This window comes from Pseudophryne corroboree, chromosome 2 (assembly GCF_028390025.1).
Source record: "Pseudophryne corroboree isolate aPseCor3 chromosome 2, aPseCor3.hap2, whole genome shotgun sequence".
NCBI classification, from domain to species: Eukaryota; Metazoa; Chordata; class Amphibia; order Anura; family Myobatrachidae; genus Pseudophryne; species Pseudophryne corroboree.
In genome coordinates, this window is record NC_086445.1 from 674,250,683 (window position 1) to 674,394,861 (window position 144,179).

Genomic DNA, 144,179 nt, shown 5'->3' on the forward strand with positions numbered 1-144,179 from the left:
ACATACTGTAAACATTTGTGTAATTGTAAAGGATAATGGGTCTGTTCATAAAGCAGTGAAAAATGTGGAGACGTGAGCCAGTGGAGAAGTGGCCCGTGGCAACCAAACAGCTGCTAAGTATAATTTATAGAGTGCTATTTATAAATGTTACTTCAACACTGGTTGCCATGGGCAACTTTCTCCACTGGCTCACTTATCCACTATTTTCACTGATTCGTGAATAAACCCCTAAGTTCTATAAAGAAGGAATGGCTTATTCCCTTATTTTGAGATTTACAGCAAAAATTGTTTATAACAGTATATTTTCAATAAATTTTCTACAGTTACCTCTCAAAACATTTGACTGGATGCTTGAATCTTCTTCATTACAGAACCCATAAACCATATTACTAGTTCAACAATATTGCAATAAACAGGCACAGGCACATCTGCATCTGCGCTGCCAGTGATCCTGAAAACCTTCCCTGTTTTTAGGTCCTGAGGAAAGAGATACCTATTAAAGAGTTAACTAGAAATAAGTAACTACTGTATTAAACTGTGTTCCCATGTGTGAGAGAAAGAGTAACTGGTTACAGTAAGTGTATGATCTAATTATTATATAGATTGATGAATATATTAGCAAGGTGCGAATCTCCTTCACATACAAAGTGTGAGAATCACTCTTCTCTCCCACATCCTGAGTGCTCATCTCACTTCCTGAGAGCAGTGTAATAAAAAGAGGATTAGCATCAATATATGTGAGGAGACGCAAGAAGACTGTTATTAGGGTGGGGGGAGGCTGTGCTGTGGCTGCTGGTGGATAAACACTCATTGCATAATGTACAGAGTGTGACAGCTGGAACATAGATAGAGACCCCAATCAATGGAGCATCAAAGCACAAGACACACAACACATGGGGAAAAAAGCTTTTTAGAGTTGTACACATTTTGTATATATAGACCATAACAACCAAAGAAACGGAACTGAGTTGTGAATGGGTGCTTTCACATAGGCATGGTTCAATGCAGGGAACAGAGACTGCAAACAGGGCTGTAATTAGGGGTGTGCGAGCTGTCTGAGAGTGGTGGGCTGTAGGGGTGGCAGCTTTGGTGTCCCACGGCTTTTTTTTCTGGCTAGCAGTTTGACTGGGATAGCACCATGCAGCCAGTATCACTACTGCAGTGCCACCCAGAACATCCTTTGGATGCTCCAGGAATACACCCTACAGTCTGTACTGCCCCTACAGGCAGTGCTGGTGGCCTTGCCCCCTCGGTGGTCGACACATGCTCAGTCGGTACAGGGAACACTGCCGCCCTATTATGCAGCTGACTGCAAATATATTGTACACCATGCGCATGATATTGGGTGTAGCTCCGCCACTGATGGCTGAAGATGTGGAATTCAGAAGCAGTGGGGAAGCCGAAGGGAAGTCAAGCCCAAGTTGCAGCACTGCATAGTTCAGGTGCTGCACATGTTCAGCATGAAGAACACATAGGAAACAAGGTAAAAACACTTCGCTGCAGAGGGGAAAAATATAACTTTTTTTTGTTATATAAATATTATTCTGCTTATTAAAGAGAATGATAAAAACAAAGGCCCTCATTCCGAGTCGTTCGCTCGGTATATTTCATCGCATCGCAGTGAAATTCCGCTTAGTACGCATGCGCAATATTCGCACTGCGACTGCGCCAAGTAATTTAACAATGAAGATAGTATTTTTACTCACGGCTTTTTCTTCGCTCCGGCGATCGTAATGTGATTGACAGGAAATGGGTGTTACTGGGCGGAAACACGGCGTTTCAGGGGCGTGTGGTTAAAAACGCTACCGTTTCCGGAAAAAACGCAGGAGTGGCCGGAGAAACGGAGGAGTGTCTGGGCGAACGCTGGGTGTGTTTATGACGTCAAACCAGGAACGACAAGCACTGAACTGATCGCAGATGCCGAGTAAGTCTGAAGCTACTCTGAAACTGCTAAGTAGTTTGTAATCGCAATATTGCGAATACATCGGTCGCAATTTTAAGAAGCTAAGATTCACTCCCAGTAGGCGGCGGCTTAGCGTGTGTAACTCTGCTAAAATCGCCTTGCGAGCGATCAACTCGGAATGAGGGCCAAAGTGCATCACTATGGCAGCGTAAAGATCCAAATGTACGTACCGACATTACAATGAGAAACTGCATATCAGTCATAACTTGACAGAAACTTGACAGCAGTAGTGAATACCAGCATATGATACCAGCAGCAGAGATGTGCGGTGAGCTAAAAGGCTAAGGAGGCACTAGCTAGCACCAGAGGCAGATTTACACATAAAATATGAGCCAAAGGGTACATCTGGGCATTATACATAGGTGCAGCAGTATAAACTCCTGGAAATTTGGTGATTTTTGATCAGAGATGTGCGGAATAGATAGGCAGGGGGGGCACTGCCTCACCGTGCCATAGACTTTTTACTCCAGAGTTTTGGCTCTAAAAATGATTAGAATAATGCAAAGAAGATATTTCAAACATAATCTTTGTATTTTTCATATAATTTATACAGTCAAATCTCTGGCGCAAACGTTAGTATGACAGGAAAGGCTCTGCCTCACCCCACCGCACGTCACTGACCAGCAGTATCTGCCTATGCTAGTCACACTCCTATGTATTCTGTCACATGGGACTTCCTCATAGGACTGACCTTGCAATCCACACAGCACAGCTATAAAGAACTAGTGACCAGTAACAAGAGTAAATGGTTATTAGTCCTTTATAACAGTGCTGTGCTGAATGCCAGGCAAGCCCTCTGACAAAGTACCATGTGACAAAACGAATAGGAGCATGGCCTAATACAAACAGATGTTCCATGACAAGCTGCTGGTATTGTATACTTCTGATGGCACATTGCATGTACTGTAATTGCACCAGCCCCAGAATGTTTTACTGTTGTATTTATTTGCACTTACACATAACTAATGGGAGGCACTTGATATGCCGGCTGTCGGGATCCCGGCGCTCAGCATACTGGCGCAGGAATCCCGACAGCCGGCATACCGACAACTATTTTCCCTCTTGGGGTGTCCACGACACCACTGGAGGGAGAATAAATAGCGTGGCGTGCAAAGCGCGCTACCTTGCCCCGCTGCCAGTATACCGGCGGTTGGGATCCCGGCGCCGGTATGCTGGGTGCTGGGATCCTGAGCGCCGGCATACCGTAGAAGACCCTAACTAATGACTACCATATGGGGCACTCAGAAGGGATTTAAGAGAGTAGAGGGCCCGTGTGCAGAGTCTACTGTGCATCGGCATGCAGTGGCGGAACTAGCATGGGCCCAGCTACATCATTTGCAGCAAGGTTCACTGCTGTTACATTTAGGGGCCCATGTGTGCGCCTCCACCTACTAGAATATATTCTGACCCCTGTCACCCACTAACCTATTTCACACACCCTCACTCACCAATTCTCTCACTAAGCCTTAACAGAGGCTCCTCCATAACACTGGCTGGTAACTGTCACATACACAAAAAGGGAGGAATGTACCAATGGACATCGCTGCCCAGCCACAACGATGCTAATCGCATATGTACTTACGTATGCGGTTAGCATTGCGGAGGACAACTCTTCTGATAAGAACTGTCCTCTGCGATCCCCAGTGGCTGCCTGACTTCCGGGATTCGGCCCCAGGAGTCAGTCTGCACAGGTTGACGGTGGCTGGCGCGAGGCATGCTGGGAGGCATCCGATCGGATCCCTCACACAGCACTGCGGAGAGAAACCCATAGGCTTCTATGAGGTATTGCCAGCAAAAGCTGTCGAACCATGCCACGGCGCTAACCTGCCGGCCAGGGGTTACTACATTAGGAAAATGCGGTAAACGGAAGTTTACCACATTTTCCGTTTAGTACATCCCGCCCAAAGACAGCTGTGACTGCGCATTGAACCCCACATGCAAGAGACAGGATAGAATAGGAAGGGATGGGAGGCACACAGGTGAGGACAGGAGGAACACAGGGAGATTGGAGGCACACGGGTGAGAACAGGAGGAACACAGGGAGATGGGAGGCACACAGGTAAGGACAGGAGGAACACGGGATGGGAGGCACACAGGTGAGGAAGAACACGGGTGGATGGGAGGCACATGGATGAGAACAGGAGGAACACGGGGCTGATGGGAGGCACACGCGGATACAGAGGAAGACAGGAGGAACACTGGGTGAAAAACATGGGTAGACGGATGGCAGACAGGGGGAGTCGGGAGGACTACAGGAGGAATAATAGACGGAAACAATAGGAACATATGGGAATAACAGACTGACACAAGAGGAACATAGGGGAATAACAGACTGACACAAGAGGAACATAGGGAATAACAGACTGACACAAGAGGAACATAGGGAATAACAGACTGACACAAGAGGAACATAGGGGAATAACAGACTGACACAAGAGGAACATAGGGGAATAACAGACTGACACAAGAGGAACATAGGGGAATAACAGACTGACACAAGAGGAACATAGGGTAATAACAGACTGACACAAGAGGAACATAGGGGAATAACAGACTGACACAAGAGGAACATAGGGGAATAACAGACTGACACAAGAGGAACATAGGGGAATAACAGACTGACACAAGAGGAACATAGGGGAATAACAGACTGACACAAGAGGAACATAGGGGAATAACAGACTGACACAAGAGGAACATAGGGAATAACAGACTGACACAAGAGGAACATAGGGGAATAACAGACTGACACAAGAGGAACATAGGGTAATAACAGACTGACACAAGAGGAACATAGGGGAATAACAGACTGACACAAGAGGAACATAGGGGAATAACAGACGGAAACAAGAGGAACATAGGGGAATAACAGACTGACACAAGAGGAACATAGGGGAATAACAGACTGACACAAGAGGAACATAGGGAATAACAGACTGACACAAGAGGAACATAGGGACATGGAAAAAGTTCGACATGAGTTTTTCACATTTTTAAAAACGTTTTCATACTTTACGATCCACGTTGACTACAATTGGAAACGGTAACCTGTGCTGAGCGCAGCAGTAGCGAGCGAGGCACCTTGCCCGAAGCATGGCGAGCAGGTCTCAGTGAGGAGGAGCCAGAGGTGGGGAGCGGCGGGGAGGAGAGGGTCACCCTTCCCCTTTCTTGCTGAAAAACTTTGTCCTTCCCTGGGCCGCGGCCAGTCGGCATAATTGAATGAGTCAGATTGACTCATTCATTGTACTGGTAATGCTGACTACTTAGGGTCCCTTAATTGCGGCGAGTCTCGGTGCTATGCATCGCTAGTCGTTCTGCTACTGTGCGCACGTCTCCAGGAACATGGCTACCATCTTATTTCCTGGGGACTTCTCTATTGCACATGTGCAAATCACTGGGAAAATGGCGGCTGCCAGGTTGGCCAGTACCCTTCACTGCTTTGATCCTTTGACATCTTATAACTTTCAACTTATTAGGGCTGCAGAAAAAAAAGGGGTAAATAAATGCGCTTCCAAGATATAATGCAGCCAATAAATCAATAGGAACCTTCACTGACAATTCCACAAGCAATAAACTAAAAGGAATTTTGTCAAATCGGCGTCCCGGACGGCGATTGTGGGCGGAAAAAACGCCACATTTGGATATCGTTTTCTAATTATGTTTCAGTATAAATATCTGTATGTTTCCCATTCACCACTATGCTCCTGACGAAGGACCGCAGCTGTCCGAAACGCGTTGAGCAGTTGGTGATTTGGGACTGAGGGTGATCTGACCTGGGACGTTAAAGCTGCCCTTTGCACTTCTATGGTATCCGGAACCTCCAGTGCAGCCTTGAGACCATCTTGGGAGGGTAACTCTGACTACCAGTAACGACAGCACCCCATCTTTCCACTTGCAGTGGCTATATGCTTGTTTTATTTGTATAAATTGTGAGTTTCTTGTGTAAAATAAATCATTTGTCCCCTTCAAAGTGGATCTGCACCATGATCTTTTTTCTTTGTTTGAGATAAGGAAACTGATTCACAGAACCAAAGGGCATCTGAATTACGGGACTTTTGGAACACAGAAACCTCTTCATTAGGACTATATCCTATTAAGCCTATCAGGATACTTTTCATGTAAGATTTATTTGATATTTTGCGCCGATTTGACAAAATTCCTTTTAACTTATTAGGGCTATTTTGTCCTTTAGAATGTTCAACACTGTGGTGAAGCACTGTGAAGACATAAAAAAATATTTGTACTAACGTAAATGTTATATTATATGAGGTAGAACATAAACATGTGTCTAAGCCAAAGAAGACACCAAGCAGGCTGTACACTTATGAAATGAAAGACGTGGGTCTGTATCAAACAAGTACTTCTTGTTCTGGCCTGCATTATAATAATGTACACTAGAGGATACTAGAGATGTGCACCGGAAATTTTTCGGGTTTTGTGTTTTGGTTTTGGGTTCGGTTCCGCGGCCGTGTTTTGGGTTCGAACGCGTTTTGGCAAAACCTCACCGAATTTTTTTTGTCGGATTCGGGTGTGTTTTGGATTCGGGTGTTTTTTTCAAAAAACCCTAAAAAACAGCTTAAATCATAGAATTTGGGGGTCATTTTGATCCCAAAGTATTATTAACCCCAATAACCATAATTTCCACTCATTTTCAGTCTATTCTGAACACCTCACACCTCACAATATTATTTTTAGTCCTACAATTTGCACCGAGGTCGCTGGATAACAAAGCTCAGCGACCCAAGTGGCCGACACAAACACCTGGCCCATCTAGGAGTGGCACTGCAGTGTCACGCAGGATGGCCCTTCCAAAAAACACTCCCCAAACAGCACATGACGCAAAGAAAAAAAGAGGCGCAATGAGGTAGCTGTGTGACTAAGCTCAGCGACCCAAGTGGCCGACACAAACACCTGGCCCATCTAGGAGTGGCACTGCAGTGTCAGGCAGGATGGCCCTTCCAAAAAACACTCCCCAAACAGCACATGACGCAAAGAAAAAAAGAGGCGCAATGAGGTAGCTGTGTGACTAAGCTCAGCGACCCAAGTGGCCGACACAAACACCTGGCCCATCTAGGAGTGGCACTGCAGTGTCACGCAGGATGGCCCTTCCAAAAAACACTCCCCAAACAGCACATGACGCAAAGAAAAAAAGAGGCGCAATGAGGCAGCTGTGTGACTAATATAAGCGACCCAAGTGGCCGACACAAAGACCTGGCCCATCTAGGAGTGGCACTGCAGTGTCACGCAGGATGGCCCTTCAAAAAAATACTCCCCAAACAGCACATGACGCAAAGAAAAATGAAAGAAAAAAGAGGTGCAAGATGGAATTGTCCTTGGGCCCTCCCACCCACCCTTATGTTGTATAAACAGGACATGCACACTTTAACCAACCCATCATTTCAGTGACAGGGTCTGCCACACGACTGTGACTGAAATGACGGGTTGGTTTGGACCCCCACCAAAAAAGAAGCAATTAATCTCTCCTTGCACAAACTGGCTCTACAGAGGCAAGATGTCCACCTCATCATCATCCTCCGATTCATCACCGTGTACATCCCCCTCCTCACAGATTATCAATTCGTCCCCACTGGAATCCACCATCACAGCTCCCTGTGTACTTTGTGGAGGCAATTGCTGCTGGTGAATGTCTCCATGGAGGAATTGATTATAATTCATTTTAATGAACATCATCTTCTCCACATTTTCTGGAAGTAACCTCGTACGCCGATTGCTGACAAGGTGAGCGGCGGCACTAAACACTCTTTCGGAGTACACACTTGTGGGAGGGCAACTTAGGTAGAATAAAGCCAGTTTGTGCAAGGGCCTCCAAATTGCCTCTTTTTCCTGCCAGTATACGTACGGACTGTCTGACGTGCCTACTTGGATGCGGTCACTCATATAATCCTCCACCATTCTTTCAATGGTGAGAGAATCATATGCAGTGACAGTAGACGACATGTCCGTAATCGTTGTCAGGTCCTTCAGTCCGGACCAGATGTCAGCATCAGCAGTCGCTCCAGACTGCCCTGCATCACCGCCAGCGGGTGGGCTCGGAATTCTGAGCCTTTTCCTTGCACCCCCAGTTGTGGGAGAATGTGAAGGAGGAGATGTTGACAGGTCGCGTTCCGCTTGACTTGACAATTTTCTCACCAGCAGTTCTTTGAACCCCTGCAGACTTGTGTCTGCCGGAAAGAGAGATCCAAGGTAGGTTTTAAATCTAGGATCGAGCACGGTGGCCAAAATGTAGTGCTCTGATTTCAGCAGATTGACCACCCGTGAATCCTTGTTAAGCGAATTAAGGGCTCCATCCACAAGTCCCACATGCCTAGCGGAATCGCTCAGTGTTAGCTCCTCCTTCAATGTCTCCAGCTTCTTCTGCAAAAGCCTGATGAGGGGAATGAGCTGACTCAGGCTGGCAGTGTCTGAACTGACTTCACGTGTGGCAAGTTCAAAAGGTTGCAGAACCTTGCACAACGTTGAAATCATTCTCCACTGCGCTTGAGACAGGTGCATTCCACCTCCTATATCGTGGTCAGTTGTATAGGCTTGAATGGCCTTTTGCTGCTCCTCCAACCTCTGAAGCATATAGAGGGTTGAATTCCACCTCGTTACCACTTCTTGCTTCAGATGATGGCAGGGCAGGTTCAGGCGTTTTTGGTGTTGCTCCAGTCTTCTGTACGTGGTGCCTGTACGCCGAAAGTGTCCCGCAATTCTTCTGGCCACCGACAGCATCTCTTGCACGCCCCTCTCGTTTTTTAAATAATTCTGCACCACCAAATTCAAGGTATGTGCAAAACATGGGACGTGCTGGAATTTGCCCATATTTAATGCACACACAATATTGCTGGCGTTGTCCGATGCCACAAATCCACAGGAGAGTCCAATTGGGGTAAGCCATTCTGCGATGATCTTCCTCAGTTGCCGTAAGAGGTTTTCAGCTGTGTGCGTATTCTGGAAAGCGGTGATACAAAGCGTAGCCTGCCTAGGAAAGAGTTGGCGTTTGCGAGATGCTGCTACTGGTGCCGCCGCTGCTGTTCTTGCGGCAGGAGTCAATACATCTACCCAGTGGGCTGTCACAGTCATATAGTCCTGAGTCTGCCCTGCTCCACTTGTCCACATGTCCGTGGTTAAGTGGACATTGGGTACAACTGCATTTTTTAGGACACTGGTGAGTCTTTTTCTGAGGTCTGTGTACATTTTCGGTATCGCCTGCCTAGAGAAATGGAACCTAGATGGTATTTGGTACCGGGGACACAGTACCTCAATCAAGTCTATAGTTGGCTCTGCAGTAATGATGGATACCGGAACCACGTTTCTCACCGCCCAGGATGCCAAGGCCTCAGTTATCCGCTTTGCAGCAGGATGACTGCTGTGATATTTCATCTTCCTCGCAAAGGACTGTTGGACAGTCAATTGCTTGGTGGAAGTAGTAAAAGTCGTCTTACGACTTCCCCTCTGGGATGACCATCGACTCCCAGCAGCAACAACAGCAGCGCCAGCAGCAGTAGGCGTTACACGCAAGGATGCATCGGAGGAATCCCAGGCAGGAGAGGACTCGTCAGAATTGCCAGTGACATGGCCTGCAGGACTATTGGCATTCCTGGGGAAGGAGGAAATTGACACTGAGGGAGTTGGTGGGGTGGTTTGCGTGAGCTTGGTTACAAGAGGAAGGGATTTACTGGTCAGTGGACTGCTTCCGCTGTCGCCCAAAGTTTTTGAACTTGTCACTGACTTATGATGAATGCGCTGCAGGTGACGTATAAGGGAGGATGTTCCGAGGTGGTTAACGTCCTTACCCCTACTTATTACAGCTTGACAAAGGCAACACACGGCTTGACAAATGTTGTCCGCATTTCTGTTGAAATACTTCCACACCGAAGAGCTGATTTTTTTGGTATTTTCACCAGGCATGTCAATGGCCATATTCCTCCCACGGACAACAGGTGTCTCCCCGGGTGCCTGACTTAAACAAACCACCTCACCATCAGAATCCTCCTGGTCAATTTCCTCCCCAGCGCCAGCAACACCCATATCCTCCTCATCCTGGTGTACATCAACACTGACATCTTCAATCTGACTATCAGGAACTGGACTGCGGGTGCTCCTTCCAGCACTTGCAGGGGGCGTGCAAATGGTGGAAGGCGCATGCTCTTCACGTCCAGTGTTGGGAAGATCAGGCATCGCAACCGACACAATTGGACTCTCCTTGTGGATTTGTGATTTCGAAGAACGCACAGTTCTTTGCTGTGCTTTTGCCAGCTTAAGTCTTTTCATTTTTCTAGCGAGAGGCTGAGTGCTTCCATCCTCATGTGAAGCTGAACCACTAGCCATGAACATAGGCCAGGGCCTCAGCCGTTCCTTGCCACTCCGTGTGGTAAATGGCATATTGGCAAGTTTACGCTTCTCCTCCGACGATTTTATTTTAGATTTTTGAGTCCTTTTTTTACTGATATTTGGTGTTTTGGATTTTACATGCTCTGTACTATGACATTGGGCTTCGGCCTTGGCAGACGACGTTGATGGCATTTCATCGTCTCGGCCATGACTAGTGGCAGCAGCTTCAGCACGAGGTGGAAGTCGATCTTGATCTTTCCCTATTTTTGGAACCTCAACATTTTTGTTCTCCATATTTTAATAGGCACAACTAAAAGCCACCTCAGGTAAACAATGGAGATGGATGGATACTAGTATACTTATGGATGACGAGTGACTGCCGACACAGAGGTAGCTACAGCCGTGGACTACCGTACTGCGTCTGCTAGTATAGACTGGATGATAATGATATAAAAAATATATATATATCACTACTGCAGGACAGGTATATATTATATAATGACGGACCTGCTGGACACTGTCAGCAGACTCCTAAACTACTAGTATGAAGAAGATAGAAGAAAAAAAAAACACCACAGGTAGGTATACAATTATGGACGAGCGACTGCCGACACAGAGGTAGCTACAGCCGTGGACTACCGTACTGCGTCTGCTAGTATAGACTGGATGATGATATAAAAAATATATATATATCACTACTACAGGACAGGTATATATTATATAATGACGGACCTGCTGGACACTGTCAGCAGACTCCTAAACTACTAGTATGAAGAAGATAGAAAAAAAAACCCACCACAGGTAGGTATACAATTATTGACGAGCACTGCCGACACAGAGGTAGCTACAGCCGTGGACTACCGTACTGCGTCTGCTAGTATAGACTGGATGATAATGATATAAAAAATATATATATATATCACTACTGCAGGACAGGTATATATTATATAATGACGGACCTGCTGGACACTGTCAGCAGACTTCTAAACTACTAGTATGAAGAAGATAGAAAAAAAAAACCACCACAGGTAGGTATACAATTATGGACGAGCACTGCCGACACAGAGGTAGCTACAGCCGAGGACTACCGTACTGCGTCTGCTAGTATAGACTGGATGATAATGATATAAAAAATATATATATATCACTACTGCAGGTATATATTATAATATAATGAATGACGGACCTGCTGGACACTGTCTGTCAGCAGAATGCGTTTATAGAATAAAAAAAAAAACACCACACGAGTGTTTAACTTTTTCAGGCAGACAATATACTGGTGGTCACTGGTCAGTCACACTGGCAGCAAAAGTGTGCACTGTTATGTACTCCTGCTATAACTGCTCCCCAGTCTCCCCCACAATTAAGCTGTGTGAGCAGTGAGCACTCAGCACAGTCAGATATACATAGATGATATTATCATGCAGCACACTGAGGCTGAGCACAGATATGGTATGTGACTGTGTATTGTTTTTTTTCAGACAGAGAACGGATTTTAAATAATAAATCCAACTGGTGGTCACTAGTATAACTATCAGCAAAACTCTGCACTCTCTGAGTACTCCAGTCCTAATGCTCCCCAAAATTACTAAAATTAAATTACTAGTAAATCAAGTGTCTCACTCTCTATCTTAATGGAGAGGACGCCAGCCACGTCCTCTCCCTATCAATCTCAATGCACGTGTGAAAATGGCGGCGGCGCGCGGCTCCTTATATAGAATCCGAGTCTCGCGATAGAATACGAGCCTCGCGAGAATCCGACAGCGGGATGATGACGTTCGGGCGCGCTCGGGTTAACCGAGCAAGGCGGGAAGATCCGAGTCTGCCTCGGACCCGTGTAAAAAGGCTGAAGTTCGGGGGGGTTCGGATTCCGAGGAACCGAACCCGCTCATCTCTAGAGGATACTACAGACAAGCTCACGTGGCTCTTTTAAATATACTTCAAAGTTAACACATTTAACACCTGAACAATGGGGACAGGAAATTAATGATTCCATGCCTAATCATCCATATCCTCTGTTCTCAATACACATTAGTTGTAGATGTGTTACTGGTCAGGAAAGGCCATGAAACTGATTGTTTGCAATGCACTTTATTTTTTACTTTTATTTACAAATAAACGCAAATGAAACTATTCATCAATAGAGGTAGTTTATGTTATTATTCAGTACACAAGAAATAAAAACATTTTCTATTTGTTTGCTGAAGGCCCATACACACTTGACGATGCACACATCGTTAACGACCGTCGTTAACGACTTCCCTTGAACTTCCCTTGAACAGCTGAGCAAACCACATGAGCATACACACTACCAACGACCAAAGACGAAAGATGAAAGACCAAAGACGAAAGATGAAAGACCAAAGACGAAAGATGAAAGACCAAAGACGAAAGACCATAGACCATTCATCGTTAAAGCATCCAAGCTGAACAGTTTATTAAAATAATGAGCTGGTGAACAGTGGCTTGGTCGTTGGTCGTTGGTCTTTCACACCATACACATTCAACGTCGTCTCTGGTCGGTAACGACCATAATGGAAATTGAGCATACATGCTCCACAGATGAACGATGGACGTTAACGTCCCGCGGGGCCGTGCATCGTTGGTCGTTGGATGCATACACACTTGACGATATAATGAACGACGTCGTTCATGAGGGCTGAAATGAACGACATCGTTCATTTTATCGTCAAGTGTGTATGGGCCTTAAAAGTATTTAATTGAAACAGTGGGATAAACAAAGTGCTTAGTTCTGTATACACACACCATGACCTATGTATATTAGGAACAATATATTAATGTAACAGGTTTCCTGTTCTGCTCTTTATTACAATGGAGTTTGCAGTACTTATACCTGTTTTTTTTTGGACTACATCAAACAAAAGGAAAATAATAGGATTTAAGTACCTACCGGTAAATCCTTTTCTCCTAGTCCGTAGAGGATGCTGGGGACTCCAAAAGGACCATGGGGTATAGACGGGATCCGCAGGAGCTTGGGCACACTGAAAAGACTTTGACTGGGTGTGAACTGGCTCCTCCCTCTATGCCCCTCCTCCAGACCTCAGTTATAGGAACTGTGCCCAGGAGAGACGGACATTTCGAGGAAAGGATTTTTGTTTAAACTAAGGCGAGAAACAACCAGCCCACACCACAAACATATCGTACAACCGGAGTATCAGGAAACCAGATAACAGTATGAATTAACAACAGCAACAAGCTGAATATAACTAATACACAACCCGCATGTAAAAAAAATTAACCAGTAATAATACACTGCAAGTAACAGTCCGCACTGGGAAGGGCGCTCAGCATCCTCTACGGACTAGGAGAAAAGGATTCACCGGTAGGTACTAAAATCCTATTTTCTCTTACGTCCTAGAGGATGCTGGGGACTCCAAAAGGACCATGGGGTCTATACCAAAGCTCCAGAACGGGCGGGAGAGTGCGGACGACTCTGCAGCACCGATTGAGCAAACATGAGATCCTCCTCAGCCAGGGTATCAAACTTGTAAAACTTAGCAAAGGTGTTTGAACCCGACCACGTAGCTGCCCGGCAAATCTGAAGTGCCGAGACCCCTCGGGTAGCCGCCCAAGACGAGACCACTTTTCTGGTAGAATGGGCCTTTACTGATTTCGGCAACGGTAGCCCCACCGAAGAATGAGCTTGCTGAATCGTACTACAAATCCAGCGTGCAATAGTTTGCTTAGAAGCAGGATTCCCAATCTTATTGGAAGCATACAGGACAAACAAGGCCTTTGTTTTCCTAGTAAAAGCCGTTCTGGCGATGTAAATTTTCAAAGCTCTTACAACATCAAAAGACCTTGGAACTGCCACAGCATTCCGTAGCCACAGGCACCACAATAGGTTGGTTAATGTGAAACGAAGAAACCACCTTCGGCAGAAAATGTTGACGAGTCCTCAATTCTGCCCTATCCGAATGGAAGATCAAATATGGACTCTTGTGAGATAAGGCCGCCAACTCTGACACTCGCCTGGCAGACGCCAGAGCCAAAAGCATGACCACTTTCCAAGTGAGAAACTTTAACTCCACCTTACGTAAAGGTTCAAACTAGTGAGACATAAGAAGCTGCAACACCACTTCAAGATCCCACGGCGCCACAGGCGGCACAAACGGAGGATGGATATGCAGCACTCCCTTCACAAAAGTCTGAACCTCTGGAAGGACTGCCAATTCCTTTTGAAAGAAAATAGATAAAGCCGAAATCTGCACTTTGATGGAACCCAATTTCAGGCCTGCATCGACGCCTGCCTGCAAAAAATGGAGAAACCGACTCAAGTGAAATTCCTCCGCAGGAGCAGTTTTGGTTTCACACCACGAAACATATTTTCTCCAAATACAGTGATAATGTTTCGCCATAACCTCCTTCCTGGCCTTAAGGAGAGTGGGGATGACCTCCCCAGGAATACCTTTTCGAGCTAAGATCTGGCGCTCAACTTCCATGCCGTCAAACGCAGCCGCGGTAAGTCTGGAAACACGCATGGCCCCTGCAGTAACAGGTCCTCTCTTAGAGGAAGCGGCCACGGATCTTCCACCAATAATTCCTGAAGATCCGGATACCAGGCCCTGCGTGGCCAATCTGGACCTACGAGAATAGCCCGAACCTTTGCTCGTCGTATAATTCCCAGCACCTTTGGAATGAGAGGAAGTGGAGGGAACACATATACCGACTGAAACACTCACGGAGTCACCAGGGCGTCCACTGCACTGGCTTGAGGGTCACTTGACCGAACAATACCTCGGAAGCTTCTTGTTGAGGCGAGACGCCATCATGTCTATCAGAGGAATTCCCAACGCTTCGTTACTTCTGCAAATACCTCTTGGTGAAGAGCCCACCGGATGGAGATCGTGTCTGCTGAGGAAGTCTGCTTCCCAGTTGTCCACTCCCGGGAGGAAAACTGCTGACAGAACGCTCACGTGCTGTTCCGCCCAGCGAAGGATTCTTGTGGCCTCCACCATAGCCGCCCTGCTTCTTGTTCCGCCTTGACGGTTTACATGTGCCACCGCTGTTATGTTGTCCGACTGGATCAGGACAGGTCGACCCTGAAGAAGGCTCTTTGCTTGGAGCAGGCCGTTGTAAATGGCTCTTAACTCGAGGACATTTATGTGGAGACTCCTGGTCTGACCATTTCCCCTGGAAATTTCTTCCTTGGGTGACTGCGCCCCAGCCTCAGAGACTTGCATCTGTTGTCAGTAGGACCCAGTCCTGGATTCCGCCACCACAGGAGAGAAATCCTGGCCCTGGAAGATAGGCTTATTTTCCGGTGCATGTGCAGGTGAGACCCGGACCATTTTCTCAGCAGATCCCACTGAAACACCCGGGCATGAAACCTGCCAAACGGAATGGCTTCGTACGCCGCAACCATTTCCCCCAGAACTCGAGTACACTGATGAATCGACACACTTGTCGGTCTCAGAAGCTCCCTGACCATTGTCTGTAGTTCCAGAGCCTTGTCTTCTGGAAGAAACACTCTCTGTAACTCCGTATCCAGAATCATGCCCAGAAAGGGCAGCCGAGTGGTCGGAATCAACTGAGACTTTGGTAAATTTAGAACCCAACCGGGTTGTCGCAGAACCGACAGAGACAATTCCACATTTCTTAACAATTTTTCCTTGGACCTCGCCTTTATCAGGAGATCGTCCAAGTAAGGGATAATTGTAACCCCTTGTTTGCGAAGGAGAACCATCATTTCCGCCATGACTTTGGTGAAAATCCTCGGGGCTGTGGAAAGCCCAAACGGCAACGTCTGAAATTGGTAATGACAATCCTGTATCGCAAACCTGAGGAAAGCTTGATGCGGAGGATAAATCGGGACGTGTAAGTAGGCATCCTTTATATCTACTGACGCCATAAAATCCCCCCCTTCTAGGCTGGAAATCACAGCCCGAAGAGATTCCATCTTGAACTTGAAAACTTTCAAGTAAGGATTGAGGGATTTTAGGTTCAGAATAGGTCTGACCGAACCGTCCGGCTTCGGAACAACAAAGAGGCTCGAGTAGAACCCCTACCCCCGTTGGGACGGGGGAATGGGAACAATGACCCTCTGTTGACAGGACTTTTGTATTGCTGCCTTCACGACCGCCCTGTCCGGAAGGGACATTGGCAAGGCCGAAATGAAAAAGCGGCGAGGGGGCATCTCCTGAAACTCCAGCCTGTATCCTTGAGACACTATTTCTAGAACCTAAGGATCCAGGCCTGATTGAACCCAGACCTGACTGAAGAGCTGCAGACGGCCCCCCACCGGTCCGGACTCCCCCAGGGGAGCCCCAGCGTCATGCGGTGGACTTGGTAGAGGCGGGGGAGGACTTTTGGTCCTGTGCGCCTGATATTGCAGGCGACTTTCTTCCCCGTCCTCTACCCTTTGAAGCGAGGAAGGACGAGCCTTTACCCCGCTTGTATTTATTTGGACGAAAGGACTGCATTTGTTGATGGGGTGCCTTTTTCTGCTGTGTAGGAACATAAGGAAGAAAAGATGACTTACGCGCAGTCGTGGTAGACACCAGGTCAGCCAAGCCATCACCAAACAAGACACTACCTTTGAAAGGGAGAGCTTCCATAGCTTTCTTGGAGTCGGCATCAGCATTCCGTTGATGGATCCACAGCGCCCTCCTGGCCGAGATCGCCATGGCATAGGCTCTTGATCCCAAGAGACCAACATCCCTCGCCGCATCCTTCAGGTAATCCGCAGCGTCCTTGATATAACCAAGAGTCAAAAGAACATTATCTTTATCAAGGGTATCCATATCAGAAGCTAAATTCTCAGCCCATTTAGCAATAGCACTACTCACCCATACCGATGCCACAGCAGGTCTGAGCAATGCACCCGTATTAGCGAAAATGGCCTTCAGAGACGTCTCCGGCTTGCGATCCGCCAGATCCTTGAGAGCTGCCGTGTCAGGAGACGGAAGCGCCACCTTCTTAGACAACCGGGAAAGACCCTTGTCGACATTCGGAGACGACTCCCATTTGTCCCTTTCATCAGAGGGGAAAGGATACGCCATGAAAATTCTTTTGGGAATCTGCCACCTCTTGTCCGGCAACTCCCAAGCCTTTTCACAAAGAGTATTCATTTCATAAGAGGGGGGAGACTTCACCTCAGGTTTTTTCCCTTTAAATAAACAAATCCTTGTTTCCTGCACCGCAGGTTCCTCAGAGATACATAAAACATCTTTAATAGCCACAATCATGTACTGAATACTCTTAATTAGCCTAGGGTGTAAGGTAGCCTCAGTGAAGTCGACATCGGAATCAGAATCCGTGTCGGTATCCGTATCTACCATCTGGGTAAACGAACGCTTTTGCGACCCTGACGGGGCCTGCACCTGAGACAAAGCATTCTCCATGGATTTTCTCCACACTTGTGTCTGAGATTCCGATTTATCCAATCTCTTAGACAATGAGGCCACATTTGTATTCAGTGCACTTAACATCGTAAGGAAATCAGGTGTCGGCTGTGCCGATAGACCCATCTCCAGACCCGTATCTGCGCCCGCAGCCACCTCCTCCGGGGGAGTAACACTCAGCTTCAGACATGCCGACACGGAGTACCGACACACCAACACACACACACTGTCTTAGCTAGGGGACAGACCCACAAGGAAGCCCGGATAGAGAAAACAGAGGGAGTATGCCAGCTCACACCCCAGCGCCCATATATCCCACCAAACGATATATGTTGAAAAGCGCTGCTGTTAAATACATGTACATGCACCAAATATCTGTGCCCCCCCCCCGATATGCTCCCCTTTACTTGAACGGAGCTTGGAGGTCCCGGGCCAGCGTCTCATGCAGCGGCTGTGGATGAGAGAAAATGGCGCTAGTGAGCTGTGCGGCTAAGCCCCGCCCCATCCCGGTGCACTTCAGAAAATGCCTTCTGTCAGCCCTCAAAAGACCCAGTAACATGCTGCCCAGGGCGCTCCACCCCATCAAGCATATATAGTTCCATAAATTTGAGAAATCCACGATAAGATAAAAAATGTCTTGATAAAGGTCCAAACATAGACCGAAACGCGTCGACAGGAGGAGTGTGGACAGCCAATTTTTCCACCTTTACCTTTTATGGACTCTGTATTAGGTACAAATTTTGTTTTTAATTTTTTTTATATATTTTTTATTCAGAAGAATCTGACCCCTTTTGGGCTTTTATATATATATACTTTGTTGGTCTTTTTGAACATTGTCATTTGGCCCACTTTCATGTGGAGAGTGGTGTGGAATAAAGTACAAGTATTTTTTATCTTATCGTGGATTTCTCAAATTTATGGAACTATATATGCTTGATGGGAGGTTATCCAGAGGAGCTCTATGACAGAGGATAAAAAGAAAGCTTGATGCGCATGGCTAGAACCAGCTAGATTGTGAGTGGGGTACGCTTATTGGAATTCCTCTTCTTTCACTATATACAAAGAAACTGCTATGTGCACATTATTTCACCTACCTTGTGTAAGTGGGGTACGTCCATTCTAATCTAATCCTAGTTTATACACTGGATTTATTTTTTAAAGCCATATACCACATATATATTAAAAGGGTACGCTCCCATATTGTGGGATATATTATATATAAACACACCTTTTTAAGGGATCAAAACCCTCCCACGATATACTCCTTTGAAACATGTGGAGAGAGGTTTTCATATTTATATATTAAATCGTTTTTTTGCACTTATTCACTAGTCCAGTCTACACATTGGTTTTTTATATATTTTTTTCACATATCTGGTTCTGAATTCTTGGGGGAGACCAAGAGGAAAATTCAAGCCACCTTCACCAGGAAAACCAAGGGAAAAAGAAACCTTGATGCACATGTGATTACTTTTAACCCTGTAAGTAGGGTACGCATTTGGATATAATATTGAAGATAAAGATACCTTTATGAGCTTTCTCCACTCTACAAATTTAGTGAGTGGGGTACGCCAATCTAAACACAGTACAATTGGGGGTCTGGTGGTGGCAAAAAGATACCTTTATACATATAGTTTCACGTTGAATTGTGTGAGTCGGGGTACGCCCATATCACGTTTTATCTATTCATCTGAAAGACATTGTATGGTGTTTTAAAGAAAGAGACTTTCTTGAGAAATTGAGACGGTTCTACACATATATTTATATTATTTTTATTTTTTTGCATATGATTCATATCACTGGGATATAACACTGGATGAACATTGAAAGAAGAAAAGGAATCACCTGGAGATCCATTCAGAGGGATGTATTGTGTAAAGTCTAATATATATGTACATGTAAAGTGCTAAATATCATAATATAGCGCCAAGAGCCATATCCTTTCCACCCTTTTGTCTATATCGTTTATTTGTTGAAAGTGTGGTGACTCCTTCAGGAAGGAACGTAGTTCAGGGCAGCTTAAAGGCGCCATTTGATAGGAGCCCCCCTCCTTTTCTTTTTTCTGCCATCTGATGTCTTCGGATCTTCACATACTCACCCGGCTTCTTTCTTCTGGCTTCTGTGAGGGGGGTGATGGCACGGCTTCGGGAAGAAGCAGCTAGGCGCACCAAGTGATCGAACCCTCTGGAGCTAATGGTGTCCAGTAGCCTAAGAAGCAGAGCCCTTAACTAAGTAGAAGTAGGTCTGCTTCTCTTCCCTCAGTCCCACGATGCAGGGAGCCTGTAGCCAGCAGGTCTCCCTGAAAATAAAAAACCTAACAAAAGTCTTTTCTAGAGAAACTCAGTAGAGCTTCTCTAGTGTGTGTCCAGTCACTCCTGGGCTCAAAGTCTAACTGAGGTCTGGAGGAGGGGCATAGAGGGAGGAGCCAGTTCACACCCAGTCAAAGTCTTTTCAGTGTGCCCAAGCTCCTGCGGATCCTGTCTATACCCCATGATCCTTTTGGAGTCCCCAGCATCCTCTAGGACGTAAGAGAAATATATGTGATAAAGAAATGAAATTATGTGATAAAGAAATGAAATAAAATATATACAGTACAGTATATATATTTCTTTCCCTATTGTTGGGGTAGAATTTCACACAGACAGAGGTATTCACCTCTGGATACTGCCAATTATTCTCATTGTCATCATTATGATACATCTATAGATTTGTTATCTAGCAATTGCACATTTATTAAAGGAGTGACTTCCTTTTAATTGTAAATGATGTAAGCTTGAATCTACCTGGTGATTTATCGGTCTGATACACCTTGAACTAGCCTGGTGAAACATTGGTGTGATACATCTCTTTGGTACACTACAATTGTTCCTAATCTGTACCACTACAGAGATTAATCGCTGATGAAGAATCTTGAGGAGATGAAGGGCCTAATTCAGACCTGATCGCTAGCAGCGATTATTGCTGTCCTGCGATCAGGCAGTCGCCGCCTACAGGGGGAGTGTATAGGAGCTGTGCATGTGTATGAACACATGTGTAGCAGAGCTGCATAAACTGTTTTTGTGCAGCCTCTGCTCAGTCCAGGACTACTCAGCCGCTGCGATCGCTTCAGCCTGTCCGGGACCGGATTTGATGTAAGACACCCTCCCTGAAAACACTTGGACACGCCTGCATTTTTCCAGACACTCCCTGAAAACGGTCAGTTGCCACCCACGAACGCCCTCTTCCTGTCAATCTGCTTGCAACGCCCGTGCAATTGCTTTTTTTGCACCATCCCGTTGCTATGCACCGATGCCTGGTGCAGTCGTCCGACGCACCTACGCATTGCGGTGCATGCACATGCGCAGTTCAGACCTGATCGCAGGCTGTGAGAAAATGCAGCCTTGCGATCAGGTCTGAATTACCCCCGAATTGCGTAGGAGAAAGAAAACTGTGAGATACACTTCCAGGACTCACAATCGAAAAATTCTACCCCAACAACGGGGAAAGAAATTCCGACCTTAGAAATGGCAACCTTGCAGCTGTTTGTCAAAAAAGGTTATTGTATATATTATGCTCTAGTATTGTGTGGGAATTCTAGGCATGTTTCAGATGTTATTTTCAGACACTTTGGGATCTAAAGGGGATCTAAATTTCTTAGGGAATTCTTCGCTCTGATTAACTCTAAAGCTAGGTACACACTATACAATTATTGGGCAGATTTGGCAATAACCTGTGTGTTTATCAGGAATGTGTGGGGTGTGTGTGTGTGTGTGTGTGTGTGTGTGTGTGTGTGTGTGTGTGTGTGTGTGTGTGTGTGTGTGTGTGCATGTGTGTGTGTGTATATATATATATATATTTTTTTTTTAATTCTTAAGCCTCACTTGTAAACACATGATCGGATGGGCATCCAGTGCAGTACGCAAAGTCAGGTCAAGCAGGAAGGATGCCCGCGATGTGCTATACTCTGCTTACTGCAGCTAGACAGTATGCCAGGGAGAAGAGCAACACCGAGGAGTAAAATAATGTATTTTTAAGCCTATTTCATAAATAGGCCTCATATCTTTTTATTACTATTGTCATTGATTTTGTAAAGCGCTAAAGTCCCATGTAGTGCTAGATGGGGGAAACTAAACATACTGTACATATAACAAGAGGGTGCAACATAGATATAATAAATGAAGATGTGAAAACAAAGGGTGGGGCTCTTCTCGTGACAGAGCTTACAATCTTTTCTGTTTACATTTTTGTTTATGACAAACAGATAATAATACCTGCATAAGTATTTCTCCTTGTTTAGCGTGTGGTAGCAGCACCTTTAGCTGCAATTATAGCTATAAGACTATGGGGAAGATTCAGTTAGCTGCTGTATTTACTGTACAGATAAAGCTCTGGGTTTAAGGGCCAGAGCTATTCAATTACAAGGCAACTTCCCTGCACAGTAAACCTGCAGCTACCTACCAAGCATTAACTCATGGATTATGCGTAAGTGCCAAGAATCTATGGGTTACCCTGTGTTTAAGCCCCTGAAGCTGCAAGGAAAAATCTGCAATAAGTGCTTTCTCTGGGGTTTCACATGTGGGGCAGCGACACACAATTGAATAGCTCAGGGAAGATCTATCTAAACCCCGTGGCTAACTGAATCTTCCCCTGTATGTCTGCAGTGAAAGTTAACACAGTCCAGCAGTGTATGTGCAAATGCGTGATCTGAGTTTACAAATGCGCATAGAATGGTCCAGAGGAGGAGAAGGGATGCAAACACATTCTGGAGCTTCTTCCCAGGGGCATAGGAAGCCTTTCCGGGAGCCAGCAATGGCCAGCCAGCATAGCCTAATAATTGAGAGGCCGTGCACTCCACAGGGGGTGGGGGGGGGGGGGCACCAGATTCTTACCTTGCTAGTAGGAAGTGGGTCCCTCCACCTGGCCGCAACCATCTTCCCATTGCTATTTAGCAAGATGGAGCATGTGCACTAGAGAGCAAAGACTATGGCACAGTGTCTTTGCTTTCAATGTGTGTGCGCCATCTTTCTGAAGATTTAACCGGGAAGATGGCGCCAGCTTTAAGCATAGGTATACTCAGGAGGGGGGAGAGGAAACATTTTGTTTTCAGAGGTCGAAAAATGTCAGGCAGCCTCATCGGGCCACTAATGATGAATGGACCTGCTGTTAACATTAATGAATTATTGCTGTATTCATTGTCCAGCTGGACTACAAATCTTCTCCCAAGTATAAGTCCCCTTTGCAGACTGCATTATTTTTTTCCAAGACCTCTCTATCCATTGCACCATCCATTTTGCCCTCTATGTAAGTTTTCCAGACCCTTAAGCAATGAACATTCTTAATGGCATTATTCAGATGCCAACAGCCTTAGTGGTAAGCATATTGCTCTTGGTGTGAAAAGGATCCGGCTTGTGCCAAACACAGCAGCTAGCATTGGGGCATGGTGTCAGCAGACCATAGAACAACCGTGACATGATATTTCGCTCTGTAGCATGCTTTTCCAAACTCTAGGCAGGATTACACATGCATCTGGTTTTCTGTTTCTGTCCGCAAAGAAGGTGCAGAAGCAGCCTTATTATTAGGGATATTGGATATTGTTATCCTACCTCTGCTGTGGAAGACTGCATTGTTTACCAGCGTTGCTATAGGCTCCTGCGCTTATTGCAAGGATCCTCAGCTTTAGAGGATAGCCTATATTCTCTTGATTTGTTTATGATGGAATGACAGCGCTCCATAGAGGATTTTACAGAATTCAATCCAAGCTGCTAACTGCATTTTTCTGCCCATTACAGTAGGCTGATTCTGTTCACGTCTCCATAAGTGAGCAGAATCAGCCTCTGGGGGAGATGTATCAAGCTTTGGAGAGAGATGAAGTGGAGAAGTTGCCCATAGCACCCAATCACCTTTTAACTGTCATTTGACTGTGCTAGATAAATGACAGAATCTGATTGGTTGCTCTGGGCAATTCCTCCGCTTTCTCTATCTCCAAGGTATGATACATCTCCTTCTATGTCAGTTAAGGCTCTGGCATCTACATAACTGAATCTGCCCCTAAATGTCTTTTACTATAATCTTAACCCTAGGTGTTTTCTTTTTTTTTAACATTCTTCAAGATGAAACCCTTTAGAAGTGAGGGTAACTTTGGCTAGCTTTGTTGCCCCACAGCGCTGGTGCCATGGGTATAATTACATCCAGAAGTGCGAACGAAAGAATCGCATAACGGCGGCAAAATATTTTCAAGCAGTTTCTGAGTAGCTGCAGACCTACTCCTACCTTGCGATCACTTCAGACTATTTACAGTAGTTCCTGTTTTGATGTCACAAACACGCCCTGCGTTCGGCCAGCCACTCCCCCGTTCCCTCAGGCACGCCTGCGTTTGTACCTGACACGCCTGAGAGATGCAGGAAGGGAGATGGTGTGGCTGAGAGAAAAAAATTGCAGATGACGGTGTGACTGAGAGACGCAGGGGCGAAGATGATGGTGTGGGTGAGAGGCGCAGGGAGTAGAAGGTGACACAGGTGGCGTGAGTCTGGTTGAACCTCTGTTGTATGATGATGACTTTGGTTATATTCCTATACAAACAGGCATATTCCAGACCATGTGATTTCCTAAATGAATAGTAAATACCAACTGAAGACACTGTCTGGCAAAGAAGGATACATTTATTCAGAGGTTGTGAGAAGGAATGTTCTCAGAGTGACGAAAACTGGATGGTGTGTCAATCTAAGTGGAGCCAATATAGTTAATTCTATGGAAAAATCACATCTTCACAGTAAATAAGATGTTAACAGGATTTTGTTACCTTTGTATAATAAACATAGGAATTATTGTATATTATCATTTAGTTAATGGGGCCTCTTTTAATGTCTGTAAAGCTGGGTACACAACTATAGATATATCTGCAGAACAACTGATCTGCAGATATATCTGTAGACGGATCAGGCAGTGCGTTCTGCATATACACTACCCGATCCGTTGTGACTGATGTCATAACTGGGCAGGTATTTACATGTGCCCGCCAGTTGTGCTGTCAGTTATTGCCGGCTTGTGCAGCGAGTGTACGGGCGGTCGCCTGAGCACCCGTACACAGCATGATGCACCAATATATCTGTAGATATACTGATCATCGGCTGTGCTCCAGGGCTGACGCAACATGTTTGTGAACGATGTCATTCACAGACATATCGCTTATACACACTGGCCGATGGACCCGCAATATATTGGCTGTTCAATTGAACGGCCGATATATCAGCTAGAGTGTACCCAGCATTGGAGAATGAGGGGACAGTGGAAAAGTATATAAACAGGTATATTATATACAGTATACATCCTGAGGCTATAACACTGAACATAGTAACCAGTTATTAATTTTCCGGTTAATCTGAGCCACACTAAGGGGGACATTTACTAAGAAGTGATAAGAGCGGAGAAGTGAGCCAGTGGAGAAGTTGCCCCATCTCCCAATCAGCAGCTCTGTATAATTTTATAGTATGCAAATTATAGATGTTATTTCAGTGCTGATTGATTGCCATGGGCACTTTTCCACTGGCTCACTTCTCCGCTCTTATCACTGCTTAGTAAATGTCCGCCTTAGTTAGCAAGCTCCTGTTTTTCAAAATTTAAAAATTGTGTCGTTTTTTGTTGCAGTATTTAAAGTAGCGATATTATTAAAGGCAAACAAGGAGTGTGATATGCAGGCCCGCCATCAAGGAGGGACGGTGGTACTCCAGGCCCAGGCTGAGATGGGGCCCGGGTGCTTGTAGTCAGGTTCAGGGACGTATGTCAGCTGCCTGCCTATGCATCGGCAGGCAGCCATGGAGGGAGAGGCAGAGCTGCGGTCCGTGGCCATATTCTCAATACAGAGCCGGCCGTGAACCAATCGGAGCTCATGGACCGGCAGCCAATCAGGAGCTGCCATTCGGCAGCTCTTGATTCGCTGCCGGTCCGTGAGCTCCGATTGGCTCATGTTCGGCTCTGTATTAAGAATATGGCCACGGGTCACGGCTCTGCTTCTGTCCCTCCGTGGTTGCCCTTCAGATGCGCTCTGTCCCTCCGTGGCTGCCTGCCCCCTGATCCTGACTACAACCATCCGGGCCCACTCAAAAGGTAAAGTTGGGGAATGCAGGGAAGGGGTGGTGATGGTGGTGGGGAACGGACAGGTGTGTGGTAGGTGTGGGGTGGGGGGGCCCTGTCTTGTGAGTGTCAGTCCCGGGCCCCATAATTTCTGATGGCAGCCCTGGTGGTATGTTTCCCCGGCAACCAGCATACCGGCGCCGGGATCCAACCGCCTGGATGCCGGCAGCAGGGTGAGCGCAAGAGAGCCCCTTGCAGACTCGCTGCACTCGCCATGCTGCAGGCACGGTGGCTCCTCCCTCCAGGGGTGTCGTGGACACCCCAAGGGGGAGAATACTTGTCGGTATACTGGCGGTTGGGATTCTGGCATCGGTATGGTGAGCGACGGGATCCAGACAGACGGTATATCAAGTGCCACCCAAAACCAAGCATGTTGCTTTAATTCCTGCAACAAAAATTGCAGAAAATCTGTGATTTGTCATTTAATAAACCCCACTGTGTGTCATTCGATGATTTGTCTTAAACAAGCAATCACTTCAGATCACTGCAAATCATTTAACACCTGCTTAAGTGATCTTTATATATGTGTGATAATACTCTAGAAGTAGGGAATATCAGGGATGACTTTATACCAAGTGTCACAATTTTATATTTCCATTATTTTAAATACATTGGCTTATATACCTAAATTAATGTTCTCTCTGCAATGTACCTACAGTATACTGTGCAAAAGGCTTCCCGTTTAGAATTAGTGCTTGGACACCACTTAACATCCCCAAAATGATGCAATAATCTTCCTTAACTTTCCTATTGAAATGATCACTACAGATGCTCTTCTAGTTCTGCTTTCAATAATACCATCTCTTATGTGTGTATGTACACAACATCATGATGCTCTTTGCACACCATCAAGAGAAGATGCATGGTTTGTTATTATTATGAACACACCCTGCTCTGTACATTCTTGATGTCCTCAGTATAAACACACTTTCTTGCATACAGTACCTACTACATACATGTAAACAGCTCAGTCAAGTCTCTACTAAGCTCAACATATCTACTGTGGAACTGGGACCCTGGTTTACTCCTCCTATGGCATACAGCCTGTTCTTCAGTACAATGCTGGCACAAGCACATCGTGGAGTGGGCATCGGACTCAGGCTTTCCCACCTGTTCTTCAGGGGATGGAAGATCTCTGCTGTTTCCAAAACTGATGGTTGGTTTCCTGGATGGATAAGACAAATGTAAATGATTTGGAGAGAGGAGATTCAAGAGTATGAAAATTACTGTTCCTGCCTAACTTTGAAATATGAATGCACCAAATTTTCTCTTACGTATTAGAGGATACTGGGGTCCATTTAGTACCATGGGGTATAGACGGGTCCACTAAGAGCCATGGGCACTTTAAGAATTTGATAGTGTGGGCTGGCTCCTCCCTCTATGCCCCCCCCTACCAGACTCAGTTTAGAAAATGTGCCAGGAGGAGCCGGTCACGCTGAAGGAAGCTCCTGAAGAGTTTTCTGCATTTATTTTCTATGTTTGTTATTTTCAGGCAGGGCTGGTTGGCACCATCGTACCTGCTTGATGGGACTATGGGGGGGAAGGGGGAACGGCCCAACCCCTTGAAGGGTTAATGGTCCCGTTCCCCGCTGATAGGACACTGAGCTCCTGAGGGAACTATTCACAAGCCCCACCACTGCGAGCGTACATTCTCGCAGCACGCCGCCACCCCTAACAGAGCGAGAAGAATGAAGAGTGGTGAGTACTGAGCCAGCATCAGCGGCGCCGGCCATTATGGCGGCACGAGGGTATGGAGATGCACAGCTTCTAAACGGGGCGGAATGAGTCTCCAGACAAGATACACAACTGCGTCTCAGTACACTGTACACAGTACCCAAACTGGCAAACACAGCCTTAAAATGGTTCTGCTCCATTTTAAGCACAAAAATTACCTCAGCCAGTATAAAAAAAAGCGGGAAGAACGCTCGCCATTGAAGGGACGGGGCTTCACTATGAGAGGATCCAGCAGCTCACCAGCGCCATTTTCCCTCTGCAGTGGACACAGATGCTGACTGACAGGGATGTGCAGCTCCTCCGGTGTGACTCCAAAATACCTCAGCGGTACCAGGGGGTCATAGCAGGGGGGGAGCGACTATTAGTGTACTAAGTCCCCTATCAGGGTACTAAGTCTGCGACCTGGCTAAGCTTGGCATTTGCGGTAAGGGCTGGCTCCAAACAACTCTGTGTCTCCCTGAAGGGCTCTTTGTGGGTTACTTGTGCGTAACCTTTTCCTGTGTGTGTGTGTGTGTGTGTGTGTGTGTGTGTGTGTGTGTGTGTGTGTGTGTGTGCTGTCACATTTACATTATGTCAGGCAAAGAGTGTGTTTCTTGTACAGCAGAGTGTTCCTCTTCACCAGGGGGCTCACTACTGGCTACTCAGGGTTCACAGAATAGCGGGGCTGAACCGGAGTGGGTTAATTCTCTTAAAGGAATGATCTCCACTCTTTATACAAAATTGTCCCGCAATGAGAAAGAGACGCAATACTTAAAACAGACTGTGGATGAGTTTATGAGTCCCCAAAACAGCGTCTCAATCCCCTCCCATTTGTCCGCAAAAGCGATCTCTGGCCTATATCCTGCAGTCTGACTCTGGCGCCGACAAGTCATACATGGAGGAGGGTGAGGTGGATTTGGAGGGGGGGGGGGGATGCGGCTGTGTCACAGGAAATAGAGGCTCTTATAGAAGCTATCAGAGATGTTCTGCATATTCCTGATAAGGTGTCAGGAGTGTGAGGAATCTTATTTTAATGTAAAAAAGAAGTCCTCAGTCACTTTTCCTGTGTTAAAGGAATTGAATAACCATGGGTTTATCCTAATAAGAAATTTCAGATCCCTAACAGGTTGCTCTCATCTTTTCCTCTGGAGGATAGGAAAAAATGGGAAAATCCACCGATAGTAGACGCATCAGTCTCTAGGCTGTCACGAAAAATTGTATTGCCTGATGCAACCTCCCTGAAAGACACAGCTGATCGTAAATTTGAGACTACACTTAAATCATTGTACACAGCTGCTGGGGTGGCCCAAAGACCCACTATTGTATGTGCGTGGATTACAAGAGCCATGGCAAAATGGTCAAGTAACCTAATTGAGGGGTTAGATTCCTTGTCTAGGGGGGATGTTGTTTTACTCCTGCAGCATATACAGGACTTTGCGTAATTTATGGTGGAAACCATAAGAGAAATAGGCTTGCTTAATGCATGCACCACCGCTATGGCAGTGTCGGCACGCAGGGGCTTGTGGCTATGCCAGTGGACTGCTGACGCGGACTCCAGGAAAGGCGTGGAAGGCCTACCACTCACAGGAGAGGCCTTATTTGGAGATGAACTAGACAAATGGATATCCACAGCTACTGTGGGTAAGTCTACGTATCTTTCTTCTGCAGCCCCCCCAACCAAGAAGACTTATTCAGCTTCTAAATTGCAGTCCTTTCGGACGGCCAAGTTCAAGGGCAAATCCAGAGGTGCTTCTACGTCCTCCAGCGGCGCAAGAGGTAAACCACGCAAACCAGCAACTGCCAGTGCTCAGGAACAGAGATCAGGCTCTGCTTCCTCAAAGCCTCAGTATGACGGTGGACCGCAATACCTGGAAGGCTGTCAGGTGGGAGCCCGACTACAATTCTTCAGTCACATCTGGTCCAGTTCGTGCCAGGATCCCTGGGTCGTAGATCTTATTTCCGAGTTCCAAAAGCTCCCACCTCACAGATTCTTCAAATCGGGATTACTAGTTTCACAAGAGGCAAGTATAACTTTACAGCATGCCATCCAAAAGGTGATACAGACTCAAGTCATTGTTCCAGTTCCACCTCATCTGCAAAACAAGGGGTATTATTCCAACTTGTTTGTAGTACCGAAACCGGACGGTTCGGTAAGACCAATTTTGAACCTCAAGTCGTTGAACCCGTACTTACGAGTGTTCAAATTCAAGATGGAGTCTCTGAGCGCGGTGATCTCGGGTCTAGGGGAATTCCTAGTGTCTCTGGATATCAAGGATGTGTACCTTCACATTCTGATCTGGCCGCCTCATCAGGCTTATCTACGGTTTGCACTGCAGGACTGTCACTACCAGTTCCAGGCCCTGCCATTTGGTCTTTCCACGGCACAAGGGTGTTCACCAAGGTGATGGCAGAGATGATGTTTCTACTCCGCAAACAGGGAGTGAATATAATTCCGTACCTGGATGATCTCCTGATAAAAGCACCGTCCAGAGAAAGGTTGCTGGACAGCATTGGTCTCTCAACCAGACTCCTCCAGGATCAGAGATTCAGAACTGCATTCTGTTAACCACAGATGCAAGCTTCAGGGGTTGGGGAGCAGTCACTCAGGGGGTGCAGTTTCAAGGAAGATCTTCAAGTCAGGAAGTCATCCTTCCAATCAACATTCTGGAACTCAGGGCCATATACAACGCCCTTCTGCATGCCTCACATCTTCTTCAAGATCGGGCCATTCAGGTCCAGTCGGACAATGTGACGGCAGTAACGTACATAAACCGACAGGGTGGAACAAAAAGCAGAGCAGCAATGTCAGAGGTGTCAAGAATTCTCCTCTGGGCAGAAAGAAATGCTGTGGCGTTGTCAGCGGTCTTCATTCCGGGAGTAGACAACTGGGAAGCAGACATCCTCAGCAGAAACGACCTGCACCCGGGGGAGGGGGGCCTTCAGCCGGAAGTGTTCAGGTGCTTGACATGTCGATGGGGATATCCACAGATCGACATGATGGCCTCTCGTCTCAAGAAGAAGCTCAAGCGGTATTGTTCCAGGTCGAGAGACCTACAGGCAGTGGCGGTAGATGCTCTGATGACTCCATGGGTCTATCAGCTGGTGTACGTGTTTCCTCCACTTCCTCTGATCCCAAGAATTCTTACGCGAATAAAAAGGGAAAACGTTCAAGCAATACTCATTGCTCTGGACTGGCCAAAAAGGGCCTTGTACGCGGACCTTCTGGAGATGCTCCTCGAATATCCGTGGCCTCTACCTCTTCGCCAGGATCTTCTGCAATAGGGGCCCATTTGTCTGCCAGGACTTACCGCGGCTACATTTGACGGCATGGAAGTTGAACAGCTGATTCTAGCCAGGAGAGGGATCCCTAACAAGGTTATCCTGACTATGATCCAAGCCAGGAAGGGGGTAACGTCTGAGCATTACCATCTTATTTGGAAGAAATACGTCTCTTGGTGTGAAAGCAGAAATTATTCTGCGGTGGAATTTCATCTGGGACGTTTCCTGCTTTTTCTGCAATCAGGTGTGGATGTGGGCCTGCATCTGGGCTCTATAAAAGTCCAGATTTTGGCCTTGTCCATTTTCTTTCAGAAACAATTGGCTACTCTCTCGGAGGTCCAGACGTTCTTGAAAGGTGTTCTGCATATCCAACCTTCCTTTGTGCACCCCACGGCACCTTGGGATCTCAATTTGGTGCTGCAATTCCTCCAATCGGACTGGTTTGAACCATTACAGGAGGTGGATGACCGTCACACTGTTGGCCTTGGCTTCAGCAAGACGTGTGTCGGAGCTGGCGGCTTTGTCTCACAAAAGTCCTTATTTAATTTTTCATGAGGACAGAGCTGAACTCAGAACTCGTCAGCAATTTTTTCCTAAAGTGGTGTCTGCGTTTCACATCAACCAACCTATTGTGGTTCCGTTTGTCACTGACACCTCTGGTACTTCAAAGTCTTTGGCTGTTGTGAGGGCTTTGAAGGTGTATGTCAAGCGAACAGCTCGTCACAGATAATCGGACTCGCTGTTTGTTCCTTATGATCCTATTAAAATTGGGTGTCCTGCGTCAAAGCAGTCCATTGCACGCTGGATCAGGCTTACTATCCAGCATGCTTATTCCACGACAGGTTTGCCATGTCCAATATCTGTACAGGCCCACTCTACTAGGTCGGTGGGTTCTTCCTGGGCGGCTGCCCAGGGTGTCTCGGCTTTACAGCTCTGCTAAGCAGCTACTTGGTCAGGTTCGAACACGCTTGCTAAGTTCTACAAGTTCGATACTTTGGCCTCTGAGGACCTTCAGTTTGTGTAATTGAGTTCTGCAGGAACCTCAGCACTCTCCCACCCGGTTTGGGAGCTTTGGTACATCCCCATGGTACTAAATGGACCGCAGTATCCTCTAGGACGTAAGAGAAAATAAGAATTTACTTACCGATAATTCTATTTCTCATAGTCCGTAGTGGATGCTGGGGACTCCGTCAGGACCATGGGGAATAGCGGCTCCGCAGGAGACAGGGCACAAAAAGTAAGCTTTTAGGATCACATGGTGTGTACTGGCTCCTCCCCCTATGACCCTCCTCCAAGCCTCAGTTAGGTACTGTGCCCGGACGAGCGTACACAATAAGGAAGGATCTTGAATCCCGGGTAAGACTCATACCAGCCACACCAATCACACCGTACAACTTGTGATTTGAACCCAGTTAACAGTATGATAACAACGAAGAAGCCTCTGAAAAGATGGCTCACAACAATAATAACCCGATTTTTGTAACAATAACTATGTACAAGTATTGCAGACAATCCGCACTTGGGATGGGCGCCCAGCATCCACTACGGACTATGAGAAATAGAATTATCGGTAAGTAACTCCAGGTCCTCCTTAGCCAGAGTATCAAATTTGTAAAATTTTACAAACGTGTTCTCCCCTGACCACGTAGCTGCTCGGCAAAGTTGTAATGCCGAGACCCCTCGGGCAGCCGCCCAAGATGAGCCCACCTTCCTTGTGGAGTGGGCATTTACAGATTTAGGCTGTGGCAGGCCTGCCACAGAATGTGCAAGTTGGATTGTGCTACAGATCCAACGAGCAATCGTCTGCTTACACGCAGGAGCACCCATCTTGTTGGGTGCATACAGGATAAACAGCGAGTCAGATTTTCTGACTCCAGCCGTCCTTGAAATATATATTTTCAATGCTCTGACAACGTCCAGCAACTTGGAGTCCTCCAAGTCGCTAGTAGCCGCAGGCACCACAATAGGCTGGTTCAAGTGAAAAGCCGAAACCACCTTAGGCAGAAACTGAGGACGCGTCCGCAGTTCTGCCCTGTCCGAATGGAAAATCAGATATGGGCTTTTGTACGATAAAGCCGCCAACTCTGATACTCTCCTGGCTGAAGCCAGGGCCAGTAGCATGGTTACTTTCCATGTAAGATACTTCAAATCTACCGATTTGAGCGGCTCAAACCAATGGGATTTGAGAAAATCCAAAACTACGTTGAGATCCCACGGTGCCACTGGAGGCACAATCGGGGGCTGTATATGTAGTACACCTTTGACAAAGGTTTGTACTTCAGGCACTGAAGCCAATTCTTTCTGGAAGAAAATCGATAAGGCCGAAATTTGAACCTTAATAGACCCCAATTTGAGGCCCATAGACAATCCTGCCTGCAGGAAATGTAGGAATCGACCCAATTGAAATTCCTCCGTTGGGGCCTTCTTGGCCTCACACCACGCAACATATTTTCTCCAAATGCGGTGATAATGTTGTGCGGTCACTTCCTTCCTGGCTTTAATCAAGGTAGGAATAACTTCCTCTGGAATGCCCTTTTCTTTTAGAATCCGGCGTTCAACCGCCATGCCGTTAAACGCAGTCGCGGTAAGTCTTGGAACATACAAGGTCCCTGCTGAAGCAGATCCCTTCTTAACGGTAGAGGCCACGGCTCTTCCGTGAGCATCTCTTGAAGTTCCGGGTACCAAGTCCTTCTCGGCCAATCCGGAGCAACGAGTATTGTTCTTACTCCCCGTAGCCGTATAATTCTCAGTACCTTTGGTATGAGAGGCAGAGGAGGAAACACATACACGGACTGGTACACCCACGGTGTTACCAGAGCGTCCACAGCTATTGCCTGAGGGTCTCTTGACCTGGCGCAATATCTGTCCAGTTTCTTGTTGAGGCGGGACGCCATCATGTCCACCTTTGGTTTTTCCCAACGGTTCACAATCATGTGGAAGACTTCTGGATGAAGTCCCCACTCTCCCGGGTGGAGGTCGTGTCTGCTGAGGAAGTCTGCTTCCCAGTTGTCCACTCCCGGAATGAACACTGCTGACAGTGCTATGACATGATTTTCCGCCCAGCGAAGAATCCTTGCAGCTTCTGTCATTGCTCTTCTGCTTCTCGTGCCGCCCTGTCTGTTTACGTGGGCGACTGCCGCGATGTTGTCCGACTGGATCAACACCGGCTGACCCTGAAGCAGCGGTTTTGCCAGGCTTAGAGCATTGTAAATCGCTCTTAGTTTCAGTATATTTATGTGAAGAGACGTCTCCAGGTTTGACCACACGCCCTGGAAGTTTCTTCCCTGTGTGACTGCTCCCCAGCCTCGTAGGCTGGCATCCGTAGTCACCAGGACCCAGTCCTGTATGCCGAATCTGCGGCCCTCTAACAGATGGGCACTCTGCAACCACCACAGAAGAGACACCCTTGTTCTTGGTGACAGTGTTATCCGCTGATGCATGTGCAGATGCGATCCGGACCATTTGTCCAGCAGATCCCACTGAAATATTCGTGCGTGGAATCTGCCGAATGGAATTGCTTCGTAAGAAGCCACCATCTTTCCCAGGACTCTTGTGCATTGATGTACTGACACATTTCCTGGTTTTAGGAGGTTCCTGACAAGTTCGGATAACTCCCTTGCTTTCTCCTCCGGGAGAAACACCTTTTTCTGAACAGTGTCCAGAATCATTCCCAGGAACAGCTGACGTGTCGTCGGGTCAATTGAGATTTTGGAAGATTCAGAATCCACCCGTGTTGTTGAAGCACTACTTGGGTTAGTGCTACTCCGACTTCCAGCTGTTCTCTGGACCTTGCCCTTATCAGGAGATCGTCCAAGTAAGGGATAATTAATACGCCTTTTCTTCGTAGAAGAACCATCATTTCGGCCATTACCTTGGTAAAGACCCGAGGTGCCGTGGACAAACCAAACGGCAGCGTTTGAAACTGATAATGACAGTTTTGTATCACGAACCTGAGATACCCTTGGTGTGAAGGGTAAATTGGGACATGCAGATAAGCATCTTTTATGTCCAGGGACACCATGAAGTCCCCTTCTTCCAGATTCGCTATCACTGCTCTGAGTGACTCCATCTTGAACTTGAATTTCTGTATGTACAGGTTCAAGGATTTCAGATTTAGAATAGGTCTTACCGAACCGTCCGGCTTCGGTACCACAAATAGTGTGGAATAATACCCCTTTCCCTGTTGTAGGAGGGGTACCTTGACTATCACCTGCTGAGAATACAGCTTGTGAATGGCTTCCAATACCGTCGCCCTTTCTGAGGGAGACGTTGGTAAAGCAGACTTTAGGAACCGGCGAGGGGGAGAGTTTTCGAATTCCAACTTGTAACCCTGAGATACTACCTGCAGGATCCAAGGGTCCACCTGTGAGCGCGCCCACTGTGTGCTGAAAATCTTTAGTCGACCCCCCACCGCCCCTGAGTCCGCTTGCACAGCCCCAGCGTTATGCTGAGGGCTTTGTAGAAGCCGGGGAGGGCTTCTGTTCGTGGGAAGTAGTTGCTTGCTGCACCCTCTTACCCCTTCCTTTGCCTCTGGGCAAATATGACTGTCCTTTTGCCCGCTTGTTCTTATAGGAACGAAAGGACTGCGGCTGAAAAGACGGTGTCTTTTTCTGTTGGGAGGTGACCTGAGGTAAAAAAGTGGATTTTCCGGCTGTTGCCGTGGCCACCAGATCCGATAGACCGACCCCAAATAATTCCTCTCCTTTATACGGCAATACTTCCATATGCCGTTTGGAAACCGCATCACCTGACCACTGTCGCGTCCATAAACTTCTTCTGGCAGATATGGACATCGCACTTACTCTCGATGCCAGAGTGCAAATATCCCTCTGAGCATCTCGCATATAAAGAAAAGCATCCTTTAATTGCTCTATAGTCAATAAAATACTGTCCCTATCCAGGGTATCAATATTTTCAGTCAGGGAATCCGACCACACCACCCCAGCACTGCACATCCAGGCTGAGGCTATTGCTGGTCGCAGTATAACACCAGTATGTGTGTATATACTCTTCAGGGTAGTTTCCAGCCTCCTATCAGCTGGATCCTTGAGGGCGGCCGTATCAGGAGACGGTAACGCCACTTGTTTTGATAAGCGTGTGAGCGCCTTATCCACCCTAGGGGGTGTTTCCCAGCGCGCCCTAACCTCTGGTGGGAAAGGGTATAATGCCAATAACTTCTTTGAAATTAGCAGTTTTCCTTCGGGGTTAACCCACGCTTCATCACACACGTCATTCAGTTCCTCTGATTCTGGAAAAGCTACAGGTAGTTTTTTCACACCCCACATAATACCCCCCTTTGAGGTACCTGCAGTATCAGAGATATGCAAAGCCTCCTTCATTGCCGTGATCATATAACGTGTGGCCCTATTGGAAAATACGTTTCTTTCTTCACCGTCGACACTAGATTCATCTGTGTCGGTACCTGTGTCGACTGACTGAGGTAAGGGACGTTTTACAGCCCCTGACGGTGCCTGAGACGCCTGGACAGGTACTAACTGGTTTTCCGGCCGTCTCATGTCGTCAACTGACTTTTGCAGCGTGCTAACATTATCACGTAATTCCATAATTAAAGCCATCCATTCCGGTGTCGACTCCCTAGGGGGTGACATCACCATTACCGGCAATTGCTCCGCCTCCACACCAACATCGTCCTCATACATGTCGACACACACGTACCGACACACAGGGAATGCTCTTATCGAAGACAGGACCCCACTAGCCCTTTGGGGAGACAGAGGGAGAGTTTGCCAGCACACACCAAAGCGCTATAAAAATGTATATAAACAACCCTAAAAGGTGCTGTTTCTGTTATATGCGCTTAATATATAAAAATATCGCCAAAATATGCCCCCCTTCTCTGTTTACCCTGTTTCTGTAGTGCAGTGCAGGGGAGAGTTCTGGGAGCCTTCCTCACAGCGGAGCTGAGCAGGAAAATGGCGCTGTGTGCTGAGGAGAATAGGCCCCGCCCCCTAAAACGGCGGGCTCTTCTCCCGGAGTTTGCGATATATGGCAGGGGTTAAATACATCCATATAGCCTCAAGGGCTATATGTGATGTATTTTAGCCATAGAAAAAGGTATTATACATTGCTGCCCAGGGCGCCCCCCCCCAGCGCCCTGCACCCTCAGTGACCGCTGGTGTGAAGTGTGCCGACAACAATGGCGCACAGCTGCAGTGCTGTGCGCTACCTTATGAAGACTGAAAGTCTTCTGCCGCCTGTTTCCGGACCTCTGGACCTCTTCAACTTCGGCATCTGCAAGGGGGGTCGGTGGCACGGCTCCGGGACCGGACTCCATGGCTGGGCCTGTGTTCGATCCCTCTGGAGCTAATGGTGTCCAGTAGCCTAAGAAGCAAATCCATCCTGCACGCAGGTGAGTTCACTTCTCTCCCCTAAGTCCCTCGTAGCAGTGAGCCTGTTGCCAGCAGGACTCACTGAAAATAAGAAACCTAAAAAACTTTTTCTAAGCAGCTCTTTATGAGAGCCACCTAGATTGCACCCTGCTCGGACGGGCACAAAAACCTAACTGAGGCTTGGAGGAGGGTCATAGGGGGAGGAGCCAGTACACACCATGTGATCCTAAAAGCTTACTTTTTGTGCCCTGTCTCCTGTGGAGCCGCTATTCCCCATGGTCCTGACGGAGTCCCCAGCATCCACTAGGACGTTAGAGAAAATAGGATTTTAATTACCTACCGGTAAATCCTTTTCTCGTCGTCCGTAGTGGATACTGGGCGCCCGCCCAGTGCTTCGTTCTTCCTGCACTGTTACTTGGTTAAGTAATGTTGGTTCAGCCGTTGCTGTTCCTGTTTCAAGTTTGGTTAGCTTGGCTTTCCTCTTGTTGTGTGTGCTGTTTCGGAATCTCACCACTATCCTTATCTATCCTTCTCTCAAAGTATGTCCGTCTCCTTGGGCACAGTTTCCTAGACTGAGTCTGGTAGGAGGGGCATAGAGGCAGGAGCTAGCCCACACTATCAATACCCCCATGGTACTAAATGGACCCCAGTAACCTCTACGGACTACGAGAAAAAGTTTTACCGGCAGGTAATTAAAATCCTATTTTAGTGCACATGGAACACTTAGCAACACCATGGGGTATATTCAATAAGAGTCGGGTCCATTCCGACATGCAGTTGTCGGAATGGACCCGACAATCACTATTCAAAAGAGCGGCCAAATCCAACAGTCGGATTTGGCCGCTTCCGTTGTCATGACCTGCTGCTGCTGCTGTCAGCAGCGGGGGAAGCTGTCAGCGGCGCCTGGGGGAGGGAGCTGTCTGCGGCGCCGGGAGGAAGTGATGATAGCGGCGCCGGGAGGAGGTGATGACAGCGGCGCCGGGAGGAGGTGATGTCTGCGGCACCGGGGGGAGGGGGGGGGAGCAGTAGAGGAGACGGAGCGGACGGGGGAGGAGACGGGGGGAGCAGCGGCTGCAGCAGTGTAATAACGAGGCTCACGGCAGCATCCACCCGGCTCCAGCAAGCGATACCTCGCTTGCCGGAGCCGGGTGGACGCTGCCCCTGGGTTCCTGCTCTCCTCGCTGCTCCGCCATCTCCTGCTCTCAGCTCACTCATCTTAATCCGACTTTTTTAAAAGTCAGATTGAGATTGTCGGCAACGTTGCTAAAACCTGTCAGGTTTGGCCCCGCTTCCGACAATGCATGCTAATGGGCGGCAGAAGCTGCCGATCAACGTGCATTCCGACAAGTCGGGTTTCCCGACTTTTCGGAATAAATGGGGCCATAATGAATAGGTTGGAACCCTTTCCAACCTAAAACTGTCAGAAGGTGCCGTCTTTCCAACAAGACGGCAGCTTCCGACAGTTATTGAATATACCCCCATGTGTCCCATGTGTTGTTGTTGTTTTTTTAAGTCAAAATATGTGTCTTTATGTGTCAGAAGTGCAATGCACAGGCAGGGCTGTCTTAACAGCATTGTAGGCCCTGGGCAAAGCACCCACCCATTCACGAGAACTGATTAAAATAAAAATCATAAAATGTCCTGCACCATCTCTCCACATGCTTCCATACAGTGAATGGCTGTCAGCACCCTGATTTGTGGATAGCGCCAGGCAGGGGCGTCATTAGGGTCAGTAACACCTGGTGCACTAAAAAGGCCCCTCACATGCAGCTTTTCATGTGAAAAGGGGGTATTGCCTTGCGGTCCCATTTTCATGGCTCTGGGAGTGTGGCATTTTGGTGTCACCCGGGTGCAGCCCACACACCCCTAGTGATGCCACTGGCTACAGACATCCACCAATCAGCATGCTGGCAGTCATTGTGTCTGGCTGCAGACTTGGAGGCAGGTAGAGAATGATGACTATGTGACTGCCACCTGTCCCTACTGGAAGGCCCCTAGAATTGTGGGCCCTGGGCAGCTGCTCAGTGTGACTATACATGAAGATGGCCCTGTGCATTGCTACACTGACTACTGGAATTGCCATTTTATGTACATCTGTGCAGAAGCAGTGCTGTGGTGTTCAGCGCCCTCCTACATGATATGTCTCTCACTGAACAGACAGAATGGACTTCAGGCTACCCTCTGCTGTAAAACTTAGGTTCACCCCCTTTCACCTGGCTTGGTATATGCTTTCCCCTGGGATAAAAAAAAAATGAAATCCTGGGGATAGTTTAAATCACATGACATAAGGATAGGGAGACTAAATATTTTTGTCTTTGTAATATATTTTTTCTTTTTATAATACTTACTATATGCTAATCACTATTCATTGATTCCCATATGTCAACTATGCAGGAAAAGGGGTTTGGTATGGAAGGTAGATAGCAACTAGGTCGATAGTGTCTAGGTCGACCACTATTGGTCGACAGTAACTAGGTTGACAGATTCTTTAGGTCGACAGGTCAAAAGGTTGACATGGGTTTTTTATGGGGTTTTTGTGTCGTTTTCCTCATAGAGTGACCGGGAGCCCCAATAAGTGCACCGTGTCCCCTCGCATGGCTCGCGAGCTTCGGGCAAGGTTACCGTTCCCAATTGCAGTCCACGTGGATCGTTAAGTATGAAAAAGTTCAAAAAAGGGAAAAAAATTGTGAAAAACTCATGTCGACCTTTTGACCTAGAACATGTCGACCTAGAGACCCTGTCGACCTAGTTACTGTCAACCAATAGTGGTCGACCTAGATAGTGTCAACCTAGTTACTGTCGACCAAGAGACCGGATCACCAGGAAAAGAGTGCAAAATGACAATATTTAAAATCATGATTATGGGAAAAATAATTTTTATATTGTATATGCAAATTATTTTGTCTATAATCCTTTAAGATTGTAAATAATGTAATGTTGCACACTCTGTATGGTTGACATACAAGATTCAATGAATGGTGATGATCATATAGTATGTATTATAAATGAAAATAATAAATATAAAAAAATATATAGTCTCCCTAATCCTAAGTGTATACGATAAAGTGACATATAAGAAGGCTAAGGTTCACTAAGGACTTAGTGGTTGAGAGGAGGCTGGTGGCCATTGAGCAAAGTTCAGGGGGAAGACCCAGGGGGACAATGAATGACAACAGTGGATAGGCAGAGCCTCTCCAGCCTGACTGACTCCTGCATTGTGACATCCCTACTGTGTGCAACTAAATCGCTAATCTGGGAAAGAAAGGCAAAAGACAGAGTTCTGATATAAACGATAGCTCTGTGTCTTGCTCCACGTTTCGTTATACTTAATCTGCAACTTTATACCAATTCCTGCCTGATACAATTACTAATCTAGTGAGCCTGCAACAATAAGTGACTTTTTGTGTGGATATGACACAAATAAAAAGAGAAACTCAGGAAACACTACAAATTGGCATCTTCATTATGCCAAGCGTCTCGCACCATATGGTGGAAAATGCTATGTAAATGAAGACACATCTGTAATCATCCTCGCATTGCTCTGCATAGAATGAGTGGAAGTAAATCAGCTTCCTGTCAGAATCTCATTGTTTTTATTTAATTAGAATGTTGTATTCATCAGCTTTTATTAATCTCTAGCACATCATGTTCACATCACTGTAACATGTATGCAGACATCCTACATTCTTTGTGACATGCCTATCCTCCAGGCATATTTGGTTTACTTTTGTTATGTAATATTAGACGTATTGAAAATGTATGTTGCAACAATGAAAATGAGCGTGGGATTTATATATATATATTTTTTTATAATAAATCATTTAAATTCTTCATGGGAAATAACCATTGTGTAATAAAGAAGGCTGAACAAATCTTTTGCCCTTACCAAGACCTCCAGCTACGACAACCCTCCCGTTTATTGCACCTGCAACAAAATCAGCTCTTCTTTTCTTTAGAAAACAGGAATGGTCTGTCTTCGACCAGCTTCCTGAGAAGAAGAGAGATGAGATCAGAGTTATTCCTCCCACTGCTATTTAGATGGACTGAATCACACAGTACTTTGTATATACATTTATTCTAGAATGCCAAAAATGTTAACATGATGGATTCAGAATTAAGTGATGCATACCCTCCAACTGTACCTTTTTAATAGGTACAGTACCTTTTTTTCATGGTCTGTACCGATTTTTGCCTCTCCAAACTTCCATTGAAAGTATAGGAAAAGGGGCGTGGCCACGCCCCCTTTACACGCGGCCACGCCCCTTTTTCGGATTTGTACCGATTTTTCTGTGTAAAATGTTGGAGGGTATGGTGATGTAATGTATACCAGTCATTAAATGCTAGCTAAAGTAATTCAAGAAGAAAACTGCACATTTTATGTCATGGGTTACACTGTACAGCAAGGCACAATTAAACCATGTTAATCTAATAAGTAATAATACATAATATAATAATTACAAGTTGCAAACATAATAAAAGAATTAAAAAGAATGCATTACCTGCTAAATTAGAAGAGCACAATATTTGTTTAATTAATTAATTAATTCATTCATACATTCATTCATTTATTAAGCTTTTGGGGCAGATCCAATTAGCGGTTGGTTGGTTGGTTGGTTGGTTGGTTGGTTGGTTGGTTGGTGAGATGTTACAACACCACCGGAGATTCTTTCCAAGTAAGATCATCCGCATGTGCACATGCCATCCCCTACGCTTTTTGACATTAAGACTTTATCAGAGGGCTTGTCTAACATACTGTGTCTTACATGTAAATAGGGCTTGCTAGCCAACTGGTGCAATCTGATCGTCTCATACTGTCACAATCCTGACTGTAGGTTTCATATTTGGTGACTTACCCCTGCCATCTGTCCCGGATCCTGTGTCTTTTTACTCACTGAGTTAAACAGCTTGTCAGCACTATGAGTTTTCCTGAGTTCTCTGCCTGAAAGGTAATAGTTAATTAGCTCCACCTGTGGTGATCTCCTGTGTGAGGCTGAATTCAGTAATATGAAGTTCAGGCTTCAGTGTTCTCTCGGCCTGCTAGGCCTCATTCTACATCACAGCCTAGTCTGGAGTAGTCACATGACAGTGACTGTTCACCTGATCCAGAGTTGTCCAATCCTCTGCCAGCCTGAGACTCTCTGCATCACCTAATCCTGCTCACCAATCACCAAGAACCAGGAAGTATAAGTTTGGAGGCTGAGTTAGAAACTGGGCCAGTTCCTTGTGTCACACTCACAGCTATGTGTGAGTCTTCAAGCTGAGCTCCCTAAAGGTAACCTTTATACTCTAGTTCCTGTGAAAACTCTGTTCCTTGTTACCCTGTTTGGTTTACTTTTGTGTTGCCACTGATGATCACTATTTCCACAAGTCTCAAAGTAAAGGCACAGCTGTAGTGGTTTATCTTAAAGGCACAGTACTGTATTCCATAGTCTCCATTGAAAACCACAGCTGCCGTGTTTCAGTTTTACTGCTGTTGTAGTTGTGATCTCCAGAGCTCCCGTATCCCTGTGGCTTCCGTGCCTCCAAGAACCTCTGTGCCTCAGCACCTCTGTGCCTCAGCACCTCCGTGCCTCAGCACTTCTGTGCCTCCAAGAACCTCCGTGCCTCAGCACCTCCGTGCCTCAGCACCTCCGTGCCTCAGCACCTCCGTGCCTCAGCACCTCGTGCCTCCAGCATCTGTGTCTCGGATCCTCGTGCCTCCGGTGCCTCCGTGCCTCAGCACCTCGTGCCTCCAGCATCTCCGTGCTTCCAGCATCTCCGTGTCTCGGATCCTCGTGCCTCCGTGCCTCAGCATCTCCGTGCCTCAGCAACTCCGTGGTTCCAGCATCTCCGTGTCTCAGCACCTCGTACCTCCGTGCCTCAGCGCCTCCGTGCTTCCAGCACCTCGTGCCTCAGCACCCCCGTGCCTCAGCACCTCGTGCCTCCAGCATCTCCGTGCTTCAGCATCTCCGTGCTTCCGGCACCCCAGTGCCTCTACGCACCCCAGTGCCTCTACGCACCCCAGTGCCTCTACGCACCCCAGTGTCTCTACGCACCCCAGTGTCTCTACGCACCCCAGTGTCTCCAAGCACTTCCGTGCCTCCTAGCACTTCCGTGCCTCCTAGCACCTCAGTGTCTCCAAGCATCCAGTGCACTTTAGCGCAGTTGTACCTGGTATTCTTCACTGATTCATCAGCGCCTTTCCAGTTCTGTCTTTCAGGAGACCTTCAGCGTTCACACGTGCCCCCTGTCTGCTGACCTAATCCTGCATTAGTGAGAACCTAGATTCGGCCATCTCTGCTGCGGTTCCTCTTCCCAGTCACCGGAAGAAGCCCCGAGTCCACAACACTCCCAAACCAGGTCAGTGGTAGTATTCACATAATTCTCCAGTTGCCCGCACAGACTTCACTAACACCGGGTTCACAAAACCTCAGTCATGACACATACACACCGCTGAAACGCTGATGTCTGCTACAAAGCAATTTATTCACAGTTCTTATACTTGAAATATTTTTGTTTTATTCAAAAGGACATAGAAATCATAAAATGAAATTAGCTGAATAGCGCTTTAGATGGTATTGTTTAATATATTGATACATAAAGACCTTCATTATTTTCCCATGAATGAGTTATATGCGGCATGTTGTTACAATACAGATGTAGCCTCGCTCATTGTGGTTACATCTAAGCCTTAAACGCACAGCAAGAGCAATGAATGGAGTGGCTGAATACGCAGCTTGGCATGGCTAGGCATGGGCGTGACTAGGTACACCAAGAGTGCCCAGGCACCGCAGATGTAGCCATGAAGAGCGTGGCTACATCTGTATACTTAATTTAATAGCATTTCTATTTCCAACATATAAACCATTTCAGGTTGATCCCAATTTATAGTAGACCGCAGCAGCTACACAATCATCAACTCCATTGAATACACAAAGGAAACCAACGTTTATCTAGAAAGAACATTTAATTAAAACGTATAGATAACCGTAAAAACATGTAATATCTTCCATGGTTTTGTTTATATAGCTCCAGTCATTCTAAACAAACATTTCAGAACCCATATAATGTCATCTGACTGAATCAGAGCCTGATTGATATGGCTAATAATGTATTTGTCGCAAATGTAAAATCCATATGTACGGTACTGCTAACCACTTGTGGCACCTTATAAATAACATTTCTCACGTAGTTGTGAAAAATTAATTTTTCAAAATGAATTTATACAGTGTGTTGTAAATCTTACTAATGCCAGCCCTGATATCTTCAACATGAAATGTACATAAGATGTTCTTGGGGGGGGTGGTCTTCAGGTTGCCGGCGGCCGGCCTTCCGGCGACCACCATACCGGCGCCGGAATCCCGACCGCCGGCATACCTACATCTTTTCTCCCTCTTGGGGGTCCACAACTGCAAGGGGCTCATGTGTGCTCGCCCAGCTGTCGGTATGCCGGCGGTCAGGATTCCGGCGCCGGTATGCTGGTCGCCGGGACCCCGATCGCCGGCAAACCATACTACACCCTCTTGGGGCTACATATTATTAACCCATGCTTACACTAATTACAAACACCAATACTAAAAAAATGCAACTGACAAAATGCACATTACACAGGAACAGATCACAGAATTAATGAACTTGTAAAACCACTAACCCAGCTGTCCAAATTCCAGCCCGCCCTCAGATACAGCAATCTAAACAGCTGGGTCATGACGGTTGTGCACTTCAGTCACTAAGGATAAATACACAATTTCATGGTCACCACAAAGGAAATCAGTACGAGGTCCTTCTGTTCCCAGCACAAATATTAATATTTCACACTTAGTTACACATAGGTATGTAACATTGGGCCTCATAGGCTTGTCTTCTTCAAAAGAGAAACATGAAGAATATGCTAGATTAAATATATTTTAATCCTAAAAATGTTTCCAAGATTTTTGCTTACAGAAAAAGAATGTTACAAACATGGACAGATTATATTGCAACATTGTCAATGATAATAGCAAATGGGAAAAAACCTAAAACAATACAGAGTTCCCCAACTTACATGATGTTAAAGACCCTGCCATGAAAGGAGTCAATTCAGAACATTAAATACATAATAAGTCTCCAGACTCTGCTTAAGGTAATGCACACTTGGAGCTGGCTGTAGCTCACCCTTATCTTCTAAAAGCTTCTAAGGCCCCCACCTTTCTGTTTTATCTTTCTTGTTGCTAGAAATTATTGAAATCAGTCAGTAACTATTTTTCAGTAGTGGGGTGGGGTGGGGCAGTCCATACGGACACTTTCTTTACAGTCTCTCATAACCTTGCATGAGATTTATTTCTTGGACTGGCCAGGATTAAGAATATAGTTTAAACACACAGGCCCTCATTCCAAGTTGATCGCTCGCTAGCTACTTTTAGCAACTGTGCAAACACATAGTCGCCGCCCACCGGGGAGTGTATTTTTGCATTGCAGGAGTGCGAACGCCTGTGCAGCAGAGCGGCAGCAAACACATTTTGTGCAGAACAAGACCCGCCCTGTAGTTACTTATTCTGTGCGATGATTGCTGCGACGAAGGTCCCGGTATTGACGTCAGATACCCACCCACCAAATGCCCGGCTACGCCTGCGTTTTTCCAAACACTCCCAGAAAATGGTCAGATGACACCCAGAAACTCCCACTTCCTGTCAATCTCCTTGCGTCCGCCAGTGCGACTGGAAGCTCTTTGTACTTGTATGACATTCCTGCGCATTGCGGTGCATATGCATGCGCAGATTAGCCCTGTTCTGCCATAATCGCTGCGCTGTGAAAATCCGTAGCGAGTGATCAACTCGGAATGACCCCCACAATTCTTTATGATAAGTACGAGATTGTTATCTCACTCCTTTCACTTAAAAAAGCCCATAACTGTTCTGCTTCCAGGCCTGTAGAGGTCACATGCAGGACACAGCATTTCAGCCATTTTGTTACCCAAAATTAAGTCATACCTACATTAGGTCCATAGAATACAATTGTTTTATGCATACACTTACATGCAATTATAATTTCTGGTGATTAGTTCAGAATTTAACCGCTAAACCAGAGCTATTGGAACATTAAAGGGGGTTATTTTGAGTCCCTTGTTTAGACCAAAGGGGTGTAGGGTATATAAAGTAGTGATGAGCGAGGTTCGGTTTTACTCGGTTTTACTCGGTTTTACTCGGTTCTCAAAACGGCATCTTATTGGCTATCCAAAACACGTGACATCCGTGAGCCAATAAGATGCTGTTTTGAGAACCGAGTAAAACCGAGTAAAACCGAGTAAAACCGAACCCGCTCATCACTAATAAAGTGATTATGATTATCCACTAAGTCTCTCTTTTATAAAGTAGGTTTATGCTATCATCACTGCTTTTACCCGGTTGATGTTTTCTAAACCTATAAATTTAATGGACTGAGAGTCACTAATATGACATTGTTTAAAGAGTTCAGGGGACATGGTGGTTCTCTACATCATTCTTTATATTTCTTATATGTTCTAGCACCCTTATTTTCGAAGCTCTCTCAGTGATGGGAGAAAAGAGAGAAGGGTAAGTATCATGTATCGGGAGAGGGCGGGGTCAATAGGGGGCAAAGAGAGAGGGGGCAGGGACAGAAGGAACTACTGAGTGTCCTGGTCTCTTAGTAGTATAAATTATATACTAGTATATACACTCACACATATACTGTACACACACACACACACACACACACACACACACACACATATACATATATATATATATATATATATATAATGTTATACCAGCGGTAGGGATCCCGTCTGTCATGATCCCGACAGCGGGATCCTGGCCACCAGTATACCGGTAGCGGGGCAAGCACTAGAATGCCCCTTGCGGGCTTGCTGCACTCGCCACACAGCGGGCATAGTGGCTTGCTGCGCTCGCCACAGGTTATATTCTTCCTCCATGGTTGTCGTAATCTAAAATGTATTTTCCTTTGGAACAGTGTTGAACAAATCCATATAAATTACACCTCTGTCACACCTGAGAACAAACAAGAACAGAGTTTTGCAATTATTTACAGGTCTAGACAAGAAGACACTAGTTAACCCCCCCCCCCACACACACACACACACACACACACACACACACACACACACACACACACACACACACACACACACACACACAAATAAAGTGAGTCATTGCCCCTCTATCTGACCTTGTAACACTATATTATGTTCTATATTAGTTTTGTAGGTATTTTGAAGAATGCAGTCTAGAATACAAGTACAATAACTTATAGATAAACGTGTTGAGCATGTGAGTCACTTACACTGGTAGACCGAGAGAAACTCCCTAAACCCCAGGAAATCATTTTACTCACAACACTATTTATAAGGGAGTGGTCATCCTTCACTTTGACAGAGGAACTCAATACAACACCACATGAAAAGGTAGCGCAAAGGCAAAATAATCTTTTATACAGAATACAGATATAAAATAAAGCAAATATCTACTTGGCTTGCTCTTATAGATTCTCCCAAATTTTATTCTGAATTCACCTATGACATACAGGCCTGAATTTAAACCCCTGACCCTTTTCTTTACCAGCTTCCTTCAGGGGCAAATGCAGGTTTTTTGAGAAATTAATATTTTAGATTAATTTGTTTACAAACGAGGGCTTGGAATCATCATACTTCCTTCTTGCTACAGGCGGTAAAATCTATAGATGTGGCTGGCAGGATATGGATGATTTTCATTTTGTGTGGTCATATCCATAAAACATTATCTCCACTCACAATCACACTTGCCTTCTTTTAAAAACTAGTTTCAGGGAGATTGTCGTGGGTCGACTCCTTTAAATTCCTAGGGTCAAAAATATCCTGTGACCTTAAATGGGGACCAAACATAGGCGCCAATGTCAGGAAGGCACAGCAGCGAATGTTCTTTCTAAGGCAACTCAAGAAATTCAATATCCCACAGAATCTACTGCATATCTTCTACACAGCCATTGTGGAGTCTGTCCTATGTTCATCGATAACAGTCTGGTATGGAGCTGCCAAAGAGTGGAAAGACGAAGGCTACAGGGGGTGGTGAGGACAGCAGAAAAGATTGTCGAGACCGATCTCCCCACTGTTCAAGACCTATACCTGTCCAGAGTCAAGCAAGAAGAGTGCAGGGAAAACTCTGGCAGATAAGCAACACCCCGGCCACGACCTGTTTGAAATGCTCCCATCAGGCAGGTGTAACAGGTCCATTCCCGCCAGGACGACTAGAACCACTAAAAGCTTCTTCCCACTAACTGTCCATCTACTAAACCATAGGTTCTCAAACTCGGTCCTCAGGACCCCACACGGTGCATGTTTTGCAGGTCTCCACACAGAATCACAAGTTAAATAATTAGCTCCACCTGTGGACCTTTTACAACGTGTCAGTGAGTAATGAATACACCTGTGCACCTGCTGGGTTACCGGCAAAACATGCACTGTGTGGGGTCCTGAGGACCGAGTTTGAGAACCTGTGTACTAAACGATGTCTATATGTCTGGTGCTACGTACTGAGATGCAATTCTACACAGCATTCATTCCCATAGTTAAGCATGTTATTATGTATGTTTGTATACATGTATGTTATGTATCACATTTGTATCTCCCCTTCTGTTGTTTTTTGGTGATGCATTGTACCGCAAACAATTCCTAGTATACGCGAGTATACCTGGCCAATAAAGCTGATTCTGATTCTGATTGCAGTCTGCAGCAGAATGGGACGTGTTGTTGAGGGAGCATGTAATTCTCCACCCAAAGGGCGTGTCTAGCTCCACATATAGGTGTATTAAAGCTTAAATGACTGTTGCTAAATATTTCTGTATAACATCAGTAACAATATATTTTGGGAAATTTTACTATCATTGGTACTAACATTGCTGCCCGCAGACTAGATTTCTTAATAGTATTTATTTGCAGTGATATTTCTAGTATTCTCATTCAGCACAATATACTGTACAGTACATGATAAATGTGATGTCTATGCAAAAATTTGCAAATGCCATTTGACCTTTGTGTGAATTCTTACTTTAATGATCATCTCTTGGAAAAAAAATAATTTTAAATGTTTTTTGTATTGTCCTTTTTGTATGCTTAACTGAAGATTACTGTTAAAAAATTCCAAGTTCACACACACTAGTAGCAACCGCAGATACTGAGATAAGAATACAGATCACAGGGGTCAGGCAAGGTGTATTTTCTACTGTCAGGGGAACCACAAGGTTTTGCTGAGAGCAGGGCCGGCCAATAACAAAAGTTATGCAGCCATGTACGGTGTCAAGTTCCAAGGGCGCCTTCTCCCGACGCCACTGCGCAGAGTGAGACTTCACTGACTTGTCAGTCTCACATACGGCTTCTGCTTCCCACCAGCATAGCTGACTGATCCCCTTGTCTGTAACACGCTGCTCCCGGTGTCTCCGTCACCTCTGATCTGCTTCCCCCAGCAGCTCCCGCCTCTCTCTAGGCCGAAGCAATCCATTGCTGGTTGGCGTGTGCATGTCAGCAGTGCACGCACTCTCTCTCTTTTGTCCTCACCTCTCTCTCTCTCTCTCTCTCTCTCTCTTGTCTTAAACTCTCTCATCCTCACCTCTCTCTCTTGTCCTCACCACTCTCTCTCTCTCTCTCTCTCTCTCTCTCTTCTGTCCTCACCTCTCTAGCTCTCATCCTCACCTCTCACTTGTCCTCACCTCTCTTTCTCTCTTTAGTCTTCACCTCTCTCTCTCATCTCTCTCTCTCTCTTGTCGTCACTTACCTCTCTCATCCTCACCTCTCTCTTTTATCCTCATCTCTCTTGTGCTCACCTTTCTCTCTCTCTTTAGTCCTCACCTCTCTCTCATTCTTTAGTTCTCACCTCTCTCTCTCATCCTCACCTCTTTGTTTCTCTCTCTCTTGTCCTCACCTCTCTCTCTCGTCATCAACAACTCTATCTTTCTTGCTGTATTTTGTCCTCATCTCTCTCTTTCTCTCTCTTTTATCCTCACCTCTCTTTCATTTGTCCTTACCTCTCTCTCTTGTCTTCACCTCTCTCTTGCTCTCTTGTCCTCACCTCTTTCTCATCCTCACCCCCCTTTTCTCTCTTTTGTCCTCCCCACTTTCTCTTTTTATCTTGTCCTCAACTCTGTCTCTCTTTCTACTGTCCCCACCTCTCTGTTTTTTGTCCTCACCTCTCTCTCATCCTCACCTCACAGCTACTTACATAGTGGCTTTACTGTGGTGTAACATGTATAAGGGTCTCTACCATGGCATAATGTGTATAAGTGGCTCTACTGGATAAGCGTCTCTACTGTGGCATAATGTGTATAAGGGGCTCTACTGTGGCGTAATGTGTATAAGGGGCTCTACTGTGGCGTAACGTGTATACGGGGCTCCACTGTGGAGTAATGTGCATAAGGGGCTCTATTATTGTGTAACATGTATAAGGATATCTACTGTGGCATAACATGTATAATCGGCTCTACTGTAGTGTAACGTGTATAAGCAGCTCTACTGTGGCATAACGTTTATAAGTGGCTGTACTGTGTGGGATAATGTGTATAAGGGGCATTACTGTTTTATGTAACGTGTATAAGGGGTACTAATGTGTGGTGTAATGCGACTAATGGACACTACTTTGTGGTATAATTGTTATGCACACCAGTGCCAGCAGGAATGTACTGGTGTCTGAACGGTGAGGGATGCAAAACAAATGAACTCACAGACAGACTGGGGAATATGACATTACATACACAGAAGGTGATAGGGTAACAAAATAAACACAAAGTGAACAGAGAAGCCCAAAGGCTAAGAAACCGGGTGTCTCCCTAGTATTAGGAATGCTCAGATGGAAAGAAGCGAGATGTAGTGATTTAATACATAGAGAACCCGAAATGCTGTTGCTAAGGGCAACAGCAAAACCCTAAAGGGTTACCAACGGGTGTGGCAGTAAACTCCTTGGTCAGAGATGGAATAATAGACACAAGGAGAGTCTCCACAATCCTAGTCCTCACTTGCAGTGCACTGGTTCAGCTTACTGCCACTAAACTGACACCTGAACACCTTGCACAGTGAGAAAGGATTTTGGCAGGCAAGTCTGAGAATACAGCCGCAAACTTGCTAGGTTCACAAAGTAGCAAAAGAACCCCAGCAGGTTAAACGACTGACTCCAGTCTTACTGCTAGGTCTGCATTGGCAGAGTGTAATACAAAATCCCAAGGCCTATTTGCAGTAAGCAACAAACAAATACAAAGTTTACACAGTACTAGCTAGCTTTCAGGAACTGACTAACCAACAAAGATTCAGCAGCATCTGCCTAACCTGAGAAGAGGGTTTATATAGCAGGTGCTGTCCACGCCCCACTCAGACCTCACAGACTGTGAGCACAAAAACCAGCACCGGATCCCCTGCCGTGCACAGAGTCTGTAACCATTGCACAGCAAAAGACCCGAACCGGAGTATCAGCTACGCTCAGGTTACTCCGCTAGCACTTGTCTCCCGGTTGCCATGACGACGTGGCAGCACAGAGCAGGAGACCCTAACAGTACCCCCCCCTCTGACGAGGGGTCAAAGAACCCCTACCACCGGGTTTATCGGGGAACTGTGAGAAGAAAGAGCGTAACAGTCTGGGGGCATGAAGATCACAACTGCGCACCCACGACCGCTCCTCCGGGCCATACCCCTTCCAGTGCACCAAAAATGACAGCCGACCCCGAACCATCTTGGAGTCAAGAATCCTTTCAACAACAAACTCCCTCTGGCCACGTATCAGAAGAGGGGAAGGTCTTCCACTGGAAGAAGGATTACTAATCGCCCGTTTTAAAAGGGAACAATGAAATGTTTTATTGATACCCAAAGAACGGGGTAGATCTAACTGAAATGCCACCGGATTGATAACCCTAGTGATCTTATAAGGACCGATGAACCGGGGGCCTAACTTATGAGATGGCTGTCTCAACTTCAAATTCTTGGTAGACAACCAGACGAAGTCTCCTAATTTGAAGCTGCAGGGTCTTTTCCGCTTATCAAAAACCCTTTTGGTCACTAATGACACAGACACAAGGGCTTTCTTCACTTTCCTCCAAATACCTCTAAGGACCGAAACCACAGAGGAACCACCAGGCGTGGAGTCCAGGGGGTCAAAAGAATTGGCCTTAGGATGATGCCCATACACACAAAGGAAGGGAGAGATCCCTGTAGCAGAGTGAGCCACGTTGTTATAGGCAAACTCCGCCATGGACAGATGAGCCACCCAGTCAGTCTGACACTTGGAGACATAACACCTGAGTAACTGCTCCAAGGACTGGTTCACCCTTTCAGTCTGCCCATTAGACTGCGGATGGTAGCCTGACGACAAGCTGACAGAAATCTGGAGATCGGAACAAAATGCCCTCCAGAATTTGGCCACAAACTGGGATCCGCGGTCAGAGACCACATCAAGTGGCAACCCGTGGAGGCGCACAACATGCAGCATAAATAATTCAGACAGGCGTCTGGCCGATGGCAGCCCAACCAATGAAACGAAGTGTGCCATCTTCGAAAACCTGTCAACGACAACCCAGATGGCTGTCATCCCCGAGAATTTGGGCAAATCCACCACAAAATCCATTGAAATGTGGGTCCATGGCTTAAATGGAATAGAGAGTGGATGTAATGGGCCAACAGGTACCCCTCTAGGAGTCTTATTTCGGGCACAGATGTCACATGCCCGAACCCACTGATCCACATCCCTAGCCACCGGGGGCCACCACACCGCCCTAGATAGCAACTCCCGAGTTCTGGCAATACCCGGGTGACCTGCGGACTTCTTGGCATGGAATTCCAGGAACACTCGCTGTCTTAACCTAAGAGGCACAAACAAAAGACCTACCGGAAGGTCTGGAGGAGCCTGCTCCTGTGCTCTAAGGACTAATGACAAGAGGTCCTGGGTAATGCCCACTTTAATACATGATGGGGACACAATGGGCAATGGCTCCTCGGTGGTCTCCTGGATTGGAGCAAAACTCTGCGAGAGCGCATCAGCCTTGATGTTTTTTGACCCAGGGCAATATGTTATCAAAAAATTAAAGCGAGCAAAAAACAAAGCCCATCGTGCCTGCCTGGCATTGAGGCGCTTCGCTGACTCTAAATATGCCAAATTCTTATGGTCGGTGAGAATTGAGACCAAAAACTTAGCCCCCTCAAGCCAGTGTCTCCACTCCTCGAGTGCATCCTTAATAGCCAACAATTCCCGGTTACCCACGTCATAATTCATCTCGGCAGGCGAAAATTTACGGGAAAAGTAAGCACAGGGATGAAGGCGATTATCAGACACCCCCATCTGAGAGAGCACTGCCCCAATACCCATCTCAGAGGCATCCACCTCCACCACAAAAGGACGCTCTGGATCTGGGTGTCGCAGCACCTTGGCCGAGACAAATGCCCTTTTGAGACGGGCAAAAGACGCTTTGGGCTCACAAGACCAGTGAGCAACATCCGCCCCTTTCTTAGTGAGTGCCACCAAGGGCGCCACTATAGACGAAAATCCAGCGATAAATCGTCTATAGAAATTCGCAAAGCCCAGAAAACGCTGAAGCGCCTTCAAACTAGTGGGCTGCACCCAATCCAGGACTGCCTGTACCTTGAAACCCTCCATTTGGAAACCTTCTGGGGAGATAATATATCCTAGAAATGTGATTTGCTGAACTTCAAATTCGCACTTCTCCAGCTTCGCCCCAAGCCGGTGGTCTCTGAGTTTCTGGAGGACTAAGCGTACATGCTTCCGATGTTCCTCCAGGGAATGGGAGAAGATTAGGATGTCATCTAAGTATACAACTAAGAATCTATCCAAATATTCCCTGAGCACATCGTTCATGAAGTCCTGGAAGACTGCCGGGGCATTACAGAGCCCAAAAGGCATCACCAAATATTCATAATGCCATGAGTGGGTATTAAAGGCAGCCTTCCATTCATCCCCCTCTCTTATTCAGATTAGATTGTACGCACCGCGTAGGTCAATCTTAGAAAAAATGGTGGCAGTACGAAGCTGGTCAAACAAGACCGAAATGAGAGGCAGTGGGTATGAGTTTTTAATCGTGGTACGGTTCAATTCCCTGAAGTCGATGCAGGGTCGCAACGAACCGTCCTTTTTACCCACGAAGAAGAACCCCGACCCAACTGGAGACTGTGAAGGTCTGATAAATCCCTTAGCCAAGTTCTCCTGAATGTACTCTGCCATAGCCTGAGTCTCAGGACGTGACAGGGAGTACAACCTGCTCTTGGGAAGCTTAGCATTCGGCAACAAATCAATGGCACAGTCATAGGGGCGATGGGGAGGTAGTACCTCTGCAACTCTTTTGGAGAACACGTCCGCAAAATCTGCATAACATCCTGGCAATCCTGGCAAACTTAGCTGCGAAAGCATGACTGGAAGGCTCAAGCAACTCCTGAAACAATCAGTACCCCAACTAAGAATCTCCCCAGAGACCCAGTCAAATTGAGGATTGTGGGCCCTTAACCAGGGTAACCCCAACACCAATGGGGCAAAAGTACAGACAGTCACATAAAAGGACAATTTTTCAGAGTGTGTGGCTCCAATAAACAAAGAAATCTGGCTAGTGCAAGAGGTAATTTTACCCAGGGATAATGGTTCCCCGTTTAACCCACAAATCTCAATTTCCGATGCCAAGGGTACTAAGGGAACAGAGTGTCTCAGGGCGAATTGGCGGTCCATAAAAACCCCGTCGGCCCCACTGTCCACAAAGGCCTCAGTCTTGACAGTTTGACCGAGGATCTTCAAGGTCACCGGAATGATAAAAGTCTTCTTGGGAAATTCCGACTTCTGACCTGACAGGATATTTCCCATCACCCTCAGGCCCTGAAGTTTTCCGGCTTTTCTGGGCATGATACTACCACATGACCTTTATTCCCACAGTACAAACATAACCCCTGCTGTCTTCTCACGCGAGGAGAGGCGGGTAGCCCCAATCTGCATAGGCTCCTCGGAAAATTCCTCAGAGTCTGAGGTTCCCTTGGGAAAGAAGGAAACCTCGGTCTCCCTTTCAAGCCTGCGCTCTCTCAGCCATCTATCCACCCGATTGGATAACTGCATGAGCTGATCCAAGCTATCAGGCAAGGGATATTGTACCAGTTGGTCTTTTAACTGGTTAGAAAGACCTCTTCGGTACTGGTGTCTCAGGGCTGGGTCATTCCACTGGGTATCATGGGCCAACCTCCGAAACTCCGTACAATAAACCTCAACTGGCCTTCGCCCTTGCTTAAGGATCGAAATCTGAGCCTCGGCTGAGGCCGTCTTGTCAGGGTCATCATACAACATGCCCAGTGCCGTAAAAAAAGCATCAACACTTTTAAGCAATGGACAGTCAGGCTGCAACCCATATGCCCAGACCTGTGGGTCTCCTTGTAGCAAGGAAATCACTATGCCCACCCGCTGAATCTCTGACCCAGAAGACTGAGGCCTAAGCTGGAAATATAGCTTGCAGCTCTCCTTGAAACAAAAGAACTGCGAGCGATCTCACGAAAAACGATCCGGGAGATTCACTTTCGGCTCCTTAACCCCTGAAGGTACTGCTGCTGCGGGAGCTCCGCCAGCGGCCTGCGAGGTGTGCATTTTAATGGACAAATCATTAAATTGTCGTGTCAGGACCTGCACCTGATCGACCACCTGTTGCAAAGTATTTTGAGGGGTATGCTCCATATTCCTACAAAATTTCAACAGGAGTATTAGGCTGCTGAATATGTTATGTACACCAGTGCCAGCAGGAATGTACTGGTGTCTGAACGGTGAGGGATGCAAAACAAATGAACTCACAGACAGACTGGGGAATATGACATTACATACACAGAAGGTGATAGGGTAACAAAATAAACACAAAGTGAACAGAGAAGCCCAAAGGCTAAGAAACCGGGTGTCTCCCTAGTATTAGGAATGCTCAGATGGAAAGAAGCGAGATGTAGTGATTTAATACGTAGAGAACCCGAAAGGCTGTTGCTAAGGGCAACAGCAAAACCCTAAAGGGTTACCAACGGGTGTGGCAGTAAACTCCTTGGTCAGAGATGGAATAATAGAAACAATGAGAGTCTCCACAATCCTAGTCCTCACTTGCAGTGCACTGGTTCAGCTTACTGCCACTAAACTGACACCTGAACACCTTGCACAGTGAGAAAGGATTTTGGCAGGCAAGTCTGAGAATACAGCCACAAACTTGCTAGGTTCACAGAGTAGCAAAAGAACCCCAGCAGGTTAAACGACTGACTCCAGTCTTACTGCTAGGTCTGGATTGGCAGAGTGTAATACCAAATCCCAAGGCCTATTTGCAGTAAGCAACAAACAAATACAAAGTTTACACAGTACTAGCTAGCTTTCAGGAACTGACTAACCAACAAAGATTCAGCAGCATCTGCCTAACCTGAGAAGAGGGTTTATATAGCAGGTGCTGTCCACGCCCCACTCAGACCTCACAGACTGTGAGCACAAAAACAAGCACCGGATCCCCTGCCGTGCACAGAGTCTGTAACCATTGCACAGCAAAAGACCCGAACCGGAGTATCGGCTACGCTCAGGTTACTCCGCTAGCACTTGTCTCCCGGTTGCCATGACGACGTGGCAGCACAGAGCAGGAGACCCTAACAATAATATGAATTTGTACTATTCTGTGGTCATGCCCCTAGATTTTCGGCGTGCAGGTTTTTTCATGTGTATTTTGTGTTTTAATATGTTCTGGTGGGGAGGTTCTGAGTGTGTGCGTTTTTTTTCATGTGAATCATATGTGTGTACTCTCGATATTTCACACACCGAGTAAATGACAGTTAAGTAAATATATGATGGTTTATTCCACCAATGGTCACCAAAATCTATATCCGCTTACCCCCAAAAATTAGGCATGGACCGGCCCTGACTGAAAGTCGGACAGCAGAGACGGATGAGCCTACCAAAATCATACTAGTGACTGAGCAAATCACTGTCTTTGCCCAGAAATTCCTTGGTGTTACCATTGGTGTTACCCTGGCTGCAGTGAAGAATCCAAAGAATCGGGAAATTTTCTAATGCAGGGCAGCTGGGGACAAGAGATTCAAATGGGACTCTCTCGCAGGGGACGGGAGGGTAGGCAACTATGCTGAGGATAAAGGGTGGTGTTCTAGTTCCCATAGTCACATGGTTTAAGCTGTCTGCTATAGGTTTAGCACCCATCTGGGATTCTTCAGGATAGTCCGGAAATCACAAGATTTGTCCAGATTGTAGAAGGTTATCATCCCAGACGGTGATGTTCGGAAATCACAGCCCCGCTGTAGCCCCTCCTCCATCTGCCAAATTTACTATCTCCTTCCATGTCACTGCTTACCTTTGCCAGCCCTACTGCCCTTCTCTGCATGCCCCACTACCCGACAATGGCCCCCTCCTACCGCCCCGCTGTCCACCTCTGCCTGCCTGCCTCACTGCGATCTCATGTAACCCACCATAAGTGCGCATACTTGAATTGACCCCTTAGAGTGGTAAGAAAATGGCCTGTAATCTAGCAAATAAATTGTTCAGAACCCTATTGTGGTTTGGACAGACCCCTAACTATGCCTTCTGCATTGGCATCTGAAAATAAAAAGGTGGTTACCCTGGTCAGCCGCTTGAATTGGCCATTGTGAGGAACTTTATTTTTATGGCCAAATACTTTTGTATTTTAAAAATACAATCAAAACACATGCCCAGTTTATTGACCAAGTATCTAAATAAGGTGACTGAGGATAAATATATTGGAGATCTAATAGGTGATACCATACTTTGATCAAAAATGATGTGAGAAATGCTAAAGCAATATGTTATGCAGTGACTTTTGAAGGGGAGTAAATGGATGCAATAAAGTAAAATTCTGAAAGAGAAGTAGATGGAGGTTAGTGGGTAATAGAATTTAAAATGCTTATAATTAGAGATGAGCGGGTTCGGTTCCTCGGGATCCGAACCGCCCCGAACTTCACCCATTTTACACGGTTCCGAGGCAGCCTCGGATCTTCCCGCCTTGCTCGGTTAACCAGAATGCGCCCGAACGTCATCATCCCGCTGTCGGATTCTCGCGAGATTCGTATTCTATATAAGGAGCCGCGCGTTGCCGTCATTTTTACTCGTGCTTTGGAGATTGAACGGAGTACGTGGCAGCGTTCTCTCCCTGAAAAGCTCCGTAATCTGTGCTCAGTGTGCTGAAAATATCTGTGCTCAGTGTGCTGCAAATAATCTGTGCTCAGTGAGCTGAAAATATCTACGTTCTCTGCCTGAAAACACTCCATATCTGTGTTCAGTGTGCTGCATTGTGGGGACTGGGGACCACCAGTATATAATATTTACTTTTCTATAGCTTCTATACTGCTTGTCAGGACACACATGTGTCACAGTTACACCGCTCTGTACTACTACTGATATACAGTAATATATATATACTTTTCTATAGCTTCTATACTGCTTGTCAGGACACATGTGTGACAGTTACACAGCTCTGTACTGATATACAGTAATATTACATATACTTTTCTATAGCTTCTATACTGCTTGTCAGGACACACATGGGTCACAGTTACACCGCTCTGTACTGATATACAGTAATATTATAAATACTTTTCTATAGCTTCTATACTGCTTGTCAGGACACGTGTCACAGTTACACAGCTCTGTACTGATATACAGTAATATTATATATACTTTTCTATAGCTTCTATACTGCTTGTCAGGACACACATGTGTAACAGTTACACCGCTCTGTACTACTACTGATATACAGTAATATTATATATACTTTTCTATAGCTTCTATACTGCTTGTCAGGACACACATGTGTAACAGTTACACCGCTCTGTACTACTACTGATATACAGTAATATTATATATACTTTTCTATAGCTTCTATACTGCTTGTCAGGACACACATGTGTCAGTTACACCGCTCTGTACTACTACTGATATACAGTAATATATATACTTTTCTATAGCTTCTATACTGCTTGTCAGGACAACTGGGTCACAGTTACACCGCTCTGTACTGATATACAGTAATATTATATATACTTTTCTATAGCTTCTATACTGCTTGTCAGGACACACATGTGTCACAGTTACACCGCTCTGTACTACTACTGATATACAGTAATATTATATATACTTTTCTATAGCTTCTATACTGTTTGTCAGGACACACATGTGTCAGTTACACCGCTCTGTACTGATATACAGTAATATATATACTTTTCTATAGCTTCTATACTGCTTGTCAGGACACACATGTCACAGTTACACCGCTCTGTACTACTACTGATATACAGTAATATATATATTTTTCTATAGCTTCTATACTGCTTGTCAGTACAACTGGGTCACAGTTACACCGCTCTGTACTGATATACAGTAATATTATATATACTTTTCTATAGCTTCTATACTGCTTGTCAAGACACATGGGTCACAGTTACACTGCTCTGTACTGATATACAGTAATATTATATATACTTTTCTATAGCTTCTATACTGCTTGTCAAGACACATGGGTCACAGTTACACTGCTCTGTACTGATATACAGTAATATTATATATGCTTTTCTATAGCTTCTATACTGCTTGTCAGGACACACATGGGTCACAGTTACACTGCTCTGTACTGATATACAGTAATTTTATAAATACTTTTCTATAGCTTCTATACTGCTTGTCAGGACACACATGGGTCACAGTTACACCGCTCTGTCTGTACTGATATATACAATAATATATAAACTTTTCTATAGCTTCTAGTATTACAGTGCAGCATTTTGGTGACTAACAGTATATAGTTGTACAGTAGGCCATTGCTATATCTTGCAGCTCTGTGTCACTGCAAGTATCCATCCATTCCATTTTCTTCCAGTGATTTGGACCAATAATACCATTGATTAGAACGAATAATTCCAGTGATTTTGTCATTTTCTTCTAGTGATTTGGACCAATAATACCATTGATTAGAACGAATAATTCCAACGATTTTGTCATTTTCTTCCAGTGATTTGGACCAATAATACCATTGATTAGAACGAATAATTCCAGTGATTTTGTAATTTTCTTCCAGTGATTTGGACCAATAATACCATTGATTAGAACGAATAATTCCAGTGATTTTGTCATTTTCTTCCAGTGATTTGGACCAATAATACCATTGATTAGAACGAATAATTCCAACGATTTTGTAATTTTCTTCCAGTGATTTGGACCAATAATACCATTGATTAGAACAAATAATTCCAGTGATTTTGTAATTTTCTTCCAGTGATTTGGACCAATAATACCATTGATTAGAACGAATAATTCCAGTGATTTTGTCATTTTCTTCCAGTGATTTGGACCAATAATACCATTGATTAGAACGAATAATTCCAGTGACTTTGTCATTTTCTTCAAGTGATTTGGACCAATAATACCATTGATTAGAACGAATAATTCCTGTGATATTGAGGTGTTTGTGTCGCTAAGCTTAGCCGTCCAGCGACCACAGTGCACCTCTTTTTCTCTTTTCTTAGCATCATGTGCTGTTTGGGGCCAATTTTTTTAAGTGCCATCCTGTCTAACACTGCAGTGCCACTCCTAGATGGGCCAGGTGTTTGTGCTGCCCTCTTGGGTCGCTTTGCTTAGTCATCCAGTGACCTCTGTGCAAATTTTAGGACTAAAAATAGTATTGTGAGGTGTTCAGAATAGACTGGAATTTAGTGGTTATTGAGGTTAATAATACTATAGGATCAAAATTACCCCCAAATTCTATGAGTTAAGCTGTTTTTGATGGTTTTTTGAAAAAAAACATCCGAACCCAAAACACACCCAAATCCGACAAAAAATTTTCAGGGAGGTTTTGCCAAAACGCGTCCGAATCCAAAACACGGCCGCGGAACCGAATCCAAAACCAAAACACAAAACCCGAAAAATGTCCGGTGCACATCTCTACTTATAATAAACATACAGGTACAGTAAATCTCCTAAAATTGAAAACGTATAATAAAGGCCTACAGCGATATAGGTTTATACATACCTTGCTCCACGTCAAATATGTCCACAGTCTTTGTAAATTTCGGCCTACGGTATGTGCCCCCTTGCCGTAGCCCTCCTAAACTGAAAAGTGATCCTTCGCTGAGCACATATCTCGAGTATGCCCTCTTGTTGGGAATACTGGGGAACTTTGTCCAGGAACGGGTCTCTATGTCAAAAACTTCAAAAGCATTCACTGCATACTTAGACTGCCTCCCCCCTGTGGGTATAGAAATATGTGTCAATAAAGATATTGCAACAGCGAAATATATCTATGTAATATGCTGATTCATAGGCAAGCTAGGACCTATTTATCAATTTTCACAGTGAGTGTTATCAAATATTTTACCCCAAAAATACCAAATTCAAACATTTATTTTATATCAAACATTTTTGTAAATTCTTTTTAGTGATATGTCGTGTTAAAGATCCTAATCATTTTTGTATCATTTTCCCAAGCAGCGGTAATAAGCACTAAAGACAAGATCAGCAATATAAAATAAATGAGATAATGAAAAAAATAGGTAGTGTGGCTCAAATCACATTACACAACTACAGTGTTAGGCAGTCCGGTGCGAACAGAGGTGCAGTACAATACATAAGAAAAAAAAATTCCCATAACCGCTATCATTTTAGTATATTTCTGCTGCTAAAAGATCGTAGTATTTTGCGTAATATTTGAAAATCAAAATATTTATGTAGTAAACGTTGACTGGTTCTATGTTGAATACAATGGAAATAGTTACCCAAGTGAGATCAAGGACATCAGAGTTGTGAATACTTAGTAAGCACGATGGCGCAAGCTGGAAGCAACTGGAAATGGCCATCAGCACCAGATGAAATATGTTATACACTTCACAATTAATCAGAAGGATAAACAGGCCTACTGTACATTAATTACTTCACGTGGATTCTACAGGTTTGAGCAATTTGTATCAGAACCCTTTGAGTGTGGACAGAAATGTAACGCGAGTCCCATTCGTATGTAACAGGAGTCACATGTCAAAATTGATTTTAAGCAGAGTTAGGTTAACATTCAGTTTTTTTGTTTGTGTGTCAATCATATTGTAAAAATAATTAGGAGAGCAAATTTACATAAATATATAAGTTCCTTCAGTTCCTATGTCCATTCTGTAACATGAGCCATGCATATAAACAATAAAATGTAACTACAAAGAGTGTACATTTTTTTCTGCTCCTTGTTTGTGTGTGGCGCTTTTAAACTTCTAACAATTAGCAAGAAATGTACCGTGAGGCACATGGAATAACCCAGCTAGTGATGAATGGGGGGCTGATGGGGGGGGGGGGGGTTCAGGGCATATCAAACGTAAGAGAGCAGGACAAAGCAATGGTTTGCGGCTTAGACTGATATAGAGGGCCATACTATTTGGCTGTGATACACTCAGATTGATATGTCAATCGCTGTGATGTTCTGTATATGTTATGGTGGTCACTAATACTTGCAGTCACTGCGATTCTCTGTGAATGGTGGTCATTTTTAAGGTTTGTAAATTGTGTGGTGGTTACTTATGCTCTCAGTATTATCACTGTGATGCTCTCTGTATTATATGGCTGTCACTAATGTTCTCAGTATTATATGCTGCACTCTATCTTTATCATTCTGTATAATATGCTGTACTCTGTAGCAGTCACTAAAATTACAAGATCCCTTGTCTTTTTTTACTTGAACCAAAGAGGTGGCAAATTTGCCACTCAAGCCTTAATCACAATGTATTATCCCCACTAGCCTAGGATTGCATTGTGAAAGTATTTGCATTGAGAGAGTTGAACATAGGCTGCATGTTGTGCAGGCCCCACACAGTCTATATGTGTTTTGATGTTTTGTTTCTAGAAATAAGCATCTCCGTTGTAATAAATGGATAGTTTCAGGGTGTATAGTGTATGCTGTATTAGGTAAAATATATAATTAGTGTTAAAATGCAATAGAATAAATTTGTATCTTGGCATCCGCCCTCCAGGGACTAAGAAAATGGGTGGACACTGAAGACTCCTTATTTCAGGGGGGCACAGTTAGCCATGGTTTAGACCATTTTATCCACATCAAGGTAAATTTGGCCCATCTTTAGTTTCAATTTTCCTCCTTGTGTCACTATCAGTATATTCAAAATATTAGTTTTATCCAAACTCAAACCAGAGCGTCCTCTCTACAATTACCTACCTCGTTTGAACGCTTATGTCTGTTTTCAGTTGGTCATAAGGGAAATATCTCTGTGCTCTATAGCTCTGTATTAGCCCCAGATGCCAACCCCTACCCCGGTGAACCCCACGATTGGGCATAGGAGGCTGATCTCTCCCTGCTCTTAGATGATGAGCAATGGGAGGAGATTAAATTACTTACGGCCAAAGCCTCCATTAGTATAGGGATCAGAGAGACTTGTTACACAGTTTATACCCGGTGGTACTTGATCCCCACCCGACTCCATGCTATATTTCTAGTGACAACTAGTACTTGCTGTAGAAATGGTAGAGAAGCTACTTTCTTCCACACGTGGTGGACTTTTCCAATTATTTGACCATTTTCGGAACAAATTCAAAACCTGATTACTTAGCCACGTTCTACGGCTTGGTATAACTTTGGAACCTGTTACATGCCCCTATAGCTGAACTTTCCAAATACCTAGCCAAGTTGCTCCTCCATATCTGCAATGCGGCTAAAGCCTTAATTGCTAACACTGGAAAGACCAACTCAGAGCCGGCCTTAGGCATAGGCAACTGCCTAGAGCATTTGGTATGCTTAGGGGCACCAGCAGCTTCTGCTGATTAAAATGATATGCGGCATGCCTATATTCTGTGTGTGACTGCGGTTGTATCTGCATACGAAATGCTACGTTGCAGTGTATTCCTGGAAACCACTGTAATGTAGCATTTCGTATACAGCCGCAGTCGCACATAGTATATAGCCATACTGCATATCATTTTAATCAGCAGAAGCTGCATGTGCATCCTAGCCACATAGTAATGCAAATAAGATGCATTTTCATAAACAAAAGGTGCCCGACATTAGCAGAGCTGCCAGCTGACTCATGCCAGGCATCTCCTGCAGAACTAGCAGTGGTGCTAGGGGGCACCTGCCAAAATCTTGCCTAGGGCATCATATTGGTTAGGGCCGGCTCTGGACCAACTCACCCTCCCCAATCCTTGGCCAAGGTCAATTGCATCTATGAAGTATATGACGTATATGACAATTGTGCAAAATAAGTTGGTTGCTAAATTTCAGGCAATATGGTCCCCTTGTACCTATCACACTCTCTTGCTACCCCTGGTCTCTACTGATCTCTTACATTTACATCTTTATTATCTTCTTCCTCCTCTTGACACTTCTTCTACTTTTCCCTTTTTCTCCTTTGTTTTTCACTTTTATTAATTAGATGAATGAGGTAGTCTGATATACATCTGTTTTACCTTCATCTGTATCCTCTATTCACACACATTTATTTTTGAGGCATTTCCACACCTGCCAGAAGACCCTATTTGTGCTACTGATGTTTTGTCTGGTTGGCAGCTTTTTGTACACTATGGTTTTTTCACTGATGCATGTAACTCATATTGCACTTTGTCTATGTATGTTTATGGATCTTCTTCGGTACAAATTCTTGTTTTAAAAAAAATGCAATAGAATTTGTATTTTGTATTTTGATCACAGTGTAATCACCTGTTCCACAGAAAGGTACTACTGGAAGCGGTTTTCAAATCTGTCTGGGAATGTAAGAGCTACAGTACAAGCAGTGGTGACCAGCTAACTGGAACTACATCATTAGTCTGGAACATGCTGTATTCTGCCTGTCCAACCAATACATTTATGACGTGCACTCTATACAGTTTTGTATTAAAAGACTCTTTAAATTGTATAATGTAACAAATCACAGTCTAAATGACTTAATTATTGTGCTCAGATCTTAAAGCGAAATAGCTGATTTTGGCACCCAGCCAGCTCAGAGTGTGCTGCCACAATAGCTGTCACTTCTACTGTTGGTAATGAGTTACCCTCTAAGTCACTGTTCTTGGAAGTGTTAATTATCATCATCTACAGTCTTGGCCCTATTGAATAGTTACACAGAGGTCCAAACTGCTGCTTCTGTTTGATCATGTGCCCTCTGCCCAGTATGAAACTTTCATGAAGTACCCTGCAAGAAGGCCAACACAGGTTATATTAATAATAAGAACAGGCAATGTTGGCTGTAAATGTCCTTGTGGAGTGTGCAGAAGGCTGGAGGTGAAATGTAGAATATGCACAATATCTACAATGTACTGTATGTTAGGTATGTTAAGACTTACCAAATCAGTGCACCTGAGCCAGCTGTGGATTAGTGACAAGTGATATCACAGGCAAAGTCCCACAGAGGAATGTGAAACTGCAGGTTTTAGCAGGATTATGTAGAGCCACAGAACTTAAGTGATCAACTAAAATTCTACTTGAGTTTTAAATAATACACACAATAGCTGGCAGCTAAGCACATCATAGCTTTCCGCTTTAGGCAAATACATATTTCTCTCAGAAATTCTACATTGAATGTACTAGACAACAAGACGATTGCCTAACGCAATATGTCTGACATTACGCAGCACAGCATTACAGCACAACATCGAACCATGGCCCTCATTCCGAGTTGATCGGTCGCAAGGCGAATTTAGCAGAGTTACACACGCTAAGCCTACGCCTACTGGGAGTGTATCTTAGCATCCTAAAATTGCGACCGATGTATTCGCATTATTGCGATCAAAAACTACTTAGCAGTTTTAGAGTAGCTCCACACTTACTCTGCCTGTGCGATCAGTTCAGTGCTTGTCGTTCCTGGATTGACGTCAGAAACACACCCAGCGTTCGCTCAGACACTCCCCCGTTTCTCCGGCCACTCCTGCGTTTTTTACGGAAACGGTAGCGTTTTTCATCCACACGCCCCTAAAACGCTGTGTTTCCGCCCAGTAACACCCATTTCCTGTCAATCACACTACGATCGCCGGAGCGAAGAAAATGCCGTGAGTAAAAATCCTATCTTCATAGCAAAGTTACTTGGCGCAGTCGCAGTGCGACTATTGCGCATGCGCACTAAGCGAAATTTCACTGCGATGCGATGAAAAATAACGAGCGATCAACTCGGAATGAGGGCCCATAGCTTAAATGATACAATCAGGACAGCTTTGATGCAGGGGTCAGGAGTTGGGAGACCCCCTCTTACTCGCTGCTTTGCTTATCAGAGCAGAGTGAATAGATACTGCATGCATGCGTCTATTCTGTTATGCTGGGTACACACTGAATGATACAACATCTAATTGAACGGACGATAAATTATGTTACGAGCAAGCGGGTGTGTACCACTGGCGTGCAGTGAGGTCAGTGGCTGGTGAGGAACTACAGCCATAATGTCCACCGAATCCTGCCGATGACCCCTACCGCCGCCAAGCCAATGCCCGCTACTGCCTCTGAGCCGATGCCCGCTACCACCGCCAATGGCTTACAAACTTGCCCACCATCAACTGACCCAGCCCTCCGCCACTAATTTGCATCTCAGTCCGATGCCTCCAATGCCCGCTGCCTGCCTGCTCATCATACTTGTGATATATTGTACATTTTTATAGAAAAACATTTTTTAATTAGTGTTTGGGACTGGGAAGGGAGTGGGAGGAGGACATGAATGCAATTTTGTTGTCCAGGGCTTCCATTAACTTAATGGAGAAGGGTCTGAATGGGTTAAAAAAATAAAAATGCGTGAGGTTCCCCCTCCTAAGTATAACCAGCCTCGGGCTCTTTGAGCCGGTCCTGGTTGTTTAAATACTGGGGAAAAAATTGGACAGGGGTTCCCCGTATTTAGACAACCAGCACCGGGCTCTTAGTCCAGTCCTGGTTCCAAAAATATGGGGGACAAAAGACGTAGGGGTCCCCTGTATTTTTAAAACCAGCACCGGGCTCAACTAGCCAGGGACATAATGCCACAGCCGGGGGACACATTTATGTAGGTCCCTGCGGCCGTGGCATTACCCCCCCAACTAGTCACCTCTGTCCGGGGTTTCCTGGATGAGTGGGGACCCCTTAAATCAAGGGGTCCCCCCCTCCAGGCACCCAAGGGCCAGGGGTGAAGCCCGAGACTGTCCCCAGCACCCCTGGGCGGTGGGTGCCGGGCTGATAGCCAAGTGTGCAAAAAAAGAATATTGTTTTTTGTTGTGGAACTACGAGGCCCAGCAAGCCTCCCTCGCTTGCTGGTACTTGGAGAACCTCAAGAACCAGCATGCGGGGAAATAAAGGGCCAGCTGGTACCTGTAGTTCTACAACAAAAAAATACCCAAATAAAAACACAACTCACACACCGTGAGCGTAAAAATGTATTAAAACACACTCACACATACTTACCTACATCCCACGCCGAGAATCACGTCCACTTGTCCAGTAGAATCCAATAGGGGTACCTGTAAAAATGAGAGACAGATTACTTACCTACATCCCACGCCGATCACGTCCACTTGTCCAGTAGAATCCAATAGGGTAGGGGTACCTGTAAAAATGAACTTTATACTTACAAATCCACAGGAGGGGGGGGGGGGTAGAGAGAGAAAGAACAAAAACAAAAAAAACACTAACCTGCTGCTGCCTGTGAGCGGGAGGACGAAAGCCGGAGCAGGAGGACACCGCTGCTGCCTGTGACGTGTGAGGGAGGACGGAGCCGGCGGGGGAGGACGGAGGGAGAGCCGCACGCTCCGCAGTCCCACCGCTGGTGGCTGTGAGGTGAGCGGAAGCACGGAGCCGGCGGAGGACGGGGGGAGAGCCGCACACACTGCAGACTCACCGCTGCGCCCTGCTACCTCCAACACCACTTACCGCCGGGACCCGCCGCCTCCAGCGCCGCGTGTGGGTGATTGGACAGAGGATCTAGCACTGGACCCGCTGTCCAATCACAGGTGCCTCGCTGACATGGGGGTGGTGTCCCTGTCAGCGAGCACTTGTTTAAGTGCCGCTTTACTCATCTTTTTGAATGGGCTTTTACAGCCCAGTGCTTGGCCCCGCACCCCGCTCTGTCCCTGTTTCCATTATCCACGGGAGGCACTGCTATCAGTGCCTCCCAAAGTCATTTACACCAGTAAAATTATTAGAATTCAATAAAGAAGATACTTATGACACAGAATATGTGTCATAAGTATCTTCTTTTTATTATTTTAATAATCACAGGGGAGGCACTGCCTCCCCTGACTGCACGTCCCTGGTGTGTACACAGGAGGTTCACTGAGAGACTGAGAGGCCCAGGTGTAGATTCACTCCTTTACAATCTACCCCTCAGTTAGATGCCGCTATTGAAGCGTTTCGGGTACAGGTACGGGTGGGGTGAGGGACGGAGGAGTTTCCGGACCTATGACCTGGGGGGTAGGCGGATGGGTTCCGGAGCTGTGACCTGTGGAGGGAGGTGGGTGGCTGTTGGATCTGTGACCTGTGGAGGGGGCAGGCGGGTGTTGGAGCTGTGACTTGGGGATGATGAATACCTCCCAACATGACCCTCTCCAGGAGGGACAGAATGCTCTGCTCCTGGATTTCCCTCATAATTTATAATTGCCATCACCTGTGCTTAAACACCTTTCTTGTCCATTAGCCTGTTCAACACAGGTGCCGGCAATCATAAATGAAGAGAAAAGTCCAGAAGCAGAGCATTGTGTCCCTCCTGGAGGGGGTCATGTTGGGAGGTATGTCATGTGACCAGGAGTCCGACCAGCAATAACAGTGGTAGTTGTTCAGAAATATCTGCAGATCGGTTGATCTGCAGAGATACTGTATATCTTTCAGGTTTGTGCCCAGCATTAGAGAGAGAGGGGCATGGCCAGCAGCTGTGTATGTCCCCAAGAGTTGAAAATGGGGGTCGTGACTTGTGATAGCATCAATTCCTATAAAGTCACGCCAAGCTTTCGGGACGCATGTGCTTTCTGTGCAGCAGGGTCCCTATTTCAAGTTTGAAGATGTTGGGAGGTATGCCAAATGGTATTGGGACAAACTTTAATAATTTATTGTGGTCCCTTATGAAGGACACCACTTTCAGTTTTGTAATGTATTACTATTATTATTTAGTAATTACAAAGCTGTACATTTACTAAATATTTGATACAAATGTAGCCTTTCCATTGGCTAGAAACCATTGACATTACTGAGGAATTGGTCATTAGTAAAATGAGAGTCTGAACATTCCAAATACTGACTGAATCTAAACACTTAATGACCTTCCCTGTTTGCAAGTATGCTATACTGTAGATCTTGCAAGCAGAGACTTCTTACTTCTCTCTCTCTCTGTATTATAGTATTTGTTTACATTTGTAGAAAAATATAGCTTATGGAGCTTGTATATTAATATATGGTAAACCTAATGATATTAAGTTATTATTATTAATTATTATTATTATAATAATTATTATTATTACTAAAACAATATTGTACGATGTACCAGGAAGAGAATTGGTGCCCCCCTTCAATATTATAAACAGGAAAAGTGTGTGCCAAAGGTGCACATCCAGAAAAGGGCGTGGCATCATGGGTGTGTGGCCACACAATACTACCCCCAAATTCTTGTTATACAACGCAGTAGTAGTGGTGCCCCTTACATGTTACTCCACACTGCAATAGTAGTTCCCCTTCACATTACACCACATGTTACGCCAAAAAATAGTAGTAGTGCCACTTACACGGTATGCCACACAGTAGTAGTAGTAGTGCCCATTACACGTTACATCACACAGTAGTAGTACTGCCCATTACACATTACCCCACACAGTAGTAGTAGTAGTAGTAGTAGTAGTAGTAGTGCTTCTTACACATTACACCACACAGTATAGTAGTAGTAGTGCCCCTTACATGTTACGCCACACAGTAGTAGTAGTGCCCCTTACACGTTACACCACACAGTAGTAGTAGTGCCCCCATCATGTTATGCCACACAGTAGTAGTAGTGCCCCTATCATGTTATGCCACACAGTAGTAGTAGTGCCCCTCCCTCCCTATATGCAGCACTCACCCGGTTAGCGTGTCTACAGATGGGAGCCAGGGAAGGCCACAGCGGAGGCCAGTGAGTTAGGCTGCTGAGGCAGGACTTCACTGGGGGAGTGGGCGAGGCAACATAGGACAGCTGCAGCACTACCAGCTCTAATGTATATTAGTAACGGTGCACCCAGCAGAGAAGGCGGCAGGCGCACCACCACTATTATAAATTGCAGCGGCTAGTGGATGGCAGACAGTCAGTGGCTGCATCACATACACAGATTGGCAATTGTAAAAAATAATATTTTAGGCAATTCATTTTTTTTTTCTTATTATATTTTGCTGCATCTAACTCTGTTATATATTGTAGGAAATCGTCCCTCCTATAAAATAGATACTGACACTTACTGTTTTCTCACTTCTCTAGTAGTTGGAGGATTTGAAAGCTTTAGGGCAGCCAAATGAAAGCACATAAAACAAGAGGGAGTAAGGCCAGCATAATCAGAACAACAGAGTAAGGCTTATTTACACACACAAACCGTTAGTGTAAATGTTCTTTTGTGGTGCCACATATCTACTTTTGTGCAAATGCTGCTATTTGTATGTACACCGATCAGATGTCAAGGTCATACACTGTAAAATATCTAACACTGTATGGCCACACAATATCTAGGTTCCATACCTGGGGAGGAGACATTTCCCCGTTCCTCGCCTGTGAACAGTGGAAATGTCAGGCGGTTGGCCAAAGCACAGAAAAAATAGAGAAAGCGCTGTCCGAAATATAGGCTTTTATTAAAATATAGTAAAACCACCATACAGATATCATAAAATTAATATAACACCTATTCATACAGTTTGCTTATATACCTTACTGCAAATCTCCTGCTAAAATTAAATACTGCTCTGCACAACTGACACATCCCTGACACCTCAATTGCTTCTTAATAAAACAATGTATCATATGCATACAATTTCCTCCACAACACACATTTGTATATAATCAATAGCACACTGATATAAGCAGTAAACTAGGGGTTCTCTAATAGCTCCATAGCCCAATCATAGCTGAAGGGTTAAATTAGCACAGATAATCGAAAACTGCTCAGATCCTCTCACTCAGGCAGCGTTTTGATGTAATAGATAGACAATGTCTCTGTTATTATATGCGCTGGAATTAGAGAGATTAAATCAATTGACTGACAGTCTTAAAAGTCTCCTTATAGTCACCGCTAATATCAGTTGTATGAACTAAGGGGCGTCCCCGTTATATTAGAATTGATGCAAATGGATAGTAGTCATTGAAAGTGTACTGGGATTCACAATTACTATGTGTCCACTGCGGCCATATCAGTGCACACACTGCCAGATGCGGGCGACCAATGATCGGATCAGTCAGGCATGTTGGAAGGTTTTGCCCTGCCCGACAGTCCAATCCCTGCAGATCAGTCGTGGCCATACACTGTGGAATTATCGCCCTGATCAGTCGATAATCAGTGGACTGGGCCAATAATTGCATTATGTATGCATGGCTTCAGGTTGCCCTCTCTCTTCAAACATCTATTTTCCAATATGGAGAGAGTAATACTGACAACACACAGTATAATCTTGCTGCTTGGTTTGAATGCCCAGAATCAAGTTCAGTTTTCAACATATCCATACATAGGTGTCAAAATTAGACATTACCAGGAAAGTCCAGCAAAAGAGCATTTTCTCCCTCATGGAGAGGGTCAGGTAGGCAAGTATGTACTATACATGTCAGAATCTGTGTACCAAAGAAATAATGTGTAGGATGGTTGTAGTGCTTACCCAATACATAAATATTTGTGCCTCGGAGAAAGGAGGTAGCACCGTAACGGGGTGTTGGCATCGGGGCAAAATGGACCCAAATATCTTTTAGCATGTCAAATTGTTGAAGGAAACAATGCGGTCGTAAATCTGAACCCATTCCTCCAGCAGCATACACCCTGCAATCTGCAAATAGGGAAAGAAAATCTTTTTAGGCTGTTTCCCATAAGACAAGTGAGCAGTGGATCTATGGGCCTAATTCAGATCTGATCGCAGCAGTACATATGTTCTCTAATGGGCAAAACCATGTGCACTGCAGGTGGGGCAGACAAAACATGTGCAGAGAGCGTTAAATTTGGGTGGGTTATATTGTTTCTGTGCAGGGTAAATACTGTCTTCTTTATTTTTACACTGCAATTAAGATTTCAGTTTGAACACACCCCACCCAAATCTAACTCCCTCTGCACATGTTATATCTGCTCCTCTGCAGTGCACATGGTTTTGCCCATTAGAGAACAAATTTGCTGCTGCGATCAAATCTGATATTAGGCCATATGTTGTGGACTTATAGGACTATTTAAGATATAGGGAGTCATTCCGAGTTGATTGCTCGCTAGCTATTTTTTGCAGCGCAGCGATCAGATAGTCGCCGCCTATGGGGGAGTGTATTTTCGCTTAGCAAGTGTGCGAATGCTTTTGCAGCTGAGCAGTACAACAATTTTTTTTGCAGTTTCTGAGTAGCTCTGGACTTACTTAGCCGCTGCAATCACTTCAGTCTTTTTGGTCCTGGAATTGACGTCAGACACCCGCCCTGCAAACGCTTGGACACGCCTGCGTTTTTCCAAACACTCCCAGAAAACGGTCAGTTGACACCCATAAACGCTTTCTTTCTGTCAATCTTCTTGCGATCGGCTGTGCGAATGGAATCTTCGTTAAATCCATCGCCCAGCACCGATCCTCTTTGTAGCCGTACGACGCGCCTACGCATTGCAGTGCATACGCATGCACAGTTTTGCTGAGTTTTGACCTGATCGCAGCGCTGCAAAAAATAGCTAGCGTGTGATCAACTCGGAATGACCCCCATAGAGCACTGATAACTCACATTACTAAAGTATTTTATTGTACTGTTTTTTGACTAAGACAAGAGTTGGGTTTGTTGATGAGTCTTCTACTCTATATGTTATGCAAAATGCACACATTTATGTTCTCATGGAGAAACTGTACCTGTTAAAGAGTAGTTTGAAGTTATATTAAGAAGCATAGGTAAGTCCTAATGCAAGAAGTATAGTAAGCGTTATAGTGTTCTACATTCCCAGCACAGGTTAAAAATCTAATATTACTGCAAGGAGGAAATAACGAGTTTTATGGTAAGAACTTACCTTTGTTAAAATTCTTTCTGCGAGGTACACTGGGCTCCACAAGGATAGACATTGGGGGGTGTAGAGTAAGATCTTGATCCGAAGCACCAACAGGCTCAAAAGCTTTGACCTTCTTCCCAAGATGCATAGCGCCGCCTCCTATATCACCCCGCCTCCGTGCACAGGAGCTCAGTTTTGTTAACCAGCCCAATGCAGTAGCAAGTAAAAGAGACGACAACTGCCAGTTGCCACAAACACCACACTCTCCCGACAGGAGAAGTGTCAGCGGCTAATGCCATACCAACCCAAAGAAGCTAAGTGCGTCAGGGTGGGCGCCTTGTGGAGCCCAGTGTACCTCGCAGAAAGAGTATTAACAAAGGTAAGTTCTTACCATAAAACTCGTTTTCTGCTGCGGGGTACACTTGGCTCCACAAGGATAGACATTAGGGATGTCCTAAAGCAGTTCCTTATGGGAGGGGACGCACAGTAGCGGGCACAAGAACCCAGCGTCCAAAGGAAGCATCCAGGGAAGCGGTGGTATCGAAGGCATAGAACCTAATGAACGTGTTCACTGAGGACCACGTAGCCGCCATGCACAATTGTTCAAGGATCGCACCACGGCGGGCCGCCCAAGAAGGTCCAATAGACCGAGTAGAATGGGCCGTAATGTGAGCAGGAGCTGAGAGACCAGCCCTCACATAAGCATGCGCAATCACCATTCTAATCCATCTGGCCAAAGTCTGCTTGTGAGCAGGCCAGCCCTGTTTGTGAAATCCAAACAGAATAAAGAGAGAATCAGATTTCCTAACAGAAGCAGTTCTCTTCACATAGATACGGAGAGCCCGTACCAAAGGCTGGAACCACAATCTCCTGATTAAGGTAGAACGAAGAAACCACCTTAGGTAAATATCCGGGACGAGTCCTAAGAACCGCTCGTCACGGTGAAAAATCAGATATGGGGAACTACAAGACAAGGCACCCAGATCCAACACTCTTCTAGCAGAGGCAATAGCCAGCAAGAACACCACCTTAAAGGAAAGTCACTTAAGGTCAGCTGAACCAAGGGGTTCAGATGGAGGTTCCTGCAACGCCTCCAAAACCACTGACAAGTCCCAAGGAGCCACAGGCGGGACATAGGGAGGTTGGATACACAACACACCCTGAGTGAAAGTATGAACATCAGGCAAAGACGCAATTTTTCTCTGAAACCACACCGACAAGGCAGAAATATGAACCTTGAGGGAGGCCAGACGCAGGCCTAACTCTAAGCCTTGCTGCAGAAAAGCCAAAAGCTTGGCTGTACTAAACTTGGAAGCGTCATAATTGTTAGATGCGCACCAAACAAAGTAGGAATGCCAGACCCTATGGTAAATCCGAGCAGAAGACGGTTTCCGGGCCCGCAGCATAGTTTTAATGACCTCATCAGAAAAATCCTTAGCCCTCAAGACGGAAGCTTCAAGAGCCACGCCTTCGAAGACAGCCGGGCTAGGTCCTGGTAGACACAGGGGCCCTGAACGAGGAGGTCTGGGCGTTGTGGAAGTAGAATTGGACGCTCTGACGATAGGCCCTGCAGGGCTGAGAACCAGTGACGTCTGGGCCACGCTGGAGCTATGAGAAGCAGAATTCCTCTTTCTTGCTTGAACTTCCGAATTACCTTGGGCAGGAGTGACACCGGAGGGAACACGTACGGCAGCCGAAACCTCCACGGCACCGCCAGCGCATCCACGAATGCTGCTTGAGGATCCCTTGTTCTTGCTCCGAAGATCGGAACCTTGTGATTGTGTCGAGACGCCATCAGATCTATGTCTGGAAGGCCCCACTTTTCCACTAGGAGTTGAAACACTTCTGGATGGAGGCCCCACTCGCCGGCATGTACGTCCTGATGACTGAGAAAGTCCGCTTCCCAATTCAGGACTCCCGGAATGAATATTGCCGATATGGCCGGTACATGGCGTTCCGCCCATTGCAGAATCCGTGAGACTTCCTTCATTGCCAAACGGCTTTTAGTGTTGCCTTGATGATTTATGTAAGCCACTGTGGTGGCGTTGTCCGACTGTACTTGAACAAGATGGTTCTGAATTAAATGCTGGGCCAGGTTCAACTTCTTAGACTGGCATCTGTCGTCAACAGGACCCAGTTGGATATCCAGAAGGGACGGCCCCTGCACAATTGTTGGTCCTGGAGCCACCAGAGCAGCGACAGACGAACCTCCGGAATCAAAGAGATCATGTGAGACCTGATCCGGTGAGGCAGGCCGTCCCACTTGGCTAGAATTAGCCACTGGAGGGGGCGAGAATGGAATTGAGCATACGCCACCATGTCGAATGCTGATACCATGAGGCCCAGCACCTGCATTGCCGAATGTATCGACACTTGCGGACGAGAGAGGAAGCAACGAATCCTGTCCTGAAGCTTCAGGACTTTCTCCTGAGACAAGAACAACCTCTGGTTGTGAGTGTCCAACAGCACTCCCAGGTGCACCATGCTCTGAGCAGGGACCAGGGAGGATTTCTTCCAGTTGATAAGCCACCCGTGGGCTTGTAGAAACCGGACCGTCATATCCAGATGACGTAGGAGAAGATCTGGGGAATTTGCCAGGATTAACAAGTCGTCCAGATACGGCAGTATCCTGACCCCTTGACGGCGGAGTACCACCGTCATCACCGCCATAACTTTGGTGAAGACTCGCGAAGCCGTTGTTAAACCAAAAGGTAATGCCCGAAACTGGTAATGGATGTTGCCAATAGCAAACCTCAGGTATTGTTGATGTGACACTGCTATAGGAATATGCAGGTAAGCATCCTGTATGTCCAGGGAGACCATGTAGTCCCCAGGTTCCAAGGCCAGAACTATAGAGCGAAGGGTTTCCATACAGAGCTTGGAAATCTTCACAAACCTGTTCAATGCCTTGAGGTTGAGAATGGGCCGGGAGGACCCATTCAGTTTCGGGACTAGAAACAGCGGAGAATAGTACCCCCGGCCCCTCTGCGCAAGAGGCACCTGTACTACGACTCCTGTATCCTGGAGGGTCTGTACCACCGAGTGTAGAGTTTTTGTCTTTGTCTGGTCCAAAGGGACGTCTGTCTGGCAAAATCGATGAGAGGGTCGGTTTTTGAAGGCTATGGCGTAACTTCGAGTGATGACTTCCCGTACCCAGGCATCTGAAGTGGTCTTCAAACATTCCTGGGTATACCCTAGAAGCCGGCCCCCCACCCTGGGATCCCCCAGGGGGAGGCACGCCCCGTCATGTGGCAGGCTTATCGGTCTTGGCAGCTGGCTGACGGGCAGCCCAGGCTCTTTTGGGCTTCGGCTTACCAGGTTTGGAAGTGCTGGCCTGCTTATGGTACGCCTGACCTTTTGCTTTACCTGAAGGACGAAAGGGGCGAAAGGACGTACCTTTACCCTTCGACACAGAAGGAGCGGTATTAGGCAGACAGGCAGTTTTGGCAGTAGCCAAGTCAGCCACTCTCTTATTTAAGTCCTCCCCAAACAGAATATCTCCCTTGAAAGGGAGTACCCCCAGGGTTTTTCTAGAGTCCAGATCCACAGACCAGGATCTCAGCCACAATATCCGGCGAGCCATGACTGACGTAGTAGAGGCCTTGGCTGTTAGGATACCGGCATCAGAAGCCGCCTCTTTAATATATCGAGAAGCTGTGACAATATATGACAAGCATTGTCTAGCATGGTCAGAAGAGATTTCAGCTTCTAACTCCAAGGCCCATGCTTCAATAGCCTCTGCAGCCCATGTAGCTGCAATAGTGGGCCTTTGTGCAGCACCCGTGAGGGTGTAAATCGCTTTCAGACAACCCTCCACACGTTTATCCGTAGGCTCTTTTAGAGACGTGACGGTAGTGACAGGTAGAGCTGAGGAAACCACCATCCTAGCCACATGTGAGTCCACTGGAGGAGGCGTTTCCCAATTCTTAGACAGCTCTGGCGCGAGGGGATAGCGAGCCAGCAGCTTCTTTTGAGGCACAAACTTCGTACCCGGGTTTTCCCAGGGTTCCTGACGTATATCCACTAGGTGATCAGGGTGAGGTAAAACTTGTTTAACCACCTTCTGACGCTTGAACCTATCTGGTTTCTTAGGAGGGACGGATGGCTCGGGATCATCCGTAATCTGCAGAATTAACTTAATAGCCTCCAAAAGATCAGGAACATCCACATGTGAACTACCCTCCCCATCAGCCGTCTCTGAGTCAGAACCTGTGGGGTCAGTGTAAGTGCCATCTTCATCAGACGAGGTGTCAGTGACAGCAGTGGATTGTGAGGAGACAAGCGCTCGCTTAGAGGACCTCTTGGACTTAGGCGAGCTTTGGTCAGACTTTTTAGTAGTCAAGGACTGGTTCAACTTCTTTAATTGAGCAGATAAATCGACCGCCCACGGCGGGTTAGCTGCAGGGACCACATACGGTTGTACCGACGTTGGGGGTCCCATAGGGAGTGTTAGTTTATGAAATAGCGTATGCAGAAGCGTGGAAAAAGCGGCCCACGGTGGGTCAGTATGTGCCTCCGTTGCAACAGTCCCACTGGGGGGTAAGGAGACCCCAGAACCCACAGCTGCTATATTCTCCTCATATGTGCCTGTGGCTTCAGCAACACCAGCAGTGTGTTCCGCCCCAGAACCGTTACCCTCAGAAGCAGACATGATATAACTTGCAGTATGAGGTAACACAGTACAATTATTAGCAGCACTATATCCCTAAACCCAAACCCCTGCACAGTGTAGTCAGCACTAGCAGAGATAAAGGAGAGATATGGTGACTAAATCACAGAGAAAAATACGTAATACAGTATATCTTTGTGAAAATCCTATATTAGATAACACCTGACGCACCAAGCCCCCTCAGGTTATGGAATATAGGGATAGCAAGTTGAGTGAAAGACACTAAATGGACACCACTCAGCTATCAAATGCACACACAGAAAGTCACAGTTTGTACAATGCAGAGGTTATTACTGACAATAATACTGCACTGGACTAGCTTATATTGCTAAATAGTCAATCGATATAACACTACACAGTAAGAACTGGATGTATATCACAGGGTAATTGTACTATAAAACCCTGACTAAATGCACTCTTTCTTAACTATCACTGTCTAAAAAGGCAGGTAGAATACTTAAGTGTCATGTAAAGGCACAGCGCTGACAACCAGGCGGCTTTACATAGGAGGATTTGCCCAAGCAGTCCCAGGAACAGTGAACAGAGGAATAATGGCGCCGCAGACACTGACAGAGAGTGAGGAAAAGACAGAAATGCAGCTCCAGGGCGGGAACACTTGCTGGAAATGGCACCCTGGGGCTGGGGGAGGGGCTTCAGGTCTAAGCCTTTTCTCCTCTGCTGGCAAAACCACCGGGCACTGTGGGCGATTTAAAAACCAGTTTAGAGAGAAAACCTGACCTGCGCCCATGCCCTGGTGATCTAGTGGGATCGCCTGTACTGCCACAGTGTCCACCGCCAGCGCGCGGGGCCCGCCTCCCACTGGGACCCACTTACCACCTCCCGAAGCGGCCCGCCTCCCCGCGGGACCCACTTACCACCTCCCGAAGCGCGGCCACGCGATCCTGGAGAGCCACAGCCGTCTGTGTCTATCGTGAAGAAAACCGGAGCCTCCGCTGTAGGTACCCGGCAACCAGGGCTCGGGAGTGTACAGCGCCGCTGGGGTAGAGATGGAGCTGCAGCAGGCAATGTCCACTGACATCCAGCACAATCTGTGCCTCTGCTGCAGCCCTTGCAGTCTTCTTTTTTCCTCAGAAAAAGCTTTTATAGAGCTGCTGTGAGCAGCTCTTCCTGTTACATGCTTGCACTGCAAACACCAACTACAAACTGAGCTCCTGTGCATGGAGGCGGGGTGATATAGGAGGCGCCGCTATGCATCTTGGGAAGAAGGTCAAATCTTTTGAGCCTGTTGGTGCTTCGGATCAAGATCCTACTCTACACCCCCCAATGTCTATTCTTGTGGAGCCCAGTGTACCCCGCAGCAGAAAGACAGTTACCTCTCACAGTGATTGATATTCCCATGGCTGGCTCCCGTAGGGAGCTCTTCTTCTTCCATTTGCCCTCATCAATGTTGTAAACTTCTACCACCTTGAGGGGTGTCTGGTTTTCCCCTACTCCTCCAACAACCATGATTCTCTTCCCAACTGAGACCACTGCGACCCCAGCTCTGGCAGAGGGCATGGGTGCCAGGCTAGTCCAGTGGTTGACTTCTGGGGAAAAAACCTCAAAGGAATTCATTGGGTTTCCTGCATCATCACAACCTCCAATGGCAAAGATTTGTCCTCCAGATTCTACAAGAGAACAGTACACACGGGGGCTGGAGAGAGGTGCTAGTGTCTGCCATTGGAAGTCTTTGGCAAGTGGCACTTCCATGCTGGATCTCCGAGGCTCATCTGGGTGTTGGCATCTTGAACAGAAAATGAGTAGAAAACAATAAGTGATGTACTAGTATTTCACTGTCAACAACAAGCTTAAGACATGATGCTCCATTATTAAATATGAAATATGTTGAAAAAGCATAAAAACCTTATGAACAATGTTGCAAATTCTCAATTGCCAAACGTTAAACAGCGCTGTAAAAGCAAGCTGCAACTTTTTATCAGGTTTCATGTGATACCTGAGAATAGAGAAATGAATACAGAAAACGTAAATCACAGAATTTGTGGTCTCTCCCTTTAAAATATTTGTTACTGATAACTTTATAAACACATATTGGTGAACACCAGAGCCATGACTAAACTTTTTGGTGCCCTGTGCCAGAGAGAAAATTGGCGCCTCTCCATTTTTCTGTGTATATATGTATATATGTATACATATATATATATATATATATATATATATATACACACACACACACACACATACACACACACACACACACACACACACACACACACACACACACATTTTTAGACCACTGCAAGATAATGGATTTGGACACAAATCCTCTTTATGCCATATTTATGCACTTAACTTGAGAGCTCGTTGTTACTCATTTACAATACTCTTTTAATATACTGCCATTCCCAGGATTCAAACCTATAAGCTGTTGAATTCTAATCAAACCCCCTACTCATTGAGCTATTTGATAATGCATAAAAACTATGAACACTATATAAAGCTATTGGAGGATCCGTTCAATTTGCCGGCTTTCGGGATCCTGGTGGTCAGGATGCCGACGCCGGAATCCCGCCAGCGGGATTACTGATGTAATCTGCGACTGGTGTTTTGTAAAAAAATAATCAGCATTGCAATTGAGCAGATCTATGTAGTGTTCAGCTACACATCCAATCTCTTGCAGCCACACACTACATAGATCTGCTCAGCCGCAATGCTGATCATTTTTTTCACAAAGTACAAGGTAAGCTTCAAATAGTTAGAATTCTCTAGTTTAGAATTATCTAACTTTCTATGCAAGGGCAGATGGCTCAATGAATAGATAGTCTGATTGCAATGCCACAGGCAAGGGGATAGAACCCCGTGTATATCAGCAACTTGAAATGTAATAAAGGACAGTGTGACTGAATAACAAAGAAATCTCAAGTTGAGTTCATGAATGTTGTGTAGGTATTAGCTACAGAAGGGGTCAGGGTAGGAGACAGTGGCGGCCTGGAGATGCTGTGCTTCAAAAAGGGGGGGAAGCTGCAAATGAAAGTAATTAAAACAGATAATTGATAAGTGCCGCCTACCCTGTAGCGCTGTGTGCGGTGTCCCCTCCGCACACACCTAGTTACGGACAATATTTAGGGATCTATTTATAAAAGCAGTGATATCCCCTTTCTCTGTCTTTTGTGCCACAGAGAGGAGTTATCACTGCTTCCTCCTGTTTAAGAAATCAGACAACACAGAGAAACCATTGATTTCTCTTGCAGTTCCTATCTTTTAGTTTGTTAATTTATCCTCAGGGGATGTAATTAGAATACCAACGCTGGGATCCCGATCGCCAGAATGCCGGCAGCGCCACCACAGCTATTCCCACTCCTGGGTGTCCACAACACCCATGGAGTGGGAATAGAACTTGTGGCAAGCAAAGTGAGCCACCGAGTCCGCAGCGTGGCAAGCACAGTGAGCCTGCAAGGGGCTTCATTGTGCTTGCACCCCTGCCGGCATTCTGGCGGTCGGGATCCTGGCATCCGTATTCTGACCGCTGGGATCCTGACCACCGGGATCCCGTACCCAACCCATCCTCAGTGTCTCATCTATTTACTAAGCGGCGGAAAGCTTGATATGGCATTACCTTAAACAGTGGCGTCAGTAGAAGGGTGCAGGTCACACCTGGGTGTCACCCTCCAAGGGGTGACACCAAAATGCGGACTCCTCCTCAGTGACAGGTGCTGAGTGCTGCACTGTGACATTACGTGTAGCAGTTGGCACCTGTCACTGTTTAGGAGCCGGCAGTGTAGTCAAATGAGTCTTTGAGGGCAGCCCAGCATGAAAAAGGAAGCCCCTTTTAGGGCACGGGGGCTTTACACTGCAATGGGCATCACTAACCCAATACCATTCAATTGGGACCTGCAAACTCTCACTGTGCATGCACATTGTGCCAAATTTTCTTGCCTGTGCTCGCCACAGGTTCTATTCTCACTCTATTAGTCCCTGTTGGTCGGCATGCCGACCATCGGGCTGTTCACCGCTTGGGATCCCGGCGTCGGTATAGTGACCAGTGGTCACATAAACGCATCCGATAAATCCTATATAATAAAAGGCTAATGCTGCTCCTCACCCCTATGGGGGGAAATTATTATAAAAGTGTTTTGCATGCTGGAGGCTACTAGATGGTGCCTGACAGAGCAATTCAAGTGTTGCTCCATCCGGCGCGCACAGCTGCCGACGCTGACATTACTGTTATGTTGTTTCATCATTCTGACAGGCTGGTAACTGGTGTTAATAATAAAAATGAGCATCAGTTTAAATTGTGCTATGGCGCCATCTGTTGGCTATTTTCTTAATGTACATTAATTAAGTATGCAGAATTAGGACTTGGGTTTAACTTTCTAGTATTACTATTTATCAAACTTATCACCAACTTAAATTATGCAGAAGCAGCTGTTTATAACTTTACTTCCTTCTCCTCTTCTGCTGGAGTCCTGCTGGCCACCAGTCAGAAGCGATGTGGAGTTAAGTGCAATCTTCTGATTTGAATCATTTTTGCCCTATAGCATTATCCCTGAAAGCAGTAAAATGTACTGGCCTTTGGGAGTGAATACTTACCCATGTGTACTCCCTGATACCTATTCTGATTAAAATAATGTAATCACTTCATTGAATAAAGCATTTTGTAATGTATATAGGGGTTCTAATTTTTTTACTTTAACTTTCCAAGTGACGTCACTAGGGATGCAGCAGGGATTGCGGACCGCACAGGGCAACACTCTGTAGTGACACCAAAATGCCAACTCCTCCTCAGTGACCAGGAGCCAGGTGCTGCACTGTGATATTACCATGCAGCACCCTGCACCTGGTCACTGAGAAGCCAGCACTGTAGGGAGAGCCTCTGGGGGCAGTCCAGCATCTCTGGCATGCCAGCACTCTGTTTAGTGGGCTGGGTGACACAGACTCCAGTGACGCCACTGACTTAATTTTTACTATATTTAAACCTTTTTATTCCAATCTAGTAGAAATGAAAGTTAAGTTTTACTGCTTTAGGCCATTATTACAGAGTATGGATGAGCTGCCCAGACAAGAATTTCACAATAAACTGTGATAAGGGTTTTATTTTTATTTCACTGCACATTAAAACAAACAGTTGCATATGACCACAAGGGGACTGTTCATGATACATAAGTCCCAAATATGTATGCGGATCTCTTGCTTTTAAAAGCATAAAACTAATTAATCTCCATAGTGATCTGGATTATGGAAGTTCAGATAAGCCCTATTAAACATTATATTGCTTTCCAAAAAATTAAATTGTAGCTTTTGGCACATATCTTTTTTAAGAGACAGACTTGCAATTACATAATGTATTTCCTTTGTACAGCAAGGCAAGCTTCCCACATAGATAGTCTCCATTCCCCTGCACTGCTTGGGAGAAGCTATAGGGGTTATGTAGAAAGGGCTCAATGCAAAACTAAAGGGAGATGGCCTTCAGTCCATGACATATTACTCATATTGGTGCCTGGGACTCTTCACTCTTCAGTGCTGTGGAACTACAAAGCACAGCAGGTCTTGACAGAAATCAAGCCAGAACATGTTCCAAAATAGCAGGAGAGCCAAAGGCTACACTTCTACACAACCGGCCACATGATTCATGTGAAGTCACTACTCGTGCATTATAATTTAGTACTAGTGTACTAGCCCCCAGTGCAGAACTGATGGCCACATATTGTAGTGGGCTAAATACATCCCTCACTGTTCACTTCTATGTTCTATGACACTACCCCTGCTGTTTTTTTTTTGTCACTTCAACATGCCCCCACATCCTCAGGGCCATAGCATGGTGATTTACCACCTGTGCCGGCCCTGCTCCCGAACATCACACGTCCTGATGTCACGTCCCCGGGTCAGGGCTGCCAGGACAAGAAAAAAGCTGACTACCAGAGAGTCTTCAGGACACTCCTGGTGGTTTAGAAAGCAAGACGCCAGCCACCTGCAACATCCTACACCTGTTTTCTAGGCTGTTGGGTGCCATTTCAGGCAGTCCATATCTCAACAGAGAGCGCAGGTAACGGCGAATGGACCCGTCAGTGAGTCTGCTTAGGTTGTCACCCCTCCAGAGACCACACTGGGTGACACTGCAGCACTCTAGAGATGAGCGCCTGAAATTTTTCGGGTTTTGTGTTTTGGTTTTGGGTTCGGTTCCGCGGCCGTGTTTTGGGTTCGAACGCGTTTTGGCAAAACCTCACCGAATTTTTTTTGTCGGATTCGGGTGTGTTTTGGATTCGGGTGTTTTTTTCAAAAAACACTAAAAAACAGCTTAAATCATAGAATTTGGGGGTCATTTTGATCCCAAAGTATTATTAACCTCAAAAACCATAATTTACACTCATTTTCAGTCTATTCTGAATACCTCACACCTCACAATATTATTTTTAGTCCTAAAATTTGCACCGAGGTCGCTGTGTGAGTAAGATAAGCGACCCTAGTGGCCGACACAAACACCGGGCCCATCTAGGAGTGGCACTGCAGTGTCACGCAGGATGTCCCTTCCAAAAAACCCTCCCCAAACAGCACATGACGCAAAGAAAAAAAGAGGCGCAATGAGGTAGCTGTGTGAGTAAGATTAGCGACCCTAGTGGCCGACACAAACACCGGGCCCATCTAGGAGTGGCACTGCAGTGTCACGCAGGATGGCCCTTCCAAAAAACCCTCCCCAAACAGCACATGACGCAAAGAAAAAAAGAGGCGCAATGAGGTAGCTGTGTGAGTAAGATTAGCGACCCTAGTGGCCGACACAAACACCGGGCCCATCTAGGAGTGGCACTGCAGTGTCACGCAGGATGGCCCTTCCAAAAAACCCTCCCCAAACAGCACATGACGCAAAGAAAAAAAGAGGCGCAATGAGGTAGCTGTGTGAGTAAGATTAGCGACCCTAGTGGCCGACACAAACACCGGGCCCATCTAGGAGTGGCACTGCAGTGTCACGCAGGATGTCCCTTCCAAAAAACCCTCCCCAAACAGCACATGACGCAAAGAAAAAAAGAGGCGCAATGAGGTAGCTGACTGTGTGAGTAAGATTAGCGACCCTAGTGGCCGACACAAACACCGGGCCCATCTAGGAGTGGCACTGCAGTGTCACGCAGGATGTCCCTTCCAAAAAACCCTCCCCAATCAGCACATGATGCAAAGAAAAAGAAAAGAAAAAAGAGGTGCAAGATGGAATTGTCCTTGGGCCCTCCCACCCACCCTTATGTTGTATAAACAAAACAGGACATGCACACTTTAACCAACCCATCATTTCAGTGACAGGGTCTGCCACACGACTGTGACTGATATGACGGGTTGGTTTGGACCCCCCCCAAAAAAGAAGCAATTAATCTCTCCTTGCACAAACTGGCTCTACAGAGGCAAGATGTCCACCTCATCTTCACCCTCCGATATATCACCGTGTACATCCCCCTCCTCACAGATTATCAATTCGTCCCCACTGGAATCCACCATCTCAGCTCCCTGTGTACTTTGTGGAGGCAATTGCTGCTGGTCAATGTCTCCGCGGAGGAATTGATTATAATTCATTTTAATGAACATCATCTTCTCCACATTTTCTGGATGTAACCTCGTACGCCGATTGCTGACAAGGTGAGCGGCGGCACTAAACACTCTTTCGGAGTACACACTTGTGGGAGGGCAACTTAGGTAGAATAAAGCCAGTTTGTGCAAGGGCCTCCAAATTGCCTCTTTTTCCTGCCAGTATAAGTACGGACTGTGTGACGTGCCTACTTGGATGCGGTCACTCATATAATCCTCCACCATTCTATCAATGTTGAGAGAATCATATGCAGTGACAGTAGACGACATGTCCGTAATCGTTGTCAGGTCCTTCAGTCCGGACCAGATGTCAGCATCAGCAGTCGCTCCAGACTGCCCTGCATCACCGCCAGCGGGTGGGCTCGGAATTCTGAGCCTTTTCCTCGCACCCCCAGTTGCGGGAGAATGTGAAGGAGGAGATGTTGACAGGTCGCGTTCCGCTTGACTTGACAATTTTGTCACCAGCAGGTCTTTCAACCCCAGCAGACTTGTGTCTGCCGGAAAGAGAGATCCAAGGTAGGCTTTAAATCTAGGATCGAGCACGGTGGCCAAAATGTAGTGCTCTGATTTCAACAGATTGACCACCCGTGAATCCTTGTTAAGCGAATTAAGGGCTCCATCCACAAGTCCCACATGCCTAGCGGAATCGCTCCGTGTTAGCTCCTCCTTCAATGTCTCCAGCTTCTTCTGCAAAAGCCTGATGAGGGGAATGACCTGACTCAGGCTGGCAGTGTCTGAACTGACTTCACGTGTGGCAAGTCCAAAGGGCATCAGAACCTTGCACAACGTTGAAATCATTCTCCACTGCGCTTGAGACAGGTGCATTCCACCTACTATATCGTGCTCAATTGTATAGGCTTGAATGGCCTTTTGCTGCTCCTCCAACCTCTGAAGCATATAGAGGGTTGAATTCCACCTCGTTACCACTTCTTGCTTCAGATGATGGCAGGGCAGGTTCAGTAGTTTTTGGTGGTGCTCCAGTCTTCTGTACGTGGTGCCTGTACGCCGAAAGTGTCCCGCAATTCTTCTGGCCACCGACAGCATCTCTTGCACGCCCCTGTCGTTTTTTAAAAAATTCTGCACCACCAAATTCAAGGTATGTGCAAAACATGGGACGTGCTGGAATTTGCCCATATTTAATGCACACACAATATTGCTGGCGTTGTCCGATGCCACAAATCCACAGGAGAGTCCAATTGGGGTAAGCCATTCCGCGATGATCTTCCTCAGTTGCCGTAAGAGGTTTTCAGCTGTGTGCGTATTCTGGAAAGCGGTGATACAAAGCGTAGCCTGCCTAGGAAAGAGTTGGCGTTTGCGAGATGCTGCTACTGGTGCCGCCGCTGCTGTTCTTGCGGCGGGAGTCCATACATCTACCCAGTGGGCTGTCACAGTCATATAGTCCTGACCCTGCCCTGCTCCACTTGTCCACATGTCCGTGGTTAAGTGGACATTGGGTACAACTGCATTTTTTAGGACACTGGTGAGTCTTTTTCTGACGTCCGTGTACATTCTCGGTATCGCCTGCCTAGAGAAGTGGAACCTAGATGGTATTTGGTAACGGGGGCACACTGCCTCAATAAATTGTCTAGTTCCCTGTGAACTAACGGCGGATACCGGACGCACGTCTAACACCAACATAGTTGTCAAGGCCTCAGTTATCCGCTTTGCAGTAGGATGACTGCTGTGATATTTCATCTTCCTCGCAAAGGACTGTTGAACAGTCAATTGCTTACTGGAAGTAGTACAAGTGGGCTTACGACTTCCCCTCTGGGATGACCATCGACTCCCAGCGGCAACAACAGCAGCGCCAGCAGCAGTAGGCGTTACACGCAAGGATGCATCGGAGGAATCCCAGGCAGGAGAGGACTCGTCAGAATTGCCAGTGACATGGCCTGCAGGACTATTGGCATTCCTGGGGAAGGAGGAAATTGACACTGAGGGAGTTGGTGGGGTGGTTTGCGTGAGCTTGGTTACAAGAGGAAGGGATTTACTGGTCAGTGGACTGCTTCCGCTGTCACCCAAAGTTTTTGAACTTGTCACTGACTTATTATGAATGCGCTGCAGGTGACGTATAAGGGAGGATGTTCCGAGGTGGTTAACGTCCTTACCCCTACTTATTACAGCTTGACAAAGGGAACACACGGCTTGACACCTGTTGTCCGCATTTCTGGTGAAATACCTCCACACCGAAGAGCTGATTTTTTTGGTATTTTCACCTGGCATGTCAACGGCCATATTCCTCCCACGGACAACAGGTGTCTCCCCGGGTGCCTGACTTAAACAAACCACCTCACCATCAGAATCCTCCTGGTCAATTTCCTCCCCAGCGCCAGCAACACCCATATCCTCCTCATCCTGGTGTACTTCAACACTGACATCTTCAATCTGACTATCAGGAACTGGACTGCGGGTGCTCCTTCCAGCACTTGCAGGGGGCGTGCAAATGGTGGAAGGCGCATGCTCTTCACGTCCAGTGTTGGGAAGGTCAGGCATCGCAACCGACACAATTGGACTCTCCTTGTGGATTTGGGATTTCGAAGAATGCACAGTTCTTTGCTGTGCTGCTTTTGCCAGCTTGAGTCTTTTCATTTTTCTAGCGAGAGGCTGAGTGCTTCCATCCTCATGTGAAGCTGAACCACTAGCCATGAACATAGGCCAGGGCCTCAGCCGTTCCTTGCCACTCCGTGTGGTAAATGGCATATTGGCAAGTTTACGCTTCTCCTCCGACAATTTTATTTTAGGTTTTGGAGTCCTTTTTTTTCTGATATTTGGTGTTTTGGATTTGACATGCTCTGTACTATGACATTGGGCATCGGCCTTGGCAGACGACGTTGCTGGCATTTCATCGTCTCGGCCATGACTAGTGGCAGCAGCTTCAGCACGAGGTGGAAGTGGATCTTGATCTTTCCCTAATTTTGGAACCTCAACATTTTTGTTCTCCATATTTTAATAGGCACAACTAAAAGGCACCTCAGGTAAACAATGGAGATGGATACTAGTATACAATTATGGACTGCCTGCCGACTGCAGACACAGAGGTAGCCACAGCCGTGAACTACCGTACTGTACTGTGTCTGCAGCTAATATAGACTGGTTGATAAAGAGAAGATGTCTATGTAACTATGTATGTATAAAGAAGACTGAAAAAAATCCACGGTTAGGTGGTATACAATTATGGACGGACTGCCTGCCGAGTGCAGACACAGAGGTAGCCACAGCCGTGAACTACCGTACTGTACTGTGTCTGCAGCTAATATAGACTGGTTGATAAAGAGAAGATGTCTATGTAACTATGCATGTATAAAGAAGAATGAAAAAAAACCACGGTTAGGTGGTATACAATTATGGACGGACTGCCTGCCGAGTGCAGACACAGAGGTAGCCACAGCCGTGAACTACCGTACTGTACTGTGTCTGCAGCTAATATAGACTGGTTGATAAAGAGAAGATGTCTATGTAACTATGTATGTATAAAGAAGAATGAAAAAAATCCACGGTTAGGTGGTATTACAATTATGGACGGACTGCCTGCCGAGTGCAGAGACACAGAGGTAGCCACAGCCGTGAACTACCGTACTGTGTCTGCTGCGACTGGATGATAAATGATATAAAAAATATATATATATCACTACTGCAGCCGGACAGGTATATATTATATATTATATAATGACGGACCTGCTGGACACTGTCTGTCAGCAGAATGAGTTTTATTTTTATAGAATAAAAAAAAAAAAAACACACAAGTGAAGTCACACGACGAGTGTTTAACTTTTTCAGGCAATCACAATATAAGTATACTACTAACTATACTGGTGGTCAGTGTGGTCAGGTCACTGGTCAGTCACACTGGCAGTGGCACTCCTGCAGCAAAAGTGTGCACTGTTTAATTTTAATATAATATGTACTCCTGGCTCCTGCTATAACCTATAACTGGCACTGCAGTAGTGCTCCCCAGTCTCCCCCACAATTATAAGCTGTGTGAGCTGAGCAGTCAGACAGATATATAATATATATAGATGATGCAGCACACTGGCCTGAGCCTGAGCAGTGCACACAGATATGGTATGTGACTGACTGAGTCACTGTGTGTATCGCTTTTTTCAGGCAGAGAACGGATATATTAAATAAACTGCACTGTGTGTCTGGTGGTCACTCACTATATAATATATTATGTACTCCTGGCTCCTGCTATAACCTATAACTGGCACTGCAGTAGTGCTCCCCAGTCTCCCCCACAATTATAAGCTGTGTGAGCTGAGCAGTCAGACAGATATATATAATATTATATATAGATAATAGATGATGCAGCTCACTGGCCTGAGCCTGAGCAGTGCACACAGATATGGTATGTGACTGACTGAGTCACTGTGTGTATCGCTTTTTTCAGGCAGAGAACGGATATATTAAATAAACTGCACTGTGTGTCTGGTGGTCACTCACTATATAATATATTATGTACTCCTGGCTCCTGCTATAACCTATAACTGGCACTGCAGTAGTGCTCCCCAGTCTCCCCCACAATTATAAGCTGTGTGAGCTGAGCAGTCAGACAGATATATATAATATTATATATAGATAATAGATGATGCAGCACACTGGCCTGAGCCTGAGCAGTGCACACAGATATGGTATGTGACTGACTGAGTCACTGTGTGTATCGCTTTTTTCAGGCAGAGAACGGATATATTAAATAAACTGCACTGTGTGTCTGGTGGTCACTCACTATATAATATATTATGTACTCCTGGCTCCTGCTATAACCTATAACTGGCACTGCAGTAGTGCTCCCCAGTCTCCCCCACAATTATAAGCTGTGTGAGCTGAGCAGTCAGACAGATATATATAATATTATATATAGATAATAGATGATGCAGCACACTGGCCTGAGCCTGAGCAGTGCACACAGATATGGTATGTGACTGAGTCACTGTGTGCTGTGTATCGCTTTTTTCAGGCAGAGAACGGATTATAAAGTAAACTGCACTGTCCTCACTAGTAAACTCTCTCCACTCAGTCTCTACACTTCTACAGTAACAGTACTCCTCCTAGTCAGCTCCAGTAAATCTCTCTCAGTCTCTTATAATCTAAATGGAGAGGACGCCAGCCACGTCCTCTCCCTATCAATCTCAATGCACGTGTGAAAATGGCGGCGACGCGCGGCTCCTTATATAGAATCCGAGTCTCGCGATAGAATCCGAGCCTCGCGAGAATCCGACAGCGTCATGATGACGTTCGGGCGCGCTCGGGTTAACCGAGCAAGGCGGGAAGATCCGAGTCTGCTCGGACCCGTGAAAAAAACCATGAAGTTCTGGCGGGTTCGGATTCAGAGAAACCGAACCCGCTCATCTCTATGATGGACATGGTATAGTGAGCATACCAGTGCTCTCTCTCCGTTTTACTCCCGCTACCTACAGTATCTACTCTGAACTGGACATATCTTCTGGACATAAACTGTATGACTGTACTTTCCCACCGCTGACTACACCAGTGGTTAAGCAATAGTGCCGATATTGGGGGTAATTCCAAGTTGATCGCAGCAGGAATTTTGTTAGCAATTGGGCAAAACCATGTGCACTGCAGGGGAGGCAGATTTAACATGTGCAGAGAGAGTTAGATTTGGGTGGGGTGTGTTCAATCTGCAATCTAATTTGCAGTGTAAAAATAAAGCAGTCAGCATTTACCCTGCACAGAAACAAAATAACCCACCCAAATCTAACTCTCTCTGCACATGTTATATCTGCCCCCCCTGCAGTGCACATGGTTTTGCCCAATTGCTAACAAACTTGCTGTTGCGATCAACTCAGAATTACCCCCATTGGGGGTAATTGCAAGTTGATCGCAGCAGGAAATTTTTTAGCAGTTGGGCAAAACCATGGCCCTCATTCCGAGTTGTTCGCTCGCAAGCTGCTTTTAGCAGCTTTGCACACGCTAAGCCGCCGCCTACTGGGAGTGAATCTTAGCATAGTAAAATTGCGAACGAAAGATTCTCAAAATTGCGATTACACACCCTTTTAGCAGTTTCTGAGTAGCTTCAAACTTACTCGGCATCTGCGATCAGTTCAGTGCTTGTCGTTCCTGGTTTGACGTCACAAACACACCCAGCGTTCGCCCAGACACTCCTCCGTTTCTCCAGCCACTCCTGCGTTTTTCCCGGAAACGGTAGCGTTTTTTCGCACACACCCATAAAACGGCCAGTTTCCGCCTAGAAACACCTACTTCCTGTCAATCTCACTCCGATCACCAGAACGAAGAAAAAACCTCGTAATGCCGTGAGTAAAATTCCTAACTGCATAGCAAATTTACTTGGTGCAGTCGCACTGCGGACATTGCGCATGCGCATTCGCGACTAATCGCTCCGTTGCGGAAAAAAAATAACGAGCGAACAACTCGGAATGACCCCCCATGTGCACTGCAGGGGGGGCAGATATAACATGTGCAGAGAGATTAGATTTGGGTGTGGTGAGTTCAATCTGCAATCTAAATTGCAGTGTAAAATAAAGCAGCCAGTATTTACCCTGCACAGAAACAAAATAACCCACCCAAATCTAACTCTCTCTGCAAATGTTATATCTGCCCCCCTCCCCCCCTGCTAAAAAATTTCCTGCTGCAATCAACTTGGAATTACCCCCATTGTCCTGAACATTGTCGAACAACATCGACACAATATTGCTGTAGGGAGCAATGGTTTGCTCTCTACAGTGCGGTATTGCAGGCGTGGGGTATAGCTGCAGTAACTGTAGCGATAAATCTCATTCAAAACTTTGCCCTTCAAAATTAAAATATGCCCTCCTCACTGAATAGGTGCAGGATGCTAGAATCTACACTAAGGGGGGTAATTCCAAGTTGATCGCAGCAGGAAATTTTTTAGCAGTTGGGCAAAACCATGTGCACTGCAGGGGAGGCAGATATAACATGTGCAGAAAGAGTTAGATTTGGGTGGGTTATTTTGTTTCTGTGCAGGGTAAATACTGGCTGCTTTATTTTTACACTGCAAATTAGATTGCAGATTGAACACACCACACCCAAATCTAACTCTCTCTGCACATGTTAAATCTGCCTCCCCTGCAGTGCATATGGTTTTGCCCAATTGCTAACAGAATTCCTGCTGCGATCAACTTGGAATTACCCCCAATGTCAGATCATATAGGTCCATATCATCTATTTTAAATGTGACCCAAATATATATGATCAATTCATAGGGCAATGTGACCCAATCAATTGAATCAATCACTACCTACGTTATCAGTGTTGCCATTTGCAACAAATACCATAAATATTACGCCAGCACATCACAGCACACATACAGGTGCAGCGCTCAAGCATATTATTATAATTTCCACTGAATGTCAAACAACCAGGCCTGGCGACAGCAGGGGACTAAAGGTACAGCTGTACCAGGCCCAAGGTTCTAGGGGTTCCCGGTAGAGTCCACAGAGAAACTTAGCTGTGACTGGTGTATGTGCTAACCAGGCAGCTGAACTATAGCTGTTTTGCACCGGCGGTAGAGGTGTCCAAGTGCAATAACGGGTTATGTTTTTTTTTTGTTTATTGCGGCACATGACATCATGCAGCGCTGCAACAAAACTCACCCCACAGTTGAAGGACTCCAGAGGAGCCACTGCGGGCAGCCTGAAGACTCTAGCGGAACTCCTTTCCCCCACTACTTACACCCCCCCCACCCACCCCCATTAGGTGGATCCAGGGCTGGTGCTAGGGTGTTTGGCGCCCCCATCAAACTATAAATTTGTACTCTACCTTCCATACTTTCTAGAGAAACAATGTGCACCAAAGGCGCGCGGCACAAAAAAAAAGTAGTGTAGTCTCACAAGGTAGGGGTATGGTCACACAATATTACCCCCAATTCAAATTATGACACACAGTTGCACAATCTTATACCCATTACACCACATGTAGTGCCCCCATTCATATTACACCACATAGTAGTGACCCTTACTTACGTTAGAACACACAATAGTGCCCCATATTCACATTACATCACACAGTAATGTCACTTATTCACGTTACACTACACAGTAGTATCCCTTATACATGTTACACTACACAGTAGTGCCCTTATACACAATGCCCACAGTAGTGGTGCTTGTTACACATAATACTCATAGTAGTGACCCTGACACACATAATGCCCCTGGTGGGGCCCACAGACAAATGTAGCTGGTGCTAGGGTGTTCAGCGCCCCCCTGCAAACTATAAATTTGTAATCTAACTCCCATACTTTCTAAAGGAACAAAGAGTGTCAAAGGCGCGTGGCACAAAAAGGGGGGCTGGTCTCACAAGGTAGGGCCGTGGGCACACAATAGTACCCCCCAATGCAAATTTCACCACACAGTTGCACATCTTATTTTTATTACACCACACATAGTGCCCCTAATTCATATTACAAAAACATAGTAGTGACCCTTACTCACATTAGGACACACAGTAGTATCCCTTATACACGTTATGCCACACAGTAGTGCCCCTTATACATAATGCCCACAACAGTAGTACCTCTTACACACATAATGTCCACAGTAGTAGTGCCACTCACAGATAATGCCCACAGTAGTAGTGCTGCTAATACACATTATGCCACAGTAGTGCCAGTTACATGTATTTTCACCAATGATTTCCTTTCATCATTAGATTAATTAAATTATTAGTACACGATAAGTACTGTAACACAAATTAAAATGGTTTTCCACTTTTAATAACCTGTGGATGGTATTCCCTCCCTTCCCAACAATAGCACTTTTGCAGGGGTCCCTACCTTAAGATGCACAATGTGGCAGCATCTAAGCAATCATATGTAGCTGGGATCTCCCCTGCTTGCCTTTGGTGCTATTTGAGTCTTTCCATAGCATTAGAGATCAGCACAGCAGCTCTGCAGCTGCAATTTTCAGACAATCAGACTCTTTCTGCTGCTGAGAGTCCACACAGTGCACAGGACAAGAGACACAGACACGCTGGCTTGATGACATCACTGTGCCGCCAATCTCATTCCAGCCACTGCCACCAGAGGAAGGGGACTAGTGGAGGCATGCCAGGAACTGGAGGAGGTGGGCCAACTAGTTAGAAACTGCTGCCTGTAGCGCCACCCACCCACCAGGGCCGTTTCTTGGGGCAGGCGAGCAGTGCAAACGCACTGGGCGCCCGCCGCGGCACTAACTGTGGCTCCCTGCTTTCCCCTTCTATTTCTTCCCGAGTAACCCGCTCAGGGGGCGGAGTTTCACGGAATGACGCGGTTGTGTCGTTACGTCACGATGCAAGCGGAGTACAGAGGGGGATCCAAGTTAGGAAGAGGGAAATGCCGGCGCGAGGAGCGACTGGTGAGGCGGGCCGAAGAGCGGTAATCGCCTCTGTAAGTATTCTCTCTCTCAATGTGTAAAATGGGGACACCTGCCGTAATGTGTGAAATGGGGACTCTTGCCTGCCGTAGTGTGGGGATTTAATGTATCAAGGGCATTGCGGTGTGTGGTATAATATGGTGCAGGAGGCATTACTGTGTGGGGCTTAATATGGTAGAATTTTTTTTTTCCCTGTGTTGGTCGTGATCTGTTGGAGCAGGGTCAAAAACTGGATTGTGAGGTAGTCTTTTCAGACGAGGCCATGCCCATTTAAATGAGGCCACACCCATTTAAATGAGACCACGCCCCCTTGACGGGTGCGCACGCAAGTTTTTTTATCTAGGTGTGTGTGTGTGTGTGGGGGCACATTTTTTTATGTCATGGGGGGGCGCATTTTTAAATCTCGCACTGGGAGCCAAATTGGCTGGAAACAGCCCTGCCACCCACCCCATCCAGATCAAGGGGGGGATGTCAGGGCATACTGCACCCCAGTCCCCCATTTGTCAGAGGCCCCCTGGCCAAAGCACACTGATATCACTAGCTTTCCCTCTTAATGTGAGAGCCAGAATGCGAGCAGGACAGTATGCAGTGCAGGCAGAGACACAGTAATATCATGTTTCATGAGCTACCGACAGGGCTTTCTGACTAGAGGAGAGATAGGAGGGTGGAGAGAGCTGTAAGTGACACAACTTTTATGTAACTAAACTTTTTGGGTCTTGAGACCGAGACACACACAGAGAGTCCTCCTGAGTTCTGTCCCAGTGTGTAAGTAGTACAGAGGCTGATGCTATTCTTGCATGTGACAAGATAATTTTTTTTTTTTTTTTTGTATTTTAAGGTTAAGTTGTCTTTGTTCCACTTCAAGAAAATGTTATAAAATAGTTGTCTTTCAATTAGGTGGAGCTACTGTATAAATAGTACCCAGGCATTATTAAAACTATTAGTTTAAAACGAATATACACCATTGGTTTAAATGCAATATACACAATTTATACCTCCCACCATGACCCATTCCAGGAGGAACACAATGCTCTCTACCTGGACTTCCTTCTTAATTAATGATTGCAAGCACCTGTGTTGAGACACGTTTCTTATCAATTAAATAGTTCACACAGGTGACATCAATCATATATTAAGAGGGTAGTCCAGGTAGAGAGCATTTTGTCTCTCCTGAATTGGGACATGTTGGAAGGTATGCACAATCTAATATACATCCCCCACCTTCCCCATGTCTTAATTGCCCCGGGCACTCCCAAGGCTTAATCTGGCCCTGGGTCAACCTCATTCTGTTTGCTGTATATAGATGCTGCTGCCACTGATGGAATGCAGTTTACCCCATTTCTGACACACTCTAACCCCTGGCTGGGACACTGTAAGGGCTGCAGGGACACTGCGGGGGCTTGCTGCAGGGACACTGTGGGGTCTGGCTGCAGGGACACTGTATTATCTGGCAGAACCTCGGCTATATGGCAATGACATTGGTTATATTCCTTTGCAAACAGACATCTTCCGAACCATGTGATCTCCTACGTGAATAGAGAATACCGACTGAAGTCACCATCTGCTCTGGGAAGAACAAATTCTTCAGAGGTTCTCCATCATAGAGAAACCACATATAGGTAAGGCAGACATTCAATCCAAATGGCCTGCTATAGACCTAGAGATGGGGCACTAAAAATGGGTGTACCAGACCCTGTTTTGTTGCCAGCCCTGCAAACAACTAGCTGCATTGAGGATCTCAACTACAGGTTTATCTGCAGTGTTATCTATGCTCTCAAGTGGAAGTCCCAAAAGAAAAGACAACAATGATTAGTACTTTGTGTATTTCTAGGCACAAAGGAAGCTCTGCAACTGTCAAAACATTGTTGTTCTGACAGATGCTGAAGTGCATCTCCTATGATGGTCTGCGTTTCCCATTCTCTGCTGTCACTACTGGAATTTCAGGACACTGCTCTTTTCTGACAGCGTAGAAACAACATTCATTTGTTTGCTCAGTGACAAAAACTAGTGTTTATTATTATGTGCTAATGGTAAAGTCTATGATCATCAAAAGGCTTATGGCTGACATCAAATAAATGATTATTGGCATATGAGACGGAGGCTCTTGACTGGAATTTTGCCTTGCATTATTATTATCATTATTGATTTGTTTTGTGTGTGAAATAAGCTATTTATTGCATATTTTGGAAGAATTTTCTTTTTTTTAATTATATTTATTAAAGATCAGAAAAGAGGACCTCATTCTGCTTCAGTTGCAGTTCTGCGATTGTAGCATAACTGCAACTGCATAGAATTGCACAGCAAGAGCCGTCCACCGATGCATTTGCAATTCAGTGAATGCAGCCGCAGAATTGTGAATGCATCGCAAAAATCAATCATCAACCACAATTGGAGTTGGCCCAGGGCTACTCATAATAATGAGAATGCAGTTTGCACTGGGCGCCATGTGTTAAGTTGCAGTAATCGCAGCTGACATCAAATGCACTCCGCAAAAACGGCCATGCCTGCATTTTTCCAACATCTTTCCCTGCAAACACCATGTGTACGCCTACAAACATCCGTCACCTGTCAATCAACCTACGATTGCAAATTGCGGGTCGCATACTCGCAAAGCATTCGTAGTGCATGTGCGGATGGCCGATCTGCGATTTTGCTAATTAAGCTGAATAAGGCCCAGTATACAATAACAGAGTCAGAGAGAGAGGTAAGACAAAATGTGGGGTTATTCAGGAACCTCTCTGGGCCGACGATGAAAACGCCTGTGAATGAATCAAAGGCTGGCTAAGTTAATGTGTTTCAAATGTGGGGAACCTGGACACATCCGGATGGAATGCCCAGGGCTGCAGGAATCTGGAGGGGGGGGGGGGGGGGGGAGGGATTTGGGGGTTGTTCCAATGTACCCATGTGCCGTAATATGAATGTTCCCCAGAAGGACAATGGGTAATTTCGAGTAACAGTCCTCGTCCTACCAAAAGTGAATGTCCTGTTTGTTCATGGGACATCTGAAGAACATGAGAGGACCCTCCTTCCAGTCACCCTCAGGGGCCAGACAGTGTGGACCGTGGCAGGGACAGCCATTAAGCTGCCATATCCACTTTTCTTAGGATATGACATTCTGTTGTTCCAGGAGGTGATCTGGGAGCAAGCTCAACCAGACATACTGGCACTTGAGTCAACAACCAGGCTTTCTGTCCCACTAGATATTCCCACACGAGAGCAAGATCTACACCTCAGAACAGTGGAATTGCCGTTGCAGGAAACTGCTCCTGAGACCACAAGCAAAGCAACATGGAAATCCTACTTGTTAGAGAACACGGAAAGACCATTAGCGGTTCTCCTGGGGGAACTCACGACTGAGCCCAGTCCGGTGCCCAACGAAGTACCAGTACCAAGACTATTTCCATTACAGGACTTTGTACAAGACCAAGTTATTGATGCTACCGTGGAACAAGCCTTTAAGGAGGTGGCAGAGGTCAACGAGGTGCCTAGAGTAGTCCCATGTCAGACGGAAGACTTTACTTTGTGGTTAAAAATGATTGCCTATATAGAGTGAATACTGTACAGGAGAAGGTTGCGGAAAGAGCCTGCCCTTAACCCTCACACCTGGCCCTTCTTGTTAAACTACCATTGATACAGGTGCCCTTTGAACAAATCGCCATTGATTTGGTTGGGCCCCTAAAAAAGTCAGCTCGATGCCACCAGTTTGTTTTGGTCATGCTGTATTACACAACGCATGATCTGGAGGCAATATCCTTACGATTGCTCTTTGCCCATTGGCAGGGGCCCTGTGAACTACAAGCTCCCCCAGGCCAGGAGGAGGAAGGAAGAGTAGATATATTGTGTAAATTTGAAACTATAGCATGGTGAGGATACATTGCTAGGGTCATTAAGTATTGTAGTGGAAACCTCATACTACTTATGCAGCAGCCTATCTAGATGATACTCTCAAGACTGGGCATCACATCTTCCTAAAAGTTGAGGTGGTATTGGCTCATTGAGGTCTGCAGGTTTCACGGCTAACCCTCAGAAATATGCAGCGGCCCTAAGAGAAGCTAAGTGTTTGGATTACGTACACAGCACCTATTCAGTAATGAAGGAGAGCAGGGGGCTGCTCTGGGCACCCCCCCCCCCCATCCAATATGCCGGACCATGGGTCAGTGCCATGAGGCCATGCTCACTCAAGCGAGGCCACACCCACTGAATCCGAGGCCACATCCCTTTTCTGGGTCGCTTGCGGCTACGCTGCTCAAGCGTACAAGCCCCTAGACATTGAAGTTGGGAGGTATGCATTCACAGTTTAGCAATAACGTGCTCTTGCCTTGTGCTGCATTTCTATCCTGTGTGTGTTTGGTCTGGACTCTTGCTTCCAGATATACTCACCAATTTACTTTGTGAGGACTTGCTTAAGGAGGTGCTGGTAAAGGGGTGTCAATCCCTAGGAAATGTAATATTACAGAGATAAGTGGAAAACCAGTGCTGTTGTTTAATCTATCACAATAAATAAATGTAAAAAGTAGATGGATATGATGTAAAATAGTAACATATATTTATTAAAACATGTAAAGTTAAATAACTCTAGCACAAGTGAATGGATTCCAAGCAGTGTTTCCAGTGGATGGTGACTGAAGTCAACGTAAAGGCACAGGCTTGACGCGTTTCTCCAGGCAGATAAGCACCCAGTTTCCTCAGAAGGACACCCACAGAGGGAGAATCACCTACCTCGCCGGTATTGTCTGGCTAATGGCATCAGTATTGTGATCGCTTAGATCCCGATGGGCGGTTTTGTAACTGCATACCTGTATCAGTATGCTTGTCTGGGAGATTAGCTCTGAGGAAACTGGGGGTTTATCTGCCCGGAGAAACCAGTCAAGCCTGTGCCTTCAAGTTGACTCCAGTCACCATCCACTGAAAATACTGCTTGGAATCCATTCTACTCATTCATTCTTTGGACTGTACAAAATCTCCATTTATACCAACCTGCTTGCACCTACTGGATTTAAAGTGGAACCCTCATTATTCGGCAAATTTGCATACATCTGCCAAGGGACTACCACAAACTATCTGCATGTGGGTAATATTATACCAAATAAACTGGTTGATAAAAACGCTTGCAGACTATGAAAGTCCTTATGTTATTGCAATGACATCAGTGGGGGTGATACTAATAGAGAGTCACTTTGTGACTCTGACATGGATATCCTATTAACTTGGATTTATGGGGATATATGTGGCTATATAGGTACCATCACCCATATACTGAAGACAACCTGGGTGAGACACCTACATTTTCCCTAAAAGGAACCCTCACTTCTCACTAGCACTGGCACAGTGAAGCTGAAAGGGTTAACAGCTTCCCCTTGCTTAGGTTGCTAGGCAACGCCAGCAACCAAATTACAGCAACTTGTGGAGTGCTAGGACCCAGGTGCAGACCTGCAGAGCAGAAGGCGGAGTTACCATCCAGTGTGTGTGCTCTGAGGTAATAACGCAGAGAGCGATACTGCGCTGAGGTGATGCTGAGGAGACACACTGTGGAGAGCGGAGCCACCGCTGAGGAAACCACTGTGAGAGCCGCCAGCCGCTGCAGTGACACCAGCCTGCCCAGTACTAAGAGAAGCTGCCGGGAAAGGTCTCAGGTGATAGAGGGGAGTGGGTGAGGCCGCTGATAGCAGGTACAAACCTCTGACGCACATACACTCCAGCTAATGCCCTCAGTTAGAAACCCAGAGTCACCCAGCTCCACATACACAGCTGAAAGACGCTCTTCCTTTTACTTGGCAGACACAGCTATTAAGAGTACTGGGCAGTATCCAATATTGTACATCTGAACAGGGGAGTCCATTTAATGACCAGCACGACCCTTTTTGGATATTTTTTACCTCAGGAAAGGCACGTGCCAGGTAGCAAAAGGAACTCTAAACTGCCTCAGTGATGACGAACAGGAAAAGTTTTATTCAGGTTTACAACAATTACCTGGTGGTGAAAGACAGCGTAACACAGGAATTATATTGCACCCTCCAATACCATGCAACTCTGCTTCATCCTCTGCCTCTGCTTTCTGTCATAAGTATGCATGGTACTACCCTGAGGCAATTTTTTTGCTACCAGCTTACTCTTGTATGTCTGCACTGGGCAAATACTCTGAATTAAACTGTGAAGTGTGTCAGGTAGTTACATGCTCATTTTCTCAGGGGAAGTGACTGAATTGCTGCCCTATACTGTATAACTGATGTCGCTACTCTGCATGTACGAACTGTGCTTACCTCTGCTACCCTACCCTAAAGACTGTGCTATATATTTCTATTTTGCTATTGACTTTCAATTACTAGCTTTATCTGCTATATTTTGAGACTGCAATTCGTAGGGTGTTCACACTTCAAAAGATTTAAAGAGACCTCTTTGTACTTAGAGTAGCTCCGAACTGAGTACATGCTTTGAGTTAAAAGTATATCCGGGTGACAGCTGAGGTTATGCGCCACCCTGTGCCCAGGTTAGGGTATTACAGGGGATTAGAACATCCACTGTATAAGGAGATATTATACTGATACATTGTGATGTTACATTTGGGTTTTGTCAAATTATTGTATATTCTTTTCTCATACGTCCTAGAGGATGCTGGGGACGCTTCAAGAACCATGGGGTATAGACGGGATCCGCAGGAGACATGGGCATTTTAAGACTTTTGAATGGGTGTGAACTGGCTCCTCCCTCTATGCCCCTCCTCCAGACTCCAGTTTAGATTATGTGCCCAGTGAGACTGGTCACACACAGGGGAGCTCTACTGAGTTTCTCTTTAAAGACTTTATGTTAGGTTTATTATTTTCAGGGAGCACTGCTGGCAACAGTCTCCCTGCATCGTGGGACTTAGGGGAGAGAAGCAGATCTACTTCTGTGAGTTTCAAGGCTCTGCTTCTTTGGCTATGGACACCATTAGCTCCAGAGGGTCTGATCGCTAGGTACGCCTAGATGCCCGTTCCCAGAGCCTGCCGTCACCCCCCTTGCAGAGCCAGAAGTCAGAAGACGGGTGAGTAGAAGAAGATCAGAAGACTTCAGTGACGGCTTTGAGGTACCGCACAGCGGCCGCGCTGTGCGCCATGCTCCCACACACACAGGCACTGTAGGGTGCAGGGCGCGGGGGGTTGGGGGTTGCGCCCTGGGCAGCATATAAATCATCAACAGAGACTGGCAAACAAATATATAAGTGCCCAGGCACTAGATTTAACCCCCTAGTATAAATATATGTAAGAAATAGCGGGGCTGAAGCGTGCCATTCAGAGGGCGGGGCTTACCCCTCACAGCTCATTTCAGCACCATTTTCTCCTCACAGAGACGCTGGTCCTTCCAAAACACTGCTGTACAGATCACAGTGAAAAACGAGTGGGTGGGCACAGTTGTTTGGTGCATTATAAGTTAAAAATAAAAAGCACATTATATAATGAGTGCTGTGGAAATGAGCTGGTAAACGCCTTCTGTGTTTCCCTGACAGAATGTACTGGGGTCTATCCCTTATAGCCAGGGTAATGTGTTTGGTACACGTGTGTTGGCATATCTGAAGCTGAGAGCTCTGCCACAAACGGCTGTGGGAATGACTCTCTCGGCACCACCGACTCCTATTGGTACTTGGTACATGTGAATAAGTGTCAACATGTCAGTAGATGTATGTTCTTCCCAAGAGAAAACTATATGGGAGACCTAGACGTGTGGTGGTGACCCTGTCGGCACCAACAATATCTGACTGGGTAAAAATTGGCATGATAATGTGATGCACAGAGGCCACTGGGCTCCAGGCCCGAAAGGGGCACTTCCTCCATTGTCATCCCCCCCCCCTCCCCTCTCTCTCTTTCTGACATTCTCTACTCCCTCTCTTGCCCCCTTCTCTCTCTTTCTCCCTGACACTCTCCACTCTCTCTCATGCTCTTCTCTCTCTTTCTCTCTTGCCACCTCTCTCGCTCTCTGACTCTCCACTCTCCCTTGCTCTTCTCTCTCTCTGACACACTCCACTCTCTTGCTCCTCTCTCCCTCTCCGACACTCGCTTGTGCTCTCCCTCTCTTGCTCCTTACTATGAGTCTCTCTAACTCTTGTGTCTCTCTCTCCATCTTTCTCTTGCTCGTCTCTCTGTCCCTGACACTCTCTCTCCCTCTTTCTTTTGCTTCTCTCTCTCTCTCTCTCTCACCCTCTCTCTCTTCCATTTGATCCACCTCGCCTTCTCTCTCTTGCTACCCTCTCTCTGTCTCTATCCTGCTCTCTAACATGCTCTCTCTTTCTCTCCCTGACATGCTCTCTCTTGCTCCCCCCTCTCTCTCTCCCCCATCTTAGGCTCTCTCTCCCTGGCACCCTCTAGGTCTCTCTATCCCCCTCTCTCTTTCTCTCTCTAACCATAAGTCAGGTTGAGTTTGAATTGCTAAGTTGAAGAGTCGGCATGGGGAGGGGCACCAAAAATTTTCTTGCGTCCGGGCAACTGGTATGAAGTTACGCCACTGGTGATGCATATCAGAAAGGGCTATACCTATATGTATGTATGTATAGTAAGGTTGCATAGGTCTGTGGCACGAACACAGACGTAGTAATATTTGTGGAGGGTGTCATATTCATAGAATAGATTTCCCTCAGACCCCTCGGGATCGCAAAAATGTTATTTTGCCCAGTTACTACTCCCGGAGATCGACACGAATACTGTTTCTTATGTCGACCATAATGTTTCCTGACTAGATCCACAAAATCGGCATTCAGTACATGTTTCATGCACATTAAGAACGTATTAACGTCACTAGGGACACTGCTGTTCCTGTCAAAAGGGATATTTATATATGAGTTTTATATATATATAGATAGATAGATAGATAGATAGATAGATAGATAGATAGATATTTGTGTGTATAGGTGTATTTAAAAGGTATATATATGTATATATATATAAAAAATGTATAATGAATGCTGAGGTAAAGTTATTCCTTCTCATGTGCTGAGCGGCCGTGACAAGATGTTTTCAAATCCTCAAGAGGATTCCGAGTGTTTATTCTTTTCCCGCCGTGGATAGAATAAAGTGAGAGACACCCCCTGTTCTGCATGGGGCCCTGTCACAAAGGATCGTCATCGTATGCAGGAAGATATGTGATACTCTAATTATGTGTCAGAGTGCACGTTGACTATACTTGCATAACGTGCGCATGGGGGAGTATTTGTATGCAGGGTACTCCTTAAGTTGGGTCATATCTATAACATTGCAGCAGACTGCCGTGCGACCACAAGGGATATAGGACTCTAGGGTTCGCGGGACAATTCCATGGCGGTCTCGACTAGGAGGGCGTTGTGGATTCACCAATGGAATGCTGAGGCTGACTCCGAGAAGAACTGGAGTCTCTTCCCTATGAAGGTGAAACCTGGTTTGGGGATGGCCTTGTTAAGTTGATCTCGGCAGATACCACTGGTAAGTCTACCTTCTTGCCCTATGTTCCCTCACAACGGTTGGTGACGCATTATTGTAGGATGCATTAATTTCGACCGAATAGATTCGGATTTCCCTTTCTTTGCAGGTAGAGGAAGGTGAAAAGGTAAGAGGTCAGCAGTCTTTTAAAGTTCGCAGAAGCAAAAATCATCCTCTGTTTCTGCCGCATCCACCGCATGACACTAGGTCTATCTTGCGGGAGCCCACACCGGTGGGACCACGTATAATACTTTTCAGTCAGTCCTGGAACGGACATGGACCAGTGAGTTCAAGAATAGAGTCCCAAGGGGGACATACTGCAGTTTCCAGACGTTTCCCCTCACCGATTTTTCAAATAGACCTTACCGATTCTCCTCTGGACGGGGAGGTAGTATGCGACGCCATACAAGAGTTGTGTCAGGATCAGGTCATTGTCCTGCTGTCCCGGTCACACAAAAAAAAAAAAAGGAAGAAGCTGTTATTCAAGCTTTTTTGTGCTCCCGAGGCCGCACGGCTCGGTCAGAACAATCCAATCTCTAAAATCCCAAAAAATTTCTACTTAAGAAGTTGAACTACAAGCTGGAATCTCTCAGGGCAGGGATCTCCAATCTAGAAAAGGATAAAGGGGGTCTAATTACGGTTTCTTCCGCATTAGGCTTACCTGGGTTTGCTATTCAGGATTGTCATTACCAATTCACCGGAGTGATGGCGGTATGATGGTTTTCCTTCTATAGTAAAAAAGTTTATTATTCTGTACTGGGACGCTCTCCTGATTACGGCGAGGTCAAGAAACCAAGTGGTGTAAAACGTTGCATTCTCCCTGACAGTTCTTCAACAAAGTGGCTGGTTCCTGAACTTGCCAGAATCACTGTGGATCCCAACGACGCGGTTGTCGGAGTTGGAAATACTGTTAGACACAGAACTGTTGAGAGTTTGTTTCTTCCAGTGGAAAAAGCTCTGAGGATCCAGAGTCGGGTCAGATCTGCAACAGGGTCAATCCATCATTACATTCCATTGATGAAAAAGATGGTTGCGGCCTACGAGGCCATTCAGTGAGCAGGTTAAATGCCAGAGTGTTTTTAGCGGGACCAGTTGGACAAGTGGTCTGGTTTCCAACTGGGATAATCCTGTTTTTTCAAGACCAGAATTTCACTCCTGTGGTAGCGGCACAGTTCTCAAAAGCACAGGTTCGGGTTCCAGGACTGGATCCTAGGGACCACGAATGCATGCCTTAGATGCGGGGGAGCTGTCACACAGGAGGAAAACTTCCAAGGCAAAGGGTCAAGTTAGGATACTTGTCACCACATTAACGGTCTAGAAGTAAGGGCCGTTTATAATGGTTTTCTACAAACAAAAACCGTAGCAGCAATGGCAAAAGCCAGAAAGATTTTCCGCTGGGCGACGAAATCATATGCGTGCTCTGTCAGCGATGTTCGTTCCAGGAGTGGACAACTGGGAAGCAGGCTTCCTCGGCAGACACGTTCTCCATCCAGGAGAGTGGTGTCTTCATCCAGAGGTTTTCACAGAAGTGACAAGTCGTTGAGGGATTCCTAAAATAGACAAGATGGCGTCTCGCCTCAATAAGAAGTTTCAGAGATATTGTTACAGGTCAAGGGACCCTTAAGCAATAGCAGTGGACACCCCAATGACTCAGTGGGTGTTTCAGTCGGTCTATGCGTCCCCTCCGCTTCCATTTTGTCCCAAAAATGCTAAAGATCATAAGAAAAACAAAGGTTAAGGTGATCCTTATTGTTCCAGACTGGCCTAAGAGGACCTGGTATCCGGATCTTCAGGTGAACGCCGGATCCTAGCCGAGAGAATATTTCCAGTGAAGTCATCCCTACTTTTCTTCAGACCAGTAAAGGAGTAACGTAAAAACATTACCACCGTATTTGAAGAAAGTATGTGTTTTGGTGCGAATCCAAGAAGGCTTGTATGGAAGATTCCAGTGGGATCTTTTTCTCCTTTTTTCACAAGATGGTGTGGATGCGGGTCTTAAGTTGGGCTCGATTAAGGTTCAGATTCAGCCTTATCAGTTTTATTCCAAAAACAATTGGCCTCCTTTACAAAAGTTCGAACTTTCGTAAAAGGAGTGTTGCGCATCCAACCTCCCTTTGTGCCCCCCTGGAGCTCCATGGGGTCTTAATCTTAACGTGGTGTTGCAGTTCCGGCAATCTCATTGTTTTGAACCTTTACATAAGGTAGAGTTGCAATTCGTCACTTGGAAAGTCGTCAGGCTGTTGGTCTTGGCATCCGCAAGGCGGGTGTCAGAATCAGCGGCTTTGTTCCACAAGTGCCCTATTTAATCTTCCATACGGATGGAGTGGAGTTGAGAACTCATCTGCAATTTTCTGCCAAAAGTGGTTTCATCGTTTCACATGAACCAACCTATTGTGGTGCCAGTGGCTACAGAAGTCTTGACGGAATAGAAGTCTCTCGATGTGGTCAGAGCTTTGAAAATTTATGTCGCCAGAACGGCTCAGATTAGGACAACGGAGGCTCTGTTTGTCCTGTATGCTCCCAACAAGATTTGGGCTCCTGCTTCCAAGCAGACTATTACACGCTGGATCTGTAATACGATTCAGCAGGCTCATTATACAGCTGAATTGCCGTTACCGAAATCGGTGAAGACCCATTCTACCAGAAAGGTGGGCGCATCCTGGACGGCTGCCCGCGGGGTCTCGGCATTACGGTTTTGCTGAGCAACTACTTGGTCGGGTTCAAACACCTTTGCGAAGTTTACAAGTTTGATACCCTAGCTGATGAGGACCTCTTGTTGGGTCAATCGGTACTGCAGAGTCATCCGCACTCTCTTGCCCGTTCTAGAGCTTTGGTATAAACCCCATGGTTCTTGAAGCGTCCCCAGCATCCTCTAGGACGTATGAGAAAATAGGATTTTAATACCTACCAGTAAATCCTTTTCTCTTAGTCCGTAGAGGATGCTGGGCGCCCGTCCCAGTGCGTACTGTATCTGCAGTTATTGGGTATGGTTACACACGTGGTGTGTGGCGTTTAAGTCAGCCTGTTGCTGACGTTATTCATGCCGTGGCATGCGTTATGCTGTTATTGGTTGTGTTTACACACAGGTTGTGTTATGCTTTATGTCAGCATATTGCTGCATATTCTTCATGCCGTCGGCTGGTGTTCTATTGAATGCCACGTTCTGCGGCATACTGGAGGTGTGAGCTGGTAAAATGCTCACCGTGGTTTAACGATAAATTCTTTCCTCGAAATGTCCGTCTCCCTGGGCACAGTTACTTAAACTGGAGTCTGGAGGCGGGGCATAGAGGGAGGAGCCAGTTCACACCCATTCAAAGTCTTAAAGTGCCCATGTCTCCTGCGGATCCCGTCTATACCCCATGGTTCTTGAAGCGTCCCCAGCATCCTCTACGGACTAAGAGAAAAGGATTTACCGGTAGGTATTAAAATCCTATTATTTGCACTGTTCTCCCATTTGTGGAATAGTATTTGCCTTTAACCTGATAGCGGTGACCAGTGGTTACTGTATAATAAATTATATGTCACCGTCCTAACATGTGGTGACTATTATATCTGGGGTTCGGGTTCCTTGTTCCTCTGCCTAGGGTTCCAGCAGTGAGTTCCTGTCCCAGAGGTGATTCCGGGCGAACAATCCACCTGCACCTGCACAACACATCCACAGTACATACCTGCAGAGGCGTATCTAGGGTAGGGCGAGTGGGGCACGTGCCCTGGGTGCCTTGGCAGGCCCAGGAGAGGGGGGCGCCGCCGGCGACCAGGGCATCATGCCCCACTCGCCCCCGTCAACCCTAAATGTGAGGGGAGGAGAGCGCAGCGTCTCTCCCTCCCCTCACCGCCACTGCCAGCACTGCTGTGCCCGGTCTCCGGCGCTAGCCAATCAGAGCTTGCGGACCGGCTCCTGATTGGCTGCCGGTCCGCGAGCTCTGATTGGCTAGCGAACCGGCGCCAGACAGCCGCCGGAGACCTGGATCGGTGAGGGGAAGGAGAGGCGCTGCGCTGCGCTCTCCTCCCCTCACATAGACCAAGCTGTGTGTGACGGGGGGCGGGGGGGGGGGGCGGGCTTGGCGGCACAGTGGGGCATGTATATGCCACCAAATGGGGCATATGTAACTGACACTGAGTGGGGCCTGGCACTGTGGGGCATGTAACTGGCACTGTGGGGCATGTAACTGGCACTGTGGGGCAATGTAACTGGCACTGTGGGGCATGTATCTGGCACTGTGGGGCATGTAACTGGCACTGTGGGGCAATGTAACTGGCACTGTGGGGCATGTAACTGGCACTGTGGGGCATGTAACTGGCACTGTGGGGCAATGTAACTGGCACTGCGGTGCAATGTAACTGGCATTGTGGGGCATGTATCTGGCACTGTGGGGCAATGTAACTGGCACTGTGGGGCAATGTAACTGGCACTGTTGGGCATGTAACTGGCACTGTGGGGCAATGTAACTAGCACTGTGGGGCATGTATCTGGCACTGTGGGGCATGTATCTGGCACTGTGGGGCAATGTAACTGGCACTGTGGGGCAATGTAACTGGCACTGTGGGGCATGTATCTGGTACTGTGGGGCATTGTATCTGGCACTGGGGGGCAATGTAACTGGCACTGTGGGGCATTGTATCTGGCACTGTGGGGCAATGTAACTGGCACTGTGGGGCATTGTATCTGGCACTGTGGGGCATTGTATCTGGCACTGTGGGGCATGTAACTGGCACTGTGGGGCATTGTATCTGGCACTGTGGGGCATTGTATCTGGCACTGGGGGGCAATGTAACTGGCACTGTGGGGCATTGTATCTGGCACTGTGGGGCAATGTAACTGGCACTGTGGGGCATTGTATCTGGCACTGTGGGGCATTGTATCTGGCACTGTGGGGCATGTAACTGGCACTGTGGGGCATTGTATCTGGCACTGTGGGGCAATGTAACTGGCACTGTGGGGCAATGTAACTGGCACTGTGGGGCATGTATCTGGCACTGTGGGGCATTGTATCCGGCACTGTGGGGCAATGTAACTGGCACTGTGGGGCAATGTAACTGGCACTGTGGGGCATGTATCTGGCACTGTGGGGCATTGTATCTGGCACTGTGGGGCAATGTAACTGGCACTGTGGGGCATGTATCTGGAACTGTTGGGCATTGTATCTGGCACTGTGGGGCAATGTAACTGGCACTGTGGGGCATTGTATCCGGCACTGTGGGGCATTGTATCTGGCACTGGGGGGCAATGTAACTGGCACTGTGGGGCATTGTATCTGGCACTGTGGGGCAATGTAACTGGCACTGTGGGGCAATGTAACTGGCACTGTGGGGCAATGTAACTGGCACTGTGGGGCATGTATCTGGCGCTGTGGGGCATGTATCTGGCGCTGTGGGGCATTGTATCTGGCACTGTGTGGCAATGTAACTGGCACTGTGGGGCAATGTAACTGGCACTGTGGGGCATGTATCTGGCACTGTGGGGCAATGTAACTGGCACTGTGGGGCAATGTAACTGGCACTGTGGGGCATGTATCTGGCACTGTGGGGCATGTATCTGGCACTGTGGGGCATTGTATCCGGCACTGTGGGGGCAATGTAACTGGCACTGTGGGGCAATGTAACTGGCACTGTGGGGCATGTATCTGGCACTGTGGGGCATTGTATCTGGCACTGTGGGGCAATGTAACTGGCACTGTGGGGCAATGTAACTGGCACTGTGGGGCATGTATCTGGCACTGTGGGGCATTGTATCCGGCACTGTGGGGCAATGTAACTGGCACTGTGGGGCAATGTAACTGGCACTGTGGGGCATGTATCTGGCACTGTGGGGCATTGTATCTGGCACTGTGGGGCAATGTAACTGGCACTGTGGGGCATGTATCTGGAACTGTTGGGCATTGTATCTGGCACTGTGGGGCAATGTAACTGGCACTGTGGGGCATTGTATCCGGCACTGTGGGGCATTGTATCCGGCACTGGGGGGCAATGTAACTGGCACTGTGGGGCATGTAACTGGCACTGTGGAACAATGTAACTGGCACTGTGGGGCATGTAACTGGCACTGTGGGGCATGTAACTGGCACTGTGGGGCAATGTATCTGGCACTGTGGGGCATGTATCTGGCACTGTGGGGCATGTAACTGGCACTGTGGGGCAATGTAACTGGCACTGTGGGGCATGTATCTGGTACTGTGGGGCATTGTATCTGGCACTGGGGGGCAATGTAACTGGCACTGTGGGGCATTGTATCTGGCACTGTGGGGCAATGTAACTGGCACTGTGGGGCATTGTATCTGGCACTGTGGGGCATTGTATCTGGCACTGTGGGGCATGTAACTGGCACTGTGGGGCATTGTATCTGGCACTGTGGGGCATTGTATCTGGCACTGGGGGGCAATGTAACTGGCACTGTGGGGCATTGTATCTGGCACTGTGGGGCAATGTAACTGGCACTGTGGGGCATTGTATCTGGCACTGTGGGGCATTGTATCTGGCACTGTGGGGCATGTAACTGGCACTGTGGGGCATTGTATCTGGCACTGTGGGGCAATGTAACTGGCACTGTGGGGCAATGTAACTGGCACTGTGGGGCATGTATCTGGCACTGTGGGGCATTGTATCCGGCACTGTGGGGCAATGTAACTGGCACTGTGGGGCAATGTAACTGGCACTGTGGGGCATGTATCTGGCACTGTGGGGCATTGTATCTGGCACTGTGGGGCAATGTAACTGGCACTGTGGGGCATGTATCTGGAACTGTTGGGCATTGTATCTGGCACTGTGGGGCAATGTAACTGGCACTGTGGGGCATTGTATCCGGCACTGTGGGGCATTGTATCTGGCACTGGGGGGCAATGTAACTGGCACTGTGGGGCATTGTATCTGGCACTGTGGGGCAATGTAACTGGCACTGTGGGGCAATGTAACTGGCACTGTGGGGCAATGTAACTGGCACTGTGGGGCATGTATCTGGCGCTGTGGGGCATGTATCTGGCGCTGTGGGGCATTGTATCTGGCACTGTGTGGCAATGTAACTGGCACTGTGGGGCAATGTAACTGGCACTGTGGGGCATGTATCTGGCACTGTGGGGCAATGTAACTGGCACTGTGGGGCAATGTAACTGGCACTGTGGGGCATGTATCTGGCACTGTGGGGCATGTATCTGGCACTGTGGGGCATTGTATCCGGCACTGTGGGGGCAATGTAACTGGCACTGTGGGGCAATGTAACTGGCACTGTGGGGCATGTATCTGGCACTGTGGGGCATTGTATCTGGCACTGTGGGGCAATGTAACTGGCACTGTGGGGCAATGTAACTGGCACTGTGGGGCATGTATCTGGCACTGTGGGGCATTGTATCCGGCACTGTGGGGCAATGTAACTGGCACTGTGGGGCAATGTAACTGGCACTGTGGGGCATGTATCTGGCACTGTGGGGCATTGTATCTGGCACTGTGGGGCAATGTAACTGGCACTGTGGGGCATGTATCTGGAACTGTTGGGCATTGTATCTGGCACTGTGGGGCAATGTAACTGGCACTGTGGGGCATTGTATCCGGCACTGTGGGGCATTGTATCTGGCACTGGGGGGCAATGTAACTGGCACTGTGGGGCATTGTATCTGGCACTGTGGGGCAATGTAACTGGCACTGTGGGGCAATGTAACTGGCACTGTGGGGCAATGTAACTGGCACTGTGGGGCATGTATCTGGCGCTGTGGGGCATGTATCTGGCGCTGTGGGGCATTGTATCTGGCACTGTGTGGCAATGTAACTGGCACTGTGGGGCAATGTAACTGGCACTGTGGGGCATGTATCTGGCACTGTGGGGCAATGTAACTGGCACTGTGGGGCAATGTAACTGGCACTGTGGGGCATGTATCTGGCACTGTGGGGCATGTATCTGGCACTGTGGGGCATTGTATCCGGCACTGTGGGGGCAATGTAACTGGCACTGTGGGGCAATGTAACTGGCACTGTGGGGCATGTATCTGGCACTGTGGGGCATTGTATCTGGCACTGTGGGGCAATGTAACTGGCACTGTGGGGCATGTATCCGGCACTGTGGGGCATTGTATCTGGCACTGTGGGGCAATGTAACTGGCACTGTGGGGCATGTATCCGGCACTGTGGGGCATTGTATCTGGCACTGGGGGGCAATGTAACTGGCACTGTGGGGCATTGTATCTGGCACTGTGGGGCAATGTAACTGGCACTGTGGGGCATTGTATCTGGCACTGTGGGGCATTGTATCTGGCACTGTGGGGCATGTAACTGGCACTGTGGGGCATTATAACTGGCACTGTGGGGCAATGTAACTGGCACTGTGGGGCAATGTAACTGGCACTGTGGGGCATGTATCTGGCACTGTGGGCATTGTATCCGGCACTGTGGGGCAATGTAACTGGCACTGTGGGGCAATGTAACTGGCACTGTGGGGCATGTATCTGGCACTGTGGGGCATTGCATCTGGCACTGTGGGGCAATGTAACTGGCACTGTGGGGCATGTATCTGGAACTGTGGGGCATTGTATCTGGCACTGTGGGGCAATGTAACTGGCACTGTGGGGCATTGTATCCGGCACTGTGGGGCATTGTATCTGGCACTGGGGGGCAATGTAACTGGCACTGTGGGGCATTGTATCTGGCACTGTGGGGCAATGTAACTGGCACCGTGGGGCATTGTATCTGGCACTGTGGGGCATTGTATCTGGCACTGTGGGGCAATGTAACTGGCACTGTGGGGCATGTATCCGGCACTGTGGGGCATTGTATCTGGCACTGGGGGGCACTGTAACTGCCACTGTGGGGCATTGTATCTGGCACTGTGGGGCAATGTAACTGGCACTGTGGGGCATTGTATCTGGCACTGTGGGGCAATGTAACTGGCATTGTGGGGCAATGTAACTGGCACTGTGGGCCATTTTCAGTGGCCACACCCCTTCTGGAGTGTGGCCACACCCCTTCTGGTGTGTGGCCATGCCCATTTTTTAGCCCCGCGCGCCGTCGGCGCACGCACATACTTCTTTTGCTATGTTTTTTTTTTTGGGGGGGGGGGTGCCATTTTACATCTTGCCCTGGGCTCCAAAAACCCTAGTTACGCCTCTGCTTACCTGTTACAACTTGTGCTAGAGTTATTTCAACTTTACATGTTTTAATAAATATATGTTACTTTTTAAATTTATTTATGGTGAATGATTAAACAACAGCGCTGGTTTTCCACTGATCTCTGTAATATTACATCACCTACCCTGGGACCTGTGATTGGTGCTCCGATGCGGGCTGCCAGTCGTCAGGGCTCCCTGCTGCTCCTGTGACCTCTGGTGCTGCAAAGTGATGCTGCAAAATGGCAGCTCACTTTACAACACTGGAGGTCACAGCAGCAGGGAACCCTGATGATCGACAGCCATACAGGAGCTCCTATCACCGATAGTTTTCAGATGGTTGGCCGCTACCTATTCAGTTTCTAAGGGATGCGGTTAAGTTTCTAACACGCTGTAAGGATCTTCTGCCGAAACACTACCTTGACTGAGTCCTGATATTCACATGATGTACGTGTAGTCTTTGGAGTAGTTAGAGCAACAAGTCTCCAGGCCAATTTTATCCCATCCACCCCCAACCTCCAAATACTCCTCCTGAAGGAGGTAGAGAATACATTTTATCTACATTACAGCATTCATTCAGGGAATGTGTAGGGATCAATACTCAGAATTGCACAAACACCTACTGTAAATATACTAAAACTACAATACATGCAGGCATTGCTTTATATTCAGCCCTGCTCTGAGGAGAAACACTGGTTGGGAGCCCTGTACACATCTATGCAGACACATGAACACTAACTACATAAAGGCAATTCAGATTTTAAACTACATTCCCAGTACGGGAGATATTAGGAAAACGGGGGGTTAATCTCAGCATCACAAGTATCGCACCTATCTACCAATTCGTTAGCACTCAGCTTGATGAGTTCTGGTTACTAAGCAACCAACGCCCACATGAACTAACCATGCGGTACAACAAGGACAGCATGAAAGGCCAGGAACTGGGCCTTGGAGAAAAAATAAACACAAATATTAAGACTAAGCAGGAGAATACCTAGGAGGAAAATAATGGTTATTATACACTGACATTATGAATTACTATTTTCAAAACATGAGCTTGATTTTCCGGCAGAAAAAGAGTCTTTGCATGTAAAAAGAATAATGGATATTGGGTGGAACAGATGTTTCTAGTAGTGATAGGGTTAAAGGGGGGAGTGAAATATATAGTAAAGGAGACTTAAATCCAGGTCACTTCACTATTGCTTAAAGCCCTTGGGTGGACTGCTGCGCATTAGTCACGTGTATCTATTGCTGATGTGGTCTGTAGATCAAAATCACATTACAGTACGACTGGGAGCTAAATTCAACAAATATTGCATGACCTAAAAAGACACAGGAACTAATAATGCTAGCCTGCATCTAGTTACCCTAATACGGGTAAATGTACACCAACATCTACAGTATACTGACAACATGAGCTTTTATTTCCTCAATATAGTTACTTGCAGGACTGCAGGGCTCTCTGTCAATGCAGGATGATATATATATATAATATGTGAAATACAGACATTAGAGAACCACAGCTGTTAGGAGTGCAGTTCACAATTACAGACAGATACCACCAAAAACTAGAGCTAGTTTAAAAAAAATTAAAATCTAGTTTAACCTCCAATCTCCCAAGATGGCTGTAATGGCACAAGAAGGCGATCCTCTTTCCTTATGGATAATGTGTATTATCATATATCATAGACCAATTTGTCCTAGCATTTAGATGGCCAAACAATCCATTCAGGCTTGGACTGATCTAATCTCTAATATCACTGCAGCTTGTTATAAAGTATAAAAGATAACTGTTCACACAAACTGAGGATTCCCTTCTTCCAACTTCTTTTAAAGACATGTTTGAAAATTATCTTGTCAAAATACTGTAAACAGGATCATTATCAGCCATGGTAGCATGTTTTGGTGGACAGATGTTGTAATATCTGTCTTAAGCCGCCAACACGCGGTGCGATGCAGGCTAATGGCTGATATTGACTATATTGTGGCGGGGGGCATGAACCTACAATACAGTCAATATTGTCCCTGCCTGCAAACTCTATTTTTCTATGTGTTGCCTATCCCACGGGACCGCGCATTGGCATTGCAAGGTGTTTCCAAGCGATGCGATATGCAATGTGTTTTCTACTGCTATGGACTATATAGTCCATATATATCGCACCGTGTGTAGGCCCCTTAAATGTCCAACATACTGTATGCAGCGGTACTACAGAATGTGTGACCAGCTTAACCATAAAGTGCTATTGATAACATTTACATATGTGGATAAAAGCTTCATTTTCAAAACATAAGCTATTAGATAAATTGTAATTGTCAGGTCACATATTTGTAACTGAATATATTTCGGTCAGTTATATAGTACATAGCAAAGAGCTTCTTAAACAATACTCAACTTTAAAGTTACAATTGTTCTGTTACAGGGATCTGGTCAGGATCCCGACAGTCAGGATCCTGGCTATCAAAATACAGATGCCGGAATCCCATTGAATATGAGTGGCAGAGATCCTGGCTATAAGTAACTACTATATAGAACAATAATGGGGCTCTTAGGGAAGCAGAAACACATTTTACTATTGGGATCTTCACTTAAGGGGGGTACTCACGGAGCGAATGCTGCTTAAAATCTAAGCAATCTGACTAGATTGCTTAGATTTTAAGCATGATCGCTCCATGTGTACCCCCTACAGCGATATCGATGCGCAGCCCCACGCATCGCTATCGCTGGTGCTAGATTGCAGGCCAAACTAGCAGGTCACTCATTTCACCCGTCTCCTCCCGCACGCTCAGCACACATCGCGCTGTGCTGAGCGGCGAGAGAGATGTGTGCTGAGCGGTTTGCGGTTACTCTACCTAAAACTAACTTTTTAGTATTCACCCTTTCAATGCAAAAAATGTTCTACGTTTGGCAAGTTGGAAATGATGGCACTGAGAAAGTAGCTATAAACTTTAGCCATAAAGTTTTACACAGTTAAAATACTGGACTGGAACATGACTAGTCTTCATGAGAACCATTCGCATCTACATACACATGTGATCTTATTTCTTTATTCAGAAAGACTAACTTAAGACTCAAATTATATTCTCATTTTACTTGTGAGTTCCATATCATCAATATAAGAATCACTAGATTAACTTTGCCTGTGAGCAGAGCAACAATAAAAGGGTTAAATCCGATATGGAAATCCACACACAAATTATTTAATCAGAGAGCTCCAGGGAACATCTGCAGGAGTTATAAACTCCGAGGAACATTACCAGAAATATCTAGCCATACAACTGTAGTTCTGTTGAACCCATAATAACATCATATCTCACAACCAACAGAAAATGTATTATTCCACTGATAAAACTCTAGAAACTTCCACCACAGAACCTTTCTAGTGTTAACCTCATATGATAAAACAAACAGTAATATGTCACAACAGAGGGTGAGGGTTAATGACAGTCAGTCACACAGAGACATGGATTGCAGATCAGGACAGCTTTGGCTTGTTTAATCTGCTTTTATCCTACCAATTTAAAACATCAGTCCATGGTTAATCCCAGGTCTTTATTCAGGAAAGCCTGATGTCTAGATTTCTTCCCTGTATTTACCCCAACCACCTATGATGGGAACCAATGCCATAAACACACGCAAATTATGGATTTATTTTACAAACAGCAGTTGTCCTAGAACTAGCCACAGTGACGGCTTTATAGTTTGGTATAGATATATACTACATCATATCAGCATTCAGTGAGAAAAAAACATAAAACCTTCTTTTTTTCCTGCTTAATTAGCTGCCAGCAGAATTGGGAAATACTGCTCTTCTGCCCTATATGTCTGAGAGCTTTTAATTGTTATCTAGCTTCAGTCTGAAGACCCACTCAAGGGATTATTTATCAGGATGTACACTATTGTCTGAAAACTGTGAAATGAAATGTTCTCGTATTGAAATGGTTAGCAGTGGACATAACCATCCGTGACATTGAGGGGCTGATGTCAGAGACAGAAATAGCAGGCTAGAATAACGTTAGGATCACTGCGATACCCTTGGGCTCTGCGCACTGGGTAGCCTTCAGCACCAGAGTCAAGCCCAGTACTCACGGGCCGATCAAGGAGAGATGCGTGCTGAGCGAACCGCTCAGCACACATCTCTCCTGCCGCTCAGCACAGCGCGATCTGTGCTGAGCGTGCGGGGGGAGACGGGGGGGCCGCTCACTTCACCCAGCGGGTGAAGTGAGCGACCCGCTAGATTGGCCTGCATGCAGGCCAATCTAGCAGCGGCGATAGCGATGTGCGGGGCCGCGCATCGCTATCGCCGAGGGGGCTACACACGGAGCGATCTTGCCGATATTCTAAGCAATCTAGTCAGATTGCTTAGAATATCGCTCCGTGAGTACCCCCCTTCAGGGATGTATCGCTTGGTAGTGTGTGTCAGAACTGTCACTAGTAGGGGTTAATAGCTTCCAAAACAAGAAACCGCTATTACTACTCACCGGTGTCTCCAGGGTTACCAGCGTTCTTGGTGCTGCCTGGTGTTCTTTTAAGTTTGAACCTGGGAAAGTCCAAATATATATAGCAGTAGCTTCCCGAGAGCTTGTCACTCCCAATCTTCCGCTGCTCCTCTCTCATAGCGTACATGCCTGCTCTCCCTCACTCTGCTCACAGCATGTTTCTGCCTCTCATCTTTCCTGCCTGCCCCCCTATTCCTCATATGCACACGTTGGCGAGTCTGTGCCTTTATTTTTCTCCCTCCTCGCAGCCCGTAGGGAATGACAAAAGCTGTGATTGAACAATGATTCAGAGAGGGAAAAATACCTGGAGATAGAGTGGAAATATGTCAGTAAGTGGATCGTCAATTATCCATGCATCAAAGCTAAATTTAAAATATGTTCTAAGGATGCCACAGCTGGTGATGTCAGGGGGATACTTACAATGGTTTTACAGGGAAGACTGGATAACAGCAATCCACACATAGGCAATAATAATACGGTAATACCTCATTTACATCTATGTTAAATTAATTCTATACACAATAATGGAATGTATTAGTTAAAGGTAGACAGATATTTTAAGAAAAAAGTAATCTGGCCAGCATATAATATACATTATTTAAAGGGAACTATCATAAAAAAGTTAAATGTACTGGAGCCTCTGTAACCCATTGGCTGCTGGCCTGCTGCCTACTGTCAGGACATCACTGAAAAATATGATGAGCCACCTTTCGGAGGGGTGGTCTTTAGGTTGCCTTTCAGAGAAGGGAGGAGTGTTCTGCACTAATTGGATTCTTCAATCTTTTCAATAAAGAGCAATTGGAAATTAGTTTTCTAATACCTTCTATATTTCAATGAAGGCACTGCGATACTCTTAAAACAAATATATTTAAATGCATATTTAGACTAGGGTTTTAATTTCTTAATGGACAGATACCAGAGAGAATGCTTTTCCCAAGTCCCATACACTCGCTGGTACTGTCTGTCCTGTGTCTTCAGCGCACACAATTCATTTGGACAAGAAATAAGTAAGAACACATGAATATTAAAGTGTAATGATAGAACAAACAGTACCACTGCCTTTCTGCTTTCATTTATTTATCTTATTACTTGCACTCGGATGGTAATAGAGGAAAGGATGCTACCTGCAAGGAGTTTTGTACTCTATCCCAGTAGCTATGTGACGTGGCACCCTAGGGAGCCACGTCAAGTGGCAGGGGTGACATGGGTTGGTGGTCCAGGACCAATTCAAATTATTCATGGTCAGTGTAATAGGCAAAAACAGTGCTGGGGGCGATCAATCATAAAATATGTGGACAAACAGAAGCAAATCTTGTCCCTCACCACACAAGTGAACCTAAGGATGACATATAAACACAATTTACTTAATTTAATATTTATTTCTAAATTTCTCAATAAGAATCTTTTGGCCTAGGGGTGCCATGAAAAATATTCTGATACTCTGGGGAGCTGTGATTCAAAAAAGTTTTGGAACCACTGCTCTATCCCATATAAAGCATTGAGGTCAAACGGAAATAAAAGGTCTGATTTCAATGGGTAACAATGAGAGAGGGATACATTTAGGCATACTGTAGGAGGGTTACATACAGTACACACACAGAAGAGGATATGTTACATAATGTAAGGTGTGAACAGTTTTTTCTTTGTGCTCTGAAACCTATAAAAGGCCTTAATTATGATACAGAACATCTCTGATCTCCCATTGCAATATCATCATACATCTTGAGGCCTTTAATATACAATGTAACTTCTTTAAAATGTTATCACTTGTAACAAAGCTGTCAGGCAGAGAGAGAGAGAGAGGAAACTGCTGCTGCTCAGACTTCACAACTGTCCCCTGGCCAAGGGGTACAAATCATCCACCCGTCCCATTACCTTTTCTAAAAAGGAGATTTATGGTAGACTTACCATTGTTAAATCTCTTTCTGCGAGGTACATTGGTTCCCCAGGGAAAACATCGGGGTGTAGAGGTGGATCTTGATCCTGGCACCAACAGGCTAAAGCTTTAGACTGTCCCAGGATGCATTGGGGCCCCCTCTATAACCCCGCCTCCAGGCACTCTGAGCTCAGTTTCGTTAACAAGTCCAATGCAGGAGCAGGTAAAAGAGAAGGCAGATGTTATAGGCCCTACACACATGCCGATATTCTGAAAGATATGAACGATCTCGTTCATAAATGAACGAGAACTCGTTCATATCTTTCAGTGTGGAGACTCCAGCGATGAACGATGCGCGGCCCCGCGCTCGTTCATCGCTGATCTCCCGTCGGCTGTGCATGCAGGCCAATATGGACGATCTCGTCCATATTTGCCTGCACTTCAATGCAGCCGGGTGACGGGGGGAGTGAAGAAACTTCACTCCCCCCGTCACTGCCCCCCCGCCGCCGGGTTGCTCGTCGGCCGTATCGGCCGTCGGGCACCTCGGCGGCGCATCGCCGAGTGTGTAGGGCCCCTTAGTCACACAGAACTACATTCTCACGACAGGAGAAGGGATTAACGGCTAATGCCATACAAATCCATAGAAGCTAGGTGCGTCAGGGTGGGCACCCTGTGTACCTCGGAGAAAGAGATTTAACAATGGTAAATCTCCTTTTCTGCAGTGGGTTACATTGGTTTCCACAGGGAAAACATCGGGGATGTCTTAAAGCAGTTCCTCATGGGAGGGGATGCGCCGTAGTGGGTATGAGAACCCGGCGTCCAAAGGAAGCATCCTGGGAGGTGTAAGTATCAATGACATAGAACCAAAAGAACGTGTTCACTGAGGACCACGTAGCCGCCTTGCACAATTGTTCAGCGGACACGCCTCGGCGGGCCACCCGAGAAGGTCCAACAGACCGAGAAGAATGGGCTTTAACAGCAGCAGGAGCTGGAAGACCAGCCTGTGCATATGTTTGTGCAATCAACATTCTAATCCATCTGCCCAATGTTTGCTTGTTCGCAGGCCAGCCACGTTTGTGAAAATCAAAAAGTACAAAAAGGGTATCTGACGTCCTAATAGAGGCAGTCCTCTCCACGTAAATACAGAGAGCCCGTACCACATCCAAAGACCGCTCTCTGGAGTACACACCATAAGAGATAAAAGCCGGAACCACAATCTCTTAGTTAAGATGGAAAGATGACACCACCTTAGGTAGATAACCAGGGCGAATTCTAAAAACTGCCCAGTCACAGTGAAAAATCAGAAAGGGTGGACGACAGGACAAAGCGCCTACGTCTGACACCCTCCTGGCAGAGGCAATAGAAAGTAGGAACAGGACCTTGATCGTGAGCCACTTAAGGTCCACTGACTCAAGAGGTTCAAATGGAGACTTTAGGACAACAGACGATCCCAATTAGCACAGGAGGGACATAGGGAGGCTGAATCCGTAAAACACCCTGAGTGAAGTATGAATGTCAGGAATAGACGCAATTTTTCTCTGGAACCACACCGACAAGGCAGAGATATGAACCTTGGGGGAGGCCAGATGAAGGCCTAAATCCAGGCCTCGTTGCAGAAAAGCCAGAAGTCTGGCAGTACTGAATTTGTATACATCATAATTCCTAACAGCACACCAGATGAAGTAAGAATTCCAGACCCTATAATAAATCCGCACATATGCCGGTTTGCGGGCCTGCAGCATAGTTTGGATAACCGCCTCGGAGAATCCTTTGGCCCTCAGAAGTGAAGCTTTAAGAGCCACGCTGTCAAAGCCAGTCTGGCCAGGTCCATGTAGACACAAGTGCCCTGAAAGAGGAGGTCTGGGTGTTGAGGAAGTAGAAGAGGACGCTCTATTGATAGACCCTGCAGGTCTGAGAACTAATGCCATCTTGGCCATGCTGGAGCGACTAGAAGTTGTATTCTTCCTTCTTGTTTGAACTTCCGCAGTACCCTGGGCAGGAGTGACACAGGCGGGAACACGTATGGCAGCCGAAAGTTCCATGGAATTGCCAGTGCATCCACGAATGCTGCTTGAGGATCCCTGGTTCTTGATCCAAAGACCGGAACTTTGTGATTGTGTCGAGATGCCATCAGGTCTACATCTGGTAGGCTCCACTTGTCCACTAGGAGTTGAAAGACTTCCTGATGAAGACTCCACTCTCCGGCGTGCACGTCCTGGCGAATGAGGAAATCTGCTTCCCAGTTAAGGACTCCCGGAATGAACACTGCCGATATTTCTGGCATATGACATTCCGCCCAACTAAGGATTTTTGACGCTTCCAACATTGCCATGCGGCTTTGAGTTCTGCCTTGATGGTTTATGTACGCCACCTTGGTGGCGTTGTCTGACCGTCTCTGAACAGGCCTGTTCTGTATCAGAGGCAGGGCGAGAGACAAAGCATGTCACCATGCCCCAACCCCTCAGACTGGTGTCTGTAGTCAGTAGGACCCAGTTGGGGATCCAAAACTGACGGCCCCTGCTCAACTGCTGGGCTTGTAGCCACCAGGTTAGCGACAGACAAACCTCCGGTGTCAAGGAGATCATGTGAGACTTGATCCGATGAGGTAGGCCGTCCCACTTGGAAAGGATTAACCTCTGCAGGGGGCAGGAATGAAATTGAGCGTACTCAATCATGTCGAACGCAGACACGATGAGGCCTAGTACTTGCATCGCCGAGTGTATCGTCACTCTTGGGCGAGATAGGAAGTATCTGATCCTGTCCTGAAGTTTCAGGACCTTCTCTGGAGACAGAAACAGCCGTTGACTGTGTGTGTCTAGTAGTGCCCCCAGGTGCACCATGCTCCGAGCAGGGACCAGCGAGGATTTCTTCTAGTTGATGAGTCACCCGTGGGCTTGTGGGAAGTCTATTGTCAGGTGTAGATGACTGATGAGGACATCGTGGGACTTTGCCAGAATCAGCAAGTCGTCCAGATATTGCAGGATCCTGACTCCCTGGCGATGGAGATGGGCCGTCATCATGGTCATAACCTTGGTGAAGATCCAACGGCCCGTGGCCAGTCCAAACGGCAGAGCCTGGAACTGATAGTGAAGGTTGCTGTCATGTCCCACGATATATGTGTTGTCATGTTTTTATTTCAGAGCTTTGCATCTTGTTAAAATTTGTCCCTCCTGATTTCCTGTAGCCAGGTTCTGATGTCATTAGTCCTGCCCCCATCCTGTCCTCAGCTCTGTGTGTGTCTGTCATTTTAGATTCTGACCAGCTCTGGTAAATCATCATCTTTTCACCTACTGCTGTTTTGTGCATAACTACAAGAATATCAGCTTGAAATAAACCCTCATCTGGATTCTTCACACATGTCTCTCAGTTGAGTTGACACTATCTGACAAGGTCTCTTGGTGTGAGTACTGGTTAATGTAGACATATACCCAGAGTAACTGTCTGAGGAACCTTACACTTACAGCCTAGTTATTGAGTCAGAATAGTGAAAAGATGGTTGATAAAAACTACCAGTAAGCCAGTTGCAGCTTCTGCAGATACAAATACATAACAAGCTTGCCTGTAGTGTAACAGGAAATCAGTGTTTGCAGCTATAGCACAGCTCATTATAGCATAACCAGCTACAAACTTACTCTAGCTTTATTCAGATCCATTTTCCTGTGTACTATCATGGCTGAAGGAAATACAGTTCAGGCTATTCAGGATGAGCAATGTCTACAATCAGAACAAGGAGAAGTTATGGATCTCAACCTGCAGTCTAAACGCCCTGCTAAACCTACATGGAAGGTAAAAGAGAATCTTGAAGGTAGGAAACATGAGCTTTCTTCCACTGTCCTAAACTTTTGGCAAAAATTGCAAAGTCATATGTCCACCATCTCTCAGCCTGTTTGTGATGTGTCACCGCTAGAGGGCGCACTAGGACAGTTTTTTTCAGTATATGAACTTTATAAAGTGTCAAGTAAGGAATATATAAGCATTTTGAAGAAACTCAATAGCTAGGATTCTTTAGAAGAACTGCAAAACTTTAATCGTCTTAATTTGGATCGAGACAGTCTATTGCGTGAAGTTAAGTCTAAGACAGCAGCCAGAATTGCACAATTATTGGAAACATCATCACGCATTTCTGTGTCCACCAGGCGTTCAAAACGATCATCTAAGTCACGAAGCTCAAAATATTCCATGCTCAGCGAACAACTTATAAATGCACGTGCAGAAGCAGAAACTGCTAAAATACAAGCCGATTTTGCACAACGGAAAGCAGAAATGGAATCTAGAGCAGCACGTGAAAGAGCAGAAATGAAAGCTCTAGAGAAACAATGTGAGCATGCCACAGCAATGGTACGGTTAAAGGTTTTGGAACAAGCTGGCAGTGGAAGTGAAAGGGACAGCAACAGTTCAAGTGAAGTGGATGTGGAGGATCCTCTTAAGCGCACAAGAGACTACATCCTAAGTCAAAACAGTGAACCCCTGATTGCTGCAAACATTCCTGACAGTGCGGACATCCTTCCAGAACAAAAAGACTCCGATCCCTATGCAACACGCCACATCCAAGGTCAGTAAAATGCACAATCACTTGGTCATCCTGACCCATTTTCACACACCACAGTGCACCAAGGCCCAACACCTCAACAAACTCAATATACAAATGCCTGGTCACAACCCAATATGCCAGTAAGTCACCAAATCCCTGGCAACCACACAGTTCCACATGCAGCGAGACCTACAGACTTTAAACCAGCTCTTAGGCTGAATGCCTATGCACCGCCCTATCTCCCTATGTCTCTTACCCAGAACACCACAAATAATATGAACAGCACTACACAGCCAGTAATTCTTTGCCCAAAGTCAGAGAAAACAGACATGTCAGACTTTGCAAGATTCATGGTTCGTTGTGACCTTATTAAGACCAGCCTCACTAGGTTTGATGACCAGCCTGAGAACTACAGAGGTTGGAAATGTGCCTTCAGATCCACAACTAATAACCTTGGTATTACTGCTGCTGAAGAACTAGATCTGCTGATCACGTGGCTGGGCCCACAGTCTACAGAATGTGTCAAGAGACTCAGATCCGTCCACATTGATAATCCTGCAGCAGGCCTCATTGCTGCTTGGGAAAGGTTAGAACGAACTTTGGAAGTCCTGAAGCCATAGAAACTGCTCTGTTCAAACAGCTGCGGGATTTTCCAAAAATATCCAGCAAGGACAATGAGAAATTCCAAGAGCTCAGTGACCTACTCTTTGAACTCCAGCTGGCCAAAATGGACACTGACTTACCTGGCCTCAGTTACCTGGACACAGCTCATGGGGTAAACCCAATAGTTTCCAAGCTGTCATACGGTATTCAAGATAGGTGGACTACACTTGGGTCAAGATATAAAAGAGAAAATCGAGTCTCCTTTTCCTCATTTTCTTACTTCTGTGAGTTTGTCAAGAACATTGCAGAATCCAAGAATGACCCAAAGTTCTCCTACAGTGAGTCAAGTCATCCTGGTTCACCTACCCCCAAGTTTGACAGCCCACGCTCTAACTACAAGAACCACAGTGGTCCAGTATCAGTGAAAAAGACTGAAATCCTTCCCACACCAGCATCAGCTCCTGTCAAGAGCAACCAAGGTGATAGGATCGAAAACCCCAACCGCATGTGTCCCATTCATAAGAAGCCACATCCCCTCATGAAATGCATTGGTTTCAGAAAGTAACCCCTCCAGAAACGCAAGGAACTTCTAAAGAATTTTGGGGTATGTTTCAGATGTTGTGCTTCTACTGAACATTTTGCTAAGGACTGTAAAACTGCTATTAAGTGCATAGAGTGCAGCTGTGAGGACCACGTGCAGGCACTGCACCCATCTCAACCCAATACTACACCCCCTGCACATTTCCCCCCTGCACCAAGGCATGGTGGGGAGAATACAGATCAAACAGCAAGTCCTACTACTGTATCTTCTTCATGCACTAGAGTCTGTGGGGAAGATCTCCGAGACAAGTCTTATGCAAAGATATGTCTAGTCAAAGTATACCCAAAGGGACAGCCAGAAAAGACTCTAAGGGTGTACACCATCTTGGACGACCAGAGCAACCAATCACTCGCAAGATCAGAACTCTTTGATCTGTTAAACTTAAAGGGAGATGCTTACCCTTACACCTTGGGTACCTGTAGTGGAATTACAGAGGAATCTGGAAGAAGAGCCAGTGGACTGGTTGTAGCTTCTCTCAAGGACAATCTTGAGATACCCTTACCCACACTTGTTGAATGTAATGAGATACCATCCAACAAAGAGGAGATTCCTACGCCAGAGGCCGCTCTTCATCACACTCATCTAAGGCCTATATCCAATGAAATACCAACCCTTGACAAAAATGCAAAGATCTTACTTCTGCTTGGTAGAGACATTCTCAGGGTACATAAAGTACGTCAACACATCAATGGACCAAATGATGCTCCATTTTCCCAACGTTTTGATCTAGGCTGGGTTATCATAGGCAATGTCTGTATAGACAAGATGAAGACGCCTACCAAGATTTCCTCATTCAAGACAAACATCTTGCTTAATGGTCGCAGCACCTTTTTCAGCCATGCCCACATCATTACTGGGTGAAAGAGAAGCTGGCCAGCAGTAATTCGCAGCATAGCCATCAAGATAACATGAACATGGTCCTGTCTTGGGACGACAGTCTCGGATTGACAGTGTTCAATTCAACAAGTGAGGACAACAAGTTAGCATCTGCGAGAGAAGATAAAGAATTTCTCAAGATAATGGACAAAGATTTCACTCAAGACGATTCCAACAGCTGGGTAGCACCGTTACCCTTCCGCTTTCCAAGAGTTAAACTACCAAACAATCTACAGCAAGCAGTTGCTAGATTTTCCTCTTTAAAACAAACTCTAAAGAGGAAACCAGAGATGGAAAAACATTTTGTGGATTTCATGCAAAACTTATTTGACAGAGATCACGCAGAACCTGCACCACCAGTAAAGGAAGGGGAAGAATGCTGGTACCTTCCATCCTTTGGCGTGTATCACCCACGGAAACCCAATCAAATTAGAGTGGTTTTTGATTCCAGCGCTCAGTATGATGACGTCTCCCTCAACAATCTGCTCCTTACTGGGCCAAACCTAAACAACAGCCTCATACGAGTGCTTTTTCGCTTTAGTGAAGAGCCTGTGGCAGTAGTAGCTGACATCCAGCAAATGTTCCATTGCTTCATAGTCAGGGAAAACAATCGGAACTACCTGAGGTTCCTGTGGCACAAAGACAACAACGTCAATAATGAAGTCATAGATTACCGGATGAAGGTACATGTATTTGGCAACAGCCCTTCTCCTGCTGTAGCAATCTATGGACTCAGGAGAACAGCCCAGGAAGGTGAGAAGGACTATGGATCTGACGCTCGTCATTTTGTTGAAAAGAACTTCTACGTTGATGATGGACTTAAATCCCTACCCACAAGTGAAGAGGCAATCGATCTCCTCACCAGAACACAAGAAATGCTTTCTGTAGCAAACCTCAGGCTCCACAAGATTATCTCCAACAGCCAGAAAGTAATGGAAGCATTGCCTTCTGATGATCATGCAACCAACTTGAAAGATCTTAATCTTGGTTCTGATGTTCCTCCCATACAACGCAGCCTAGGCTTGCTCTGGGACATTAAACAAGTATCAGGCTATGACAAACCTTTCACCAAACGAGGAGTTTTATCTGTCATAAACAGTATCTATGATCCTCTTGGATTTGTAGCTCCAGTCACCATTCATGGCAAGATGTTGCTGAGACAGTTAACCAAAGTGAACTTAGACTGGGACACTCCATTACCTATTGAGCAACAACAAAGGTGGGAGACGTGGAAGAAGTCGTTGAAGATATTCAAATACCACGTTGTTACACTCCCAGCTCCCTTTCAGCTGCCACCAGGAGAGAAATCCACATTTTCTCAGATGCATCGATGGAAGCCATAGCCGCAGTAGCGTACCTGAGGATCTTTGAAACCAACAACAAACTACACTGTGGATTTGTCCTGGGTAAAGCCAAATAAACCCCAAAACCTGCACACTCTGTACCAAGACTCGGGCTTTGTGCAGCTGTGCTAGCAGTAGAAATTGCTGAAGTTATAAAGGATGAACTGGATGTTCCAATTGATTAATTTGCATTCTACACAGATAGCAAAGTCGTGCTTGGTTATATACACAACCAAACAAAACAATTCTATGTATACGTCAGCAACAGAGTGGAGCGCATCAGAAGTTTCTCCACTCCTGAGCACTGGCATCACATCACCACTGGCCTTAATCCAGCTGATTGTGGAACAAGACCTTCACCAGCACCCAACCTTTGTGACATGTGGTTGTCACCTCCAAGATTCTTATATGATGATCCCTGCTTACCTCCTACCAATACCAACTATGGGCTGGTCAATCCCGAGTCCGACAAAGAAATTAGGCCTACAAGCTCCACGCTCTACACTACCGTGACTACAAAACTGAAGCTGAAGTCACATCGTTTTGAGCGCTTCTCAAGTTGGTCATCTTTAGTGCGAGTTGCTGCTCGCCTAGTCCACACTGCTCACTGCCTTTCAAAGGACATTTACAGACGTCAGTGGAAACAGGTACAACACCTGTCCAATGTGTTTTGACATCGCTGGAAGATAGAGAATTTACATATGCTTCAAAGTCGTCACAAATGGCAGATGTCAAAACCCAACCTCCAGATCGGTGACCTTGTTCTTTTAAAGGATAAAGAGGCCCATCGCAATGAATGGCCAATGGGACTTATCACCAAGGTTGTTCCCAGCGATGATGGAAAGACTCGTAAGGTAGAGGTTAAAGTGACCAAAGGAGGCTCTGCCAAAGTTTTCTTCCGTCCAATCACTGAACTAGTACTTCTTCTTCCAAAGGAAGATATCAAATAAAGAAGGACATGGCTACTAGATTCACCTCATGATGGGAAGTATTCTACCTCAAACTTCCAGCTATGATATACCATCGACACCTTATTATTTGGATCATACTGTGGGTTGGTGAAAGTGTTTGCAAGTTGCGGCTTCCCCAATCCGAAGATGGGTTTATTACTTGGAACTTGATCTAACATTTTCCTACTGTTATGGATTACAAGCTTCAAGACCTTCAGCCTCAAGACTTCGATTGAACTTATTTCTTGTTATTGTTGTTTATTGTTACAGGTTTTCTCTTTTGTCTTACAGGTCACAAGATTAGTTCTGGACTTCATCTAAGGACATTACTATAATGTTTGATTTATTGTGAAATCTAAAGATTTCAGACAGGGAGTGTCATGTCCCACGATATATGTGTTTCATGTGTTGTCATGTTTTTATTGCAGAGCTTTGCATCTTGTTAAAATGTGTCCCTCCTGATTTCCTGTAGCCAGGTTCTGATGTCATTAGTCCTGCCCCCATCCTGTCCTCAGCTCTGTGTGTGTCTGCCATTTTAGATTCTGACCAGCTCTGGTAAATCATCTTTTCACCTACTGCTGTTTTGTGCATAACTACAAGAATATCAGCTTGAAATAAACCCTCATCTGGATTCTTCACACATGTCTCTCAGTTGAGTTGACACTATCTGACAAGGTCTCTTGGTGTGAGTACTGGTTAATGTAGACATATACCCAGAGTAACTGTCTGAGGAACCTTACACTTACAGCCTAGTTATTGAGTCAGAATAGTTGCCAATAGCAAACTGCAGATATGGCAATAGGTATATGCAGGTAAGCATCTTGTATGTCTAGGGATACCATGTAATCTCCGGGTTCCATGGCCAGTACAAATGAGCACAGTGTTTCCATACAGAACTTGGACACTCTCACAAACTTGTTCAGTGATTTGAGGTTGAGTATAGGCTGGAAAGACCCATTGGGTTTCAGGACTAGAAACAGGGTCGAGTAGTATCCTCTGCCCCTCTGGGACATAAGTACCAGCACTACCACTCCTGTATCCAGGAGGTAATGCACAACCAGACGTAGAGCTTGCGCCTTCAACGGGTCTGAAGGGATAACTGTTGTGAGTCTTGAGGAAGTCCCAAGGCATTGTGGGACGAAACGCGTTGACGCTATTGGACATCCAGCAGTGCATTGATCCACCGGGATAAACCGAACTGGCTCTTGAAAGTATTCAAAGGGATTCTACAGCCGCGCTATTACAGCAAGTACCTCCCTATTGCCATTCCACCTGCTTGCTAAATTGTCTGCCGATCACAATCACGCTGCAGCACATTGACAGCAGGCTAGCTGGGGGCTGCATCCACGAACACTCGGAGCCCATCACCCGGGGCGGTGACGGCCTCACCACCGGGAGGAGGAAGACGGCACTTAACCTCAGCAATAATAAATCCGTCAGTCCTTTGGCTCCCGTGCATCTACGGACACCCGTTACAGCACACCCGGGGCGGTGACAACTTCACCACCGGGAAAGGAAGGACGATTCTAGTCACAACTGTGACAGCCACAGGCGGTAACTATTAAACTTGAAATTTACTCTGAACTAATCACTACAGCCGGGACGCCGGCACTTAAAGCCTTCTGTTAAGCCCGTGTGGATCTTGCAAAGGATCATAATCTGATACACATTGTCTTTATAAGGACACGTGGTATTTACTTAAATACAATATAGCAGGTTCATTTGAGCTGTTACTACGTTTACATATTTATAGTTCCTGGAATGCTTCTTAAGTAATAAATGACTGATGCTTGCATAGAAATTTTTTTTATATATATGTTTTATTTTTGATGGTGGAGTATTTGGCTTAAAATAAAAAGTATTTTATTGTTTATAAACAGTCTCCCAACCTCATTTCTGACAACTTCACAGCCTCTTCATTTCTGAATTTTACCTTTACTTTATTATATTATTTTTATTTTTAACAGCGCGATGTTTCCTAGATCCATATCACTTTGTTTATGCTAGAGACCCTAACCAAGTCTCAAAACATACGCTGCTGTTTATTCATATAAAATATATTTGTACCAACAATTTATTTTTCATATAAATTTATAGAAGTGTATTGAGTAGCGCCGGGAGAGTGGGATTGGCATACCACTGGAGATTCTTTTCTCCTCTATATCTTTGCTGAAGGGATAACTGTTGTGCAGAACTGGCGAGGAGGACGTCTCTTGAAAAAGACTGCGTACACGTGAGAGACAACTTCTCACACCCAAGCATCTGAAGTGGTCTTTAACCAGACCTGGGTGAACCGCAGAAGTTGACCTCCCACCCTGGGGTCCACCAGGGGTAGGCACGCCCCATCATGCAGCAGGCTTGTCTTGTTTTGAAGCAGGCTGACGGGCGGCCCAGGATTGTTTTGCCTTGGGCTTGGTGGTTTTGGGAGCACGAGATTGTCTCGGGAATGCCTGACCTTTTGCTTTCCCTTGAGGCCGAAGGGAGCGAAAAGTGGTACCTTTAGCCTTCTGTGCAGAAGGATTAATATTTGGGAGAAATGCAGCCGCTAAGTCAGTCACAGTCTTATTAAGATCTTCCCCTAATAGGATGTCTCCCTTAAAAGGGAGTACCTCCAAGGTCTTTTTGGAGTCCAGGTCCACCTTCCACAACCTCAACCATAGAATACGGCGAGCCAGGATGGACGTAGTCGATGCCTTGGCCACTAGCACTCCTGCCTCAGGGGACGCCTCCTGAATGTAATAGGCGGTGGTGGTAATGTGAGACAGGTACTGTCTGGCAATGTCTGAAATATCCTGAGGCAGCTCCTCCTCTAATGCCTGAACCCATGCTTCAATTCCTTTTGCAGCCCAGGAGGCTGCTATAGTGGGTCTCTGTACAGCACCTGTAAGGGAGTAAATAGACTTCAGGCAACCCTCCACATGCTTATCTGTCAGTTCCTTCAGTGAGGTGACAGTAGTGACAGGCAGAGTAGATGACACCACAAGACGGGTGACATGGGAATCCACCGGTGGTGAATTTTCCCACTTGTTACACAACTCAGAAGGGAGAGGATAACGAGCTACCATCTTTTTAGATAGGGAGAATTTCTTTCCTGGCGAAGACCAGGGTTCTTCTTGACATATGTCTACTAAATGGTCAGAATGTGGTAATAATATTTTAGTTACCTTCTAACGTTTAACGTTTATCAGGTTTCTTACACAGTAGTGGGATCCACATCACATCTATTTGTAGAATTTGCTTAATAGTAACCACAAGGACAGGGACATCAACCTGAGTTGTAGATTCCTTGTCAGAAGCAGCTGTATCAGTGTCTGATGGGTCATTATACTCCCCATCCTCATCAGAAGAATCTTCCGAGAGATTAGTGGATTGTGAGGAGGAAGTGACCCGCTTAGATGACCCCTTGACACCAGAGTGACGTGGGGTAGGTTTACGTCTAACCAAAGATTGATTCAATTGCTGCAACTGGGTAGAAAAATTATCCGCCTAAGGCAGGTTTACCGTAGGGACAATATGTGGCTGCAATGGCACAGGAGGTCCCATAGGGTGCGTAAGGTGCGTCACAAGCGTATTGAGCATAGATGAGAATGCCGCCCAAGGTGTCTCCTGATTGGTTACAGGAGCTGCGGACTGACTGGGAGATGTATGGCACATATTACGCTCAGGCGTTTTCAGGGAGGGTATCTGACATCAGCTCCGGCCACGATCACCAGGAATCAATCGCACGGGAAGAGTAAGTTATGGGCTGCGCAGAGACTGCACAAAATCAGTTTGTGCAGCTCTGCTACACATGCGATAGCACACCTGCACGGCGAAAATACACTCCCCCTGTAGGCGGTGACTATCTGATCGCAGAACAGCAAAAATGCAGCCACGCGATCAGATCTGAATTAGGCCCACTGACCCTTCTATTTTATACCGGACAGGAGAGTCCATATTACTATTTCAAACAATAGTGCCGACTGCTCACATAACACAAACAGTAATACATATGCACACAGCTGAAAAGCAACCCATTAGCATGTCCACTCTGTTCACTGGTGTCTGTTCCCCCTGGCAACCGCACACCCTTTTATACTGGAGGAGGGATATGCTCTGCTCTCCAGTCTGATGCGTCCGAAAGTCACACTGCAGTGACGTTTCATATAGAAAAGTGCAGCGCAACTTATTGGCTGCGTCACAGTGATGGGCAGCATGGGAATTTTACCTTCAGACTAAGTGTGAGAAGAACACTGCTCATGCTATGCCCCTACAGACACCTGGGGTTTGCAGAGTTATAAGGGAAACAGACACACAGGATGATAGTCCCCCTTAAATCCTCAACACTCAACACTCTTATAATAGTTACCATGCTGTATGCTGCTGTTGACTCCCGTCTCAGCAGGGTCTCAGGAGTCACGCTGTGTTTAAGAGACAGTCTGCAAACTGCTTCCCAGTATACAAGTGTAGTCAGCAGTGTTTGATTACACTTGTAAAGTGGCAACAAGTTTGCACTACAGACTGTCCCTTCCTCCCAGCATGATATCTGAGCTCACGGGACTCCGGAGACCGAAGAGAGGAACCAGAGCTTAGTTATCACCTACTTTTGCGCTCTGATAACCCAAAAATATGCCAGAAATGACGGGGGGGGGGGGGGGGGGGGGGGGCACGGGCCCGTGTGCCCCCTACCTGAATCTGCCACTGCTGGCACAGGTACAATTGTTCTTAACTGCTGTCTTGATATTGACATGTAGAATACTTAAGTGTCTGTAAAATCACGGCGCTGATGTACAGAGGAGACCTTACCCTAAAGTCCCGGAGACCAGTCGCAGCTAATTCTAGAAGATGGCGCCCAGCGTCTCAGTCATGGAGTGAGGGAGAGTGTCCTTAGACTGCAACCAGAACGCAATTTAATTGCGGGTCCCACCTGGGGGACCCTCTTACCTCCTCCATTCTGTAGCAGCCACGCGAACCAGGAGAGCGTCTACTACCGTGTGCCTAGAGCTGGAGCGTCTCCGCCACAAGTACCCGGGAACAGAGCCAGCGGGAGTATGTGACGCCGCTTGGGAGGTGATGGAGACGCAGCACAGAATGTCACCCTGACATGTAAGTGCTGCGTCCATTGAAGTCTTCTAAAAGCTTTTTCAGGGCTGCCCAGTGCAGCACCCCTGTTAAGTGAACTGCTTCTGCAGGCACCAACTCGAAACTAAGCTCACAGTGCCTGGAGGCGGGGTTATAGAGGAGGCCCCAAAGCATCCTGGGACAGTCTAAAGCTTTAGCCTGTTAATGCCTGGATCAAGATCCATCTCTACACCCCGATGTTTTTTCTGTGGAAACCAATGTACCCCGCAGCAGAAAATATATTTTGGGAAGGAGCGTGGCCATGCCTCCCTGATTTAGCCAAATGCCCCCCTCCCCACCACCACAACGACTAACAACAATTTTGAGATGTATAGAGATGGTCTTGATAACTGTGCTCCATACATTTTGGCATTTATACATCATGTCGTGTTTCCAGGGTGACACTGGACTGGTTTACAATAAATTGGTAACTCGGATGGATTGGCAAGATCAGAGTCTAGATCTTAACCCCAATGAGAACCTCTAGGGCGAACTGGAGCAACAGGTGCGTTCTAGGCCAACTCAACCTTCTTCAGTGTCACAGTTGGTCACTACTTAAGGTGGAATGGTAAAATATACCGCCTGCTGTTGTCCAGAACTTGTGGACAGTTTGCCAAGAAGGGTGTCTGCAGTAATTACTGCATGGTATTGCAAAGTACTGACATCAATAAAATGTTGATGATCTCTTTGCTGTCAGTGTTCAATCACTTTAGTCTACATAGTGTATAATTAACAGAAAACTGCAAAGCTATGCTCCCCAATGGATACGCCGAGACAAACTGCAGAGGTAAAAGAGCCTTTAGCAATTTTATATAGTATAAGAATCTTAAAATTCCATATATATGGCAATATATAATGCTCACCAAGAACCATCAAGTCATCCCTGTTATAAACAGTCCTTAGTATACCTGTCATGCATCATGGGTGCATGTGTATATAATAACACTCAACAGCCATTTTGCATCCTTTACTATATAATTTTGTGCATAAAATCCAACTATACCATATGCAATGTGATATCACGTAATGTATTTGAGATATTTAGAAAATCTGAAATTTGAAAATGAAAGCATGTAATCACAGTAAGTGCTTGGCAAGACTCCCTTCTGCCTGTGCTATGGGTACACATCCTGCCCGGACTCCTCATCCTCTATGTCATCAGAAGCCCCCTTATAGAAACATAGAATGTGATGGCAGATAAGAACCACTTGGTCCATCTAGTCTGCCCCTTTTTTATCCTTTAGGTAATCTCAACCCTTTTTGAACCTTAGTTCTTTGTAAGGATATTCATATGCCTATCCCAAGCATGTTTAAATTGCTCTACAGTCTTAGCCTCTACCACCTCTGATGGGAGGCTATTCCACTTATCCACTACCCTTTCTGTGAAGTAATTTTTCCTTAAATTTCCCCTGAACCGGTCTCCATCCAGTTTCATTGTATGTCCTCGAGTTCTAATACTTCTCTTCCTTTGAAGAATGTTTCCCTCCTGGACTTTGTTAAGACCCTTGGTGTATTTGAACGTTTCTATCATGTCCCCCTTTTCCCTTCTCTGCTCCAAACTATACATGATAAGATCTTTTAGCCTTTCCGGGTAAGTTTTGTGATGTAGGCCATGCACTATATTAGTAGCCCTTCTTTGTACAGTCTCTAATATATTGATATATTTCTGGAGATATGGGGGTAAATTTACTAAGATGGGAGTTCTATTTAAGATGGGATGTTGCCCATAGCAACCAGATTCCAGGTATTATCTTCTAGAAGGTGCTAGATAAATGAGAAGCAGAATCTGATTGGTTGCTATGGGCAACATCCCATCTTAAATAGAACTCCCATCTTAGTAAATTTACCCCATGGTCTCCAGACTGGACACAGTATTCCAGGTGACCTATACAGTGGCATTATTACTTTTTTCCTGCTACTGATTCCTCTCCCTATGCAACCAAGCATCTGACTTGCTTTCCTCATTGCTTTGTTGCATTGCTGTCCTGCCTTTAAGTAACTTGAAATAGGGACTCCTAAATCCCTTTCCTCCTCAGTAGTTTCCATTATAGTACCCTTGATACTATATTTAGCCTTTGGGTTTTTGAGACCCAAGTGCATGATTTTGCATTTTTTAGCATTGAACTGTAGTTGCCACATTCTTGACCATTTCTCAAGCCTATCTAGGTCATCAATCATTTGTTTTACTCCTTCTGGTGTCCTTGTTGCATATTTTTGTATCATCTGCAAAAAGGCATACTTTCCCTTCAATACCATTTGCAATGTCACCAACAAAGATATTAAAGTGAACTGGACCAAGTACAGATCCCTGGGGTACTCCACTGGTAACATTTCCCTCCATAGATTGCACTCCATTTACTACAACTGTCTGTTTCCTATCCTGCAATCAGGTTCTTATCCATTTAACTGTTTTATAATTCAACCCCACGCTTTCAAGTTTATTTAGCAGTCTGCAATGTGAGACAGTGTCAAATGCCTTACTAAAGTCTAGATATGCTACATCTACAGCTCCCCCCTTGATCTATTTTTTTCATCACGGAGTCAAAAAAGTCAATAAGGTTTGTTTGGCATGATCTCCCACCAGTAAATCTATGCTGTTTTGGTTCCTATAAGTTGTTTGATTTAAGATATTCTACAACTCTTTCTTTTAATAGTTTTTTTTTTATTACTTTTCCTACTACTGATGTAAGGCTTACTGGTCTGTAGTTGCTTGCTTCTTCCTTGCTTCCACTTTGTGCAGTGGAACTACATTCGCTTTTTGGCAGTCCTCTGGAATGGCACTTGTATCTAGTGACTGGTTGAATAAGTCTGTTAATGGTGCCACCAGCAATCGTTTAGCACTTTTAGTATCCTTGGATGTATCCCATCTTGCCCCATTTATTTATCCACTTTCGGTTTTGAAAGTTCCATTAGGACATTCTCCTCTGTAAATGTAGTTTCATCTACCTTATTTTTATAAAAATACTTGCAAATTAGCTGTGGCCCCTTCCCATCTCCTTCTGTAGTTAAAACTAGAGATGAGCGCTGGAAATTTTTCGGGTTTTGTGTTTTGGTTTTGGGTTCGGTTCCGCGGCCGTGTTTTGGGTTCGACCGCGTTTTGGCAAAACCTCACCGAATTTTTTTTGTCGGATTCGGGTGTGTTTTGGATTCGGGTGTTTTTTTAAAAAAACCCTAAAAAACAGCTTAAATCATAGAATTTGGGGGTAATTTTGATCCCAAAGTATTATTAACCTCAAAAAACATAATTTACACTCATTTTCAGCCTATTCTGAACACATCACACCTCACAATATTATTTTTAGTCCTAAAATTTGCACCGAGGTCGCTGTGTGAGTAAGATAAGCGACCCTAGTGGCCGACACAAACACCGGGCCCATCTAGGAGTGGCACTGCAGTGTCACGCAGGATGGCCCTTCCAAAAAACCCTCCCCAAACAGCACATGACGCAAAGAAAAAAAGAGGCGCAATGAGGTAGCTGACTGTGTGAGTAAGATTAGCGACCCTAGTGGCCGACACAAACACCGGGCACATCTAGGAGTGGCACTGCAGTGTCACGCAGGATGTCCCTTCCAAAAAACCCTCCCCAAACAGCACATGACGCAAAGAAAAAAAGAGGCGCAATGAGGTAGCTGTGTGAGTAAGATTAGCGACCCTAGTGGCCGACACAAACACCGGGCCCATCTAGGAGTGGCACTGCAGTGTCACGCAGGATGTCCCTTCCAAAAAACCCTCCCCAATCAGCACATGATGCAAAGAAAAAGAAAAGAAAAAAGAGGTGCAAGATGGAATTATCCTTGGGCCCTCCCACCCACCCTTATGTTGTATAAACAAAACAGGACATGCACACTTTAACCAACCCATCATTTCAGTGACAGGGTCTGCCACACGACTGTGACTGATATGACGGGTTGGTTTGGACCCCCCCCAAAAAAGAAGCAATTAATCTCTCCTTGCACAAACTGGCTCTACAGAGGCAAGATGTCCACCTCATCTTCACCCTCCGATATATCACCGTGTACATCCCCCTCCTCACAGATTATCAATTCGTCCCCACTGGAATCCACCATCTCAGCTCCCTGTGTACTTTGTGGAGGCAATTGCTGCTGGTCAATGTCTCCGCGGAGGAATTGATTATAATTCATTTTAATGAACATCATCTTCTCCACATTTTCTGGATGTAACCTCGTACGCCGATTGCTGACAAGGTGAGCGGCGGCACTAAACACTCTTTCGGAGTACACACTTGTGGGAGGGCAACTTAGGTAGAATAAAGCCAGTTTGTGCAAGGGCCTCCAAATTGCCTCTTTTTCCTGCCAGTATAAGTACGGACTGTGTGACGTGCCTACTTGGATGCGGTCACTCATATAATCCTCCACCATTCTATCAATGTTGAGAGAATCATATGCAGTGACAGTAGACGACATGTCCGTAATCGTTGTCAGGTCCTTCAGTCCGGACCAGATGTCAGCATCAGCAGTCGCTCCAGACTGCCCTGCATCACCGCCAGCGGGTGGGCTCGGAATTCTGAGCCTTTTCCTCGCACCCCCAGTTGCGGGAGAATGTGAAGGAGGAGATGTTGACAGGTCGCGTTCCGCTTGACTTGACAATTTTGTCACCAGCAGGTCTTTCAACCCCAGCAGACCTGTGTCTGCCGGAAAGAGAGATCCAAGGTAGGCTTTAAATCTAGGATCGAGCACGGTGGCCAAAATGTAGTGCTCTGATTTCAACAGATTGACCACCCGTGAATCCTTGTTAAGCGAATTAAGGGCTGCATCCACAAGTCCCACATGCCTAGCGGAATCGCTCCGTGTTAGCTCCTTCTTCAATGCCTCCAGCTTCTTCTGCAAAAGCCTGATGAGGGGAATGACCTGACTCAGGCTGGCAGTGTCTGAACTGACTTCACGTGTGGCAAGTTCAAAGGGCATCAGAACCTTGCACAACGTTGAAATCATTCTCCACTGCACTTGAGACAGGTGCATTCCATCTCCTATATCGTGCTCAATTGTATAGGCTTGAATGGCCTTTTGCTGCTCCTCCAACCTCTGAAGCATATAGAGGGTTGAATTCCACCTCGTTACCACTTCTTGCTTCAGATGATGGCAGGGCAGGTTCAGTAGTTTTTGGTGGTGCTCCAGTCTTCTGTACGTGGTGCCTGTACGCCGAAAGTGTCCCGCAATTTTTCTGGCCACCGACAGCATCTCTTGCACGCCCCTGTCGTTTTTTAAAAAATTCTGCACCACCAAATTCAAGGTATGTGCAAAACATGGGACGTGCTGGAATTTGCCCATATTTAATGCACACACAATATTGCTGGCGTTGTCCGATGCCACAAATCCACAGGAGAGTCCAATTGGGGTAAGCCATTCCGCGATGATCTTCCTCAGTTGCCGTAAGAGGTTTTCAGCTGTGTGCGTATTCTGGAAAGCGGTGATACAAAGCGTAGCCTGCCTAGGAAAGAGTTGGCGTTTGCGAGATGCTGCTACTGGTGCCGCCGCTGCTGTTCTTGCGGCGGGAGTCCATACATCTACCCAGTGGGCTGTCACAGTCATATAGTCCTGACCCTGCCCTGCTCCACTTGTCCACATGTCCGTGGTTAAGTGGACATTGGGTACAACTGCATTTTTTAGGAGACTGGTGAGTCTTTTTCTGACGTCCGTGTACATTCTCGGTATCGCCTGCCTAGAGAAGTGGAACCTAGATGGTATTTGGTAACGGGGGCACACTGCCTCAATAAATTGTCTAGTTCCCTGTGAACTAACGGCGGATACCGGACGCACGTCTAACACCAACATAGTTGTCAAGGACTCAGTTATCCGCTTTGCAGTAGGATGACTGCTGTGATATTTCATCTTCCTCGCAAAGGACTGTTGAACAGTCAATTGCTTACTGGAAGTAGTACAAGTGGGCTTACGACTTCCCCTCTGGGATGACCATCGACTCCCAGCGGCAACAACAGCAGCGCCAGCAGCAGTAGGCGTTACACGCAAGGATGCATCGGAGGAATCCCAGGCAGGAGAGGACTCGTCAGACTTGCCAGTGACATGGCCTGCAGGACTATTGGCATTCCTGGGGAAGGAGGAAATTGACACTGAGGGAGTTGGTGGGGTGGTTTGCGTGAGCTTGGTTACAAGAGGAAGGGATTTACTGGTCAGTGGACTGCTTCCGCTGTCACCCAAAGTTTTTGAACTTGTCACTGACTTATTATGAATGCGCTGCAGGTGACGTATAAGGGAGGATGTTCCGAGGTGGTTAACGTCCTTACCCCTACTTATTACAGCTTGACAAAGGGAACACACGGCTTGACACCTGTTGTCCGCATTTCTGGTGAAATACCTCCACACCGAAGAGCTGATTTTTTTGGTATTTTCACCTGGCATGTCAACGGCCATATTCCTCCCACGGACAACAGGTGTCTCCCCGGGTGCCTGACTTAAACAAACCACCTCACCATCAGAATCCTCCTGGTCAATTTCCTCCCCAGCGCCAGCAACACCCATATCCTCCTCATCCTGGTGTACTTCAACACTGACATCTTCAATCTGACTATCAGGAACTGGACTGCGGGTGCTCCTTCCAGCACTTGCAGGGGGCATGCAAATAGTGGAAGGCGCATGCTCTTCACGTCCAGTGTTGGGAAGGTCAGGCATCGCAAACGACACAATTGGACTCTCCTTGTGGATTTGGGATTTCAAAGAACGCACAGTTCTTTGCGGTGCTTTTGCCAGCTTGAGTCTTTTCAGTTTTCTAGCGAGAGGCTGAGTGCTTCCATCCTCATGTGAAGCTGAACCACTAGCCATGAACATAGGCCAGGGCCTCAGCCGTTCCTTGCCACTCCGTGTGGTAAATGGCATATTGGCAAGTTTACGCTTCTCCTCCGACAATTTTATTTTAGGTTTTGGAGTCCTTTTTTTTCTGATATTTGGTGTTTTGGATTTGACATGCTCTGTACTATGACATTGGGCATCGGCCTTGGCAGACGACGTTGCTGGCATTTCATCGTCTCGGCCATGACTAGTGGCAGCAGCTTCAGCACGAGGTGGAAGTGGATCTTGATCTTTCCCTAATTTTGGAACCTCAACTTTTTTGTTCTCCATATTTTATAGGCAGAACTAAAAGGCACCTCAGGTAAACAATGGAGATGGATGGATTGGATACTAGTATACAATTATGGACGGACTGCCACGGTTAGGTGGTATAAAAAAACCACGGTTAGGTGGTATATATTATAATAATAATACAATTATGGATGGACGGACTGCCTGCCGACTGCCGACACAGAGGTAGCCACAGCCGTGAACTACCGCACTGTACACTGGTTGATAAAGAGATAGTAGTATACTCGTAACAACTAGTATGACACTATGACGACGGTATAAAGAATGAAAAAAAAACCACGGTTAGGTGGTATATATTATAATAATAATACAATTATGGATGGACGGACTGCCTGCCGACTGCCGACACAGAGGTAGCCACAGCCGTGAACTACCGCACTGTACACTGGTTGATAAAGAGATAGTAGTATACTCGTAACAACTAGTATGACACTATGACGACGGTATAAAGAATGCAAAAAAAACCACGGTTAGGTGGTATATATTATAATAATAATACAATTATGGATGGACGGACTGCCTGCCGACTGCCGACACAGAGGTAGCCACAGCCGTGAACTACCGCACTGTACACTGGTTGATAAAGAGATAGTAGTATACTCGTAACAACTAGTATGACACTATGACGACGGTATAAAGAATGAAAAAAAAACCACGGTTAGGTGGTATATATTATAATAATAATACAATTATGGATGGACGGACTGCCTGCCGACTGCCGACACAGAGGTAGCCACAGCCGTGAACTACCGCACTGTACACTGGTTGATAAAGAGATAGTAATATACTCGTAACAATTAGGATGACACTATGACGGTATAAAGAATGAAAAAAAAACCACGGTTAGGTGGTAGGTATATAATAATAAATAATACAATTCTGGTCGGACGGACTGCCTGCCGTGTGCCGACACAGAGGTAGCCACAGCCGTGAACTACCGCACTGTACACTGGTTGATAAAGAGATAGTAGTATACTCGTAACAATTAGGATGACACTATGACGGTATAAAGAATGAAAAAAAAACCACGGTTAGGTGGTAGGTATATAATAATAAATAATACAATTCTGGTCGGACGGACTGCCTGCCGTGTGCCGACACAGAGGTAGCCACAGCCGTGAACTACCGCACTGTACACTGGTTGATAAAGAGATAGTAGTATACTCGTAACAATTAGGATGACACTATGACGGTATAAAGAATGAAAAAAAAACCACGGTTAGGTGGTAGGTATATAATAATAAATAATACAATTCTGGTCGGACGGACTGCCTGCCGTGTGCCGACACAGAGGTAGCCACAGCCGTGAACTACCGCACTGTACACTGGTTGATAAAGAGATAGTAGTATACTCGTAACAATTAGGATGACACTATGACGGTATAAAGAATGAAAAAAAAACCACGGTTAGGTGGTAGGTATATAATAATAAATAATACAATTCTGGTCGGACGGACTGCCTGCCGTGTGCCGACACAGAGGTAGCCACAGCCGTGAACTACCGCACTGTACACTGGTTGATAAAGAGATAGTAGTATACTCGTAACAATTAGGATGACACTATGACGGTATAAAGAATGAAAAAAAAACCACGGTTAGGTGGTAGGTATATAATAATAAATAATACAATTCTGGTCGGACGGACTGCCTGCCGTGTGCCGACACAGAGGTAGCCACAGCCGTGAACTACCGCACTGTACTGTGTCTGCTGCTAATATAGACTGGTTGATATTTAAAGAGATATTAGTAGTATACAACAATACTATACTGGTGGTCAGGCACTGGTCACCACTCCTGCAGCAAAAGTGTGCACTGTTAATTAATATAATTGTACTCCTGGCTCCTGCTAACAACCTGCAGTGCTCCCCAGTCTCCCCCACAATTAATTATAAGCTTTTAATTTATACATTGATGACTGTGCAGCACACTGGGCTGAGCTGAGTGCACACAGACTGAGTCACACTGTGTGACTGACTGTGCTGTGTATCGTTTTTTTTTTCAGGCAGAGAACGGATATAGCAGAGAGAAGTGAACGGATATATTATATTAAATAAAAGTTAACTAGCAACTGCACTGGTCACTGACTGTGGTAAACTAACTCTGTCTGCGACTCTGCACAATCTCTCTCTATCTAATCTATCTATCTCTATTCTAATGGAGAGGACGCCAGACACGTCCTCTCCCTATCAATCTCAATGCACGAGTGAAAATGGCGGCGACGCGCGGCTCCTTATATAGAATCCGAGTCTCGCGATAGAATCCGAGCCTCGCGAGAATCCGACAGCGTCATGATGACGTTCGGGCGCGCTCGGGTTAACCGAGCAAGGCGGGAAGATCCGAGTCGCTCGGACCCGTGGAAAAAAAAGTGAAGTTCGTGCGGGTTCGGATTCAAAGAAACCGAACCCGCTCATCTCTAGTTAAAACTGAGCAAAAATATTTATTTAGATGATCTGCTATTCCCTCCTCATTCTCCTGCATGTACTGGTCCTGTGGCAGAAACTTCCTCTTAGTGCTGGATGCCATCAGCAGAGGCACTAAAAATCCGGACATCACAAAGAAGTGACCAGATAGAGAAAAACTGGAAGAAGTACACTCAATTGGTTGAGCCGAATAAAATCATTTTACCTCTGCTTCATATTAAGTAGGGCCTAATGAAGAATTTTGTAAAAGCTCTGGATGAAGAAGGCCAAGCTTTCAGTTATCTGAATGAAAAGTTTCCGTAAGCAAAGCAAAGCTAAAAGAAGGCATATTTGTTGACCCCAAATAAGGAAACTGCTTATGTATTACATTTTTAAATTCTTAACACAAAATTGAGTTTGCAGCTTGGTCCTCCTTCAACGCTGCTGTGCATTGTTTCTTAGGGGCATATTTATCACAATCCACTTCTCAGATGTGTATGGGTTGTGATAAATTTGTCCAAATTTGCATTGCAACAATTGAATACATTGCAAGGATGTTAGAAAGCTTTGCTCCTGCAAATGATCCTATGGCAATTCTCAGAGTATTTTGCATCAGCCAGGACTGGTGATCGGTGATCCGGGAGGGCAGACAATTATCTGATCCTGTGCTCTGCTGTGAATCCCGGTGCTGTATAGTGATATGCTGGCTTCACAGCATCACTTTACTGCATCGGGTGTTACAGCAGGAGTACAGAGATCAGATGACCAGCTGCAGGTTCGCACTAATTTTTTCACACAGTGATCAGCCTGTGTGTCTATCAGACAAACATGGCTGATCACAGGAGCCAGATCCCAACTCAGACTTTGCTGCCAGCAAGCAGAGAAGGCTGCGCTGGGGTAGGGGAAGTGCTGGGAAGCCTGGATAATGCTATCTCAAGATAGTGTTATTATCACAGGGCTACCTCCGGTATTAAAATTTAATTTTTTTAGTAAATTTGGGCAGATTGCATTTCCCATTAAAAGTATGGCCCACAGTTCC

The 144,179-nt window shown here is 46.1% G+C and overlaps 1 protein-coding gene across 1 annotated transcript; it reads right to left on the reverse strand.

Moving 5' to 3' along the window:
* Nucleotides 1-25,614: 25,614 nt before the first annotated feature.
* On the reverse strand, nt 25,615-118,057 carry KLHDC8A (kelch domain containing 8A). The gene is made up of 6 exons (XM_063955111.1): nt 117,729-118,057; nt 79,205-79,614; nt 71,865-72,029; nt 61,098-61,313; nt 40,999-41,100; nt 25,615-26,935 (listed from the first exon to the last, which is right to left on the reverse strand). The coding sequence occupies exons 2-6, from the start codon at nt 79,578-79,580 to the stop codon at nt 26,742-26,744; spliced, it is 1,053 nt and encodes a 350-aa protein (XP_063811181.1). The 5' UTR covers nt 79,581-79,614; nt 117,729-118,057; the 3' UTR covers nt 25,615-26,741.
* Between the last annotated feature and the right edge of the window lie 26,122 nt (nt 118,058-144,179).

What these genes read in the sequence shown, in the direction of transcription:
- KLHDC8A (XM_063955111.1), bottom strand. Translation starts at nt 79,580, where the DNA reads ATGGAAGTGCCACTTGCCAAAGACTTCCAATGGCAGACACTAGCACCT. An exon ending in AATATCAATCACTGTGAGAG is followed by an intron (nt 72,030 to 79,204) that starts GTAACTGTCTTT and finishes CCCTATTTGCAG; the next exon opens with ATTGCAGGGTGTATGCTGCT. An exon ending in CACAAATATTTATGTATTGG is followed by an intron (nt 61,314 to 71,864) that starts GTAAGCACTACA and finishes CTATACCCACAG; the next exon opens with GGGGGAGGCAGTCTAAGTAT.